Source organism: Gasterosteus aculeatus, chromosome 6, assembly GCF_964276395.1.
Source record: "Gasterosteus aculeatus chromosome 6, fGasAcu3.hap1.1, whole genome shotgun sequence".
NCBI classification, from domain to species: domain Eukaryota; kingdom Metazoa; phylum Chordata; class Actinopteri; order Perciformes; family Gasterosteidae; genus Gasterosteus; species Gasterosteus aculeatus.
The window spans coordinates 14,033,245-14,148,718 of record NC_135693.1 but is presented as its reverse complement, the minus strand read 5'-3'; the positions used below and the strand labels follow the sequence as shown (position 1 = coordinate 14,148,718).

The following is a 115,474-nucleotide window of genomic DNA, read 5'->3' as shown; positions in this document are numbered from 1 at the left end:
GACATTCATACAATACGGATACAGTGTTAACTCAATGAGTCGGACAGCCCTAGCCTGTTCCTCCATCCTGACCTTGCCTCCCTGTCGTAATCAATCATGTTGGCACGGCACGCACGCTCCTTATTTATTATTACTCTGGACCCGCATGTACAGTAAACAATGAGTAGAATACATTGGAAAGACTGAGAGAGTGGGGTGCTATTATAAGAGAGGAGGTAAAGGTCCAGTGGAATAACCGGGGGGTATATGTGTCCGGCTGCCTGGTTTAAAAGAATACTGAACAGGACAGTGAGAGGCCAGCGTGGCCGATAGACGGCTATAATGTGCGGAAATCACCTATAGTAAGTGCTCATTGCAACCCAGAGGTCACGATATTGTCACTAGTTACAATTTACAAGTGCCGCTGTTGATGCGTTGAAACATCATGGTGTCATGTTCACACACTGCCCTCCGCGTGGAGAGTGGTTACATATAACTCCATTTAAAGGAAGATGGTGTTAAAGCTGTTTTCTTCGTGCTTCAAGATCACATTAAGAAACTGTCAGACGGATGACATTTCATTCTTCGCCTTTTGGCTGTTTTCCTTTTGCGAAATATTGTAATTTCACTTCTGTTATTCTCAGGTAGCAGGTGTATATCCTGAGCGACAACCCGTTTTCTTTATAAAAACTAATAGCGTACAAAGTCAGTGTAAATTAACTATGACCCACTGTGAAGCCTTCGTAACACCACCATAACAATCCATGAAAGCCGGCCAAGCCCGACGTCACGCAGTCCCATATGCAGCCTATGCAGGGGGCCTGTCCTGGCAACAAAACCGGGCCCCAATGTACAGCAGAGGGCCCCTGAACTCCTCATGAAGGATGGCTGGCTACGAGGAGGGCCGAGGGGGAGTCAGTTTAAAACACATACCATATGCAGTTAGGAAGAGCCTCATTTATCAGCCCCTGAAATTCCGGTGTGTTTTTTTTTCTTCTTTTTTTTACACCTCAGACCCCCCAGCACTTTCTCCCCTCCCCCCAGGGTCCAGCCACCTCCTAACCGCGCACCCCAGATGACAGGTCGCCCAGACCGGACTGTAACTGCGGACCACGGCTCTGATTTGTCTCTCCATTGAAACAAGGAATTGATTATGTAGGCAATCTAGTGACAGGCTGTTTAGCAGTAAGTATGCGATAAATACGCCATGAAATGAATTGTGCACATGTTACGGGGATTTCTCAAATATATATATATATATATATATATATATATATATATACATATGTATGTCAGGCTACTTTTTGTATTTTTTCATCAGTCCATCAACCTCTCCTGTCTCTTTTGCCCTTCTCCTACCCTTCCTGTCCAGGCTCTTCTTCGCAGTTGGACATCATCTGGCCCGTGAATGGCACATTGTTATGCTCGTTCCTCAGTGGCCGCGCGAGCAGATGCCACGAGCAGCCGCAACACCGGTGCCTGCGCAAGGCTGGTAGCTCGCATTCAACACGACGCCGTAAATTACATCCCGCGAACACACAAACACTCCGCGCTCAACTGAGTTTTTCGGCACTTTAGAGCACCATTGAAGGAGCATGGCATATCCGCATCTCGTTTGAGTGGAGGCCGGTTTCGGGGGTCAGCAGGGGGAGCGGGGGAGTGAGTGGCCCCGCGGCGCACGACTGTGGCCTAGACGGAGAGATCACACACGGACAGCTGGGCTTTGAACTTTTTACCCCCGCGTTCCCGGGCTCAACAGCTCGGTGGCCGCGAGGGTCAAAGTAGTAAGACGGCCCCTTCCACTGAACCGGAGGACTTGTTTTGACTGGGTCCCCGTGGCACCGTTACCCCGAGGCGACTGGAGGTGATGCTCTTAGGAGTGATCGGGTGAAGCAAAGTTTAGGAATTACATTTACATTGCAGAGTGTGTCGGGATAGAAAAGGCTACAGATACCTTCTTGAACTGTAAAAAACGGAAAAAAAGAAATCTGTTCGATTTAAGACCTTAAGGCGTGAAAAAGACTTGCCGACAGTAGGAGCCTTCGTCTGAACAAAACTTCAAACAAAATCATGGAGTTAAGCTTGCCAGAAGTACGGTAAATAACGCTATAGATCTACGACGAGACACAATAAAGTATGATTTGTTATGATCTTGGGAGATACATGGCTCAAAATCCAATCAAACATATCACCAAAGTGTGTTTGAGGAAGAATCATCCTTGTTGCGACTCGCTACAGACGATATTTACACACTCAAATCCCACGTCTAGTCAACGGATGCATTGTGGCTCGCTAAGATATATGGGTTACTTTATTCATAGCACTTCAATTACAAAATCATGTATTGGGGGGAGAATAAATTAATAATAAAAACCCCTATCTGAACTTCTAATATTTTGCTTGGCGAAGGGAAACGAATTACCCTTTTCAGAACTGATGATGTATTACTAGCGTTTGATCCTTGGAGGTTTCACCGTGCTCACATTCATTACTTTCAAGTGCTGAGGTGTATCTGCAATTAGAAGCACCTTGCAGTGGAATTCTGACACTCCCGCAGACTTGAAACACCAGATCACAGAATCGTCACAGCATTATTCTGCAGGAGAGGGGACGGTGTCTCCTTCGGAAGAGGAGGTAAAGATGGGGGTGGGTTGGTGCTGGTGGTGGTGGTGGTGGGGGTGCTTAATTTAACCATGTCCCCGTAAGTGAGGGGAGCCGGTAAGCAAATGAGGACCTTTCATTAAATCAAAGGTGATTTTTGTTCTGCTAATGGCTGCCCCAAAAAATCTAGTACAGCGCCGAAACATGTGATCATTCTCTGCGGAGCCCGCTATGCTGCTACAGACCGGTCAGGGCTATTCTTATTACAGTATGCATAATGTAATCAGCACGCTTGTGTAATTTAATCACGTTGAGTGGACTGTGTTAGTATATCTTTGAAACGACAAAGGCATACAAGCATGTGGTTTGATAAAAAAGGGAATAAATAATACAATCACTCGGCTTGTACAGTTAATGCACCTGCTATTTCACAAATGGCAGCCATTTACATGGTACAGTGAGTTCATAGTAGAATTTTACATTTAAATACCCGACTCTTAAATGGCTTTAGAAATATTGTCCTCAAGAATGGCGATCATCCTGGAGTCTTCCGCTGATTGGTCATGATAAGGCCAAAATGGCCACTGTGTTGAAACACCTCAGAGAAGCGAAGGAAGTTTAGCCAAAAAACACGCTGAGCCATTATGTTAAAGTAAACGACAGCACATCCTAATGTCATTTGGCAGTGCTAGCGCGCAGCAATTAGGGCCTCTCTTAATGCGACGCTGGGAGCATTTCTCCTCAAGGTTAGCGCCTCATTTCCCCACGATGGGTCTGCGGGGCCGCACCAGATGCATTGTGGGAGCTGGGGGGGGAGGAGGGGTGCGAGTTAGGACAGGTGTCCGCCACCTTGGATATCTCCCCTCGCAGCTGGCACCAGCTGGCACCCCCAGTGCCCCATCCGGACGGTCTGCTCTCCCTTCTCTGTGGAGGAGAAGGAGGAGAAGGAGGAGGAGTGGTGAAAGGGAGTGTGGAGGGGAGGTAGGGGGGGGGGGGCATGTCAAGGGCAGACCTGGTACAAGCTCACTCACAGGGCACCCATGCCATGACATGACCTGGCCCCTAGGGGACCTGCCAGCGGTGAGGGGCAGGAGTAATGTGGTGCAGCCGTGCCCGTTTGGAGACCTGCTCCAGCATTCCTAATGGACCGGCGATGATGAGGCCCAGCAGTGCCAGAGGGTCAGAGGCAGCTTCTGTGGAGGACGCCGCTCTTCCCACTGGAGAGCTGGGGATGTCATGTCTGAAGGTGGTCTCTCTGGATGCGACGCAGCCATTTTGCCAAAAGGTAAATGAAGGAAGCATTTTGGAAATGCTAAATGACTGAGGTGTGTGTATCTGCACGTGCACAAAAGCGCCCACGTTAACGACCACATTTTGAATCATGCATGCAATTTAGAAATGTACTTATTTTGTTATGTATGTCAATGGCCAATTTAATAAACACATATATTTACAATTGACAATTCACACACGTTTTACATGGTTAAGTACCACATATGTATATGTGCACAATATGTGATATTCATGTACGGTCTTATATTTTAATATGGACAAATGAATTACTCATAAATACAAAAATACAGTATGAAAATGACATGAACACAATGTAATGCAGCATAATATTCATATGGGCTACATCATCTAGATTTTTAGAAACATATATATTCTAAATTATATTTAATTGACATGGATACCAAAAGTAATTACGTAAACATTTTTTTCTGTTGTGACTCGCTAAATGCTGCAGGGTTAAAGCAAATTATTATGAATGTAAACTGCAGGACTTGTCTCCATTCAGGAGAAATCACTTCACATTATAAGCACATTATGTTCCAGGCAATACGACACAGCGATTCCCCACTCATGATGTTCACTTAATTCACTTAATATGTCTTTAATGGCGAACGGCTTTTCTTTGTCTAAAATGGTTTCCACACTGACCATTATCTGAAATCAAGCCTAATGACGGCTCGGGTTTATGATAATGACCATTATCACACAGACCACCATCATGTCTGCCAAATGATCAAATGATTTCGCATTCTTACTTGTAGTCTGAATTCGTTAGTCATGTAAATTTAAGCCCTTGATGAAGCTAAACCACCCGAACCCAACCCCCCCCCCCTCCTCCGCCTTTCTTCTCACACCCTCCTGTATAATATTGCTGCTGTTGTTCAGACCTTACATTGAACTAAGGCAGCTTTTGAAGTTGATAACAACATATAATATATCATCTTTGCCCTCATCAGCCCTTAATGGGCAAAACTAACGATAACGATAATACTAACGGAGACATGAGGGAATCTCATAGTCGCCTTCGTTACCACCGTCATCAGTTTCAGCGTATAAAGGGAACTGTGAGGCAATAATAACAATTTGTAATAACACACACTGGCTCTTGCTTTCTGATGCCACATGAATCCTTTGAAGTGCAGACTGTTGATTACTGTAAATGAGAGCTGTTTCAGGGTGGATTGTGGGTAATTATATGCAGTGCACCCGTGGGAGCAGTGCTAGCACCCAGGGGACAGCGGTTCCACAGGAGAGTGAAGCACAGACAGAGCAACACATGCTGGGCCACCGATTCCCAGCATGAAACAAGTCAACAGGCCTGTCTTTTATTTCTAATGTCTGTGATTTACATGAAAGAACCACTGTCACCCAACCGCAACAGTGTGTTGTATACCGCAGTTTGATTGACAGCGTTTCATATTTCCACATGTCCCTCCGCCCCTCACTCCCTCCCTGCACAACTTGATGATGATTGCAGAATTCTAGCAGAGAGGATGTTGCCGGCTTAGCTGCTGTGTGAGCCTGACTCCTCTGTGTAAATGCATGTATATATATATATTTATAGCATGTCATATGGATGGGAATTCTTCGTCTGATACAATGTGGGAAATTTAAAATGCAGCATGAATAATTAACGGTGTACATTTAAATAAAAAAGTGTGAAAAGGAACAGACAAGTTTTATTAATATACAATATTTATTAACAAAGATAACTTCCTCTGTGAAGATTTTATTAAGTGTTTGGCTATATTAATGTTAGTTATCTGTTTATACAACAGCATGACCACGATGGAGGTCTATTTGTTGTTTGTGCATGTGTGTGTGTGTAAACATTTAATGACACACCATTAAGTAGTTGTAGAAATGTGTGTATAAATGTTTATATTTGTGTGCCTACATAAGTAGCATCTGTTGTACAAACAGAAAATGAATATCATGGTCACACACATTTTTAATAACAGAAAACGTCTTCATGGATTAAGCCATTATTGTTGATAAATACAGTGTAATGATAAACAAAGTGGTTCCACATATCTGCTATTAACAGCAATATAGGTTATACGCTGTGTATTACCACATTTATGTATCGTGTTATAAACACTAAATAGGGGGCTGTTAGAGTCCCCAATTATTCTAAGTACATATTTTCTAATTGTCCTTATCTATCACATATACATTGAAAATTGAATTCAAATTAGGATGCAATGTGAGGCAAAGTTTCCAATCATGCTGGGAGCCCCGCAATCTCTTTCTCTTCACTTGAGCTCATTTCTCCACTAATGACTTTGCCCTCTGATGCAAGCCAAGGGATCATCAAAGGTCCTTGAAACAAAAAGGGAAATATAGCAATTACTGTGACTTTCATCGGCAAGAAAGAGATTAAAAACCCTGTGGTTGTATAAGCACCCGAGAAGCAAACCGAGATCTGTTTCACTATTAAATGTATATTCAAGCAGTTTGCTGCGGACGTTATTCATCATCAACGTGTTCTTCCTCTCGCCATCTTCATTCATTTTTTTCTCTCCATGCTTGATAATAGAACAAATGTATTATGTATTACTAATCACATGATAAAAGCCTGTGGTGCTGGTAACGCATGTAGATTTCCAAAATGCTGTGCATGTACAAGAAAAGTCATTGCCTTTTTAACAGTGGCCTAAGGGAATGGAATCGTCCCTTAGCCTCCATAACCATTGACACAAAAGGTCCCCAAACAATTTCAAATTACTGCTTTATTTCTCTCTCTTATATAATCCACCCACATTATTAAATCTACCACCTTCTGGGACTTTACTGATACAATAATATTACAGTGCTAAGATGTTTACATTCGAGACCGCTAGCTTTCCTTGTTATAAACATGTATGCCCTAAGGACTTGTACAATATGTATGAATACTACTTGGCCTAAATGAGGCACAGGTCATTTTGTTTTTAAAAGGGGTCAATATTACCTCAAGCAAGGGGCCGAGGCCAACGCTAGAACCTGACTGAGCAGAAAATGACTCCTGATACTCACAGATGAGATCTATTATACATTAAACATGCTTGTAAATATTCACTAGTCAGACCATTCAAATGGAAAATATGGTTTAGGTCAAAAGGTCTGTGAAAATGTTGTCTCCAGAGGAAGTCCCCCTAGAATAGAGGCAATGATGATAACAGGGAGAAACACCCATAGGGGACCGGGGAGGACATTAAGAGTTGTTTTACATGTTTGAATGTGGGACAGCCCTGATACCAGGGAGATAAATGATGGGCACTTATCAGACTGGACTGACCTAGAGTTACGTACCATGCCTAATGGAATGTAACACTCCCATCAATTACACGCAGTCAGGTCGAATTACAATGAATTCCTGTCCAATAAAGTTTTTTAAATAAGTGTGTTCACCCATTTTATTAGGGAAAAAAAAAGATAACAAATAATTTCACGGCACAAACGTGGGATGATAATAACCAGAGCGGGTCGGCTTTGTGTATTGAACAATGCTTATTGAAATCTATGAATAGCAAAGCGCCAGAGAAAGAGAATGATACGTGGACGTCAGTTTTATTAGCGGTTTGTGTCTGTGACAGGATCACATGGCTTGGAAATTATTTCATCATGTTCAAGTCCGACTGTGGGACTAAGGTGTTATCTTCTATTTTTGTCTCTCTCGGCCGTATTTTTTCCCGAGACCAGGAACAATGTAGTCTGACAGACATATTCTTTATGAGGGGCTCGTGGCCTCTCTAATTTGACACAGTTGTCAGAGATAAAGCTCCTTAGAGAGTGTGGCCATGCTCTGGGTAGGAATGGGGATTAAATTAACACCCCCACCTTCACATCCTCTGACCCCAATACTGGAGAATAAAACATACATGGTGACTCACTTCAACACCCCACATCTCCCTTCCAACTTCCTCTCTGAAGGTTTGATGTTATTTTGCTAAATAAAACAGCAATGCACCCGCTCAGCTTCGGGAACCTTTCATTTCAAGACGGTTCTGTAAATTAAGAAAGAACAATTTAATCAAATAAAAAAATGGAAAGCTCATTTTGATCAATTTCAATAGTCTGATTATTATATTTAGAAACAATCATGTTTATCAACAAGCATCTTGACAGGAAATGTGGCCGGCGAGAGCAAAGCGACACCCCCCCTTTAAACAGCTTGCACACTGTAACAATACACTCCCTCTCCCTGCTAGTTTCCTATCAAATGACCCGAGCGCGTGAAATCAAATCAACACTGGAATGGATCATATCAAATTCTAATGAAAACATAATGTGCTCTTAAAATGTGTGTTGGCCCGGCAGCCAGCCATCCAGAGAGTCCCCCCCCCCAGATGACGTGATGAATAGGGAACACTGATGGAATATGCATCAAAGTCGGCCTCATGATTTATGTAATAGCAGTCACTTGGACACTGATTAGCTGCTCTGTCAAGCGTGTAATACGAGAGGCACAACCCCTGGTTTATCAGTCATTTATCTGAAGTGCGTCCTGATATTATCACTGGATCCTAATGTCATCATTATGCCGCACAGCATGTGCGGGCCAGTGTGTCATGGCGCCGGCGACACAGCCTGTCAGGAGTTCAAGCCTCTTCATTTGCAAAGTGCTCAGACATTCATAGCACTATGTCAACAGTAAAATAGAGGAGCCACATCGTATCAGGGACGGAGGGACGGAGGCACACGGGCACACTAAATAAGTGGGCACTCGAGGGTACGGAGACATTTTGTCACGTCTTTGTGATTGCGGCTGGCTCATGCGACGATGGGGCTAATTCTTTTGAGGGGGAATGGAATAACAAAGTGTCAAAGTAAAAAGAACAAAACAACTGGTTGCCTTTTTTTTTTTTTTATTCCCCCTCGCCTGCTTCGGGGTTTGATTTAGAGGAAGAGACACACTGCACTTACTGTACGCCGGGGTGGACCTCCTGGATGTGCAATGTGAGGCCCAGAGAGCCATTTCTCCTGATTAAAATGCACACTCACACACACACACACACACATGCCGCCGTGTGAGAGGATGCCGGTCGTTCAGTCTGTCAGGACTTTCCTGCTCTCCTCGAGAATATCTGATATCATAAATGACTTCAACTCCTCCCACGCCAACATGAGAGCGAGATTGCGAACACAGGAAAGGAGAGCGAGACACACGCAGGCAGTATGTGACTGAGCTGTGACAATCACACATTACCGGATGGACAAAACCGCTAATAAACAATTTGTGTCATTTTGACAAAAAAGGTTACGGTTGTTATTCTCACAAACATCTGGTGCTGTACACTAAGAGGAAACTGTGCAACGTATAAGTCCGTCAACACCTCACACAAACAAAAATAGTGAGGGAAACTGAACAGGAAAAAGAGCTCTTTGAGTCTCAAACAAAAGATATCAGCCCAGGCTGCCAACACAGACAGGGCACCACACCTTGGCAATGATGCCGCGCACAATCAAAGGAACAGTCGTCACCAGCGCAGCCGTGTTTTTAAAGGATATCTTAAAAAGATTAAAAATATGTTTCATTATGGAAAACAATTGAGGCCGGAGCCATTAGGATGCCAGGTTGTTATGTCACTCACACGCACTTCAGGCTGTTTGGTTCAACACACCATGGCTGCGTTTTTCCTGTTTTTTTAAATAAATAATTTGCACGTTTCAGAGTAAATACACATGACTGTACAAACAAAATATAAAATGTGCAAAACAGCTTTCATGTGGCAGCAGCAATTAAAATGAGTATGCACTAAATATAGGATGACAAAAAGCAAAAGTTGGCTTTAAACGTTTTTATATTTGCACTTTTAAAACGTTATTTTTCTTCTATTAAATGATTTAAAGCAAATGCAGAAACGTCCACTGTGACTGCCACATATGATAATTGTCTGGCCACTGAATGCAGCATTAAAATGATTTCAAACAGTATGGCTCAGAAGATCCAGCAGAGGGGGCTGCTTACTGCAATCATATGCTGATTAATTGAGCTTGATTCTCCCCATGCTGCGAACATAAGTTGTCCCACACTGTAGGCTACATGTTGGTATGTGGGTAAAGGTTACAAGGCTATATCGAAGTCACCTTTTACCACAGGTAGCCCTTCACACCAATTTCGATGAACATTAAGAAAACCGTGATTTTCTGATTACGCTTCATCAAGCCTGTATCAAACTAGGTTATGTTCATTTTTATTAATTGTGCATGTTTCTCTCTAATTAGCTAATGAGAGACAAAAAGCCGGTTTAGAGCAGAAAAATGCAAATGACTCTTAGAAAATAGCACCAAAAAGTAAATGGCAAGGCTGAGAATCATCCTTCATTGAAATGTCAGAGATAAATGGCTCAAATGTCACATCAATTAAAACGGGGGACAGTTAGTAGTTCATTAAAGAGAGAGCCATATTGCACCGTCGGGTACCGTTGCCAACCCTTACTATCTGGGGCAGACTGGCAGCGGGTCCAGATGGCACGGAAATCCTCACAGATTTCAAAATGGTCTCTGCAGGGGTGGCGTTTTTTTCCCCCCCCTCGCTCCCACCCTCACCGCTGAGATGGGGTGTGGGCCACAGGCCCACACCGGCCTACACATTCCAAACGGAGGCATGCAGAGAGCTGAAGGCACCACAGAAGAAAAAAAAATCTGTAAAACAAAGCTGCAGAGGACAACAGACACTTTTGAACAATACATGACTGATAGCACACACTTGGTCGTAATGACTGAAATCTATGCTCTAGGCAACATAAGGCAACTTAAAACCGCATTAAAACTGTGATAAAAGAACGCTGCCCCATGTGTTCTTCACAATAACACAGTGAGCTTATTAGTCAGTTTACCAAATGTTATTGGTCGACAGCATCACATAGGTGTTTTTTTAACCCACAGACGTCATGCTTGGGACCCTGAATACCTCAAAGTCACTGGGGATAAATTATTAGATAAATGTCTCAGCTTTAAGTGGAGAGATTATAGTGTTTGACACTAATGTTCAAAAATTATCTGCTTCCTCTGCAGTAAATATATCAAACAAATCAAATATCTAAATCACTAATATTACTAGTCCTCTGTGTACCGAGGCCCCCGAAGGACCCCGAATCCCAACATGAGACCTAAAAGACAAGCCCTCTGTGTCTGTCCTTCAGCAAGGAGGCGGGGCGGAGGCTTTATGACGACCAATTACGGAGCGACGTTTGACTTTCGCCCCCTGTGATTGGCTGACTTGGTCACGCAGTCCGGAGAGAAACAGGAAGACACTTTCCTGTTGCGGATGGAACGGAAGCAGACTCCAGCGCGGCACGGATACAAAAAGGCTTCATTGTGAGCTACTGAGTTAATTTACAGTGTCAACATTAGTTTTACAAAAGCTGACATGTTCCTCAGTTCAAATGTCAACCGTACACCCTCTTGCTATTTGACTAATTCCGCGCCTTAAGTTACGAGCCCCCCGTCCGTCCTTTCACACATTTTTAACGTGCGCAACTTTTAAAACACTTTCGCTCAGAGAATTGCGTCAGGCTTTTGCCGACGTTTCGGAAATTAGCTTCGCTTTAGATTTAAATTGCGCACAATAAGCGCACGTGTTGCGTTTGAGCCCCCACGCAGCGCTTTTCTACTCAATTAAGTCCCGACCGGGGAGCCGGTGTGATGACAAACGAATGAAATGATGGACGAGCGCGAGGAGGCCTTTTTTTCTTCTTCTTTCCAACAACACAAGCTGCTTATTGCCTGTTGTTCCTCGCCGCGAAGAGCCGGGTAAACACCCCTAACATTCCAGTTAAGTCACTTTACACCCAGTGCACCGAACAGCGCCACAAAACGCGATGGCGCTATTTTTGCAATCAGCCCGGACTATTAGCCGAGGCCGTTATTTGCCCGGGTCCATTATTCTATCCGCGAGTCTATTACCAGCCTGCTAAATGGCAGCCAGTGTGTTTATCCAAAGTGCACTGTACCATTGTTTGGCTGCGAGGAAAAGAAAGAAAGAAAAAAATCTCGGCTTTATTGTCAGTTCAGGCAAACCCCCGATGAATACAGTGAGAGCTGCACGAGTAGAAAACAAGAAAGTTGAAGCAGACGCATTTGTGATCGCGCACCATGACAGATGTGGCGGTGGGTTGCGCACGGAGGGAAGGGAGGGGAGGGGGGCAACAAAGTAAATGAAACACTGTAAATGCATGAATACTTTTTATCACATCACCTGTGCTTAATCTAAAAATAATGTACTCCCGTATCTATTCTTGAAATTAAAAGTACAGGCTGCTTTGAGCAGTGCAGTTTTCTTAACAATGCATTGTGTGTTGAGGTCTGCAACTAAGATTGTTTTAAAACCTGCAAGTTGCTGCATCAAATATTGGAGAAAAGTTTGAAATGAGACAATTTGATGGAGCTCAAGGTGGCGCTTGTCTTTGTCTCAACAGCTGCGAACCCTTTGCCATCTCTCAAGACAAAGGAAACAACAAGTTCTCACATTTGTGAGGCATTTTATTAGAATAAATACATATAAAAAGTTGATTGTGGGGAGAATAGTTGCCAGATTCTGATTAATCAGATAATTATTTTGGCTGGCTAGCTTTTTGTTGCTAAGTAATTAGTCTAAAATACCACATGGAGTTAGCACTACCTTTTTGAAACTGTATTCACAGCCGCTACCTTTTTAATGTTTATTAATTTGTAAACTAAATATTATACTACTTTGATCTTGGACAGCTGGACCGACAAAACAACACATTTAAAAATCGGCACCTTGCTCTTTGGAAGCCTGTGATTGAAATGTTTCTCTCTTATACTCTTATAGAATAAACAATGTATTTATTAATTGAGAAAGTAATCACAAGGATGACAGATAATAAAAATAATCATCGGTTGCGGCACAACACATAGCAAACAAAGAAGTGGAAAAATATGAATGTGAATAACATACGGTTCTAAAAATGAAAAAGACAAAAAGAGAGATATTGTTGTACCCTTTAGACACTTTTTAAGATCAAGGTTTCCTCACTTGAAACTTGCAATCAATGTGACCTTTATTTATTATAACCCCCATCTCTCAAAAACTCACATATAACATAGTCAATCATCTCTCCTTCCCTCAAAGTAAAAATAAAAAAGGAACTGCTGTCTGGTTATTGCCAGTATCCATCTCAGTCGTCAGAAAAGCTGCACGTTTTTGCTGTTGTTAAGGGCTGGAAACCAGAATCCCATCGGAGTTGCACCCTGAGGAACAAATTTAATGCTAGAAAAACATCCCGACCATCAACCAAAAATGACGGATTGAAAATAATGTCGAGCTATCTTGGGAATCCCCCACCAGACAAGGGAACAGACTGCATTGTTTTTCTCATTTATGTGATATATAGAACAGAAAGAGGGTAAAAAATGGGCAATTTATTGGTTAGATAGGCGTATTCGTTTCCATGCACAAAAGAAATATCGTATAGTAATGTTGGGATCAAGTCGCATCATGACATTGTTTGGAGGCTAGGTGTTCAAACATGTAAGTCATCACCCGTTGGTGGCCTGCTAGGTTTTCGATAGATCATTCAATGCAAATGTGTGTGGGAAATTGTGAAAGTTGCCACATGAATATGTCAATGAACGGAGTGTAATTTGTGCTTCCTTAGCAGGGCAGCGGGATGAAGAAGCAGAAGGAGAGCGGCTGCACTCAGAAGACCATCTCATTGCGGAGCCCCCTGGGGACCATCCAAGTCAGTGGATGTGAGAATGGTGTGCACACCATCCAGATCCTAATGGATGTCGCACCTGCTGAAAGGTACTGTACAACAGCCGGCCTGCTGACGTGATAAACAAAGGTGTGAAATTTACAGGCGGACAGAATCCACTCGTGTGATGGAGTGCCACCATTCCTCATTGGAAGCAGGGCATTTTTGTAGATCCCACAAGAAATATCCTGGAGAAAGTTGGGCAAATATGAGCAGGCACTAGAAATATGAGGGGCACTAGAATACAGTTGGGCGGGAAATTAGATTTCTGATGGCATGTGGTTGTGATTCTTCCTGCAGTATATTTGAAATTTCCAGAAAAATAACTTCTTTATTACCCACAAGGGAATCGATTACAGCGGATGTCTGTAGGGTCAGCAAAGGCCACTGGGAGCACGGACTGTTGGCTCCTGTTTATTTATGTTCCCTCCAAGTTGTATGCGGTAGTTCGACCGAGTGTCAACCGGCACTCAGAAATGTAATATGTGATTGCATTTCATGCCCCACCCATCCCTCAAAATTGTGAGAATGTTGCCGGTCTTACTGGAGCGATAGAAACTGATTAAACTCTGAGTTAATAAGTACTTATTTCTGAATTTTACAGGTCCACATCCTACATCATGGATTACTTTTGATTAGATTGAAATTAAATATCCATGTATCGCAGATTCGCATTTGATAAACTTGAATGGTTTAGGAAATTAAATGCAATCCAAATGCACCCGGATAGGAAGTTATCCGTTTGAAAATGTATGTTCAAATTCTAATTTATGGAAACCCATTAATGAACTTGTATATTATACCTCAACACGTGTTTCCTTCTCGACTGTCTGCTATTTCCTAAAATTCATCAAGCAGTAAAAACATTCCACTTGTTGTTAATGAGTTGAAGTGAGAAAATTAATAATATGGAATTTTGATTATGGAAGATGTCCTGTAACCATGCGCAAGCACCTTTTTCCGTCTCCTTGTGAACGGGGTTTAATTTGTGTGTTCAGGTTCAGTAGGAATATGCAAATGAATTTAATGATTCGCATCACTAGATCATTCCTCAGTTTAATATCATTTGCTATGTCGGTCATAAGTGACGCTGCGATCGCAGCGCCGTCGCCACGTCCTCAAAGGTGCGAGCGAGGAAACGGACGCGCTAAATGTTTCGATTTTATCTCGACCAGTTGAACGCGGCGTTATTGTCATACGGGGGGGGGGAACTAGAGCCACCTCAGATATACACGGTGGTACAGAATGTAAACAGGCATTAAGGGAGGCGAGATAAAGTGACAAAATATAGGCTTATCTTTGCAAGCGGCTTTACATGTAGATCTCACAAAAGCCTGCGTGTAGCAGTAATAGTTCAAATCAGGCATTTCCATTGATTTATTTATGACATACTAAACAAGGCTCTCTGCAGCTTTGGATGTGGTGTGGTACAGGCTTAGGAAGTCAGGGTGATAAATGATCTCTAAGAGCATATTTTGGATAAGGGAAATGGATAACGTCCATGCATAACAGAAAGTAAAACCTACAGCAGTATATTTGTGAGAGCGAGTCGCAGCTTCGCAGGCTTATGCAACTCAGTTTGCCTATTTAAAAAAAAAAAATAATTCACCATACCGGTTGGTGTCGAACAGCCGGTGCAGCAACAAAACTATGCGTGGCATTGATAGATAGCTATTGATAAATGCCATTATAGCTACATAAACGCCCTTGAAGTATTGCTCACACGCCGTGACCGTCATCTCTCTCTAATAGAAACGTCTCAAGCCCTTTTTGCTTCCTAACTGATCTTAGGAACATTTCCTAAAATCAACCTCCTCTGCCAGTCTAACGACAGCCCTGAAGGCACCATCAGATGAACAAATTCATTACATCTCAACAACCCCTGTTGGGGCCCTACGCACCAGCCTCCCTGTTAACCAGCTTTTCCCCCTTTTTTTTTTTTTTTAGTTCTTAGCATGGCCTCGGCGTTCGCAGAAAAATGATACGCATTTTGTTTACAGGAGATTACTATTATCTGAAATATGACGCGTCCTGCCTCTTTCACACAGAGCACAGACACATAATACAGAGGAAATCGTAGAGTACTTTTTTATTAGGGTGAAAAATGAAAAAAAAAAGGGCTGGACTCCTGCCCCGAGACATTTTGTGAGCATATTATTTTACAATGCTTTGATCAATTTGTCTGTCAAGCTGGCTGAGATGTGGGGGAGCAGGGAAAAAGCAATTTAGCTTGTGAGGTCCTCAATAGAAATGTACTACAGGAGGCTGTGTATGACATGTTGCATTAGAACCCGAGTAGCCTTTATTGCCTGATAATGTCGCAAGGCAATGCTGATATCAATCACCCTTTAACAGCCGGTATGATGTTTTTTATGAAAAGAAGAAGAAAAAAAATAATGCATGAAGCATTTCTTGGAAAATAATTGATTTAATTCTGAGCCGAGGGATTTCTACTTTTAACAACATAAAAAAATAGAAAAACGGGCACAAAATGTGCTAGAAGCTAAGAATTGTTAAGAACAAGCTCTTTGCATATGCTACTATAGAAAATTCTAATTAATTTTACACGGATAAACATTCTTATTCTCAGTCTCATTTGCATATAGATATAAACAATATATTTGTGCATCTGAATTCCCAGCACACATGAGTCACGTGATCTGCCTAAAATCCTAAGTGGCTAAAACCAAAAATTATCATTATATTTCCCAGGCCATAAATCCCCCTCTTTTTTTTTCTCTGACACAAAGCCGTATAAATCTGTGTCTGATTTTTTTCACATTGCACATTGTTTTTAAATAATGATTTTCATCTGTTTGTTGTTTCTGTGATAGTGGGGAAACGCACCATATGCTGCTGCAAAAGACAAATGATTAGCAAATGGAATTCTGGACAGCTGTCTGACTGAAAGCGTTTGGTTGATAGCATTCTGCTACCATAATTAGCTTAAGCTTTGGGTTAATTAACTTTCTACCTGGATATGCATAATAATAGAATCCTGCAGAAAGCCAAGGAGCTTCCAGTATATCAGCAGCAAAGGCTTGCTTTTTATTTTGCATTTCGGCTGCATATTTCAATTTAAAGAGGCGGTTTAGCTCGGCGGCGTCGTCGAATGTTGTAGATTTTACTCCCCAAGCCAGATAATTCTGAAACAATAGGAGTGTATTATGTGGCAGAAATGCCATTTCTGAATGTAATTAAAGCGGATGAAAGCAATCACCAATTTTTAAACGCTTTTGTCTAGCGCGAGGCCTACTTGTAAAAAAATACCCATCAAGAGGAGAAAAGAGGCAAGAGAACCCCCAAGTCCTTATATAAGAGGCCTTTGAGACTGAAGTGAAGTACAACAGTAATTAGTCTTTTGTATGAATTTTGCCGGCCATGCTCATGATTAGTTAAGCATATGAGAGGACTGCAGGACTGCATTGGTCTTAAGGAGGAGGGTGTTAAAGTCTATTTATCACCAGTTATCCTCACAGCTTTCCATTATCACTGACAACACTGGATGGGGCCTGAGAACAGCCTAATTGTTCTGAGGTGGAGTGTTTTTGTGTCGAACCCGTCACCTCAGTCACATTGGCATTCATAAGCAGCCAGACATTCTCCATCTATCGAGCCCTAATACCCAAGCTGTCACAACAGCTTTTACACACTACCAATGCTGGTGTGAAATATCTGAGGTGATGCATTTATCGTTTTTCTCACACTCGTGTAGTGTTGTGAATCAATGTCCTGGTTCACACTGAATAGCTTTATGGTAAATGTGTTCCGTTTGGGGCCTGTTTACATGATGTGCTCACACACCGGGAACCGTATCAACAACTTTTTTTTCTCTATAATTTCTTTTTCCCCCTCTCCACCTCTCTGTCCTCACTCTCTCTCTCTCGCTCTCTTGTATTTAGTCCGACACATCATTTAAATCAATTAAAACGATTATTGTGCTAGATATATAGACATGGCTGTGTGCTATATAAACTGCTTACATTTGTAACTAAAATGCGGCGTCATACAAACAGTGGTCTGCAGAGATATTGAATGAAATCATCAATAAAGCAGAGGGGAGACTTTTAGTCCCTTTAGAAATGGTATGAATAATTCATTGTGTAATGATATTCAGATCATTTCTGTTCTATTTTTTCTCCTCAATTTTTTTTTTTTACGGCAGCCTTAGAATATTGTTTTGCATGTTGTGAAGTGTAGTACTCAGCTGCGTATTCATTAAGGTGCTGCTCCCAGTGGCCCTTGGACCCATCTGTGCTCTACGTTTATGCCCTGATCTCTCGGGACCGTCCCAATCAGGCTGCATGTGCCATTTCCTGTGCAAACCAACACCTGTGTAACACACTACCTGTAAACCGCCGCACGCAGACGAGACACTGCCGCTCACTCGGATGAAAATCTGCAAATGTTGTGGTTTCTAAAGCAGATCCTCCAGGGTGAGGACGGGAGCCGAGCGAGAGTTACCCTCCGCTGTGAAGACGCAGCTAAAAGCAACTCCTGCAGTTTTTATTTTTATTTTTGTTTCTCTTTTTTCCCCTGCTGTCGACCCGGGAAGTTTTTCCGGCGCGAGGGCTGCGCCGGTTTTGTTTTAGAACTTGATTGGATTCTATATCTGCAACACGCAGAAGTGTGCAGTCCACGACATGCCGAGGCAATATGCAGAGAGACGATTCCGCTCTGACATCTTGGAGAGGAGTACGAGTCAATTATGCCCAAGTGTTGTTCTTGCTTATCTTCCTGCGGCACCAAACAAGGATTTAGTCAAGGATTTAGGGGTGAGGGGGTGGTGGTGGGGATCATGGTAAGCGGTTCACAACAAAACACTCAAAACTCCTGGGAGCGGGCACTGATTTAAAAATAAATTACAGAAGACGAAGCGCTAACACTCAAGGGCCCTCAGCAGTGCTGGCGTACACAGGTGAAGATTAGCCTCCTCGCTAATCAGAGGAACAAGGCAGTAATTTGCTCTGAACACAGACAGTAATTAGGACTTGGTGACACTGGATTCCCATAATGCCTTTGTGCTTGACGTGGTCAAATTTTGACAGAGGCTATCCATGCAGGGTCACTGTCCCTCCAGTCTCTCGGCCCTCTTCAGTTGAGGCTCTAAAAGGTCCCTGCAGTTACAGGGGATCCCTAATGTACTTTATGCCTCCCTCACTGGCTCCTTACCATCCGGGTAATTGGAATCTCTTACTGCGGCACTTGAGAATAGAGGCTAAAAACACTATTTGAAACTGCTCGGTAGTCTGTTGTAGATAAACATTGCTGCGTCGGGGTGTGTGGATACACTACATAATGGAGGCAGAGTTAAGGCTCTGGTAATACATGCCTTCACTGACTCCTGTGGCTGGCCAGTTGGGAGAAGACCTAATTGTTGTGTGCCGTGTTGCCTGCGCTGCAGTCTCCCACCACCACCTTTTCATGTGTCGGATTGAGTGCTGCGGCCCCTTTCGGTGGACGCCCGCTAATGGCAGCGGTTGGATATCCAGAGAGCGGTTTATCCGGCCGAGTTGTTTATATTTTGAAACCGCGCGCGGCGCAAGAAAACTCGCGTGCCCCTAAAAGGGAGCGGCGCTTCCAGCTTACCGCCCTCCGAAAGCTCTGGACTTTAGTGCTGCAGTAGCTAGATACGCATCTGAATGATCTTCAAACGGTTGAACGCGCTGCATTGAGCAAGTGGCTTACAATTGTATCACGGCCTTTGGCTCAGAGACCATCAAGATCTTGACATTCATAGAGACATGCTGGGCTCCCCCCCCCCCCTTTTTAGACAGTCATTTTAGGCTTTTTTCATGCTCTCTTGAGTCTTTGACGTCTCCGAGTTAAGTATCTGCAGCTATAAGGCCGAGGAAAATATTGGACCGCTCTCGGCCTTTTCTATTTCATCCTCTGACCCGCCATGTTACCCATGATCGGTGAAGGAGAACTCTGGCAGGCTGTGTCAAAAGTGACAGCCGATCGAGTCGGGATGAGCGCCATCACGCTTCACCGGATGGAGGCATGAGTTCTGAGTTTTTCCCCCTTTTTGTGCAATATACCATTACACCCTTCGCCAGATTCCTTTCAATTAGATCCTGTGGTTAACCTGTTTCATTCTTACGTCTGCAGCTGATAGAAAAAGTCTTAGTGAAGTCTTGTGCAACTACAGATACAGAATATGCCAAAGGAAATTGACAAATTGAACGTTGGCTTTTCTTTTTTTTTTGTTGCTTTGTCTCCTTTGATTGTTTCTTCCAGGATGAATGAAATAACCTCCAGCATTATATAAATGCTCAATTCATTCTTCATATTAGAGTTGGAAAATAGGTGGAACTCCAAAGGACTCCCACTTTACACAGCAATGATTTATGGTAATTGGAAATTGATTGTGACAGGAGCACAATATTAGACATTTTCTCAAATCACAATCTTGTATCAAGGGAAATATTCTTTTTAGTGCAGCAGATCCTGGCCAGTTTGGAATTAGTTTCTTATTTCCTTACCTGTGATGAAATAGTAAATGCCTGAAGGACATTTGAAAAAAAATATGATTGGAAATATTCAAAAGATAATAAATAACAAATTTGCCGTACCCAAATTTGGGTTACAGTTATTCATTTTTTTTATAATTCTTGTTTTTTATGATACTAAGAAACTTACTTTTTGAGAGTTTCTTTGTAACAAGCCCAACATTTATCGCACATGTCTGATCTCTTATTTGAAAGGCCAAGTCTCTACACACAAGGATCACATGATGCTACTTGATCTGTAATTCATTGAAGCAACTGGAAATGTTGCAGGCGCAGAGGCTACATCTCCACTGCCCACCTGCTCTTTAAAAACAATCCCCCATTGCACCCAGAGGTGACAGACTTCAGCTCGACTGATGTTGTTCCGCCTTTATTTATTTATTTTGGGTGTTGTTTACCGGCCATAACATGTACTGCATTGCATTAACTTTTACCACTGTCAATGTTGTATCACTCGGAACACGCCTCTGAAGCCGGCGCATCCATAACGGGGGGCTGAGGGGAGAAGAAAATTAGCCACGGTGACAAGTCTGAAGTGTGCGCTGGAGGTCAAAGGTGCCGAAGCCTTAAGCAAAGGTGCTCCAGCCTTTGTCCGGTAGATTGTAAGGGCCTGCGGGTCCAACAGGAACATTTCCACACACAATATCCCCGAGCTGTCAGTGTGCAGCGGCTGGAACATCCTCTCAGAGAGAAAGAGGGGCTGTGGAGGAGGAGGAGGAGGCATGGTGGTGTAGGGGAAGGGGGTGGTGGGGGGGGGGGGGGTTAGAGAGGGAACAGTGGCCTGAAGATCCTTGCAAAGAGAAAGAGAGGTGGGGGGATGGTGGGTGAAGGTGGTGTGGAGCCAGAAGAGTGGGAGGATGGAGAAATAGAGAGGGGGGAAATGAGGAGGGAGAGCGGGGGAGGAGGAGGAGGAGTTGGGGGGGGGGGGGGGTAGAAAGGAGAAAGACAATGACAAGTAGGGGCTGGCTGGGCACTCACCCATGCCGACAGAGATTGCCATGAGCCATGGCCATTGTTTGAGCGGGTCTCAGCACTGGGCGGCCCGCCGGTAGGTTTTGCGAGTTTTCACCACTCAACTCTAAACTGCCGTGTGGTTTATTTAGAAATGAGAGTATTTACACCTTTTTTTTACTGTATTTACACCCGCTGTTAAAACGGCACCCGGGAGATTTCCATCACACAGCCAAGAACAGGCAGGCGGAGCAGGTTCCCTGGAAAAACTGACCCGCTCGGTCATAACAGTCCAGTAAACCTCGGCTTCGCATGTCCAATATAAAACGCAGCTCAAACTGTGACCTGCAGAAGTGTAAAAACACTTTAGGGCCGTGTTGTTACGGCAGGCGGGAGAGAGACGGTCTGTGTGTTTAACAAAGTAAATGTCCATTATTAATACCATACAGGATAAGCCAATTTTGAAAAAAGGGGCACTTAAATGGTGGTATTATTTATTTATAAGTCCTGTACACCAGTTAATGGAATTGGCGGTCTGCTTTAGATCCACAACACAGCTTGAGGTCCACTTTGCAGTAATGCACATGCTAAGGGAGGACCTTCCCAGTAGGGTCTTTAAGTGTCAAATATGGGTCAGCCTGCTTGCATTGACCTGGGGGGTGGTCAGCGGTGGAGAGAAATTCAGCTGTTAAGTGATGCCAACTCAACCGTCGGCAAATTCCTCCAAGCATCTACTCATGCTAAGATACGAATCCAAGTGCAGTGCTTCGCTGGCCAGCACCGCTCTAGCCAAAACAAAATCCATTTATTCTTGTCATGAACTATAAACTAGACCCAAGCAGAGTTGAAACTGTTGTTAACGCTGTGCTCTTAACTTTTTTTTCCCCGTAAGAGCTACAAGACTTTTCAAAACTTTATATCTTTCTACTTTTTTTCTTCTGCTTCCTTAAAGCCATTTGAAATAAACTGTTAGCGCCATTCCTTATGACCCGGCAATGTTTCCTTTCATACTACTATGTGTGCGTGTGCACTTTGCCAAATGCCTGGATTACTGTCTTTTTATTTTCTAGTTCTGTTCTTTTCACACCTCTGACATCCATCCCAGCGCTGACAGGAGCAACGCCGCCATGTGAACCCTTTAGTTTCTTTTTTTAAAGCATCCCAACTCGTCTTGATTACCAACTTTGCTTTCACTCTGCAAATGATGCCATCTCGCATCTGTGTCACCCGTGGCATGTTATTACCCTCTCGCCGCGCATTTTAGCACCGTTCAACCAAGGATCGGGGTATTATGATCGCTCCTCTGATCCCCCAGCTCAACTCCCCATCCTGCCCCGTGCCCCCCCCCCCCTCCTCTCTCCCCCTCTCCCCTCCGCAGGAGCAGCGAGGCCCCCCTGAGCTGTGTGGTCAACGACAGCCCGGCAGAAGTGAGCCCCGAGTTGCAGCGCTGCGTTGAATGGCTGCAGGCGTACTTCATTGAGCCGCGGACCACTGGGAGCCTCCCGCTCCCCGGCTTTCACCACCCGGCCCTGCAAGGAGGTCTGTCTTGGATAAATATTTGCAGAGCCGTGACTGGGATCAGCCTTTCACTCTTAATTGTCAGTTACATCACTTACACTCACTGGCTCACTGTGTTATAATGAAGTATTTTATGGCTGAGAGAGAGAGAGAGGGGGGGGAGATAGAAAGAGAGAGCGAGTGAGTGGGTGAGCGAGAGGGGAGAGGACAGAACACAGAGCTGTAACTTGGTTCAGTAATCTGTGGCAGCTCTTACCACGCGTGTTAGTCTTGGCAAGCCTTTCTATGATTCTTGGCACATTCTTTGAAACTGATCGAATTCCGCTCTTGACATTTTCAGACAGGAAGCGTTTTTTCCACTGACAACATGTGAATGGTGCTAAAGTTTGAATGAGCTTATTGTTGGCTTGACCAGCCACCGAGGACGAGTGAAATGAAAGCACCCCAAAAAATTTGACAATTAGTGTCCTTTCAACGGCTAGTTGTGACTGCCGAGAGAATGATTGAGGGTGTCGAGGAAAAGGAATGAGGAATTAATTATCCCTTGAGCTTTTGTTTAGAGGAAACAAACAATCCTCGCAGCCTGACAACTCACTTTTGAAACCTTGAACCCGTCGCACTCGCCCCTTTTTCAAACAATCGCAGGATATTTCTTTGTCACACGTAGACGCTCGTTGCATTTTAACCTAAAGATTTTCAGAAGTGCTCATTTAGACCCAGAAGCACACCTACACAGGGAAAATAAATGCTCTCTAATATATGCATTTAACAATTGTGCCTCTCTTCCCTGGCAATCAGGCCTAAGTTGCTCTCTAATTTCATGCAGATCTGCAGTGCTTGAGTGATGGCATTTTCAATGAGCAGGTACTCCATCGAGACCCTGTATACAGCTATGAGTCCCACGCTCCCGCGAAGGCAATGCAGAAATACATCAGGACCAATTACGATATCAACTTTCAGTGTGATTCCCTTCGCCACCAAGTGCTTGTGTACCAGCCCCAGGCTCTTTCAAATCGCATCTCATCCCAAGTCTTTGGGGTTTTAATTAAATTTCAGGATAGATGGAATTCTTCATTAGTACCTGATCTGAATAGGTGATTGTGCTGTGTTGCACCTCACTCCCTCGCCTGTTGTTTTGGGGCTCAGTAAATACAGGGTTTAGGCTTGGATTGCTCTCAGTAGTCAGAACCATAGGCCACGCCAGTATAAAAATGTTAAATGTGAGCATCAAGAGTATTTGTCTTCGGAGGGAGGAAAATAGAATGTTTTCTTTTTTCTTTTTTTTTCCTTTTTGCTTGTTAATTCACAAATGTTGAGCATTCGTTTTGGCCTCACTGCTGCACACATTGCGGCTCGATCAACCGCTGACTGCACGGGGAGAAGAAAAAAAAAAATCAAGTTTAATCAGGTCATTACAATTTGTGACAACCAACTTTTGTTTGCTCGGTTATCTTGTGGGAGAAGCGGAACGCGGCGGCGCTCTCACAGCACTTGTCATGTAATATTGAGTTGTGACCTTCACTTGAAGCGTTGCCATGTTTATTTACACATTTCTGACAAAACAAGCCACTTTTCATATTAGCTGTCACGATATACCTGAGACAACAGAGGTGACATGAAAGAGAGATGCGAGGTGCAGTTTGACTGATTGTCACCCGCGAGTTGGGTCGTTAGAGGCGGAGGAACGGCGGCGTGCTCGCCGGGCCTGGGTTTGTGTGTGTGTGCCCCCCCCCCCGCCGCCTCCTTCCCTCGGAAAAACACAGACACCATCATGGCTTCTTAAAACGATGCATATTCTTATCTCATTAATTATACATCCATATGTAACAGACGAGAGGATCTTAGTCTCGGTAAGCGGCACAGGGAATATGCAGGGAGGGGGCCAGGCAAAGGGGGGGAAGGGCGCTCTTCAAAGCCCAAATGACTGTGTTCCTGCAGGAGGCTGAACCTCCCCCTGTGCACAGCACAGGGCGAGATGAGACGCTCACCAGGACTCGCCCCTGTGATGTGGAGAGGAATTAGGGAAATGAACGTTTTCAGAATATCGAATAATCAGAGAATCATCAGCACCCCGTCAGCCTTCAAAAGTATGGATCCCTCAAGACTCGAGAGACACTTTGACTGGGAGTCAAAGTCTTCCCTCCCATTAGACACAAAGGATAATGAGGTAGCTGCACTTCCACTATTGTCTCCTCATTGTCACCGTCACATGAGGGGCGACTGTCAGCTCAAAGACTCACCCAAATCTATCATTAGCCGGGCTGATGGAATTCGGTTTTACGACGGTTGTTTATTCCTCCTCTCAAATTGCCCCCACATACAAAACTATGAGCCAATCAATCATATATGCCAATACAGTCATAATCACTAGATCTGTTCGATTCTTTCTGCGGTTCAATCTGCCTCTGCAGAGGCCCTATCGGCCGGGGCCCGTGGTAGGTAATGACCTGTGACACAATTATGGGATGTCTGTAAACATGTAAGTGCTTCCTCTCAACTTTTATTTAAACAATTGACATCACTACACCCCCGATCTAAAGAGGGTCCTGACCCCAGACACACCGTATTAGGCTCTTTATGAAGTATGGGGCTCGGGGACTGCTCTCCGAATCATTGCTGGTCACCTCGAGTGACCTGCGTGAAGTCTCTGTCACCAGCGCTGATGAGGCCAAAGTTCTTTAACCTCTCTGGCGGCGGATGAAAAGCGCAGACACTAGTTTTTTTTTTTTGTGTGTGTCCAGAACTGTTGGAGATGGGAGACCTCACCTACGGGGGAAACAAATGCTGCTGATTTCTAAAAGTGTAAACGGCCCCCCCACGAGTTTGGCCGCTTGACAACGGTCGCGGTAGTTTGTCAACAACGCTCGCGTCAACTGGAGTTTTGTGGTAGCCGTAGTGCGGGCGAGTTGTCATCTACCCGCCGGTGACGAAGCGATATCAACATGCACCGCCGTGCACATCATGAGGCCAAATCCGAGCTTTATGAGGGGGGAATAATGCATAAAAGAAATTTCAGGGGTGTATCTTATCTCCTCATAACATTAAGTCTGTCTGCGTAAGAGCCCGTCATCTCGTTGACAGCGTGATTATTACCTGAAAAATTATTAAACAGTACCTACGGGCCTTGTTCAAGACAAAGAACTCACATGGGTGCGCATCAATCAAAAATATCCCCTTTAGGTTTTACACTTATTCCCCCCAGTTTAGGCAAATTGCCTTGTTCGCGTGGCTTTGTGTAGCGGAGAGTGACTATAAGGTAGCGAGGGAGCCTGGGGAGCAAAGGATGTTCACTCTGTAGAAGAGAGACAGGGGTGTGACATGTTTTCACACAATGCCAATTTGGAGGGATTTCTCATAGATCACTTGTCATGTGCTCTCTTAGACCATATAAATGAGAGAGAATGGGAGATCACTAATTGAATTTTCATGACTGAGTACATGTATGTACTAGAGGAGTTTCACCCCCTCTTGATAACGAGACCATTGTTCCCCATCTTGTTCTCTGTGCGAGAAGGAGAAGAAAAAAAAAGTGTTGTTCAACTGGCGACACGAGCCCACTGCGTCAATGTCTAAAGGTTTCCGAGACGCTTCAAACGCTTTCCTCTTTTTCCCTCCAGCAGCCGGAGCCAGACAAGCATTCCTCTCAGCCGCTGGCCGGTAATCCGGAAAAAAGAAATAGATAATGCTACCGCTAAAGTGCTAATGAAATCAAAGCCGTTAATGTGGTCGGTTAAGCTTGCGGATGATTTGAAGAATTCCGCCATTTAAGTGAAGATGATATAATGAATCTACTCTGAATAGAAAGCAATTAAAAGGACAAATTGGTCTGATTAACCTCAAAGTCATCCCACTGCCACAAATGGTGTGCAACATTCAAATTATTATTATTAAAAATCTGGAGCAGATTTGCAGTCTTTTTGGCCTCTCTTAATCCTTTTAAATGAAGGAGCGAACTTTTTTAATTTTAGCTGTGACCTTTCAAAGCATAACCTAGATTTTTCTGCCATGGAAATAATTTTCTCACATCATCTTCTGTGGCATGTTAATGCTAGTTCTAAGGTCAAACGGAGGGACTCGTACGTATTTAGCTGTTAATGAGTATCGCAAAGTCCTACAGAGACCCTCAAACGCGCCGTCCGACACCAAGACAAACTGCAAACTTTTGATTTTAATTCCGAACCGCAGTCTTATTTCAAAGGAGTGAAATCAGCGCCGCGCGCTAAAGTGTTTTCCTTGTTGTCGTCCGCCTCTCGGGCAGCTGTCTGATTAAATGAGGGACTCCCTCTTCCTCTGTTCTCTCCGTCTGTCTCCCCCCCCCCCCCCCCCTTCCCCCTGTCCTCTGCTTTGTGGCGAAGACGCGTTCGCCAGCCGCGTGTTGCAGGTACTTCTGAGGGATGTGAAGTTTGGAGAGACGGTGTCGTACAAGCGCCTCGCTGAGATGGCGGGAAACCCCAGAGCGGCGCGGGCAGTGGGAGGGGCCATGAGGAGGAACCCGGTGAGTGTGGCTCAATCATTGATTGACAGGCTCGTATGTATGAAATGTATGGACCTGCACGTAAGCTGCCTCTGGTCAAAGGGTAATTAATGCTTTTATAAGGACAGTAAATCAGGAATTTAACAAGTATAACTGGAGACAACACGACATCCTAACTATTAGTCATTATGCGGCTGTTTTGATAGTACCTACTTTTCAGTCACTTTTCATTTTCGGCTTATATAAGGCTACTGAAATGCTTTTTACTTTTTGTCAAATATTGTGTTTTAAAGACATAATAATTAATCTAGAAAATGATCAGATCGAGCGATAATGAAACTAATCATCAGTTCCGCTCCAATTAAACATTCGCAAATAGCATTTTTGTTTATGTGTAACATAAATAACACATTATTTGCGATATATTTTAAGGCTTTACATGAATGTCATGTCATACCAAATGCAGGTACGACAAATGAATTAATAGTTATATGTGATCTATTGTGTGTGGTACGTTCGATAGGCTTAAATAATGTGTAATATATTATGGGATGACACCGATTTTCTGTCCCTCCGTTTTGTTTCAGCAAAGTAATTGTGTGCTCCACTTAAGTTTTCAAATGAATTAAGATTTCTTTTTTGTTTCTAAACTTTGTGAAGCAGGGTACGTAATCTAAACTGTAGGCTGTGTTTAAATATTAGCAACAGCCGAGCAGACGCCTCCCGGCGGGGAAGCGCGAGTCTACCTGACAGCATGATTTTGAGTCCACACCTTTTGTTCCCTCAAAGCTTCACTGAAGATGTTCGCTGCAAATCTCCGATTCTTGCGGGAAACCCGGCCCGCATCATTTTGCCAACGAATCCGCTGCGTACGAGACGGAGGGCTAGAGGGCAAGTGGTGCGTCTCCTTTTGATCAAACCCTTTGATCAAAGCCCGTTTAGCTCGGCCCGTGTAGTGCTGTGGGCACCACCGGTGAGCTCCAGCGGGGCAGAGAACACTTCTCTGTGTGCAGAAATGCAGCCAGCGAGGCGCTCTCCCTCACATGGCCGGCGATATAGCTTGTGTACATCCTCGCCTCGGTACTGCGCGCTTCCTCTGACTCTGTTTTTGTTATTAAAGTACAGGAAGAAATGTAATTCGTGGTCATTAAAATTAATTTGGAAGACCGAATAAATGCAAATATACCTCTGAGAAACGGGGGAAAGGGTCTTCAATATTAAGCACTAGTTTCTTTATAGGCTTCACGTGATATTACCCATTGGCCTTTTGGATGCCTGTCTGAAATCTCCGTCTCGTGTTGTATGGACATTTCCGTCCTTTTGTAAGGGAGCCTGAGACCTCAGCTCCTGATACAGATCCAGAGTCAGATTGTCAGTGTCAATTACATGTCAGCAGCGCTGCTCCACTCTGGCTTCAACTGCGAAAAGCTCAGCGTGCTCAATCGATGCTCGCCTCTCTGTGGCACTTCTTCTTCACCAGGATTTGAGTATCGATAAGCCTGGCGTAGTGCCCCTCCCCCCCTCCCCCAAGTGAAGAGGCAGATCCGCAGGCCTTGAGGGTACCCTGCTCTCCCTCCAAACCCGGGGAACAGTATTGATCCGAATACTCGAGCAGTATTTCTCTGTCTGCAAGGTTAATCTGGGGCTCGGAAAGTTTTATTGCTGTTGATATGGGAGCGGGTTTAATGACGGATCCGAACGGAAACACACCGCGCGTCCAACTTTCACATAAACGGCTGCAGTCGCAGCCATCCGGTCGGAATAACTTCAGACGTTAGAGTTACGGTCGCGGCGCGCGAGCCGCTTGGGATGTTTTTGTTTTTAGTGAACACAACGGAGTGGAGAGTATTTTAAAAGGGATAAATGCTGTGACTCATTCCAACCATTGCCACTCGTCCTGTTCTGAATGCACAATGATCGAAGTGTTTTAGGCCTGCTTGTTTAATCTTTCTCCAGCCATTTAGTTTACAAAGAACTCGGGACCCCCCCTGGCAGTCTTCTGCAACAAGAGTAAACGCTCCACCGACTTCCTCTTTTTAATGATCACAGGGTTATCAGATCTTAATGTTGACACCCTCTCGATTGAATATTCATCCTGCTGGTGTTTTTGCCCATTAATTTTTGATTGCTTCTTTGCTTTACACTATTAAAGAGTAAAAAACATTTATACCCAAAGACTGAGCCATCACCCTGAATGTGAATTTGTGCAGGATCAAACCCGACACTTCTAGCGTGACACTTTATTTTCATGCAGCGCATGAACATAAAAAGCAAAAGAATAGTGCAGATTCATATTTTCTGCACGTTGGTTACTTTTAAGTCCCACCGTTTATGTGGTAAATCAGAGTGTTTCATACATAATACATAACTACTATCAACATCTCCAACCCTTGTGTTGCGGTGACAATAAATGTCAGCCTGAGAATTTCGAGCAGTAAAGCTGCAATACTGTTTTATTTTCAAACATTATTTTTTTTAGTTTAAAACGTGTGCACCGATAATTTGCTTTCTGCAACCTCCTCTCTTAATTCATAAAAGACAAATCATATCATTTGTAAATTGTTCCTATTTACATGTAATATTGTCCATGAGTAATATCTGCAGAACTCCGATGTGTTTGTTTTCCTCAGAGTTGAATTTTCTGTCCCGTCTTTGTGTGCCAGGTTCCTCTCCTCATCCCCTGCCACCGAGTCATCTCTAGCAGTGGACAGAGTGGGCCGTACATGAGCGGCAGGGGCAACCATCTCAAACAATGGCTGCTCACCCATGAGAGGCAGAGAGGCGAAGGCTAAAGCATGACAGAGGCCAACTGTCCTTCACCCCCCCCCCCCCCCCCCACACACACACACAAGGCCCGGAATTTTGTTTTTAACAACGCAAAACGGGGCCATGAAGTTTGCCGCGCTCGGCGCACCCGGTGGAACAACTGGAGCTTCTTGTAGATATTCAGTTTATTCTTCTTTTGTTTAAATCTAAGAATAGAGATGTTGCATAGTTAATGTGATACGAAGTTGTTGCAGAATTAGAATGTACAAAAATAACTTAAACAGAGAACAGTAGGAATTACAAACATATGCTCCCGTGGGTCTCCGTTGCGTTTGCCAGATAGTGCTGGAATGGTTTTTCTAAAGAATTATTATTCCCTTAAAAATATGTCTCTTGCATTGTTGTTGTTGTTGTTGTTGTTTTTTTTCCTAAGCAGAATTAGTCTTTGTACCTCTCGTTGGTTTTTTAATTTCCTGCCAAGTGAATGCTTTGTTCAACATCCAGTTAAAGGCTCTGAATTTTACTGCTACAAAGCTTTGTAGTGAAGCTTTTGTTTTGTCTTCATTTAGATCACATTGTCTGCTGTAGCCTAATAATCCACCTCGAGTTGCATTATATACCGTACCTTTGTCGGACAGGTTTTAATAAATACATCTCAAAATGACAAATTGTGCCTTTTCATCACTTTAATTGCATTTAATTTAAAAATGGATTTCATGTAGTGTTCGCTCAGTTCAGCTCATAATTAATTATGCTCTACGTCTTCTCCTTACTGCAGCTCCGGATGTCAGAGCTCCTTTTTTTTTTGTTTCCGAGTAGTGTTTTCCATTAGAGGGCAGTACAGAACGGGAAACAGAAATCAACATTTCAACCTTGAATTCATCCTGCACATTTAATCCCTAACTTAAATGTTTATATGTTGTTTTATTTTCATCACAACCCAGTTCAATCCCTCCGGGATGAATTACTCTCTCTTGAAACCACCATATGGAGTGGACAGCAATGGTGGTGTATGTTAAAAGATTTATTACGTCCTTTACTTTACTTTTCTTTTCTTCTCCCGATGGTGCGTTGCTACATTGACAGTTTTAAGATTTTTTCCCCTAAGTTTCTTCAACAGTCTGATGCAGCGCCGCAGTGACCCTCACTTGCCCCGTAGTTATTCCCTTTCTGTTCAGCCCAGGTAGCCTAATATATCCACCCCCTGAAATAACCTCTGCTCTCACCTTTTACGCCCCCCCGCCTCCCCCCCATTCAAGCGGCCTGCTCGCTGAATACGTTTGAACTTTGCTGCATTTTTTGCATTTCCCCCGTCCGACCGGGGGGGGGCTCCTCGTGGCCGCCTCGCCACGCTGCTGGACTCGCTCGCTCTGCCGTTGGAGCCCCATCGCGGCATCGGAGACGTTGAGGCAGCGGACGGGCAGATGAGGAATGAGACTCAGTCTGTGGTTTCACAGAGGGCTAATGATGCCTGTGGTGACTACAGGCTACAGTCGGCCCTCTAACGAAGGGAGCTGTGACACAGCCACAAGGGGTCCCATTTAAGCCAGGCGCACTCTGAAGTGCACTGTAAGCACCCTCTTTTTTTTTTTTTTTTTGCTTCTTCTTGTGGATAAGTAAATTCTGTGGAATGCTGGGAATTTCACAGCCGGAGAAACTGTCTGTAGAGGTCTGAGGCTGATGTTAAAAAACAAGCCCAGCATCAGAGCTTCAAACACGCTGCCAGTAATTGGCCTTGTAATTGCTCAGCTACCCGAGGAATCTCCTCGAGATAATTCAAACCTTTTCATTTTTGCAATTTTTACATTTCAAGGCAATTCAATATTTATCAACAATTGTTAGCGGCGTTATTATTGTTAATATTATTACTACGTCTGTATTATTTTGATGGGTTATTTTCTCCATGTGTACCACTTCCGTATCATGCTGGCTCAGAGATGTATAAAAAAAAAAAGGAATTAGATTAAAAGAGGCCGAGACGATCTCATCATCCGCACTGTTAATCTCTGTGAAACCTTTAATTTTGGCCTAATATCTGCCTCCCATTTCAGAGCGAGACAGACTACACCCATGCATGTGCGTGCGTGCGTGCGTGTGCGTGTTTGAGCATGTGGCCATGCGTGTTGGTGTGTGCACATGTGTATGTGCATATGTGTGTGGGTGAAGTGGATGATATTGAGTCTGACTTCATAAATCACCCAGACACTGATAAACTCCCCATGCACCCACACACCGCTAATGGGCAACCCTTAAGGAGTGTGAGTGTCTCGTGCGGCGTTTGATTCAACATTTATTAACCCCCTCACACACACAGACACACATTCACTACTTCACATATGACACACACACACACACACATACTCATTTGAGCCCTAGAAAGCACATGCATATGGTTGGTGGCGTCCTCAGCGTTCGTACGGGGTTGTGACCTGGCCGAGCGGAATTAATCGAGGCCGACGGGGGAAAAAAAGGTGTATTTTAGCTCATGCTCAGTCGAACCTTTGCATTTCCTAATATTAGTTTCCTTCTCATAACTTTAATCCTGTCTCCAACTCCCCTTTTCCCATCTCATGTCCCGGCACCCATCCCTCATTATAGAGCAATTTTCTGCCCCCACATCAAATACAAACAGCGTTGCTCCTCATACATGTCGGCTTATAATTCTGATGTTATCACAACCTGCGCCCCTTGGCACGAGTGGCTTACTGCTTACCGGGGACCCTGCAGAAGTGGATCCTGGAGCTACATGGGTGATTCATAAACCCCGCCCCCCCAAAAAAAAGAAGTTTGTAGTTTGTATGCATAAAAAAAAACAACACAAGGATAACTTTTTGCAAACGTCTTAACTCGGCCTCATGCACTGCGCTGCTGCTGGGGAGCCGGAGGGAGTGTCCGGCATGCAGATAGCCGGTGTCCAGCCAGTCAGTCACACAGATAGACACAGGAATAGATAGCTGGATAGGCAGACATTAGACTGGGGCTTGGCTGCGCTATCGGGTTTCCTCCCCCTCCTCTGTCTGTCTGCCGGGACAGCCTGGCCTCAGAGGCCCTGACACCGAGGCACCACGCAGCCAGCCACGACAGCTGCCACAGCAACATCCAATACCAACACACTCCACGCCACGCCGCCACTACAAAGAGAAATATCATTTCAAAACAGGGCGTACTTTTGATGCTCTTGTAATGATCTTTGTGTTTTGAGGGAGGGAGAGAGAGAAAGCGGGTGGATGGAGGATTGGTACGGTGCCTTTTTCTTTTGTTTAGTTATTATTTATTTATTTTTAGAACAAAGAGACCCCCCCCCCCCCCCCCTCCTCCCTCAATCCCCCTCCACATGAGCGAGTTAAGGGCAGTGATGATGAGACTGAGCAAGATTAAATGAGAAAGTGGAGATATCTGCATGCGAGTGTGTGTGTGTGTGTGTGTGTGTGTGTGTGTGTGTGTGTGTCAGTAGCCCTCGCGCCGGTGTGTGACCTCGTGAACTCGACTGTTGGCCCGGGGGTCTCTAATTGGGACCGGCTGACGAAACGACCATACATCACGTGAGAGCGTATCCCTGCGCGTATCAATCTGTGACTGCGCAGCGCCGTTTGTCAGTGCGGTAAGCAGAGTGTCTCGGGCCTGGAGAAAGTGCAGGTCTAGCCTTGGTCATGTTGACGGAAGGGGCGGCACTTCAAGAGGCTCCAGGACCCCATGGCACCAGTCTCCCCAGTCCCCCCCCCCCCAGACAGACTGGGAGCATCTGGGCTCTGTCAGCGCCTCTGGCCCCTGCAGATCCGATCTATATGACGGGGGAGAGAGGGAGAGAGAGAGAGGGAGAGAGGGAGAGAGGGAGAGAGGGAGAGGAGTGGATCGGGGAGAGGGAAAATATGAGCCAGATTCCTCAGCCTGGCGCGAAAATGCGTTCCTTGCCAGGTTGCATGTTCTGTGCGTGTGCGCGCGCGGCTGCATCGAGGCCCGATAACAGGTCACCGTGATTCATTTTGTATGATGTGAGATGTGGGGTTATTGATTAGTGGAAAAGTCCCCTCTATACATCGTCCAATTAGGCATTAATTAAAAGTGTGCAGCAAAAAGAAAATATGCGAAGCCCGTTCTGAGCAAAAACATCAGGATCAGACGGGGAGATATCATTCCAGGGTGATTTGATGAAGTGGATATAAATCCTAAGCTCCGGCACATGGAAACCGATACAAACACACGAGACTAATTAATCCATACACTAAATTAGGAATAGAAATTGTGGTCCCAATTTAACAAGGTCATCTTTAACTTCTCTCTTTACACTTTATTTAACTGTGTTGGATGGAAGAAGAAAGAAAAAAAAAAAAAAGAAGGAGCCCTATCAATGCGCTTCGCTTATTATGATTGACGATTGATGATTAAGTCCTCCAGCTGACACACACCACCAAAGCCGGTGAGTTGGAATTGGATGTGACACATACACAGTTCTGCGTGTTAGGTAATTCGTTGACGAGGGGCCAAATTCATTTATGGAACAGCGGTATTGGCAGGCATGGACACTCTCTGCAAAAACAACGATAATCACAGAGGTTTGGCGCGGCGTGACAAGGACTCTTCAGGGAAAGGCCCTTACACGCTGCTTTGTTGGCCGTTCCTCCCTAAGATGGAGGGGAACATCCGCCTTAAGATGAGAGACGCTCCGAGCCGGAGGCGAGGGGCTCGTGGTCGGTCGGTGTGGATGACTGGCTGCGGGGCTCGATTAGCACTTGTTGGGTCTGTTTTGATGGAATAGCGTGCGCTTCATTACTACATCTAGAACGTTTGGAATCATCATTTTTTTTCCCTAATTCAATTCTGCTTTACTTTTTGGGTGGAAGCAATAAACGTTTTTGTTTTTTTTGTGGAATTGATGAAATAAAAGCTCCAATAAATGCTCTGTAATGCAACATGAGGGGGACCCTGTCTCAACCATTTAATCTCTTTTTCGCATTCTCCATTTTTTCTGCTAATGAGCCTTATTGACAATCAAACAGAAGCTGTCATCCCCCAGGATGCAACACTCCCAGCCTCTGCGTGTTTGTCATAGTGTCCTGGCAATCAGAGCTGCCTGCAAGACCAGGCTGGCAGTTAGTGGTTCTCACAGCAGCGCTGCCTGAAAATGGCACACTTCCTGTAGAGTTGCAGCTGCCACCTCTGCTACTTCCATTACTTTCTATAGCATGCAGATGTTGTATCAACATTCCCTGCCAAGGGGACTGCAATAACTGTGAGATTCATGCCATGTTTCAGAGGCACGTCAATTTCTCAAGTGGCACAATTAAAGAGGGAAATACAGTACCAGGTTTTTCACAGGCGGTGAATTCGGAAAAGGGCTTTTTCACTTTTTTTTTTTTTTTCCAAAGCGGGGCTGTTTCATAAAGGTTCAGAAATCCACCCGATTTTTACTGCCCTTTTCCTGAGTTGAGCTGCTCTGTGAGCCTTTGTGCGGCAGACCTGTCGTGACCCACAGCGGATATGGAAATGGGGCTAAGGTTTTATGGGCCAAACGGATTGGACACAGTCAAGCTCAGGGGGCATGAATATTGGATGTTATTTCTGCTCCCTTTTTATGTAATCCATTGCCAATACATTATTAATAGATGATATCATATCCAGAACCACCGGACAAAGCACTACAGAGGGGTACTATGAAAGGAGCTCTATGTGTTGGAGACTGCGGCAGAAAGTACAGTTCAAGCGATATTATTTTATCATCGTAGCCCAACATTCCCAGACCAGGCAATCTTAACCGTGATTTTTACACTAAGTGGAAGTTCGTCAAAGGAAATTACAGTGAAAAGTGTTTTTCCGCCAGCGGGAAATCCCGCATTTGTGGGTTTGAAATGCACTGAAACATTGATGACGTATCAAATGACACCCAAATACAAGTTTAATGGATTTTGAAGCACCGGGATACTTTGCTCATCCTCCTTGACTGCAGTGAGTGAAGTGGAAATCTTTGCGAGGATCTATAGTTTTCCTTGCAAAGCTCACTCCCAGTGTACAGAAGCAGGGGATCTGTGACTTTTCCGATGTACCGATTCCCACATAGGAGACTAATGTGGGACTGTTTAAAAATATAAATTTCCCTGTTTTCAAATGTGGAATTGTAGCAAAAAAAAAAAAAGGTCCAACTTCTTTTTTTCCCCCTCAAAGTTATGACCTCGGCAGTATCCCAGTCGTGTATAAACTTCACGAGAGTTGCAGTCGATTTTTTTTTTTTCCCCCCTCCTCACAAAACACATCGCTCAGCAGTTACAGGAATCCTGTCCGTCCGAGAACAAATCCTGCCCATCGAGCAGATAAACTATTCCCCACCTTCTAGTTTCTTGACACTGGACATAAATTGGCTCAAAGTTATTAGCACATCAACGTCCATTAAAAGGGATTCGCACAAGCCCCTAAATAGGAGTTACATAGGCAATGGGTGAGTAAGGTAATGTTCTCTTTTTAAGGTCAGTTTCAATTGTTTTTTCTCATGGGAAACGGCGGATTGACAAAGAGCAAACAAAACCTCTTTTCTGAATGCTTGTCCTCCACGGCCCCAGTGAAGGTTTCATTCCTTTATATCGTCCGGCCCAATTCCCAGCATGCACGGCCATTGTGGCTCTTTCAACTGGAGCCCTCCATTGACTGCCTCATTGTCCGGCCGCTCTTTTGTGCGCGCTATCACCGGAGCACAATCTCTCACCTGAGCAGCACAGGAGCGCGGCCTGTAGGACGTGGTCACGTAAAGGAGGAGTCGCCCACGCAGATGCCAGGCTGCGCGATTAACCCGCCGGCTAATTAAGAAGCGCTCAGCTCGCCGTCTTATCAACTTTTTAAAATCTCCGGCGATGCCTGTTAATAACGCGGTTATTAGTCGCGCTCAGGCGGCCCGCGTCACACAGAGACGCTCAATATTACCGCTCAGGCTTATATTATTGAGAGGAGTGTTTTTGAAATATAACAATGCACGAGCAGATGTTTGAAGCGGCGCCCTCGGCAACAGAAGGCTAGTTAAGATCGATATTGCTTTCAATATTTCTTTCCTTTGACAGATAACCAGTACTGAGGAAAGTCTTGATAAGAGTGGCAACATATGGATGTGGCGAGCCTCGCTCTCTTTTGATTGCATGACCCCTCGACCTTTGCCTGCGTTTGAGAGGGGAGGCAGCCACATGGTACTGTGGGGGTCTGTCGGGCTCTGGTTATGGGGCATTATTGACCCAGGATTTATAAATATTTAATGCACACATTAAGATCATGGTGCAGGGTGGCCATTAGAGTTCTCCAATAAAGAGGCTCTCACAGTGATTGAGTGGTGTGGCAGAGCGAGCGGCTGGTCGTTGGGTACAGAGAAACCTGCTGAGACAATATACTGTACCTCCAGCCTGCCTGCCGGGCCTCGGAGCTCTTAAAACCGGCAACAACTGAGCGAGCTTGTCGTTTTTTGATTGCACTTTTACCCCCGGAATTTTTCTTTTTTTGCCTTTTTTTTTTCTTTCTTTCCCTTCCGTTGGTTATTGTTTCTGCGATGAGAGACAGTTTCCTTGGTTTCATGTTTTTAGGGCGCAAAGACCGAATAAATGTAGAGTTTGTGCGGCATTGAACGACAGCAGCGAGCGAGGCGACAGATCAAAAACCCACGTTAACGCGCATGGGAAACCGATAACGCGGCGGCAGGAAGCAGATGTGTGGCAATTGTTATCAGACACGTGGGATTATCAAGGGAACGATTCCGAGCACGGGGGGGGGGATCGCTGGCTGAAAAATCAAATCGCTCTTTTGAGTGCATCTGTCCTTTGCGCTATCAGCAGCTCCTGGACTATCTCCCCCACCGTCGCCGGGCGATCTGTGCATGCCGCCCGACATAATAAGCCGCGATGCCGCTGATTGCCACTCAGGTGTGCCGTTGTTTAATTGTGCATTTAAAAAAGGCAGAGGCGGCCTCGGACAATGTTGCCTTGATGAGAAATTGACATTTTGTGACCTGCTCTCGGCGACCACTCAGGACGCCAGATAAGATGCTCACTTGTTTTTTAAGGAGAAGCGCCATTCTTCCCTCATACACTCCTATCCTTCTGTTTGACCCACTTGATGAGTATAGATTTCACAGCAGCCCCCCTTTCAGCGCTCAAACTATAAGAGGTTCAAAACGATACCGGCCCTTATAGACAAAGGATAACCTTGCTCTTTCAATGTATTGATTCTTTATTAACTAGGTGGCTTAATGCAATGAAATGAGGGATTTGAATGAGCCCCATTTGGGCTGCTTTGAATAAAAAGCTTGCACTGTTTACGAATGACTACAATGAACCTTTGAAGCACCACAGATGCAGGATATGCTGATACAAAGACCAGTAGGAATATGTCACAATGTCAGAGTGCTTTGCTGAAAAAATATGAGTAAAGAGCAGTTTTCATCTTTTATGGATGTTACACTTTTCCACAGGTTTCAAACAGTTATCTCTATGGCAAAGTCTAAACACTACAACTTACAGACGAATCACAGGTTTGTCCTCAGAAGTTTCTACTGTCTCTTTTCTTTGTTCTGATTGTCAGTTTGTCTGCCAGCCAAACTGTACTTAAAACTGAAGAAGTCCACAGTTGAGGAGCTATTGTGTTTTTACTGAAAATTTTAATAAAACATCACTTATTCATTTCTGTTTCCATTCCAAATGTTGACATTTTTAAATTTTCTTCCCTGTAAACACATGTAAGCTATGTGGCAGAGTCATAAGTGGTGAGTAAAAATGACTTCTATACATTCTACAAAACAGAAAAAAATACAACCACAAATGGAGTGTTTTTTTTATCTCCAAGGTTGTCCCTCATGCACATTAGTCTCTATTGGATCTTAACAACTATCATATGGGTCACAAACAATTTATTTGACAATACAACCAACAAAGTTTTCTCCAAAATGGTCTGTATAGATAATTTAAAATCAATATAAAAATAAACAATGAAGTTTGACTTCCCCTTTAAAAAATGGACAGAGAGTCTTGACGGAGTAACACAAATTTTTGAGGATACACATGAAATATATGCACATTGCATTTCATCAAATACAAAAAGAAAACAAATGAAGGCAACAGTTCTTGGCTGAATTATCTGTGCTGCATCACTATATTAAGGGCATGACGATTAATACATACATAATGAAAAGCAATATACAAAATTTCAGAGATAAATACATTATTTATAGTTGATATGTTACAAAATTTCCCTCAGTGAGCGCAAGTGTGTATTTGAACAGAAATATGACGATGAACTACTGTACTCCTACATTCTCAATGGATTTTAATTTTGTTTTGTTGTTTTTTTAAATGTTTTTTGTTGATTTAAAAGAACATGGAAAAGACAGATGTATAAATATTTAGCACAAGTTTGGCAATATCACAATAGTCTACAATTTTAACCACATATAAAACACATAGGGGAGTCGGAGCTAGAAGGGGGAGACTGCTCCTCATCAACAAGAAACAGACTTCACAGTAGCCTAGGAATGCATTAATATACAGTGCTAGCAAAAAAGTTGAAAAAAATGGCAAAACACACTTGCTTAAAAGGAAGCTCTAGACATGGAAGTACATCATATTCATCAACAGAGCAGTGTTTTGTACACGTCAGTGTGCTTGTTGAATCAAAGAGGAATTTTTTTTCTTTTTTTTTTTTTTTTACTTTTGAAGATGATTTCTAGCTACAATAAATTACAAAATTTAAGTTAAAATGCAGGAATGAAACATGATACAACCTTATCCACTCAACCCCACCCTTTTAATTTGTATTTGTTGTACTTTTAAGATCAATTCTACATTATATATCTCATATATTTTCCAGTTGAAATTCAAACTGTCTTGGCCCCTGTGTATTTTTCTCACACATAAAAATACAAAAAGTCACATTATAAAGACACACAACTGTTGTGAATCTATTAAAAGAGAGTTGGAACAGAAAAACAATTTCTGAAGTTCATTGGCAAATGTACTGTACATCAGTGTTTTTACTTTACAACCAGATGGTGAGTCCACAGAGTCCCTTCCAGTATTGAATGTGTGGTTGATTGGACGAAGCACAACCCGACAGGTATACAAAATAAACCCTTCATCGCCTCGTGTCCTCTTCAGGGGTGACAAAATGGGGAGGAAAAATGAAACAAAAACAAAAAAAATCCCACAGAATAAAAAGTATTGTTCCTCATGAATTCCTCTTTCCCGTAGGTTGTGAAAGTCATTTAAAAGAAGAAAAAAAAAATCTTTTTTTTTTTTGTCTTCTTCATCTTTAAAAACAGAACAGGCGTTTGACTATACATTACACCAGCGTTTTTGCCGTGTGCTCCTGTGAAGTGGTAACGTGTAGACTGGTGCTTGAGATGATGAAAGTGCATTTACATGGGGGGGACAACCAGGCCGGACATGGCTGAAAAAAAAAATAAAGGAAAGATTAGTCTATTTGCCTGAAACAGTTATGTATACAAATATGAAACATTTACTAACATTTTGTAATTCAGTGTGTGTATGTGTGTGTGTGTGTGTGTGTGTGTGTGTGTGCGCGAGTGCGTGCTTTAATGTTCCTGTTTGCGTATGTGCCGGTGAGTATTTGCCGTGTCCGCCCAGCCCGGTGCTGCACGTCCTCCTAACGGGGGAGACTTTGAAAGCCTCCCTCCTGCTCTGACATTTCAGCCCCCCCAGCATGCCAGTCTCGCTATGTGTGATATTTCTCCTGGCGTTGGGGTAATGGCAAACAGTGGCCCAGACTCCCAGGAGACGCGGCCGCGGCGACGGCAGAGCAACAACACGGTCACTTCCCACAATGCCACAGTGCTCCGGTACTAGACACTCCTCTGACTCCCCTCAGATTCCTCCTATCGCTTCCTTTGCCTCCCCCTCACCATCTCGCCTCCTCATCCTCCTCATCCTCCGCGGCGCATCAGTCCTTACGTTTCCACGTTCCCCAAGTCGTGCCCCCCCCCCTCGCGTCATTATCTGAGAGAGATTAGCGAAGGTAGCTTCCGTTAGTTTACGGAGAACATCTGCTAGGAGTATCATTAGGAACTGTAGCTCACCGGGCGAGTTTATACACGCAGTACTTTCACACGTTTTAACAATTAGGCGACTAGTGGAGTGCCGGGATGATATATTATTATATTGCTCCGAGTATATTTGTAGAGTCATGGTTGAAACGCTTTTAAGTTTGCCAGCGCAGATGATGGCAAGGCATTGCTCATTAATTTCTGCACAACATGTATTAATAAGTATGAACGTGTAGCAAGATGAACTTTAATTTCCCACTTCATTAAGCCCAATGTTATTAATCTTGGGGCACACACTACGGCTAAGCTTGTTTTCAAAGCAATCATGTCGGTTGTGACACACGCACAAAACCTAATAAACATAATTACTAAAACAATTCGGGGAAGGTCTTTTCCTGCGACATCAGAGGGGATCATTTGTATGAAAGGGCAACGAGGGTGTATGTTTGCGTTGCGCGGACGCGAGACGACATTTGCACTCCTATAACTGCAGGTTTGTGTGTGTGAGTAGATATGTAGGTGTGTGTGTGTGTGTGTGTGTGCATGTTGTGTGTGTGTGTGTGTGTGTGTAAGTGTGAACTGAAAGGTGTAAATTGGCCTGTCAAAATGCATATATTTGTAATGATTAATCCCTCACCAAACCGGACAGAGGCCTGAGCAGCGGTATCTGACCAGTAGTCCGTGGGGAAGGGATGAGGGGGTGAGGGGGGCTCACCTTGCAGTCCGTTGCCGTTGGCGCTGGTGCAGGAGGGGGGTGGGGAGGCCTGGGGTCGGACCACAGGGGCGAAGGCGCTCTTTTGTTTAACTGCAGAGACGATAGGGGGGGAGAAGGAGGGAGGGAGGGTGGGGGGGGGGGGGTGAGAGTGAGAACGTGCTGTGAGTGGTGCCGGAGAGGGAGAGGGCAGTTAAGGTAAGGCAAGATTAATATTACTGCCAGGGGAGAGGGGTGGGAGGGTGTTTGGGGGGGCGGGATACGCGATCGGTACTCACAGGCCCCTACCATCAACATCTTGTCTGCTTGAACAAATACAGGTCGCATGTGGGGAAAATACTCCCTAAAAAACGAATACCCCCGGCTACTCTGAGCTCCACGTGTGTTCTCCGGAGTGCTAAAACTTGAATGAATGGTAATATATATCCACCGCCAATAACGTTCCAACCCTGTCGGAGGTGATTCGTAGAAGTGGAACCCAATGTGCGAGCTGGAATTAAATCAGCGGCGGCTTAGCGCTACTCCGGCGTGCGATGGTGGCAAGCTACTCACTTCCATATGGGGAGTTGGCAGAGGATCCGTTGAGGAACCCGGGGGAGCTCGGCACTCCCAGGTTCATGCCGGCGTTGCCGTAGCCGTTCATGCTGTTGCTGACGGAGTTGTAGCTCGACTGCTGCGGGGTGCTGCTGGAGATGTAGCCCCGAGGGGACACGCTGCTGGTGTTCCGGCTGTAGCCCACTGGAAAAAAACATGGGTGGGGGGGTAGCAAAAATAAATTTAGGTTCATTCATTTCTTTCCTTCGGCGTGCAGTTTAACAGGGAAACATTCACTGATTACGGCGGACGACGACGGGGATTTACTGCTGCAGCGCAGAGCGTTTTTACATCGGCACATTCTGCAGATGTTGCTTTAATAAGGAAAGAATCTGGCATATTATTGGACCCTTTAACGGCCCACGTTACAGGTGAGCACGGGGTAGTGAACCTGGTGTTTAAAAAACACGATTTCTAACCCTGTTCTTATTTTAATGAGTGAAAAAAAGAGGGAAATGTAACTGTTTCTCATTTGGCTGCGAACCCGGCCGCTGGAATCCTCTCAAGGACCCCCAGCGTGTCCCTGGACCCCACTTTTGAGAACCGCTGAGTTATGGAGCCGTACCCTAAACGCATACCTTGGTCGTTCCCTTGTGACTCGGACACATTGACTGCGAGCTGGCTGCTGAAGGAGTTGACTCCCATCATGCCGTGGGAGGCTGTGTTAGCGAGCGAGGGGATCTGGTTGTGGTTGCGGGGAACGCTGTACAGGGCTTCGGCGATGTCAGCTGCCCTCTTCAGAATGATCTCCTGAAAAGCGAAGAGAAGGCAGAGGTTCTGTTATCTACGTGTGTATTCATCGTACTTGTTTTTCTGGCCGTGCTTTGGCTTTGATGCATGGGTTCATGGGCCATATGGTGAAGCCGCACCGCACGTAGCCTGCGTTGTTGCAGATACAGTGATGAGAATACCCTTGCGTCATACATATCGGTGAGGATGTGTGCGTGGATACGGACCTGGTTGTTGTGGGGCATTCCATACAGGGCTTCAACAAGATCAGCCGCCCTCTTCAGTAGCACCTCCTGATGAGGAAAACGGGAAGAACGAACGTTAAGATCCAAACGGATTATGCTCCGAGAGCCCGGCGATCCGCACAGTAACAAACGATGTCGACTCCACGCAGCGTGGATGTGTGGAATGTTTACTCATTTACCTAAATAAAAGCCACCCAGATTTAACCGGTGCTACATTTACGCGGCGCTACCACTTTGCTGCTTCCAACCATGCAGAGCAGTGAATAATGTTCCCTATCTTAATTAAACTGGCGCAGTCCTTTAAAAACAACACCTCGGCCCTGATTCCGGGCTCCACGTTTGCTCCGGAGTTCAGCGCCGAGTCCCCTCTCTTCAGAACAATAAAGTGAATTAGCTCTGGGTTAATCTAGTTCTGTTGTAATGACATTAAGGAATTTTTCAATTAACCTCTTTGACTGGCTGTTGCAAAGGACTTCACAAATGACTTCCCATCCAGCAAGAGCTGGGTGCTTGTGCCTTGGGGACACGGATGCTCGGGATGTGGTCTTATCCATGTCTGCATGCTTGCCCCCGCTTGACAATGCGGATTAGCTGTGTTGCTTTGGCTCTTAACACTGAAAATGAGTTGGCCCCGGATCCTGTTCCCCCCACTGTTTTTCGGGCTTCCAGCTAGGTGGGGTTTGGCCTGCTCGCGTGTCTTTATCTGCTCTCTGAATTCAGCACTTACAATTAAATCCCTCTCAAGCAACCAGACTGCTCCCTTTGTTTTCTGCAATACAGAGGGCAATATGCTCCGTGAAAACCCTCTTCTCCTTTTTTGGAGTGCATTTAATCTGACAAAGGCAAGTTGCAGACACGACTGTTGCGCTGTGTTTTTTAAGAGCGCTCGCTTGTTGTCACCTGCTGTAGAGCAGAGATTTGTCGACTGTGCTGTTAGAACCCCGGTTAAAAGCAATGCAAATCTGTCACCACGAACATCTCAGATGGCGCTTGTTTTCTTCCCACATTCGCCCGTGTTTTCTTTTGCCGGCCTCGGTAATTTGTCTGAAGTGTTCCATCACTTGGCAATGGCAGTGTGGGATTAAGACGGCAGCTGCCGTAAATGAATGTAAACACAGCCTTCGCGCCTTCAAACAGCGGCCTCCAAGACTTGGCCTGCCTTTCCGAGGCGCGGCGTATGTAGTGTTTACGGAGTGTGTGTACGGGCCCTTTCATCCCGAGGAGCATATCTACCACAGCCCTTGATTTATCAAGATGAATCACTGTAGAAGCCACTTCCAGGGTATGCCATGCTCTCTTATAGAAACATATCGCTTAATCCACCCCAAGTTACCGGATGGGTGGCTCTTAGAATGGGCATTTACCTCTGAAATTGGTGTGTATGCTCAACGTTGCATGCATCTAGTTTGCATACAAATAAAGAATTATGGTTGTCGTGAGGCAGGTAGACTAAATGAGAGGACCAGCTGTCTTGATGTGTTCTCATCAGGCAGAACAGATTTCTCTCTCTCTCTTGCTGAGTGAGATAAAGTGGTTTTCTTTCTTTTTGTCTGCAGTTAATAATTACCAATAATCTATTCTATCATATTTCAAGATCTCCTACATGGCTCTCAATTTTAAACAACAATTAAAGCAATTAAGACTGTCGCGTTCGCAAGTCATGTTTCATTCTCTGTAAAGCGTCCTCTCCCTCCTTGTCCATATGGTACTTTGCAGCAGTGACATAAGGACAGCTTGGAAAAAGGAGGAGAGGAAACGATATTGCCTCTCATCCTTAATCTGTCGTTTACCGCGTGGTGTCTTAACTAACCAAGCTGACTCGCAAGGCTATGCTTAAGTGCAACCGAGTCATATCCGAGGATGATGAGAAGTGCTGCACCCAATCAGGGAAGAAGTTTGTTTTCTTCTGACGAGACGCTTTCATGCAGATCAGCTCACGCTGTGAATACGATTAACACGGAATAGTGTTCTGAGGGCATTTCCATGTAAATCTCAATACTACTCTAGCATAAGTTTAATTGGCTTTCTTGTCATGGAGACATATCAGAACACCCCATGTTAAATTGAAACAATTAAAGGCCTCAAATGATTTCTGTTGTTCTGTGACAAATGCGTGACAGATTTCTGCCTTTGTTTGCCTCGCTGTGCATAAAGGTCCCGTGTTCAACAACTGTTTAAATGGGGCCGCTCACATGACAAATCACCGTCGCTTTAGAGGCTGTTTTTTTGTTGTGTTTTAATGTCGAGAAAAAGTGAGATGAAGCCATTAGAAATGATGTGTTAAAAGGGAATATCTAACAATAAGGAGAAGTGGTCTGAAATGGCCCGAATGTGATTCTTCAAGCAGTAGATTAACATGGATGTTGTATTTATATTATCACAGTTAATAAAAGAGGGCCTAGGTTATGTAGCTTGGAGTGCTAATGCCATTATAAAACTGTAAGGCAATTACTCTGTTAGCTCTAGCCTGAGGTAATGAATGCATTTAGAAGCATAGGGCCATTAGATGAAGGTACTTCAAAGAGCACAGGAAGAGGGATTCATTTAAATACATGGGTAATTGCTTGACATGAACACATTTGTAATATTTTCTCCTTGTGGATTACGCGAAGAATTGGAAAAGAATGGGCTCATGCTCATTTTGGGAGGAAAGAAAGGAATCAAAAGCAATCAGCCTAATAATAAAACAATATTGAGTTTCCACTTTTAATTTCATAATGAATCTAATTTGTTACAGAAGAAAGAAATTGAGTGTGATATAATGTGATATCCAGTCTATTTGTCCATTACTGCCAGAGGGCACAAAATGGTATTATAAATTGTCTTTTTTATATTATGAATAGAAAATTGTTTTATAACAAGATCTTAAAAAGGAGGGTGAATTCAAAAGTCTCTCTTCACTTAACGCGATGCCCGCAAACCAATCTCCTTTCTCATCACTTGACTGCTCACACTTATTACTTTCATATTCACCCTGGACTTTGCATTGAATTTTTATACCTCCACTCCTCCCACAGGGTCAGACTGTCATCTACGATGTTGTCTTAGAATTACGAGGTAAACTTCAATCAGAGGCAGCTTCCCCCCCCCCCCCCCCCCCCCCCCTCTCTTTTTTTTCCCTCTGTGTAGCAACAATATTAGCGTGCATCCCTTGCTATCCATGAGCACTCCCATATTGGCTTTCTGTCTCCTTACAATTACCACGTGTCTTACTGGTCCCAGGGAGAAGGCTGGTGGAAATCAATATAGTGCAGTAATATTATCAACTGGAGGGTGAAGTCATGGGAGGGGAGGGGGGCGGAGGGGGGGGGGGGGGGGGGGTTAGAGGCGGTGAGTGGACCTGGTGTCGATTTGCCTTTCTGCTAATGCACACCGCGCGTCCTCCAGCTTTATCTTCTTTTTATAGAGTCTCCCTACCTCACCTGCAGCCCGTAATGGCTGTTCTCTATATGCTGTTTCTGTTCTCATTTCAAATGTACATGCAAGCGTCGGCTCGCCGCGGGCTGTTTTATTGCGAATGTGCTTTTGACCCCGTGAGCTGACCCTCAGATGGCAAGCTTAACAATGACGAATCACTTGGTGGGATCATTTACATGCCCCCTGAACCCCATATTTGGGTCCATTAGAGAGCAAATCAAATATTTATGTTGTTTATTGGAGGTGCAGGGTTTCATCTCACTCTGTGATTGTTTCATGCAAAGGCCGGGAGAGCGTGCTATATTAAGCATATGCACACCCGGAAAACTAATCTCGGGTTCAACGTCAAAATCTCTCTCCCAGCGCTTTGTATTCATCGAAAGAAGTCAGGTTTCTGGGTAATAAAAGAGGGGCTGTGTTCAACATTGTTGCTCTCGGTGTTTCAAAGAGGTGGATTTCACAAAGACACCGTGACTTTTAAAAAAAAAAAAGAGCAGTGAGGCTCGATTGACCAGCGGTGCTGGCGGAGATAGCGAAAGCCATATGGATGTTTACTTTACTTTTTGGTCTACGATTACAGTTGGTATTAGAGTAATATTTCATGTCTAGGTGTTGTTTCCTGTCTCCGCGGGGATCGACTCTAATTGAAACACTTCATATACTGAACCAGGGACCGGCTGTGATGTTCCATCTCTCCACATCGCCTCGGTCAAACGTCTATGGCTACCGCGCAGTCTGTTCTTTATTAAATTGTCCGCTGGACGTTAATGATATTGCTGTCTTGCATGCTGGGATTTAATAGATAAGGTCTTAAAAGGTTTTTACAGTATTATTAAAACTCTGAGGTGGCCCCCACTTTACCACATGCCACGCGGTTCTGAATGTAGTAATCAGTTACATTATTACACTTGACACATCTGGAACGTCAGTCACCGAAATGGTTACTGGCAGGGTGGCAATTAGTGAAAACACGCCGTTAGATTTTATCAATAGGAAATGGAGAGAGTGAGAGCATCAAAGGGATGAAAAAAGTAAAAGAATCAAAGATGCGTGCCCCCCCCCCCTTAGTTTTCCTGCGCAGGTCTTTTTTGGCAGCCTATTCATGTGCCGTGCTGGTGTGTCTGAAACTGATGTGGCTTTCAACTCCTTCACCCAGGTTCAAAAGAAAACAATAAGAAAGCCAAAGCGTAATAACATGCAGTCTTTGTCTATTAGCAGCGGTAAGACTGGGGGGTTTACGGCACAGGGTTCTGTAAACAAAAGATTAAACCAAATCGAGCTGCAGAAAATGAAAGGAAAACATGAGTGGGGTAATAAGGGTGCAGACGTCGTTCCTGACCAGATTACCATCTCCACAGACTACTGGAGAGGAAAACGCCTGATTGAGCTATTTTACCACACAGAGAGTTTACGCCTCTCTCCCCACACACAAAACCAATACCATTACCACGCTGGTTAGTGGGTAAGCCGCATATGTGGAGCAAAGCTGTTACGGTTTGGGGGTCACAGTGCTCTGCCTTGATGGTAATGTTGTTTTGTTTATTTGTCACATTCACGGTACTAAAGCATTATCACCCGGACTGCTGTGCTGCGTTGCTGTGGTTGTCTTTGGTGCACAGAGGCTGTACTGACCTTTGGTAACCTCTCAGGATCGCCGGGGTGTCGGGGGATGACCTTCTGCAGCCGCTGGAAACCATAGTCAATGGTTGGTTCATTTAGGGCTGGAAGAAAGAAAAGGGAGGGGAGGAGGCGGAGGGGGAGAGAAATTAGAATCATTTCAGCGCTAATTTTGCTGGAGAGAGGGAAGAAATTAATTGAGAAATCTGTTCGGTTGGAGTTTACGGAACAAAAGTCATTTCAGAATGCCCAATTTTAAAGAGACCTCTGGGGCGAGAGGATGTTTTATGAAACATCCGGGAGCACGGAGGCTGACACGGGTTCCTTTGACACTTGTGTCACCAAGTGTCATTCCATTAACAGCCGCGGTGACCTACATCACTCCGAGAATCCTTCAGAGGGACCCTCCCTCCCTCTATCTGCTTAAGAATATTGACTACAGCAAACTACATAGCGGGGGTCTTTTAATCTAACCAAGCTTTAATAATTTGTGAAAGGCTGTCCGCACATTGATCTAGTACACGTTGCTGTCATTTCAGCCTTCTGCACCAACTGTACTGCAACACTGGGCCCGTGAAATACGGCAGCAGATCCCATGGAGCCATTAATCTCCTCCACCCCTCAAATAGTAATCTGGGGCATGAGGCATATTGGGCGATGAATCAGAGGCACAAAGTAAATGAATCATAACCCAGACTTTGGTGAGAGCAGGGCGTTTTATGTCTGACAGTCCTAATGGGTAATTGAAGGCTTCCTTACAGCTCCGCCTGATTCTAAACAATCATGTGCGCACTCACAGGCAGGACGAGGCGAGGCGAGGGAGGGAGGGAGGGCAGAGGAGAGAAGGAGGGGAGGAAAAGGAGGAAGGCAGCGTAAAAGGGGGAAGGAACGACTTAATAGAGAACATCACTTCTCAATGTAGATATCATTTTCAGGAGAGTAACTCCGGCGAGCAAGGCGCTTCATAAATCAATGGCTTTCTATGGAGACTAATAAGAGCTGCCTGCCTCTATTCATTGTTCAGCCTGTAATTTGGCCCATCACTCATTACTCAGCATGTAATTTCAGCATTAACACCGCACAGCTCGCTGAACCTGCTGAACACCAGAGAATGTGAAAGCAAGCGAATGCCCCCCCCCCCGCCGCCCCGCCACACACACACACACACACACACACACACACACACAGGCAAGCAGGCAGGGCCACTGAAGCACGAGGCGGGGAGTCACGGCGGGGAAACGAACGTTCATGTGTCTCACTCTTTCTTTTTTTCCCTAACATCTAAATACACGTGCAAGCATGCACGCGCACACGCACACGCACACTGTACCTGCTCTCACGCGCACACACACACACACCGCGCGGCAGTCATGTACCGACACGCGGCCGTGCGATCGAAAACACACGCACCACTTCTGCCAAAACCTGGATACAGAAATTGCCAGCTCGACCGTGATCAGATGGAGCAATTACGTGTTGGAGCGCGGACGATGCGAGGTGCTAATCGATAGCAAGGATCTAGCTTGCAAATACAGTGGTGTTCGGCCTTACCGGCACACCAGAAATCCCCCCTCCCCAGCAACATTCACTGCTGGAAATCGGATTTGACATGTCGTCATGCGCGCCAAAACGACAAAGGTCCGCGATGTGGGGGAACGCCATCTTCTCCATAATAAAGGATTGATCCGCCGTATTGATCGTACATGACAAGGCTGTAGCAAGGAATTTGCCCCCTTTTCTTTTGTTATTTCCATCCCCTTTTCTTATCTATGCACAGTGGCAGTCCCGTACATGTATACACACACACACACACACACACACACATAAGCATCTAGCGGTGTGTGTGTGTCATGCACGTGCCCGGCTGAGAGAGTGTACGTGCACGGCAGCCCTGCCAGACCCCGCTGCTCAGTGTGATGTAAATTGTGTATGTGTAAAAAGCACTCCATAATCAGGCCATCCATCATCAGAGGCTGTCAGTGGGCTCTCTCAGGGTGATACATCACGCTCTCCTGTCCTCTGCCTCAGCTGGGGCCTACACAACCCGCCAGGCATGCTGGGAACACAGCCGGAAAGTCGTACAGTACAGGACGAGACCTGGGCTGGGAGAGTTGTACTGTTTGATGTGCCTTTCCAATGATAATGATGCCCCACTTTAAACACGGATCTATCATGACGAATGTTATTTGGAGGGTAGGGTATCTTCTGGACCCCCCAGTTTAAACTACATTTCTTCATGCGGTTTATACGCGTTTATTAAATGATGACATGAGGGAGTTAAAGATCACATTTTCGACTCATCCCCGTTCAGGTTTATACGCGGCTCGGTGTTGTGCAGCCACAGTCCAAGCGTCAGGCATGATCTCCACATGCCGAGGTGTCGCCATCTCATCTATCATGGAGATGATCTTTGTAACAACCCCGGCGTAATGAAATTGGTGACACAGACCGCCATCTGCTATTGATTTCATGCAAATGTTTTTGACAGCTGATGGAGACTTGCATTAGCGCTAAACGGTGCTGTCACTTGATGAGTTGACAGTTTTGTAGTCATAGCGTGTACGCTGGTGCAGACAGACACAGACAATGTCAATAATCCTGTAAGAGCTGCTGATGATATATACTGATATTCAATCCGGACAATGAATGGGTTTTGTGGGTATTCGGTGGATCAAGGCAAAGATTTTCTTTCATCTGCTGAGTTTTTTTTTTTTTACTTCTCCTCTCGCTTTTTCTTACACCACACACATTGACAGCAGCCGTTTCCCCCTTTTTGTTCCCACCTCTTCACTCTACCACGCTACGCCTCTTTTATTCCTCGGTTCATCATCGTGTTCCTACTTCACACTCTGTCGTAAACTTTACTAAAGCAGGCAAATCTAGCAGCGCTGCCCTTGCACGACTCCACGCATCGCCAAAATGAGTTTGGCCCTCCTCGTCCTTCCAACACGATATGATAAAAGGGGATGGGGGTGAGGGTGTGGAAGGAGCGTGTCCCCCCCCCCCACCCCTCCCTTATCCCTCCTGCGAGGGGTCTCAGTCGCTGCAAGGAAACATGAAACCCTCCACACACATCCCATAAATCCTGCACAGGGTGGGGAGTCTAGCCAAGGGGAGGAGGGAACGAGGAGGATGGGGAGGGGAACTGTGGGGAGGTATGATAAGGGTTGGTGGGGAGGCAATGGGGAGTCGAGGGGGAGGGGGCGGGCGGGGGAGGGGGGGGGTCGCACGTTCCAGTCACGCCCGCTTCCCGGCTCGCGGCCAATCAATACCACTTTCCTGTTTTAGAGGCGGGTAATTATGAGGTGGAGAGATTGTGTGACCTCTCACCCCTGCTGCATTACTCGCCTGATATTAAGATAAATTGCCTGATTTTGGGTAAACATATGCTGCAATTCAAACTGTCAGCACTGGTTTGCTCAGGGATAATTTGTATTGATCTCCTGGCTTCTTCCCCATTTTGCTTACTGACCTCATGGATAATTAGAGAAAAAGAGACACAGGGAGGTAAGGCAGGGCTTGCATTTGAATACTTTGCAGGAGAGATGAAGAGCGCATGCGAAGGGGGGGCCGAGGGAACATTATGGACTAATAGAATTTTCATTTTCTATCATTTTCTGTTCGGGTTTAGACAGGTTGCACACTTTGTTCAATTACACCACTTACATATTCCACCCCGCTTGCGGGACCATAGAGAGAGACATAATTGTTTGTACATTTGTTTCCGTTGTATTACTCCAGAGATGATTAGCGTTTAACAAAAGTAATGAGAGAACAAAGTGACAAAGCGATTATGTTTAAAATGTAAAGGGTTTTGCAACTTTTATTGGTAAGAACACGCCAACCAAAGAGACTTGCTCCCGCCACATATCACACCAGATATTTTTTTCATGAATATTTTGGTAATTTTATCACTCTAGAGGGTAAATGATCGTGTTTCCGAATATGAAGAAATGGAATGCATGACTCGGTATGCAGCTGTGTCCATATAATTTCCAACTTTCAGTATCACACATGCGCACAGGCGTCCATGGCAGCGCTTCAGTAGAATTCCACTGCCTGGAATGTGCACTTCCCCAATCTTATTTTCATCTGACGCCATAATCTTTTTGGTCCTTTCGCGCTCCTAAAACACATTTTGTCTGAGAGCCCCTTTAGCCGCCCCAGCTAGCCACTTCACTTAAAATGTAGAGTGGATGCCGCGTACATGGCATCTGAGTGTGGTCTGCTGCTCCCTCTCCATGTTCTCTAGAAATGGGACACGAGTAACCGCTCTACAGGAACCGTGTAACACGGCCGACGTTGGCAGCCAGAAGTGCTTACGTGGCAGTGCGCTACTGTGTGCCCCCCCCCCCCCCCCCCCCCCGGTCTATATGGGAGTGGACTGAACACATGTATTGACTTACAGTATTTGGGTACAAACGCGGGGAAATGTTGGAGCAAAGCCGTAAATTTAAGGGAAATTGTTCCTTGTTAAGTCTATCAGCCTGAATGGAAGCTTGCGCCGAGCACTAGCATTCCTGCCAGCCATTACAGCTTATTACGATAACTCTATCTTTCCAGGAGATAAAAACCTAGCCTTGTTGCCATTTGCCAGCTATTACTTTCGCTAATTATACTTAACTGCTTCGAGCTTATCTCCACTCCTCCTACACCATTGAGCAGTTCTTTTTTTTTTTTTTTTCTCTTTCCCCTTAACACAAATTAGAGGTGGAGTGGGAGTTGGAAAGGGGGAGACAGATAAACAGCACAGGCAGAAGTTCATCAAGTGTTATTGCATTTGTGACTTGTCAAACAGTCCAACTGAAGCCTTCAAGGCTCCTGCGGTCCGTCAGATGATTGCAGTTCAGAACCACATCAGCGCGCGTAATGACCTTGTTCTCTGCACTCTAAGCTACTGGAGCTATATGAAGAGGGAATATCTCCTCTGTGTTACCGTAAGGAGTTAAAATTGGACAGTAGGTAATAGGTCAGACATCCAGAGGTCACGCTGCTGCGCCGCAGTCGATACGTTTCGGCGTTGAGAGAATAGAAAAATGCATGCAGGTGTGAACACCATCTTAACAAAAAGATTTAAAAAAAACAATTGGAATTTTCACTGCAAATCCACGCAAAGCAAACCCCATCTGTTTTACCACTGACCATGTCATCGCCATCCACTGCAGCCAGTTACCACTGAGTGATTCCATCTCCAGCAGTCACAAGATGAACAGGAAATTCAAATTTCAAAGATCTGCAGTTAGGATAAATCAATAGAGACGGATCAATGTTCATTGAAATTTCATGAACTTTGAGCCAATACAGATGAAAAAAGCCTAGACAGTAACAGTCTGCAGCACATATTGCTCCTGCAACAGATAAAATGTAATTAACACGGTTAAAAGGGAGCAATGTTACAGATTGCACATCCATAATTTCAGACTCCCTTCATATCGGCTGTGTTATTAGAAATGGCCAAAGACACCTGTTCAATCCTCTTAGATGACATCTAAAGTATGTGTGCCGCTCCTCTGAGGACGTCGGGCGGACTTTCACACATTACCGGCCGACAGGAATCAAATGGGTTCCCTTCACAGCTGATTGCAAGCGCAAATTAATATTGTAAAATGAAGATCAATACATGGACGGGGCATAGATCGATGGCAGCTAAATTACGGCCGCGTTTTCCCCCTCATTCAAGATGAGTTGTGTTTTCCTCTCAAAGTCAATACCGTGCTGCCTCTCTCATTCATTTCTCAATAAACTTGCCGATGAATTTCAATCAAAAGGCGGCGGCGGGGGAGGAGGGGTGCGTGGAGTACTTTTAAAGCCCGTCGGGTGTGGATCATACTGAAAATGGGGCAAGAAGAGGAGGAGAAAGGAGGAGGAGGGGAAAGATCCTCGTCTATCAAGGCCCCCCCCGTCTCCTCTGTCTATCTTTCCTGGATTGATGCTGTGACTTACTGAGGACAATCCATTTTAAGAGCCATTACAAAACAGACCTCTAACGATACCGTGGGACAAAAAGGGGGTCCAATTAAAATGAAATCAATGAATACCATCCTTACTGAGCGAGAAAAATAACCAAACACCCAGCCATACTTTCATTATTCTCTTGAAACATACCCACAATACATTTCACAGTGAGGCGTAATGGAGGAAAATACATGCTCAACTGCAAGTGCTCATTTCAATCAATTTCCTGAAGCTGGATTTCACAGGTCACTTGCTGATAACACGCTGTGGAATAATGCCACAGTGTGCTTCTCAAAGCCTACCTGACAAGCTGCCTGACAGCGGGGGAGAGCGAGCACGTGTCACGTCAGCCCTCTAATTGGACACAAGGACCTTCCTCCGTGGAACCTTGTCGCGCTCCACACAAGCTCACGGGGCCTTCAAAAACCAGGGCCCATCTAACTTGGCAACGAGTGTCTGCTCCGCTCCCGTGGAGCCGGTGCTAAATACCAGCGTTGTAATAAGACAGCGCAGGTATGGGGATGCGGCGGGTGGATAACATGCTTTGACACGGGATAAAACTGTTGTGCCAACTGGTTACAACCCGCTTGACTGTGGCGATGACATTTAAAAAAATACCTATGTTATCCCTACTTCCAGCACTTCATACTGCAGGTGTGGCTGTACAGAAAGAAAAGAAAAACCTTAAAATGTTGTGTGTTCAAATGCTTTAAATACACAATGCTTGCTTAAGGCGCTTCGTGTGTGTTTTGCGAGTCCTCCTATAAAACGGATCTGTTTACATACCTCTGTGAATGACTTTGATTACAGCCTATCTTTGCTGTAGGCCACACCCCATTGCTGACCAGCAACCAACCGAGAACCAAACCCAACCCTGCAGGACAGGAAATGAAAAGGAAGCTCTCCATCTGATCAGCGTCTGAGTCTGAGACTTCAAAGTGACAGCAGGGCGTAGAGGAGACATAAGGATAGGCCCCGATTCACAGGCCGATCTGATTTGTTTGTTTACTTTCTTTTTGGAGTGAGAGGAGCTGAAGGCTACATAATTGTTTGGTTTCTCCTTCTGAGAGTTTCATTTTTTCAAAAAAACTGGACGTCACTATTTCAACATCCGATTTTCCACAACTTTATTTTGGCGCAAGTGCATTGAAAGACATTCAAATTCAGATAATTCTGAGGTAAGAAATTGTTGTTGAAGCTTAACTAAAAAGGGAACTTGCTGCGGCACAATGAGCATCTTCCTTTTCCATCCCTTACGGTGGCTGACATTTCTTGATCTCCACCAGTATTGAGTGAAGCACACATGACCCCTTTGTCCTTATGTTGATGAATGACCGCCTCATACCCATTTTGTCAGATTTCGGTGCAGTGGAGTCGATAGCGTCACCTTGACGAGGAAAGTTTGTGATCCATCAGCCCTCAAGGCTGTCTGGCCTCAACTAAAGTCTGGCAAGAGCAGCTCACTGTATGGGGCATCTCCTCCATCCAAAATCCTTCAGCCAGTAGGCTGCTAGCCGTGTGAGCTCGAATGAGTGGATCCTATTACTGCTGCTTTACAGTGAGGAAAGGAGGAAAAAAAACACTTGACTTTTACTAATAGCTGGGAAGCCATGCTGGTCACCAAAGGTCTGAAGACGAAGCACCCTGTCAGTGCCCAGCTTGGGAAATTAGCAAATAATGTTCCCTTCCCCCTGACAAATGTGTGACAGCTCGCCTTCGCCAATCATTCTCTCCTAACGTTATGATGCATGTCCTGGATCCCCACTGGAGGATACAGGCGAAGTTTACTGACCCTCAATTTACCCATGACAAATGGGGTCCCGGTAAATGTGCGTTTTCTGGGGCGCGGAAGGGGTTCATTTTAAGCAATCCCGGTTATGTGGATGTCACTGATTAGGATAAATAGTGGCTGAGTGTGTTAGGACTGCTCGCAGAACCATATTACCAAGGGCCTGCGTCAGTTGCCCCAGGAGGGGGGCTCTTGTGGAAACTTGGCCAAGATAGAAAAGCAAAAGGTTTGATCCAATTAGGCGCTTTAATTGGATGAATTGTGCGGTCAAATTCTTTATTTATGATTTACTCACATACCACCGTAACAATGCAGTAAAAAGGTTAAGATGCTGCAAATGAGGCTGAAAATTGATACTTTAGAAAATAAATCGTCTGATCAAACCAGCATGCATGTTGTAGTGCAGTGCTCAATAAAGTATAACGTATAATAAAATATTGACCCGAGGCACAGGCAGGGTTTTCTACAACCTTGCGGCCAGTTGGGCCAATGGATAACCAATACATAGATTAAACAGAGGACAAGCCAGCAAGCTCCAAGGGACAATGTTCTGCTGGAAGGTAAAAAGGTACGGACTGAGATATAGCAAATACGGCTGACATGTCTTTCCTTTAAGGCCGTGCCGATAGGAAGCAGCCAGTGGACCACAGCCTACTTAAGTTTTATATGGTATGTCTGTCTGTCTCATTAGTGTTTTAAACATGCAATAGTCAATGCCAACAGGATTGTTTGACATACATTACAGGGTGCTCTCTTTCTGAGAATGGATTGTGAGTTTTGGAGCCGTTCCAGGTCACTGAGGACGTGTCCCCCTGCAGTTCGAATTGGCTGCAGTCTCCTCCGTGTTGACTCTTGGTAATTTGTGATAATTTCTTAAGTTAAGCGGGTTAAATCTCCCCAATTAGGGTGGAGGTGCAAGAAGAGTCAACAAGGAGAGAAAAAAAAAAAAGGTGCTCCTCCCAAGTTGTGCTGAAAAGTCCCGATTGAATCCGTATTCTTTGATAACTACACCTTTGACACGCACGTGTTGCTCTCCTGATGACACCACAACGTTGTGTCACTACAGGCCCATTTCACTTCCAAGTCATTTGCTATTGTGACACTATTTTTCTTCTTTTTTTTTTTTTTTCCTCAAGTGCACTTACACAGAAGGAAGGGCTACGCTTTGGAAATGAGCTGTTCCGCTCTTAAATACACGATACACTCACTTGAGCTCGATGCGTCGGCCAAGGAGAAGTAGCTAACATCCTTTTCACCTAGCAATTACTGTACATATGGAATCAGTGGAGTCTAATTGTGGCGTTCTGCGTACTGCTCTCGTTAACGCTTTCATTCTCTCACGCGTCAACCCTCTGTACAATCAAGGTGAGACACGCGGGGAATAGCGGGCGGTGGAGCCGGACCTGTCTATTCCTGATTTTCTCTTTTAATTCAGGCCGCTAATCAATTGTACCGCCGTTGCCTCCAGGGGTAATTGTATCTTTATACTAACTGGAAGTGAGTAGGAACCCAGCGAAGACAGCGAGAGAAGAATGGAGGCGGGTTGGAAGGGGGGGGGGTGAAAAATCAACAAAGATAGAGAGAAGGGGACACGTTTCCCCAGTAAAACCTGATGGTAATCATCCCAATCCGCTTAGCCTCTGTGACTAATGGGGTCTGTTCTTAAGGGACCTGGTACTTTCACCAGGGTGCTATAGAAGCCATTAATGTCTTAACTTATACACATTCTCTCTGCTGGGCGGTAGCACATGTACACACGGACGCACACACACACACACACACACACACACACACACACTCGCGCACTTCTCCCCCCCCCACCCCACCCTTGCTCGCTCTCTCACAGAAACAGACACACATACACTCACGCAGCCACACTACACTCCTGTTTCATTATCCCGGTGCCTTGTTGGCCTCTGCTCCGCTCCTGCTAGGGAGGTTAAATGCAGGAGAGCCGGGCCAGACGGCACGGTTGGAGTAGAAGGGGACGGATGGCTGGGGGTGGTAGTGGTGTTTGCAGCGGTAGTGGTGGTTTGGGGAGCGAAAGAGAGATGGGGGGGGGGGTGGAGGGTGTGGGGGGGGGGGGCTTGATGAGAAACAGCTGCCCCGGGATGGAGGGGTCTGGATGGGGGTTTCCTGAGAGGTGGGGGGAGGTTAGAGGGGGGGCGGGGAAGGGGGGAGGGGGGGGGGGGGGATCCAGGCCCACACTTTGCAATTCTGCCGCGTTCAAGGCCAGAGCTGTGCTCAGGGGTGCTGGAGGGGTGTGGACGGGGGGGAGAGTGCTTTGAGCGCCCCCGTTTCATTCTGCCCGTCAGAGTTAGAACAGACAGAGGCTTCCAGGTCAGACGGGCTCTGACCCCCGCGACCTCTGTCTCCTCACCAATGATGACAGATAAGACCACCACTTCCCTCTGTTAGCCAAGATAATCAGATCCCTTACTTATAGTGTGACACACACACCCCTTTTGCTCACGTCTCCCTCGTCTCTCTACACACGTCCTCTCCCGTCACTTCGTATTGAACACGCATGACGATAACTTCTCACTCATGCAGTTAACCTAGATACCGCTTTCCTAATCGGATTCATACAAAAGTTTTAAAAATGAAACGACATTTTGATTTACAAAATCAGCAGATTGGCGGACAGCATTGTCTGTCTTGCAACGGGGAAGACACAGAAGATTGTCCCGATGAGATATCCTGACAGCTTGAGCTCAACAGAGCTTAGCAGCGCCCTTGTATGACGGCAGGTCAGAGGGGGATCGAGTTGCACTTGAAGGAGCCCCTCCCCAAAACACCTTTTCCCTAGCAGTGCAGATGTCACACTTTAACATTCAGAAAGCAGGGCCATGGTTAGTTCATTATTAGTGCCTGGACTTGGGGCTGAGGAGGTCCATCTAGAATGGGGGGGGGGGGGGGGGGGGAGGTGCAGGAGGGCTTTGACTCACCAGTGTAGACAAATCTCCCAGGGGCACCTTTGCAGAACTGCTTGGACTTGTAGGACAGCGTGACTTCCACAACTCCGGGGATGTGCCGAGGTGGAGTCTGGACACGGATGGCGTGTGGAGTTATCAGCTGGATGACGGAGGGAGAGAAAAATACATATTGAGACCTTTGTAATAACAAACTAGGGAGTCTGTACGCTATCGGCTGGAAAGTTAAAGAATAAAAGTAGCCAATATTAGCCAAATCTACAACTCCCCAGAACTCCAAATCATACCTCACTCCATACGAGCATGGTGCCGAACACGACTTGTAGGCCGTCGAAGAAGTTGTCCCCTATGATGATGACGGTGGCTCCTCCTGTGGTCCATCCCTCACTCGGGCTGATAGCCTTGATGCACGGGGTGGCTGCTTATCCAACACAAAGAGAAGAGCAAATTCAGCACCTGAGCTTCAACACTCAGCCCCATGTCTCTCCCCACATGGACACATTATCGCATCGCCTCCATGTCCGTCTCACAAAGACGTATCATGGAAATTGCCCCTGGAAAAAAAAATAAAAAATGATGGATTTGTCCTTTAAAGCATGAGAATCAAAATCATTTATCAGCGCGCTGGAGTGGTGTAGTTAAGCAGACCCTTCAAATGGTCCACTTCACAAAGGCTAAACGCCGGGCTCGCAAGGAAAATGATTTGATGGAGCAAATTATGTGTCAGGGCAAACGCAGCTATCAGAATTGATTAAGCATGCCCCCCCGTACAGTCAAATTTCAAAGTTGAACACGTCTTAAATGAGTCAAGAATGCGTGCTGTTAAAGTGGACATGACAAGCCAAAGCTTTGCCGGTTTATTATTATTATTTCATTACTTTTGTTCTGCATGTGCAGCACAGTGCAGGGACACTGCGTATATTCAGGTTTCATAAGGTGAAATGCACTCGCGAATTATTCAGGTTGAGTTTTTGTTTTTTTTTCCCCTCTTTGTGATCGATTCAATCCATTTCATATTGTTTATTACAATGCTTTTCATCTGGCGCTACTTCTGCTACCTAGCCCTGCCATTCATCAACAGTCTGGGCTGCTATTATAATCTAATTTGAGTGATCTGCTGCCTAGCATCCACTGTCATTTGATGCATTACCTTAATATGGTGTTGAGCACAACACCGTGTTTACAACAGAAATAGCATGACAGCTAGCCATAAAATAGCAATATCAAATTTAATCTATTTCCATCAATATCCTTTAATACAATATGAATTACGAAATGTTTTTTCCTAGTCTTCAAAATGTGAGCAACTATTCCAGCAAGTTCCTTATTTCTTTACAAGCTGGGTTCTGAACCTCTATTATCCCTTCCATCCAGTAAGTAAATCACAGTCGGCCATTGTTGTATGGATCACCTCCGACAAGACATCTCCCTTTGTTTGCCTTGCTGTTGGGTCTGTCCGGGTCATGTTTGCTCTCTCTCCCTGCCCATAAAGTGCACACACACACGTCGGTACTACAGGGAATCTGACTTTAACAGGCGCTGTTGACTTCATGCTAATCACCCCGTACAGATTTTCATTTGTGAGGCCTGGAGGAGTGACATTTGCTTTCCTTAATTGCGAAGCGGAGCGTCTGAAAGAGGACCAACCCTCTATGGGCATGCTGGCCCCCCTCTGAGGGCCTGACCTTCATCAGTGCGGACGATTACAGCAAATAATTCACCCTTCAAAATTACTGTAAACAAATTGACTTTGGGGAAGAGGGGGGGGGGGTCGAGGGGGGAGGGAGGAGGAGGAGGCTAGAAAACGGCCTGATGGTGACGGTGCCTGTTGGGGGGCAGCTGCAGCCTGAAACCTACGACAGGCATACACAAGCGCGCGCACACACACACGCACACACACACACACTGAGACTCGCAACCTCCGAAATCCCAGCGCCCCCTCCCACACACAGAAGGACCCATGGAGAGGCAGCGACTGAGGCCCTAAGCCGTCCACCCTTCTGCCTGGAAATTTGCATATGTCTCAATGCGCAGACAGAGAGGGGAGCATGTGCTGAATGGGGACCGTGGCGAAGTGGATTACACAGTCAGCGCAGGCGATCTGATGACAGACACGCACAATGGCCCCCTCGGCAGATGATAGGCATCACCAGGAGTGGACGGACGAGGATGCAAAGAGCCAGCTTGCCGCTCTAAGTGTTGCATCACTAAGTATTTGCAAACTTTGCGCTGCGGTGGAGGAAAATTCCCTCCGTTTCAGTTTGTGTGTCGTAGCATGTTTCTGAACGCTGAATTGTTTGCATTTTATATGTGTGTGTGTGTGAATTTATTACAAGATCCGCTGCGCTGCGAAATGACCCCGGCGGGCTGATCTATGATCCGTCTTAATCTCTTTCCTCCGTGGTTGGGGTTAGCCGTAGAGGACGTCAAAACTGATCCCAGATCTGAGCGGAGGAGCTCTCACTTCTAGTATTGTCACACTCAAACAGGTCTGATGTGGCCCCACGAAGCCGTCCTTTGTTCTGCCTGCTGAAATGTGTTGTAATTGTGCTGTGGGATGTCCAGATGGTCGGTTGATAGTGCAGCTGATGGGATTATACCTTTTACCTCTCCCTGGGCCATCTGTTCCCTTTGACTCTCTCTCTCTCTCTCTCTCTCTCTCTCATACTCTCTCCTTCACTTTCTCCTATCCTACCCCCTCCACCACCTCCCTCTCTTTCTTCCTCTTAGGCCCAGCAGTCTGGATTCACTTGTCTTTATTGCATAAACCCTAACAGCATTACAGCCACTTGGCATGCAAATGAGGCAGGCGCTGCAGGCTCTGTGCTGAGTCTCCTATATTGTCTGGGGCTCTATAATAGTGAAGCTGAGCTAAGGAACGTGTGTGTGTGAGAGAGAGAGAGAGAGTCGGTGCCGTGATGTTCAGGGTGTGTTTTCATATGCGGGGGGGGGCTGACGCTGTGTGAACGCCTCGGCTATTTGTGGCCATGTTTATGCACCTTTTGAGCCTGAATCCGTACACGTTTGAGTGACAGGCGGCCACAAAGCACGTCCGTGTCTGAATGCGTAATATGCTTGTTGTGCGACAGTACACACGAGTGAAAATAAAATGTCACGCGGGGATGTTCAGTCCGTCAAGAGCACAGGCGATCCCGCGCCTGCGCCAATAGGGGGCAGCACCTCTTGATCCGAGTCGGAGCAAGTGCAGCGTGGGCTGAGAGGAAGGACGCCGCTCCCTTTCAGACACACAGGCACTCAGTCAGCCAGTCAGTCAGTTAGTCAGTCAGTCAGTCAGTCAGGCGCATATCTGGAGCTACTCGCCCAGTGGACTCCGGAGGAGGAATGTGTTGCTAATTTAAAGCACGCTGTCTGTCTGCCCGCTAGTTGTCAAAGCACTGTGGAGGACACGGCCTGAATTACATTTTATGTTCGCTTCTTCTCCTCTCACGTGTCTGTTTGTGAAAGGTGACTTAAACAAAGCCAATTTGTCGTTGATGCATGTTAAATGAGTTTGCTGTGGAGCTGCGCCTGCGAGGGAGGAAGGAAGGAGGGGAAGAAAATAAAATAAAAGGTCTCAAGTCGCGAGAGCGCACGCGGCTATTCAGAGGGAAGGTGTATTAAAGTTATTAGACAAAGACGTGTTCAACTGGGCGGTTGACACTAGCTTCTTTACGGGGCGTCACTCTGCTGCTTTGAAGAGTGTGGTGGAGAGGAGAAGAAAGGGACGGGTTGGGGTAACCTGTAAAGAACACAGGCACACACACACACACACGCACAACCATATACACACAAAACACACAGGATCCCATGGGAGAGGGGGAACATGGAGGCGAGGGCTCAACCTCTTTAATTGCTCCCCTCATTAAGAAACCGGTTGCTAGGCGATCCACACCTATCGTGTCATAAACGTGAAAGACACAAACAGAACGTCAGCGAACATAATGACTTTGGTGCTCCGGGCAGGACTTTAATTATTTGATTTTGTTCTCCAGTAGAGGAGTCATTAATAAAGACAAAAACAAATAGATTAGCTTTTCCCCCCACTAGGACTGGAGAGCAAGGAAATATATTAATTGTCTAGTCTTTTTTTTATTAGCCGTTGTTGTATTAAACATTACATTTGCTTTTGGTGATAGAACCATTAATGCCCATTAATGTGTTGAGAAGCTTGTTTTAGTCAGTGGTGTATATAAACTGTTTGCCCAGCCATAATTGGGTCTTGAATTCTGATGATAAGCAATTTGCACAATTGGCCCAAGTCAGTTCTCTCCTTTTTTTTTTTTTTTTTCTCACAATCTTTCAGCTGCATGTGCTCCCATCTGCGAGTGGAGGCCACAGGGGTCGTAAGGTTATGTTTAGTGCATTTTACTTTTTGGATTTCCCATGGTTTGGTGGTCCTTCTTTTCTCTCTTTTGGTTGAGCAGGCAATCAGTCTATCATATGGAATCAGTTGGAAGAAAAACAGTAAGTTCTGTTTTTCTCATAGGCCGCCCCCCACCTCCACACACACACACACACACACACACACCGTCAACCCACCATTTCCTCCCCCCCTCCCTTCTCTCTTTCTCTTTTCTCCCCCTGTTTCAGCTCACTCACAGCTAAATCTGCAGAACCCAATGACAGGAAATTGACCTCACAGCCAAATTCTTAAGCAATTTGATCATGTTTCACAAAGAGCTTTTAGGACAAATGAAGGTTGCATTAGGAGACTGGAAGTAGCGTAACATTTTCAAATCGTAAATTAGCCTTAGAGTATTATCCTCATCATTAGGGATATCGCCGTGATAAAAACACAGAGTAATGCCCGCTATTTCCAGTCAAGCCACGGCAAATAGTTGTGATGGAGGCAGAAGGCAACTAAGAAAGTGAAAATGAAAGTGATGGAGGAATACAAAATTCTAAAGGACTAGATGCAACTAGGTGTGAGATTTGTGAAATGGGTGGATGTCTAAAAGAAACTAAGAGGAAAGGGGAGCGTGGCAAATTATAGGATGTAAAATGTGCCTACCATTCTCCAGATATGGAGGCGTACCTTCTGAAGGGTCGAGTCTGCGAGCCCTTCTCCCATGCTTGGAATTGTTGTGTACGAACATGTTGTCGGATACAGCCAACACGTGGCCGTCGACATTGACGGTCGTCGATACGACAACCTGCAACAAGAGTGAAGGTGAAACATGCAATTTAATACATTGTGAGAGAAAAATGTAGACAGAGAAATATGTTTTTTACGGACGTTCTCGTTAATGCTGCGGGGGGGGGGGGGGGGGGGTACAGGGGACAAATAAATGCTTTAGAAACTCAGCTGTGTCCAGGTGCTCGCCCGTGTGCAATCAATTTACATTGTCAAACCTCTCGAAGCGGTTGTTGTCTTTGCGCATATCGCATTTCAGTTCCCCTGCTTCTCAGCCATTTGCTTTTTGCTTTTTAGCGTCTTGCAGCTAATTGACTTTTCAATCACTAAAATACCATTTCCGTTTAACTGTCATCATAGCCCCAGCTCAGAATTATTGATCAGCGGGTCCATCTATTTGAGGGTGGAAGGCCTCCCTTTTAAAATTTACTGGAGTCATTAGCAACTGCACCGTGCGCCGTCTCATCACTCAGCAAACATTTTACCAGGATCGGATTCCAAGCCACACTCCATATTTCATAACGCTTATTTTTTTGTTGTTGTTTTTTGCCCACCACATCTCCAAACAGTGAGCTGCATGTGAATGGCCAAAGTGTTTCTGAGCCGGAAACGGAGAGCCCCTCTCAGGTTTGCTTCGCCGGTAAGTGACCCCGGTGTAGCAGTGGAATTTAGGGGGAAGAGGGGGTGGGGGGGGGGGGGGGGGTTTGGGAGGGTTGGGGGCTGTAAGGGGGAGGAAGGGGAGAGAAGGGGAAGTGAAAGAGCTCCATTCTTGTGAGCAGGTTCAGAGCTGGGCCAAGCTGAGGATGATGGATTGGGCCCTCTATGGCCTCCAGCTGGTTTTTGGGGGTAATAAGTGGAGTGGAAGGCATGCAGAATACACAACTTTGGCCAGAGCAACACCTACGGAGGAGCATCTGGGAAATCTATTTAGGGGAAAACGGCACACTAACCGCTGGACAGCAGACGAATGATGATCATGAGCGGGAAAAAAACAATCTTGTTATTTTAAACTTAATGTTCATGTTGTTTTAGTTTCATGAAAACAAAAACAAAAAAACGTATTTTGCATTCCTCCTGACACACGGCAGGGGAAGGTGGGAGCCCTTGGTGGCTGTCACGCATCAGTCCACATTCACCCTGAGGGGAGATTTGAGGAGGCAGGGGGAAGTCTGATGGTGGTGACATCAGGAGGGGACACCCTGTCTTGTCTGTTTCATGTCTTAAGTTTCCTCCTGGAGGATGCTGACTTGTGTGTCTATCACAGAGCGGTGCTGTCGGTGACGGACGCCCTCCTGTAGTTTGCCACTATCCCGATAAGACAAATCGCACTAAACTCTCCCACTCTCACCTTGACCTAGTGGCATGTGGGGAAAAATGGAGTGGCCGGTAGGATACCTGCATCAGCCGGGGGGGGGGGTAATCATTTCAAGGCTCGACCACTTGACACATTAGAAGCGAGAGGGTTAAAGAGCAGTAAAAGTTCTCAACGGTCGTGTCCTTTTTTTGTCTAAATCGCAGCGTTTTGTCAGCCCTCAATAATGATGCTTTTCAGATGGCTTAAGATGGTTTTTCATTGGCTATAAACAGAACTGCGTATGCGTAGGTTTGAGTACGTGCATGTGTGGGTAGGAATGAGAAAGATATGTAGAGAAAGCAAATATATGCAGTTCTAGCTTACGCGGGCATCCTTCCATATGTGTGTGTGTGTGTGTGTGTGTGTCAGCGGGCTTCCACATGTGTGTGTGTATAAGAAGGTATGCGTTTCCGCTGCCAGACAGATCCTGAGTTAACACTGTTGTTACATGTGGTTGGATCGTCCTCCCCTCTGTGCTGAGGCTCAGAAAACTGTCGGGAGCACAATTGATGGCACTCTAAAATCCTATATCCTTATTTGTGTCAGATTCTATTCCCCTAATAAATATTCTGTCCAGAGCGCACAGCACACAAAATCTCTCTTCTGCTCTCTCTCTCTCTCTCTGGGTTTTTGCCTCCTTTAAATAATTTAATTGTTTTCATACGTGTGTCGATTTGACTTAGTGTTGTGCATCTGCCCGTGTGTACACCTGGTGCGTCTGCAAAGAGAGAGCCGCACGGAGGCGAGTGTGGGGAATCTGTGTGAGACTTCAGTCACCTGGAATCGACGCATGTCTCGTGGATTCCCTGCATTCTTCAGACAGTTCTGATTGCACTTGAGAAAGAACTTCAGGAAGAATCTGAAGGAAAGCACAAAACAACAGCACAGACGGTTAAATGCAATCCTTTTAAAATGAAAAAGTTCTGCAAGAATTATCACACCTCCATCCCTCCATCAGAAATAAACATTGACATTGCACCACCTCAGGCCCGGGGAGTCACATTATTTATCATTCTCTCAAAGTCAAGAGCATCAGTGTCTTTGTCGTCTCATCCCCTCACCTGAGTTCACGGGTCTTTCCCAACACCCATCTGCCACTAACATACAGGAAGTCACTTGATATTCCACCCACCTCTTTAATCCCAGGACACCCCCTGTGCAATTAAAGTACTCCTGTTCAATAGGGAAGCAAATGAGGCCCACCTGTGACCAGGTCTTGTTTGAAGAGCATCAGGGATAAAGGACCTAACAAGGTGGGAGCGCGCCACAAAACTTATAGTCCTGTCAGGCAATTAGGCGGACACTCCTGGGACCACCGTATGCCACGCACACACACACAGACACACAACGCACACACACACACACTCACACCCGTGCATTTGTGGGTGGGTGAGGCAATTATGCCACAAATTACAACCTGGCTAATCGTCTCTGAACAAATGTCACGTCTGAGTGAGATCTGGGCTTGGTTTGTACCGCCGCCTTCCTCTCCTTCTCTCAGGTGTCACGAAATGTATTGATAAAGCCTCGCGTCGAGAGCCGCATGTCAGATGTGGCATCACAGCCGTGGAATAGATAAAGAGAAAGATTAACAACAGGGCCACTAAGAGAAGAATGTTTCATTGTGTGAATACACAAACACACACAGAATAAACAATGAAATTGACTTGTTTTGTAAATTCTCCCCAAAGAATCATGACTGATTGTGCCTTTGCTTTCCCCGATTCATTATAAATACCACGCCGAGATATTTATTTTTCATCAAACTGCACTGTAGCATTGCTACAGTATATGCAATATTGCGGTTTCCATTGTAACAGTACCACGGCTCCCAGAAACACAGCGGCTCATTGGATTACCATAGATTGCACCATAGATTGCATGGCCATTTCATTCCGCTAAATACAGTGGCTTGTGTGGCCTGTGAGGACGCTTTCACAACACTTAAGACTTCCCGTTCACCCAGTGGGATCGTGGCCAGGCCATAAATCAGAGTCTGAAATGACCCTTCTAACCCTGGCCACATTAACACATGCACCGGTCATTTGGAAGCGGTCTTCGATAGACTCCTATACCTCGTGCTCCGCCGAGGACCCAGGAGGGAGAAGGTGAGGTGAGAAAATATTTTCACTCCACATCCAAGGAGCTTTGGCTTGGACATCAATAAAGGACGTTTTAACCTGTGCCAGAGCGCTGATTGCCTGTCGGTGTGTGGCGAGGCCATAAAAAACCTGACTTGTCATTAGTGCATTTCGCTTGATTGTGTTCACTGTGTTTTCGGGTTGCATCTGTTGGCTGATCATCAAAATGACCATTATGTACTCTAATTCCCTGACCCTGTTTTTATTTCCCCAAAGAGTCATAATGTAGAGCAGCAGACATCTGCGGAAAAGCCGACCTGAAATACGACTTTTATTTGTCTGTCGCCTCTCATACAGATTGGGTAAGACCACTGCGACTGTTGTGTGTGTGTGTTTGTGTGTCCGTGCAAATCAACACGGGTATGTGTGCGTGTGGGCATGTGCATGAACATGCATCATCCATTGGTAGACAATTCATGTCATAGCAAGAGATAGAATACATTGGCGCGGAAATGCATTGACTTCATAAAGAAACAAATTCATTTCAGACTTAGTCTCTTAGTCCTGGATACTTTAACGCTTTTGCATTTTGTTTCCACTACAGAGAAACCAAAAGTTCAGAAACAATAAACAGGAGAAATTGAGTGCCCACGCTACCATAAAGTGGCTCCTTTATGTTTACTATTATGAAGGCAATTAAGCACAATTTCTCTACTAAAAAGATAAGCCTAATTTTCATAGTCCACAGCAGTGGCAGTGCTACAGCATCCATTACATTTGAGTTGGTTAAGATTCTCCATGAGCACAGTGCAAATTGGTCCTTGGTGAGAAGGAGAGCAATTAAGACAAGGCCCCGCTCTCTCTCTTTTACTTCTTAAATATCTACGGTAAGTTTGTGCTGGTGTTTTGGCACGCGCAGAGACAAAAGGAGGTTGTTTAATTGTTTTTTAATGGGATATCAAGTCGTCGCTGCCATTAGATGTTGGCAACGGAGGGCAAAGGGGGATAGAGAGAAAGAATGAACTGCAATTAGGTTTGATTAAAGCTATCCTTCTCAATAATCAGCTGTTCTGACAGGACAGGGGGACCCTGGTGGCCGCCGAGATGGAGGAAGGTGTTGAGTGATATTAAGGCCAATGAAGGGGATATTAACATGGCTAATTAAAGCTCTTCCAAAGCCGGGAGAGGAGGCTCTCAGTGGACCGCACTGGATGAAATAATCGGCCAAGGCAGCTATCAGGTTGGAGGAGGGAGAGAAAAGGAGTGCGGGAAGGGGTGGGGTGTAGTCCATCTGAGGGGGGGGGGGGGGCGGAGGGGGAGTAGAGGGAGGGATAGTGGGAGGCGTAAAGGAAAACTATGAAGTGTGAAGAAAGACAAAGAGGAAGACATCGACAGGCATATAGAGAAAGACTTCTAGGGCAGCCGCGGAAGCTCAATTTGACATCAGCCCGCTCCGTCTGCGCCGCCCGAAGTCTGCCAGCATAACTAAGACCTGACATCAGCTTTTATCTCCGACAGCCAGTCATTCAGCTCCACAAATCAACGTTAAAACAATCCCGCTCATGCCTTGGTCTGAGGCAATTAATGCGAGTCTCCTGTAGTACCTCCATGCGCGCCCGCATGCCGGAGCTACTAATCATGCCATAATGATTTCTCTCCCTCTGGTCAAAGGGGAAATAGATTGTCTCTTTAGTAATGCAGCAGGCTCGGTGCCTTCCACTCCCCGGCTTCACAGACCTGGTAATTGAGGAGAAAAAGGCCGACTTTGGCACTTTGACTGATTTGAGGGCTGCTAGACCCTCTTATCTTTACTCTGATCATTTTAGGCTGACACTCAAAGGAAGACCCATCGCCCTAATTCTAGCTCACCCTCTCCCATCATCAAACAGAGGGGAAATAGAGGAAAAGAAGAAGAGAGAAGGGAAAAAAAACAAACAGGCAGGGTGAGAAAGGCCTTCTCTCATTTAAATGGCCAACTTAATTGCAGGGTTGATATCACTCCTGCATAAATGTCCATCCCTTTGATTTGAGTGAAGAGGGCAAATAAGGATAATGTTATATTATTAAGGGGGTTATTGCTCTCCTGTCAATTTTCTTCGTCCTTTTTAACTATTCATTTTCACATTTGCATTATTTTTAATGACTTGTAAGAAACTCAAAGTTCAGTCTGAGCTTTGTGAAATCATTTTCAATCGCCGCTTTCTTAAATTACACACATGAGGGATGTATTCTTTCTCCTTTCAATGCCACGGCGTATTGTACAAAAGCGCTTCCCCTTATTTGTTTAGGCCGTTACACAATACACCGACAGACGGCCACAGTATCCGTAAGAGTCAGACAATCTGCTGACACAAGATCTCTGCGCTGCGATAGTAGTACACGGGTCAATAGCGTATCGGATTTCCAAAACGCCGGGGTCTTAATGTCAAGCCTCCTGCCTCTCCTACCTACTGCTCCAGTTATTAGGCACTCCACTGAACTGCATTCAGATTCCTGTTGTGACAAGGCGGAGCAGGTAAAACGAGAAATAGAGACACTTACAGATCTTAATCTTTCCCAGCACTTATTTATGCAACTGAGTGGTCTTGGATATATATATATATATATATATATATATATATTCCCGTCGTATTCTGGTTCGCCGCTGTCTTCTCTCGTCAAGCAGAGCTGTTTTTCTCGCCTTAGCTGGAGTAAACCACAGCACATTAACAATATTTGCTCTACCCCTGTACAAGCGCCGAGGGACCGGACCCACAGATCCTATCACTTCTTTATCAGGGAACAAGTGCCTCACTATCCAGCCTTATTGGGTTTGGGAGTTTAACCCCTTCCACTCTGCGAGCTCTGCCCGTCCCCTCCGAGAGCGGCAGGGCAGATGTCACTGTGATCATTATATGTTCCACATGTCCCAAATACACGTCTCGGAGAATTTATTGGGTATTTCCAAGGCCTTTTTGCAGATTGTATCTCTTTATTTTTTTCAGCTGCTATTGTCAGCTCATTTTGTTTCATATTTCATATTTTTGTAGGTGGTGTGTGTGTGTGTGTGGCGTCGGTGTCACAAATAATAGATGTACTTCCTTTGCACCCAAAGATGTAGCTGTGTCCCTCCATTCATCCCTCTTTACCGTCTCCTCCACCATCCTCCTTTTCTCTCTAATGGCCAGAGTGGCATTGACATTATTTCACTTGAGGATCCCTCACTCTGTCAATCCCTCTTCATTTACTCCATGGCTGCAGGACTCATTATGGTATCTCTTCCTCCTCCTCTCTCGTACTCGTTTTCCTCACCTCTGGTCTCTCTCTCTCTCTCTCTTTCGCCGGACACTGTTAGTTTCTTACTTAAGAGAATCGCTCGTCTTCACAATTGGTTCCACGTCAAGCCCACTCCCAGCGAGCCCCCCCACAGGCTTTGGCGCAGGTTTACTGTAACAGATTAGACGAAACTCTCGCTCGCTCCTGCTAAGTATCCATCACTTGCTAACAGTGGACCAAGGCTGTGTGCTTTATGCAAGCTTTTAGCACCAGCTCTGCCACATACTGCATGTTTAGCCCCGAGCTTTCTCTCTGCCTCTCCCGTTCCCTCACATCAAGATACCGCTGAGGCTGTGTACTGTTGCACGCTGTTCTTTGTTTTACTCTCAATGCGCCTTTTCTCTACCCGGACTTTGAACACAATATAATAAGACACGAAGACATAAATAATTCCGCATTGTTTTGTCTTTGCACGGCTCGGCGTGTAACGACAAATCAGACACTGGTTGCCGCTATTGAGCCGCCACCATCCACATCCAAACTGGAACTCATAAATATTATTGAATCATCAACACCACGGAACCCGTGTGAGGATGATTGCCGGTAATGACTGTGACCGTCTCAGCCTTGTTGCTCGTGTGGTTGCTGACGCTGCGAATCATTAACGCGCACGTCGACAATGCAGTTTTTTCGGGCGTTTAACATTTACCCAGCTCAACAGCCGCAGAGCGGTGTCTCCACGGTGGGGTTTTTTGCGCCGACAGGAGGAGATATACGGTGCTTTGATTAGCGGTCAGCGTTCGGAGGCTCGGAGCCTTGAGGAAATACCAGTCAGCACCTCGGCGCGCTAGTGAGATGGAAGATAAGCACATGTTGGAGTTGCTGGCCGGGGTGAATAGTGGCATTTAGGGTGTTGGATGTTGGGGTTCTGGAAGGCCCCGGAGCCTGCCAACAATGGGAGCCATACAGCGCCGTCTCTCTCTCTCTGTCTCCTGTGGCACCTTGGAGTGATCAGACCCGGGCAACACGCAGAGGAACGCAGCTGTACAGGCGAGGCCAGCAGGGGGGCTTTGACCGTTTACCGACAGCCATGTCAGTGGGGGCTTATTTGCATATGTGTGAGTGTGTGTGTTACATACAGGTCGGTGAGTCGGTGCTTTTGCTCAAATGTATGCGAGTGTATCCCTGCACCAGATTATTACTAATGTATAATACATACATCTAAAGTGGCTGTCAGGACTGGTCAGTCGTCATAAAACATGAGGCGACATCGCGGCGCACATTAACGCCTTCTCAGAAGGAGAGGAAAAAAGAAAACACCCACTGTGGACTGTCATGTAGGCAGCGGGGGGGGTAGAGACAGAAAGACAGAGAGCGGGTCGGTGCTTAAAGCTAACAGGTAACCTTTCTGTGCACCTAGGACAAAGGCAGGGGGGAAAAAGAAAATGTCAAATTAAGAGAGGCCAGGCAGAGAGACGTGGCTGCCATATTTGTGTGAAAGCCCGGTGCTGTTGGCAGCAGAGATGGCTGCTTTCTGATTCATCTGGGGCCGTATGGCAAAGCTTTGTCAGTCTGTGCGAGGTATAAATAATTCAGGGTGAGAGATGGCAATTACAGGGCCCTGCACAACCAAAATGAATATTTTATAAGGACTAAAACTGCCCTGGAATGAATCACACACATGGAGTCACACACACATACATACACACACACACACACACACACACACACACACGCACACAAGCATAAGTGAATGTGTGCACACGCACGCGTAAGCACACGTGCACCCGAACACGCACGCGCACAAAGGTAGCACGTATGAACCCTTAGCTGTGTTGTATTGTTGACAGTGTGACTATTTCGTTCAAACAAACCCCTGAATTTGTGGGTTAATGATTTTTAATATTAATTTCAGTTTCAGAGCAAAACATTTACCACCACAAGAAAACACCTGTTTAAGATTTTAGTGAACCCGATTGAAAAACAGTGTTCAATATATAGAAAAGATCCATACAAAAAGCTGTCTCCAGAGCCTTTACTTTTGACCCTGTAAATATGGTCTTTGTGTGTGAGCAAGGGGAGGGAAGGGTTGTGGGGGGGGGGGGGGGGGGGGGGGGGGGGGCAAAATGCTAATGGGAAAAGATTAAACCCAAAAGCCGCCTGGAGCATTTACCTCTAAAGGGTTTTGTCTGTCAGGTTTCCTGCAAAACTCTGTCTTTATAATTCTGAGACAAAAAATAACATTGTTCCCCGGTCCTGAGGAGCGCAGTGGCTCGGTTGAATGGCCATTGTGTGGGCCGAGCTAATGATACCTAAGCTTTTGTGAGAGGGAGGCCAGGTAGGTCTGTGACATCAGCGCCACACAAGTGCTCCTCTGTCCGGATGTTTAGGGAAGGATTTCGTCCACGGTGGGAAACGGCTAAAGAGAATAAACAGGTCCTGTTTTGGACCCGGGTATCCTTACGAACAAACGTCTCATTCAAAATAACTTTTTTAGTTCAAATCAAAACCAGTATTTTTTTGTCTAATAACGGGAATATCACATACATCCGGACGAGCTTGAAGGAACCGCTTCAACAGATAATGATGTAATTCCATGGGTGTATTTTTTTCTCTCTCTCTCTCTCTCTTTTTATTTCAGCGGGAGTGTGGGCGTTCTGTTTGTCAGTCCAAAGGGAAGATGGCAACCCTCTAAGGGAGGAGAGACCCCAAGCATGAAGACACAGATCACATGTGTTGGGAAAAAAAAGTGACAGCGAGGCAAATGCTACGAGAAAGCTGCTTCCTCACCGAAACCGCACACTGCTAGCGATACGTAGCTGGTTGCTGTGAAGGCAGCTGACAAACCCATAGCGAGGCAACGTCTCGCCCCGTTTGTGAGTTTTCAAAGAGTGTGATTTGCAAATAACATGAGTCTCTGGGCATAGACCGGGCATGTAAGTACGGTGAATAAAAAGCCCCCCCCCCCTGCTCTTACTTGTCGGCTCAGTTCTTTGTCAGGAACCTGACAGATAAATAGACAGCGTTTCGCCGCCGACTCCTCCCGCCGTATGTACACAGAGGCAAGTGTCTGCTTCCACGTACACAGGTTGACTTGCTTTAGGGGAGGAACTTTGTTGAAAGATGCCCCGCCGCTCCTCGGGGCGATGACTGAAAATATTGCGGGCCACTTCAGACAGCCTCAGACAACAAACAATGGGGGTTGATGTGTAAGCAGATAAAACACAGATCGAATAGCTGGGCCTGAGCACCACTACAGGGCTTATTTTTCATGCAAATTACTGCTAATGAGCTTCCTGAAATCTGACTAATTATATCAAAGTGATTTCTTTAATTAGTTTGTAATAATTCCTCACATAAACATCATAGTAAACAGATTAAGCAATATAAAAATATCAATTTGTCACACTTTATATGAGATGCCGCGCGGTTGACGCTAATCTTGCTTCTCCAAAATGCCAGAGCAAACGTTTATTACAGAATTAAATATGTACTTAGAGAGACTCTGGTAACATTAAGAGAGCATATCTAATGCATATTTCTCACGGTTTCCCCTAAATGGTCTCTGTAACAGGAGCCTCTGAGAGTAAGAAAGGTGAGTGTAAACACATATTGAATACAATATACAATTCTATAAGGTAAAACATAGCAAATACTATCGTGATGTGACATCCGAGATTACTCCACTGAGTGGCTGGAAATACTTCATGTCAAACTCAAATACCTATTTGAAAAACAACAGACGACTTCAGAAAAAGATAAGAAATTGCATTTATCCACCACTTTGCACCTCTCGTTAATCCAACAACATTCCTCAAACCCCTGAAGAGTAAAAATATCTCGCATGCTACCATTCACAAGAGAACACATACGACTACCGATCTTCCTGATACCCTCAATCTGCACTGAGATGGATTAAACATTCAATTTGTTACTCGCCAGACCACCGCCCAGGTTCACCACTTACCATACAAATGGAAAACACGCTAGTAATCTATTAGCCTGCCTGCTCTGACACTGTATTATGTTGTATTTGTATTATATTTACTTCAGGGAAATTACGATTCAAGTCATATTTATCTTCATGTGGAAATGTGTGTCTAAATGGAAATCACCTATAGTGTGAGGGTAGATGCAGAGCAATACTAATGTGATCCATGAACCGTGCGATTTAGTCACCCTCTATGGATGCACTATGGGCCGATTCTACATATCAAACATGCTCTCCCCCTGTTAAAGCCCGTACCCAGAGCCCCCGATGCTGTTTGATAATTATTACGCTTACATTACAACACAAGACCTTGCCTGTGGAGCTGGAAGAGCCGCCTCCTTCCCCGTAAACACACACGCACACATGCACGCACGCACGCACACACATGCACGCACTGCCTTTGTCATATACTGTAGTAAACAGCTTCCCAGTAAGCTGTTTGCACTTCACTGCCCGCTCTAGGAAATAAAAACAAAGAGCAAATTGGGGGTTTTGCGTCTCAGTGAATAAATAAGGTTGTTTTACTCACCGAATCCATTACCTTTTAAAACATGTGCCTAATGCGTTCAGCCCTTTCATTTTACAAACAAAGCCTAAATTAGGAATTAAATACATTCCTATTTAGATAACGGCATTAGCGCTGCGACATCAATGTGGAAAAGTTGGACGCCATCCATATCATTCCCATGCCTCCATTGTTACGTTAAATTGCAATATTAATCCTGGCTCAAACCAAGGTACTGTAGCTTTTATGCGGTGCACTTGAATTATGCTATTGAAGTAATTGATAGTGATTCAGCCATTGAAGGTACTAATCCCATGATTCAGTTCATCTCTCTCAGTGCCATTTACCTCCAGATGTTTAGAGTTTGGGGTAATCAATAAAGAGGGAATAAAGATTGGCATTCACAATACTCCCCTTGACAAGCTCCAGCCGAATGTTTGTCAAGCAAATTAAACACACTTAGACTTTTCACCTGCTCCTACAACGACACCACATATGGCCGTGAAGTTAAAAATAAGAAACTCTGCATACATTACCATGCATAATGCACAACTCCCTCCATTTAATATGCAAATTTTGTAAAATATTACTGAATACCTTCTGTTCGGAATGAATAAATTTGAATTGCAATTAGAATAATCTTGTATAATTAATGAAAACTGTCAATTTTGGTTCCGAAGTAATTTGATTAGCATGTTGATAGGACACTTATCAAGTTCAGTAAACTGTTAGATTAAGAAGATGAAAAAAAAAGATTCTAAGGATATTTTTCTCAACGGCTCTGACATTTTCCCTTGGCATTGTAAACAAAGACAGTTGCTGGCAAACTTCCCGAATGGAGGGGCGAGGGAGGGAGGGAGGGAGGGCTGAGAAACAGAAAAAGAGAAATAGAGACGAGGACAGAGATAGAGAGCCTCTTGAGATAATCTGTGAATCTCGGTCCGCAGATGAAAAGGAGTCTATCGTCAAGGCTCCTGAGTGAGCTACTCATCTCTGCCCTCTGCTCTCCAGCTAAGCCCAAGTTTATGGGATTTATCTCGTGCACCATTTGTAGTTTTCACATCACATGATGAGTTAAAAACAGCACACGGCTCCTCTAAATGTTTCCAGGCTATAAATGTAGAGTTCTCGGCTAAAACCCACAGACAACCGCATCCCAAGTCTGCAATTCATCGGAGAGCAGCTCATCTATTAGCGATCAACAAATTGATGTACGCCATTGTTGTATTGTATAAAACACAACCATCTGTACTGTCTACAGATGAACAGAGCTGGTGACCTCATTTTCCCCTCTCTTTCTCTGCTCATTAGCTACCCTGAACCTCTTTCTCTCCTGCTTTCAGTTTTCAAACCCCCAAATGAGACCTAAATCGCTTGCAATACAGGTTAGCTCGAGGAAGGGAGGAGGGGTTGGGTGGTGGGGGGGGGTTTGCGGGAGGGGGGAGGGGGGGCAAACATCTGTCGCGCTAGGTACCCACACGCAGCTCGGGGTATCTCCTGCGAGGAACTTTGGGGATGTTTAATTCATAAACGCTGTCATCCATGTAAACCTCCTGATTTCATAATGACTAACTCTTGGTGGTTTAATTAATTTAATAATGCCTTTCAGAAGCCATAAATGAAAGGGTCTCTGAAGTGGCGCATTAATTACCCAGTGCCGACGCTAGCCCTGTCAGACTGGTGGTTGTCAAAAGCAGGGCAGAGCGGAGGATGGGCACAGCTGACGTGCCGAGGTCAGAGGTCGTGCCAATCACGCTCCTCACCGCGCTTAATGAGCCATAATTTGTGTCTAGTATACACATGTATTAGGGTCAACCAGTGGTCATGTCTATAATTCTCTCCCCTTGCTAGACTACATGAAAATAACTGCCGGGGCGACAAGATAGTTGTAATAAGGTGTGGCATGACCACATTATGTTGCTGCTTGTATTTACAGGGCAACCACCCCTGAAAGTACAACCCGTCAGATCTCTGCCTTTACCTTTTTATAAGGTTGATGTCGTTACCATCTGCATTTCTCACTTTAATCAGAATGTAATGGCTTATGCTCACAAGGTTATAACATAGAATAAATCAAACTTCATTAAAAGTCTCGGCAACTCCACGCATGAGCACGCAGAATCATCACAGAGCCCACCAGATTATATTCCAAGCTAACTCCACGCATCTCATAAAGAGGTTGTTTTCCTTTTTCATATTTCATAAATATGAACCAGGGAGGTTTGTGTCTGTGCCTGTCCATTTATTACCATAAAAATCAGCTGACTGAAGTATCTCACTATCTATGGAGGCAATTAACTGTTTTGAGAGAATGCGTAATACGGGACTTTGTAATGGTATCATTTGGAGTCAAGGCACAGATGCGCCGTGCGGAGCCATACTGTAATTAGAGAGAAACGCTGTACAGGTTTTCCACTAATTAGCAAATTATGCTGAAAATAGCATCAAGCTAATTAACAGTTATTATGGCATTTTTGAAAGTATGACTTTAATTAGCAAAGTCCTGACGCACGCAATTTCAAACTCGTCTCAAAGAAGACGAGGAAGAAAAGAAGAAGAAGAAGGAAAAAAAAACATGGGGCATGATCAAGAAGATACCCAGATTATTATGATGCCTTCAAAAACTAAAGGAAGGAGAGAGAGAAAAAGAGAGACTGAGCGAGTGAGGGAGGGAGGGAAGAGAGGAGGAGGAGGAGGAGCACCGGGGGCGGCGGGGAGAAAGGGGGTGGGGGGGGGGGGGATAAAGCTTTTGTGTGTTGTGTCTGAATCTCCATCCAAATGAGGGGACATGTGTGCTGTGCCACGTTGCCAAGAGGAGCCCTGAGCCGTGTGCCCGGTGTCAGGTGGCAGCGGCTCACCCCTCAGCTACCAGGCGAAGACGAGAGTGAGCTCAGCTGGTGCCCACAGCCACTCACTTATTCTACTCCGCTGCACATTAAAGGAGCCCTCGAGTGGAGCCAAGCAACGCCAGCCAGCCAACCCGACAACAACACTCCTCCTCGTTTCCAACAGTTCCCGGGGAAACCCACCTTAGCTTACCTGATGACGCCCGGCGACGGCAGATAAACCTGAAGAATTCGGCAAGTCAGCTTGGAATAAAACATTTTTTTTTAAACTTTCCCAAATTCCAAGTGGAATCGTTTTGTTTTAGATAAATGCCGCTCATTAACGTCCCGATTGTTGATGAAAATGGACTAAAGTGAACACCTGGGAGGTGCATACTGGAAAATGCCTATTTTCTTCTTTTTTTTTTAAAGGCACCTGTGCCGACCCTTTTGAAGGGGGGGGGGGGGGGGGGTCACCAAGTGGAAGTGGGGGAAAGAGCGAAAGAGGAGTGGAGGAGATGGAGGCAGAAGAGCGGGGTGGACTGAAGGGTCTTTGAAGGCCCAGTGTGTGAGAGAGAACAGAAGTGTGCCTAGCCCCAGGCAGCCTACGGCTCAGGCCCATTAGCTAGACTGACCTTGCCCGCGCCTTTGTCTTTGTGCTCTCCTCCCGCTGCTTCCCCTTCTCAAGCATTCCCTTTTTGTTGTTTCCGAGCGAGATTGGGAAAGGGGCCATATCTTTCAGCTTTCTAAACCCCACCCCCCCCCCCCGCCCCCACCGCCCATCTACAACTCCACCCCCCCACCCCCCATTCCCACCCACACACCCACTCTGCCTGGAGCTTGTGCCCCAGAGGGCTCGGTGCAGCGACACCCCTAGCCGGTGGCCACCTCTGCCCCGAACGGAACTTGGCTGGAGTGGTCAATGCCCCCAAGACCCCGAGAGAAAAAGCTACATTTTACCGGAGGGGCGGGAGGGTGTGTGTGTGTGTGGGTGTGGGGGGGGGGCGGGGAATCATGGCACTGCAGGCCTTGCATACATGCACCCACTCTGGGCAGCCTGCCTCTTTATTGCCTGCCTCTCATTTGAGAGGATGGAGCCGTGCTGCCAAGTTTTGACACCGCCACATATGGCCTCCTCCATCAATCGGACTAATCAAGCATCAAGGGGAGGCAGGACCAGCTTAATTGCCAGCCAGATATAGCTGCTCTCGCTTGACGTGAAACCTGAAATAGAAACAGGTCTGAGGAGACATGACAGAAGACAAATGAATACGGCCATTGTTCTAATAATTATATCAAAATACGGCGGTTCTTAAATCTACATTAGTGAATAAATAACAGCTAACGCAACAGATCCTGTTATTTCAACAAGGCAAATCAACACCATTGCAAATATTGCCTTAATATAGCATCATCTGCTCATTAAAAAGTGGATTATGTTCACATTTGTAATGTTTGGTACCTAAGGTTAGAGAAGCCATGCAGGCTGCAGTGCTGTGCTCCTCCAGAGTCCTTGAGGCGTTCTGCCTGCCTCTCTCAACTTCCTGTTTCCCTCCGCCCCCCCACTGGGGTAGCAGCCACGGAATAACTTAGCACACGGAATGAGAAGGAGAGATCAACAGCGGCGATCCATTCATCTTGAGTTTCTCCTGTCACTCTCCCTCTTTCCGTCTGTAAACACTGAGGGTCCGTGGTCAGAATGGCCTTTTGTCCACTGTGTTTTTTCTGCGTCCCTCTCTCATTCACTTCAAAAGGTAACAAGTGACAGATGTCTGTCTTCGCCGCGGTCTTAAACACTGAGGCGCCGCGATAGCATCTGGGCTGAATGTCAAACTGTGAATCTTCCCCCAGAATGTACTGTGGTTATGCCAAGCTCATTGTTATTAATGTCAGGGACACTGCCTACAGAAGTATTTAAGATGCTCCCTGTTGTTCGCAGCGGGGTGCACATTTCAAGGGGGGGTGGGGCACGTATGTAAAAATGATGGACAACAATTATTGGAAACAAAATATTACAATGGAGAAATTCTATCAAAGGACAAAGCGAACAGCTCAATTAGATGTGTATCAAGACGCCCCGCTGGGTGTTCAACTTCCCAAAGAATCGGACTCTGTGTAAGTTAATTTAGCCACAGGAGACAATCAGAAAAAATAAATAAACGTCAAAGCAGAAGTTATTGTTGGATTGAAGATTTCTTTGTAGTTGTGGGAACTATAAAAAATGGCAAAGGTGGCGGCGTTTTGAGCGTGTAATCACAGCACGGTGCTGTGTTTATTTAACTTCCTCATCTCCGACGCTGCCTGCTTTCGGTATTTACATGTTTAATTGAGAAGTGTGCTCCCGGTTTCTTGTGCCCATCTGCCGAGTCCCTTCCTCTTATCAGGCTCATTCCTCAAACTGACAGCTCTCCCTTTCTGCATATCTCTCTTTCCCTCCCGTGCCACTACATTACTAACTCCCGTCTCTCCCTTTCCCTTCCCCTCTCCAATCTGTCACAGCCAGATATGAGTAATGACAATGCATCCCCCCCCAAATCAAACCAATAAGTAGAAACACGCACAAGCAGCTTCATAAGAAAAATAATCTGTAACGAGAGTATCGCAAACCCTCTGTTGTGTGGTCCAGGGTTTTTTTTTTCACCCCACGTCTAAATCACCGCCTGTCAGGCGCAACACGTGTGTCATTGTATCCCCCATCAGCGTGTTTCATTGTACACACTACCACCTCTGAAGAGCTGCCTCTTATCAGTCGAGTGTCAGAAAAGCCCACAGCCGCGGCAGCAGCAGCAGCAGCAGCAGCACCGCCACCTCCTCCCTGCTGCCTTTCTAAATGCTTTTCTATTAAGAGCGTGCGTTGTGTCCCTCTGATAGCGGCAGCTTCTCCACTTCATCATTCATAATCCCAATGGGCATCAACGGACTCTATAGGCTCGCCATCCACACCAAAGGCTTTGTCAGTCAGCGCAAAAAAAAAAAAAAAAACTAAATGAGGGTGAGAATCTGAGGAAATCACCGTGAGCGAAAAGGGAAATGGCCCCAACAGGCCGAGACACTCCAGTCATGAATGGTCCACTCCACAACAAGACATTGTTGATACCTCACATGTTTGGAGTGGGCCCTCGGCCTGCTTTCATTCCATCTCCATGCCACGAGGCATACGGGCGGCCTTTTGCCGGCGTAAAATGATACTACTCATGCGCTTTGTCTTTTTAAATGTCGTTCTATTTGCATGATATGACAGAGGGAAAAACAAGCAATCAATTCCCAGCGGTGGACAAGTGTTTCTACAAATCAAAAACAAGGAGGAAAAACGATTCACCACTCCGCACAGTGGCGACGGCGCAGGCTAACTTTCACCCGCCTTTAAAAGTCTAGAAATGATGTTCCCGCCCTCCCCAGCATGCAGAAGTCCCGCTGGGGGCCTCAATGTGATCAGCAGCATCCCCACCACGTCTCCTCATTATTGAGTAAATAGGTTTGGGCATGTCCTCAGTAAACAAAGCCAAGACTGACAGTTAAGGGAGTGAGGGGAGTGGGAGGCAGCCTCGTTCCCAATTAGAGTCGCCTCGGGCAAAACTTTAAAGAGGAGATCAATCCTACAGATCGCTAAACTGATCCTGTCACAGGCTGGGGATATTTAAACCGCGGTGCAGAGCGGAGCGGCGCGGGGCAGTTCTCGGCTATAGTTTGACTGCGTGTGCTAATGACTTGGGGGTAGGCTCTCTCACCAGGACACGCACCCCACAGCGAAGCCGCCGTGATTGACGGGTGAAATCGGACCTCAGCTGCGCTCCTCGGCACAGCGGGGACCAGATGGGGAAATAGTGATTTGCGTTTTTTAGTATGCACCTCCCGCGCTTACGGATATTCCCTAATTGTCTCCCTCACTCACCTGTGAGGCTGTTTCCCATCACAGATGCAGAGTACATTTCAAATTAACCCAGGATGTTTTGATTCCCCCCCCCCACACACACCGCCCCCCCCCCCCCTCACCCTACACCTTTGAAGCAGACTTATTAAAATGTGCCAGTGGGTCTCATCGCTGTCTGTCTACTTGATGTGAAAAGTTGGTTTTTCTCACTAATGTTGGAACCAAATAAAGGGACTAACAAGAGGCGGACGTAGCCGGAGTGCCGGAGAGATGACGCCACAGTTTAATTGCGCTGTCAAACCGTGACATCCTGCTACAGCAGCAGATACTGTACCTTGGAGTACGAGTGAGTGGCTGGAACACGCCAAGTGCCAGGCGCACACGGGTAACGTGTAATGAGCCACCGAGCTCTCTGCAACTGCGGTCGGGACTCGACATTCAAACGAGCGAACGATACATTGTGTGTATATATATCGCCGAGGTTCCTGCGCGGGAATTAATCACGATCATAAAGCCAAAGACAAAACAACATGCTCAGGCCGCTGCTAAATTGTTGTGATCCAATGCGAACCAAATTCATTTTTCATGCCGTTAAAGATAAAGCAAATCTTAAAAGGTTTGGTTTTGCTTGTCTGCGTCTCTTATTGAGAGTCATTCACTTTCAACTTTATTTGCGGATTATCGCAAATCCCCGGTACAAATCATATCATGAAATCATGTAGCTGGGACATTGGATGTGTTCTGCTAATGCTCAAGGAAGATCCCCTGAGGGAGCCGTTGAGTGGGGGGGGGGAGAAGGGGGAGAAAGGGAGAGGCAGAAGAGAACGCATGAGAGAGGTGGAGAGCGAGTCACAGGACGAGGGGAAGGGAGGGAAGGGCGGGAAAGGAAGACAGAGAGGAGGGGAGGGCCGCCGCAGTCAAGCTGCACTTTATCCTGACAGATCTCCTTTACACACTAATTTCCTTGTTAAAGAAGAGAAAATGGCACTCAATCCGGAGAAATCCTTTTCTCCCGGAGCAAGCCTGTCAGCCGAGGGATGAGTGGATACGAGCGGAGCTTTTCCTCCTCGGGGCTAGCTTCCCCCCTGGCACGCGGCGGCTAGGCTACCCGCTCACAGCCGGGCTCTCTCGTCTGTAGCCGTAATTAATACGCCATCGGAATATAATGAAGCGTGCCGCGGTACGCGCTTTTCGCCGGAGCGCTGTCGACAGCAGCCGTTTTTGAGCCCGCTTCGCCGGAAAATCAAATGTGAAGTGAATTGATTTTTCGATCATGTCATCTCCATCACGAATGGCGAAGCAAATCGTGTACAAACATGTCATGCCCAGTTGCTGTTTTCTAAACATTCCCCGTGACAAAATGCCGAGCCCCTCCGCTCGCTCGCTCGCTCACAGTCACCAGCGAAGACAGCCGAACCCAACGGGGGAACATATTTATCACCGAATTTGTAATTCAGCAAAGTGTATTAGCTTGGATTTAAAAAGGGGGGGAAAAAACCGAAAAGCCTGTTTTTATTTTAAGTCGGGGGTGTTAACTGTTCAGTCTGGATGCGCTCATCTCCCAAGATTACTATTTGCGGGGTGTGTGTCAAGACTACTTTTCAGAAATCTCGGTAACAATTTCAGATGCGATCGATAAGGAGTGACAGTTTATTCTACGGCTTAGCACGGGCCGAGAAAAGAACGACCGAAGCATCAAGTTTAGGAGGAGTGAATTTGTTTTGTATTTGATTTTTCCATTAAATTTATCACCACTTTAACTCTGCCTTTTTTCCCTCTCCCCCCTTGTTCCCTCTCAGTTTCTCCTTTGCTCTGTCACTCACATCAACAACAAGGCTGTAAACGGCTGTCAATTTCTCATCTGTGATTTCCACGTCTCCACTTTCATCCATTTTTGATTGCTTCACACCCTTAAACCTCTGATGCTTTCGGTGCTCGTCGTCGACCTTGCGAGACGATGGGGAGAATTATTTGAAAAAAAAAAAAAAAAGGTGGCAGAGTTCCGCTGCTCTTTGTAACACTTCATCATATCTGCTGTGGATGGAGAAATAGTTGAGAAACATTTCCTTACAAAACTGGTTCGCCACAAAATCATATGGTAAATCTATTACCACTTTGTCAAGAGAAAGCACGCGAGGTTCCCACAGTGTAGCAGCAGGAGAAGTGAGAAATTGTGACCCTGAAACTACACTCCGGTTTCTCTGATTAAAGTATTTTCAAAATCTTTTACCCTTTTTTGGGGATTTAAGGGTCATTGAGGATGCCAATCGGAAGCACAGGCCAGTCAGAAAGCCAGCGGCGTGAACAGGACAGGAACCAGCTGATGAAATTCATCCATACTTCTCACTTATGATGACATGATTGATTTTCCCTCAGAGTGCTCAAATGTAGGATTGTCTTGCTACCCCCATCTCCTCCTCCATCGCCGCCTCAATCTGCCCACCCACCCGCCAAGCCAACAGCTAATGGATAAAGCCTCTGTCTGTCTCAGGCGCGGCCGAGAGTTGACGAGTGGAAGAACAACTGCGGCGAATGAAGGGTGAAATCTGAGAGTGCAATTTTCCATCTGTCAATCTCCCGTCAAGAGAACAAGTTGACCACCAATCAGCGGAGTCGATTCGTGGCCGGCGGTCGATGGGCGGCATTCTGAGTGACACCGTCATGTCACTACATTAACACAGCAATGGAAGGCATGAAAGGGATTCCTTTTGAAGGACCTGGCCAGTTATTTGATTTTCTGAACGTGATTCGGGACTATACTTTTCTGCCTTAACAAATGAACAAGCTGACAGGTCAATGCATAACATATCGCTGTATAATTTATGGCTCTGATTTTGGTGAGACTCCTATCATCCACTAGGCGCTTCAAAATACAACCAATTAAACTTTACTTAATTATTAAAGGTAGAAAGTGAGGGAGAAACATGCCTAAAAAACTCTTGCTTGCAGTCAATTACGATAAAACTTTAATGAGCCTGGATAGAGAGCCATAAAAACTGATAGCCCCTCCGTCATGAATTATATATCCATATCGATTTTGTTTCTTTGCTAGAAGAATTGCAGGTAATCGTATGTTACCACATGTAAAGTGCACTTCCCTAGTGAGGATAAATATTAACTATCAAATATATATGAGGCGTGTGCATTTATGACCAAGCTCACCAAGAAAATGAAGAGCAGAGATGTCGAGGCGAGGGCCGCTGGGAATGGATGAAGGGTGCCATATCTGACAGTAAGAGAGACCCTTAGCGGTGCTGGCTTGATATGTTACCTAGTTAGCGTCACAGAGAGAGGAATAAATAGTTCTTTATTATTTGTGGTCGCCATCATGTCTCTCCTAATAGACAGGCTATAGTGAGTTTAAACCACATTATCCTCTGCGAGACCATCGCAATTACTCTTGAGAGCGAGGTCTGATGTGTGGATAAGGCAGGTCGCCCATGTCTTAATGAACACAAACAATGTGAAATGGAGGAAGTAGCAGTGGGGGGAAAGATAATGGCAGGGGAGGGCTTGTTTTAATAGAGACAGCACTAAGTTGTTTGCTATGATCTATGCCAAGTCTGAGAACGCCGAAAACCCCCAATGTTAGTTTGTGGAGATCTTTTTTTTTTTTTTTTTTTTTTCCATGATCCTATTACCCAATCAATCCGCTCCCTTTTCTCTCGCATTTCGCCGGCGAACAGCAGGCACAAATCTTGTTTAGCGGATCCTCCAGTTGTGGACTTGCGTGTCAGGCTGTCATTGTCACGCGGGCCTTCCTTGTCGGACACACTCGCGCGGGTTAAAGGGCACCAAACTGGATCACCGTGACGGCCGGCGCGAGTGTGTTATCCCCGGCACAAACGGCTCAGCGCTGGGTTAATTGATAAACTGCCGCTCCACTTCATTAGTCAGACAGACCGGGCTTAACGAACGAACACAGAGAGAGTGTCACTCTGAATATGTTAATCATGACTGGCCATAATGGGGCTCTTCCCTCCACCTTCTTGTCTCAATCCCCCGGTAAACTACAAAAAACGAGGCACGCGGACTCTCTTCAAACCCCCCCCCCTCCCCCCTTGTTGTGTTCAGCGCGGCTATTTATCAGTGACAATAGAAAAGAAAGCGGAAGACGGACAGACGCAAGAGTGGTCCTTGGTGTTATTGAATATAAATATGTAATAACCATTTAAAAAATGCATCATTTGGCCTTTTCACAAAGGCGGTTGTAATATAGCGCTAGGTGAGCACTGTACTTGACGTACACACTGGAGGTGAGGGTGTCAGGGGAGAGCTCGCTAGAGCGAGAGGAGGTTTTATTGTTGCCCAGCCCTTCCGCTTAAGTGCACATGGCTGGGAGGAAGCCGGGACCTCCAGCTCTGACCTCTGCGCATGTATATTTAATAGGCCATCAGTTGGCCGGGGCAGCGCTCTGATCAGGATTCAGAGAGGGGCTTTGAACACCCCTGTGTATTCCTGAGCGTGCAGCCTCAAGCTGCTCTCCCCAGCTGTGTCAATCCGACAGCACTGTTACAGGCACCCAGACAAGGCGCTGGGCACTCCACTGCTACCGCCTAATGACTACAGGAAAAAAAAAAGCAAAGCAAAACAAACACAAAAACAATAACATTTGGCGTATGGAGCGCTGCTACCATCTAATACCATCTAATCTAAAAACCGAAATATTACGCCAGCTGATATGAGCTGTAGGGTGCGTGGGGCGTGTTTTGGCTTGTATCCGATACGCCGCGCTGTGTTCCCCTTAATAATAACAAAATGGCAATCTCACGGCGACTGCACTACGCACGCTGGTAACGATTGAGGAAACAAGGCGGCAAACAGAGGAGTGCCACTGGTGTGTCTTTTCTTCTAACAAGGTATCACTACTCTTTGAATCAAATCGGCTCGCTGATGTGTGTGTGTGTGTGTGTGTGTGTGTGTGCGCGGGGCGTATGGATGTCACAGTGCACGCACGGGTGTGTGAGTGTGTGAGGGCAGCTTAACGAGGGTGGTTCATTTGACAGGCAATTAGTTTGCGGAGCTGCTATTGACAGCCCCTGTGCTTGTGTTTGTTCAACAGCTCTGGGTGAGTTCCACGCTCCCTGGGCTACGTGACAAAGCACCTCCGACAGGGAGCTCCTGATCTCCACCGAGGCTCGGAGGCTCGCACTGTGAGAGGGGGGGAGGGGGGGGGGGGGGTGTATGTGACAGCCTAGCAGAGAGAAGAGAGGAGGGAGAGAGAGGGAGGGGGGGGAAGCGATACAAAACCCACAAGGGTCTATTAGGGGGTTGTTGCAAGTTAATGTAGCTACAACACACTTTTTGGTGTCGTATTTTGAAAGGCCTGAGCAATGATGTTGTCATTTGTTGTTTGATTGCGGGGATAGCGGAGGGTAATCTTCGGAGACGCGCGGGCTCTCACGCTGCATGTGCGCACATAAAAATGGAGAAAAAGAGGCGGCGAGGAGGTGGAGGGGGGGAAGCTAGAGGGAGATGGAGGAGGGTAAAAAATATAACAAGATCCAAATACTCTTTTATCCTCGAAAATCCCATATTCTAATGCAAGGGCCCATCCCTCTTTTAGTTGCAACCGTTTCGTTTGTAGAGCCAAGCTCCGATCAATATCATTATTTTCACAGAGGATCGAAACGCCTTCACCGAGTTAATGGGGGATTGAGGTGGTAAACGTTTACCCTCTCACTGTCAGCCGAGCAGTGGTCCATAGTGGGCCCAGATGACAGCGCTGGCCCGACTGTGGACACACTATGTGGAGATGTCCTGTGGGTAGACAGGCTGCATGGACTGTCAACCGCCTGCCATGCCCTGGATGGCCTAACATATCAGCCACTTGAGTCAGAGCAGCGGCGAGGGCTTCGACTTCTGCTGGAGCTAACAGAAAACAAACCAGCCGGTGCTGGCAGCGGCATCACTGCACTCCTTGACATTGTTATTGTTGGAAATAAACTTTGGGTTTTTTTTTTTTCCGGTGTTCTCTTTGCTGAGAATTTCAACGTGACGCAGAGGTAATTAAGTAAAATGTCGAAATAACACGCTGCATTGACATAAAACACTATTTGGTCGATGCTAGCCGTCTATGACTGCGCATCAGCTGTTCTGTCGGGTTTAGGAGGAACGAAGACTAATCTGCAGCTGGCAACTGCAAAGCAAATTCTCTGGGATAGCAGCATATGCTAAATAGCTCTTCAAGCGCGCAGATGCATTGCTGTAAAATACTTCTCCTGTCCGCGTATCTGCATCTCCCAGATGGGTCCCAAGCTGTGCCAAACCGCATCTCATCAACTGCTATGAACTATGGCATCACATGACCGCGTGCGATACGTGGGAGAACCATTCTGTCCTGCCTTGGCACAACATGGTCAAGCGATGCATCATCAGGAAGCCCTCGCTTTGACAAAATGGAGGCAACTAAGACGGGCAGGAGGCCGGGCGGACAGATCCTTCCAAGTGTTGGAAGTTCTGTTGAAAAGAGGCCAATCAGCAGAGTTCGAGTGGATTTGGGTTTGCATGAGGGCGTGACAGCGCAGTGAGAGATTTCATGCGACATTGCCCCATGATTCATTGAGTTATTGGTTTCCGCCCTGTTTTAATCGCCAGCGGGCCCGAGCCAAAAAAATCTCGGGAGGAATCCCGGAGTGCTTCTTTCTCCACCATTCAGCAGAATGGAATTTGGTCTGCAAGTGCCTCACGTCATTCGAGGCGTCCTTCACAGTTTCGGGGGCCCTAATTCAAACCACATGGAGGCCAGCGTCCGGTTACGGACCTCTGCAAAAAAAAAAAAAAAAAAAAAAAAAAGGACACATTCCCATTGGCTGCCCCGAGATGGGAAATGGCGTGTCTTGATGGAAAAGGATAACAAACACATCTAAGTAGGAGTCACAACAGAGCCAAAACACACACACACGCATTCACATGCATAAATATACACACACATGTACATACATGGGGACATATACAAATATACACGCATGGACACAAATACACACAGTCTGAAACATGCACTCATGGGCCTGCAAAAGCTGTTTGCTTGACATGATGGAAGAATGAGCAGCAGTCTCTGTAATATTGCTCCTATTCTTCATTGACAAGCATATATATTTTTTGCTGTTCCCAACTGACTTTGCAGCGCTGAACTCCATTTATGAATTATCTGACATATTTCCTGCTATTTTTTTGACAGGAGCACTCAGAGGAAATTTCAAGGCACCTTTCTCCTGACAAGTAGAAATATCAATATTTGAATAAATTGCAGATTTGGATCTCCTCACATGGATGTTCCCCAGCAAGAGTGTGTGTATGATTGTGTGTTTGTCTGTGTATGTTTCTGCGTGTACTTGTGTGTGTGTGTGTGTGTGAGTGTGTGAGTGAAGGGAATGGGAAGGGGTTTGTTTCATTCTGTTACCACGGTCTTATCCCCCCGAGCCCGCAGGCAGAAATCTGTATGCTGCATTTCATTAGGAGGGAGCTCGACTGAGTGACATGTGAAGCACACCTCACCGTCGACCTGATGAAGTTTACTTCTCTCAAACGGCAAAAAGCCACTTTGTAGACTAGCCCTTTTTTCCACAGAGGAAGAGAGGGGGGCGATGGCTGAGCACCAATAAAAGAATCATGAATGTTGTTTCGCAGAATGACAGGCCTATCTGTACACAAATATTTCTCTTCCAGAGAAATGTAAGCTTCAGAGTCCCCCCCCCCCCCCCCCCACTTCTTCTCTTTTTAAAGTAGATTTGAATTGAAAGAACTGACAGTCTTCAAAATATGATCACCTAAATTCCAAGTCTTGTAGGAAACATCTAACAAGACTCACAAGACGCGGAAAAGAAACAGATTGTTCGTATCTTACGAAAGTGGCACGTGTCGTGTGAGGAAAGTGGCATCTCACCCGAAGAGCTAAATAATTTACACACAAAGACACTATTGTCCTACAACCTTGATAAATACTCCACGTCTGTATGAGAGGTCAATGTCAAGCATCCATAACACTCAGCGCTGTCGTCCTGAAGCTCCTGGTGTTACGTATGAGAGACTTGTGCCTATCTGTCTCACTCTGTTTAGCTGCAGTAGCTGCCATTCTGTCTGCGTGTCTGCCGCTGCCGCTGATAGATCACTCTCCTGCCCAACCCCTTCACCCTACACCCCCCCCCGTGCCCCCACCGTCATTTGAGGGGAGCCTGAGAAATGGCTTCGCCATGTGAGGTTACTCAGGTACCGACAAGGCTGTGACCCCCGTGACCCCGGGCAAGTCGACCTTGCTGACCCCAACGTCGTACTTTCTCCCTTCGCCAACGGAAAACAAAAACAAACCTTATCACGCGCCTCAAAGCGGGAAAGGAGAAGGCCCTTATATCAATGCGGTGCTTTGACAATCATCTATCCACATGACCTGTGATTTCTCCGACAGGGTCTGTTTGACACTTATAACAGAGAGGTGACGGCGTGCAGGTTGTCCATCTCTCGCCTCGCCTGCCCTTATCTCTTCTCCTCTCCATCTCTCTCCTCACTCGTCCTTGTGTGCACAACTTAATAACCAAGCAAGGGGTAGATTCCCATTATGGAAACCCTGGAAAACAGCCCGGACATTTCCCCCCATATCTGGGATCTCCATTTGGAGGAGGCACTCTCGCTCTCACTGCCCCCCTCTTCTCCAATCTATGTGTGTGTTCTGTTGAGGTTATGCTGCAGAGATGGCTTTCACTCTCCACTGGCTACAATGAGATTGGCCCACCAGGTTGACTCTATTCGAATCGACAACCCATTTCAATAACGTAACAAAAAAGAACAGAGTGGTGATGTTGAATAAAACATTTTTAGAGGAGTGCCCGAGGGGCTCGACGGGGGCTTTAAATTATCTAAATCTGTAAGACTTTGGAACACTTTAGCGGAAAACCGCAGATTCATCTACACATAACATAATCTGTCACATACTGATTTAATAATAGCGTGTCATTTGGTTAGTTGGCCCTTCTCGTTGTCCTGAACTGTACGGTTGTGTCACTACTCTCGCGTCACTCATGGGCAGCTCCATAAGCAGAGTATATAGTTAACACACTAATAAAAATTACACTGAGGTCAGCGAGTCACTAATCCCCGGCGTTATTAGTAAAAACAAAGCCTACAGCTCCACGCCATACACTTCATCACATCCGAGTGCCTATGCACGTGCATAAGGTCCGAACATAATATGGTGTGACTTAAACCACACAATGGGAAGAGAAAATAAATATGCTAAGAGCAGCAGGGGTGGACCGGGCCAGGCCTCCGCGGACCTATGTCATCACTCCCCCCCCGGTGTCGGCTGAGCTCCCCACCCGAGCGAAAAGGCTCAATGATTACGGAGGCTCAGCTTCCCTCTAAGAAAGCAAACCGGAGCTGAAGTCCAAACAAGGCCCGAGCCAGCGGCGAGGGAGCACCGCTACGCCAGGCGGCTCGGGTTTACCGTTGCCTCCGACCTGGCTGGCCCCCGGGCTTGCATTAGTCCCCCAGCCCGGCCTCTCTAGGACAAACAAACAACCACCACTTACACAGTCGGGGACGAGCAGTGAGGCAGGGAGAGCTAGTGCCACCAGCACTGTGTGGAGGGGGAACTTGACCCAATTGGATTTGCTTTATCACCCCGCATAATGATTGCCAGACTGGCCTGTTCCAGTGCTAGAAAATAAAATTACCAAAAAAAAAAAAAAAAGGATCTGCCTGCCATTCTGAGTTTGGCCCAAAACGGGCAGCTCCCCCAAAACAGATGGGGAGGCATCTCAAAAATGTTCTCCGCCTCTGGGGACATGTGGTTTTCCCCATCATTATATAACTGTAAACTCCTGGATGTCAGAGATTGGGGATAATAACTTTCAGATGTCGGCAGTCCGGGACCTGCTGGATGGGAACGGTTATTTGGCAGAGGGGAGGAAGTCCGAGAGATTAGGACTAAGATGTGACGGGGAGAAAAGTGGATCTGGACTGGAGCTGAGTGGGTCGCCTTAGTCTGTTCCAGTTTGTAACTGGCCCTAATGACGGCCGTGTGGGAGGCAGAGAACCGCCATGTGGGTGCGCGTCAGCAGGCGGCGGGATAGAGAATGAAAAAAATTAATATCAAAACCACAGGAAATCATGTCACCCCGTTAACGCGCCAAAATCAAGCTAAAGTGCTCTCGCTTGATCCGCCACTTTTAGCGTTCCGTTGCAATTTTAAGATAGATTTGATTTGACAGCTTTAGCACTCCCCGTTGCAGGGCAGATGTGCCACTAATTCAGAAACAGACACACCTCCTTCAATAAATGAGTCCTTATGGAAGTGTCATGCCGTTAAACCATTTTTATTGGTTAGTCTCGCACGGCGGAGAGGATCGTTGTTCACTGCGGACGCGGTTGCGGGTTGTCAGTGTGGTCAAGGTTTGTTCACTTAAACTCAAAGTGCTCGAATGAAAATAAAACATCTCCTCACATTTTTCTTATTTATTCCAGCTGTTCACTGCATGGTAAAAAAAAAAAAAGCACAATCCCATTTCTCTTCTTTTTAAATATGTTTTTTCCCCCTTTGCCTTAAAGTATCGAACGCAGTGCTGAACAAGCAGAGGAGTGTTTTTTATTGTAAATCAATACTGATCGATCGGCTGCCTTGGTGTTGAATATGGATCAATATCACACCAGGCTGTGGAGGAGATCTGATTTCAATTGGCAAGAGAAACCCGCAGCAGGTTTTCATCAAGCGGTAATTCAAGACACGGGAACATAAGTCAGATGGATTGATATAGACTAGCCGGGACCTTTCTTGCCACTGAACCAGCTCAAGGAAATTTCTGTCATATATCATTAACGCAGTTGGGGCGGGCCATAAAAAAAAGAGGGGAGGGGGGGAGCAGAGTACCTCAGTGACCCCAAAAGAAGAGCAATGGTCAAACGTTGAATAAATACTCCATTATTAGCATGAATGGTGCGTTCGTTTTTTAAAAATAAAAGTTCCGGCCATTAAAATAGATCTTACTCCCTCTGCACAAACACACACACACGCACACTACGGCGTGGTCATGTTCTGTGGAACTTCTGGTACTGATTATGCGGAGCTTTAGATTCATACCGTAAGCTGTTGTTAATTTACTGAACAAATGTCCTGGAGAAAACTGGTGAATTGTGAAACATTTATCATACGGTCAATCTTTATCAAAGTGTTTAATTCAAGCACCACTACGCGACAAAATACGTTGTGTGATTGAACAGCACGCACGTGCAAAGTGCAACGATGTGTGTATGTTTAAAAAAAAAAAAAAAAAAGCAGGTCGCCTTGTTCATTCATCACTTGTTTGTGATTCCTGAAGAGAGGGGCAGCGTTCCAAATGACAGCGTTGTAAAACAATAAAAAACAGAGCTATAGTTAGAAATAACTTGTCACTTTTAATAAATGACGCCGGTTCAGGGCTCTTTCTCTGGGGCCTCTCCTCCGATACATCCGAGGCACCCCCGGGGCCAACGGAGCGGCCAGCGGACCAGCTCGTTTCCCCGAGGTAACTGATGACCCCATCCCATCTTTGTCCTGTGACCTCACACCAGCGGGAGCGGGACCATGTCCGATGAAATCTTCAGGCTGCTTCCCATCCCTAATCTTCCCCGTGTCACACTACAAATTGCTACATTCAGAAAATGGAAATAGATAGAGGTGGAGATGGAGGAAGGGACTGACGGAGGTAGGGGAGAAGGGGGTGGTGGGGTTGAGAGAGGGGTGGGGGGGGGGCTGAGGAGTGTGCATCGACGACCGGTCGCCCGAAGAGAAGAATACTTGAGGAAAGAACGACTCGGGAGATCCCCGACAAGGAATCACATCTCAGCGAACATATTGATCTGATTTACAAAACCTCCACTCTAATGCGAAACAAATGGCGTGGGCGTGAACTGGTACTTAACCATAAAACCCCAGCATTACTGCGTCTCCGATGAAATACCACATATATCCCTCACCAGGGCCTAATGTGCTGTTTTACAGCCAGATACGACTGAGGTTGACCCAACAGTTTGTTTGACAATTAGGGGAAACCTAATAAGGATTGAATGAGTGAGAACATGCCAAGAGAAAGAAAAGAGACCCCTTTTCTCCACAGAAAGAAATGGCCGAAAGAAAACACTGGTCTGAGTGACCTAAATGTGATTCAGAGAATCAGGAGCTGTTTGACAAAGCTCCGGCGTCATTAATGCTTCACGAAACCAAGCAGCGTCTTCAAAACAGCTACAGAGCTTAATTATAAAGAGGCGCTGTTAAATATTTGAGAAAGAGTGCCATGTTTTATTCACTTCAGATTTAATTTCAATAATGTAAAATTTTCACCATGGCGGCTTTTTTTTTTTTACAGCAGTGTGTCAGGGAGAAGTAAATAAATCTTAATAGGTGTGTTTTCTTTCTTAATATAAAAATATATCACTTCCATGGCTCCACAGCCGGATTTGAATCACAAAAACGCAGCGCTAGACTAAGTTGCCGAATGCAGCCGACGATAATAAACTTTAACAACATATACACCAAAAGAATCTTTGATAACATTTCTTATATCCCCTCAGTGTGTGTGTGTGTGTGTGTGTGTGTGTGCAACATCCCGTGTTGCTCTTGGCCCTGCATTCATCCCATCACCCCGGCTCTGGCCTTGTTTCTGTCAGCAGTGAACCAGGGGAGTAAAGAGTCGGGGTGGGGGGGGAGGAGAGCGAGAGAAGGAGAAGAGGAAAAGGAAAGAGGGAAAGAGAAGGGGTGGGGGGTGGGGTTGAAAAGGGGGGAGGGGGGTTGTCTCCATGGACAGATGGACTGCTCTTTCTCAACACATGTGGAACCATGTTTCGTCTTTCACTGCCGTCAAGCTGGAGCCGAATCCGTCGCTCGGTTGGCCCGCGCCGCTCTTTCGTGCTGCACACCTCTCTCTTTAGCACGACACACACGCACACAAACACACACAGACACACACACACAAGTGCACGCACAGGGACGCGCACACGCCACACAAACATCTCAGTCTTTCTCGGCACACATGTTAAAGTCATCACCCCTGCTCAGCGCTAGTAAAACACAACACCCCCGGCTTCTCTGCTGTTGTCAAGTCTTGCCATTAGCCGATGCCACTGGGGAATCCTACCCCAGTGAGGTGGGTCTCCCTCGGGAACACCAGGCACCACGTTACGTTCAGCCGCCACTCATGTGAACCCAAACATGTGAGCATAATTTGGAAAATATCATTTATACTGTGCGTCTTTTGTACGTGTCTTGACATTTACAAACTGCGATAAAACCGACATGAGGGAGGAGGGAATAGAAAACAGGGCGAGAATAATTTGAGGTAATGTTTTGCTTAGTGAACAGTATTACCCAACCCTGGATGTCGGAGCACTGGGAAGAAGGGTTCTGGCTCCGGGGCTGCAGAGAGGGTCTGGGTTTCATTTTTCGGCAAGTGAAAGCCAAAGGCGAGCTGCCAAGTACAGCTTTTCGCTCTCAACACTTCCTGCTCTTCCCACTCTGGCTCGGGAGCAGACGGGCCTCACTCAAACATCACGTCGATTTAGACAAGGGTGGCCAGTTTATTCTCCAATTTCTCAATAGGCATCAAAAACTTGTGGCATCTGTCACGTGAATTACACAAACGACACGAAAAAACAGCCGCAAATATGAAGCTGAGATTGACGTGTTGTTTAGCGGCGAATAAAAAGGTGCGTGCAGGTGTTTGCACGCGTGTGTAAACATATCGGAAGAAAGCGTTTCCTACGGACGTTAACAGCTTTAAATGACTCAAGCGGGGAGTCTAAAAAAAAAAGATGCGGCGCTTGTCCCACTGCTCAATGGTGAAACGTAAAAAAAAAAGAGAAAATTTCCAGAAGGAACACCTGCGGCAATCAACTCTCTATCACAACAACAGTGACCCTGTCCACTGCATCATTTTCATTATGGATGGTGGGAGCACAATTCTAGATTAAAACTACCCACCGCGTGCCTTCTTAATTGCTCATCTACAGATGCGGTGAAAACGCGCCATTTAGGTACTTCATAAACAGACTTCCCCTTTGCAGGTTATCAAGACAGCCGCTCAGTGGAAACACACCCTCTTTTCCAAATGCTGATGTGCAATTAAAATGGTTTTAGAAATCCTCTTTGACAGTCCCGGGCTTAGCCAAAAATGTAAATGACATTAAAGGAGACAATGAATTTAATTTTGTTTAATGTCCCCTTTCGCTGATTCTCATTTACATCACATTTCCACATAAAGGGCTGACCTTATAAATACTGGCATTTGTTCAGCTTTTGGAGGTAATCACGGTTTTGCAAAAACCAGATGGGAGCGCACAAATATTGCGATTTATTTCTTAGGAGGACGGGGGCGGGGGGGGGGGGGAACCGCGCGTGAGACGTTCTAAGGCTGCAGTCTTTTGTTTCTGGTAAACAACTTGACAACAAGTCAAGTGCACTCTGGGAAATGACCTCGTAGGTGTTCCACAAATGAACGATAACGCAAAGTCATTTAGAAAATACAGCCTCACTAATGAGGGACACAACCGAAAGCTAAGCAAAATTTACATTAGGCCAACATTTAATCGCATTAACACACAAACAGGTGCGGTGAGGCCTTTATAAATGAGCTAAATGAATAAAAGCCTCCCACAGCACTACCATGTGTGCTGACCAAAAAAAACACAGACAAGGGGAAAAATAAGGGAAAAAAACAAGTCAATGTCATGAATAATTCAGTGGCTGGGCTGCACTCCAAAGGTCAGTGCTCCTTGACCTTTGTGACAGGAAGTGAAAGGGAGTGCCGTGGCCGCTGGAATAAATGGAGCTGACATGTTTAGATCTGGTCCAGAATCCGTTTGTGAATGGCAGCGTAAATCGACACAAGATGTTAAACTGTATGAACACACATTAAATTCAAAATTCACATATGTGAAGAATACAGATTGAGGAAACATTCTCTCTCTCTCTCTCTCTCTGTCTCGATTTTACTTGCATAAATTGTTCCGGCTTCCCAGAGTAAAAATGTGACCTTTGAACCCTGACACGCCGAATGAGTCATTTTCTCTCCTCTTTCAACAACATGTGCCGTCTTATTACAAAATCCATGTGTAAGCCTGAACAATGTATCTAATCTTTCACACAAGAGAAGGCAACGTCAATATGCAAGAGAGTGAAGACAGATACCAGACCAGGAGAGTCATCGCAAATTGAGTTATGTTTGGCTAAACACATGCACTGTAAATGGGAAAACCATCTAATCAGATATTGGGTACCTCATCACTATAATTCTAAAGACTCAAATTACCGAATGAATAAACCTACACCCCCATCTACTTTAAGGCACCATTAACTTATAAATGTGACATCTGTAGCACTGCTGGATTTATAAAGGGGAGAGATGCTTATTGCGAACTGCATTGCAAAAGTGCCTTTTATTTTATCTAAGCGCCAATTGAATTTGAAGATTTTTATTTTCTTGAAAACATACGCGCACGCTATTGAAAAACAAAACGCTTCTTTTTTTGGAGAGCAAATTATGCACAGATTATTTTAAAGTCAAAAGCTCCCCCAAAAGGTAACAAAAAAAAAGGTCTTTCTTCATCCAATAAAAGGAGTATAAATAATGCAACGGCATCAAATGTAAGTGCTGGAAGACCAAGCATTGCTGAAACTTTGTGACAGCTGTTGGGCCGATATCTAACCAACTTTTTTTTTTTTTTTTAAGAGAATCCTTCCTCTTGAAATATGTGAGTGAAAATCTGCATCAAAACTCTGAGAGAAAATAGGGTAAACAGATGTCTGGCTTGACCGCAGGAAAATAGGACACATTTGGAATGATAAGTTTCCCAAACTCCGTCGGATATGCCAGATCCATGGGAACGCCAGTTAATGTCTCGCTAGATGCCAGCTAGCTGTGTGCGCTTTCCCCTCTTACCATCTGGGAAAATGTTACAGCGCATGAACGCCATCAATGATTCACTCCAAATCTGTTTCTTAAGGTTCCGCCATGCTACTGTTTCTCTCCGAAATGTGGCAGTGCTGGATGGTATTCGAAGTGTAATCGCAGACAGATGAGACATGCCCGATTCAACAATCAAACCTCTCCTCTAGCTTTGTGTCACTCAACTACGTTCTACTCAATTGGAAATAATCAGTTTCTGACAGCAGCGGCCGCGGCGCAGGTGCCCGCAATGACGTGCATGAGAAAATGACAGATGTAAAAAGAAATGGCTGTAAAACATGGAAGCTTTGACTAAAAGCTTACCCATATGAAACAGCAGGAATGGTCAAGTAATTGCGGTAAGTAGTCTTGCTTAGCGAGTGCGCTCGGGGCCGCGTCCGTGACTCTCGCTAAACCCTGCAACCTTTCACGAGCACCCCTCTCTGCAAGCCCCCTTCAGTCACTGGGAACCTGTGTGGGTCCGTTAGGGCGAGCTGACGGGCTCATAGTTACGACATGGAGACAATGGGAGGGTCTAATGAGGAACATATGCTTTTGTGTTTCAACAGAGCCGCTCATTGTGCAAGGAAAGGGATACTCTGCTCCTATTCAGACTCGTCACAATGAAAATCCGAGCCCTTCCCGAGCCAGTTGAGCTTACAATATCCATCCGCTTCTTTTTCCCCCCCTGTTCTTTTTTTTTTTTTTTTTCCCACCCCTCTTTCTTGACTTTAATTCTTTATGCATTCATTTTGCTTATTGTACTTATGTTACATGTTTTGTCCTGCAGATTGAGGAATAATGGGGCGCGAAACTTTAAAGAGTAAAAGGGCCGCGGAGAGACTCGCAGCCAACATGGAAGCAGCGGAAATTAAGCAAAGCAAACCTCTCAAGTTATATGTTAATGTTGTCGTCCATTTGCTAGCAGCTCGACTGATGAATTAAGCAGTCGGCTTTGTGCGAGATACTGCGAATGAAATTCAAAAAAAAAAAAACACCCCTGTCTTGACATCGTCCTAAACACCTCTGCACTTTTCTCGCACGACACCCACCGTCGAGCATGGAAGCGTGAGCGGCATAAGCGCAGCGTGCGTGAGGACGTGTGGGTGGTGCTTTTTTTTGTGTCGCCGGCCTGCGCGGCGCGTTTCTATCTGCTTGTGTCTGCGTGAGTTTGAGTTCAGACAGCAGTAGCTCTGGTAATCCATCCAGGCTCCCGGGGCAGCCAGCTCCTACTTCCTGATGCATGAGAAGCCGCTGGAGTGGAGTGGCAGCAACAACTGCTCAGCCCTATTTGATTACTAATAAGAGAGTTGTCCCCCTCTGTCAGATACCAGGCATTCTCCACTAAGCAAACAGTGATTCCGGCTAGTCAAACATTAGCATTGCTGTCTCTCCCTGCTACGTGGCGAGAGTTACATTGAGATCGACGCACCAGCTACACCCCCTACCTCACCCCTATATCCATCACACACACACACACACACACACTTAACTACTTAAACATATTCACGCTGACCAGGACATGCAATATAGTTTCACAGTGTGAGAAAGACGTCAATGCCTGAAAGCAGACCGTTAATTCTACCTCTTTAGAAGGTGGTATAAATGTGGCAGATGCAACTTCCCTGAAGGTGCAGAACAAAACAGCAGACATAAACTTTAATGGCTATCTAGCTCGCAGCTAGCTGGAGAGAAGGAAAATCAGTCAATGAAAAACAACTATTGACGGTGAAAGCGTCACTGTCGTAAACAAAGACGGGAAGCCGGCCAAATGAATGCGAAGTCGCCGCCGCTAATTAGGCGTATTCCCAGCGTCGTCCTCTGGTGATTGAACCACCTGTGATTGAACAAACCCCATCCAGGTGGTGACCGCCCCTCTGTGCACAGGTACCTGGGAAAGACGCCCCTCAGACGCTCACACAGAACGGCCCTCAGTTCCCACACTGTGCGCTGGAAGATGCAAGGCAGCCCCCGACCGGGCCGTCTGGCACACCGGCAGGGGAGTCGTTTGCTCACCAGCTCGTCCATGCGCCTTTTGCTCATTCACTCAGTCACTCATCCATTTAGTCACTCAGACACTCACTCATTCACTCACTTACAACCAACCCCCCCCACCCCGCCGCCCCCCAAACCACCCCGTTCACAAACACAGAAGGAGCTGCACATGGCCTACCTGTCAATTATCACAGGGTCTGATGGAGTCTCGTTCCTGTTTCCACAGCTTTTCTTGTCGCAGCATCGGCTACAGGGACACAAGACAGTGCACTTCAGAACGAGCAATACTTTTGCTGAATAAATAAAAGTGAGTAAATAACGCACACAAAACAACATACATTTACTGAGTGCTTTGGAATGATTTTGATATCGGGGATCAGAAAAAATATATATTTGACAGGAGATTTCCTTGACTCAATCTATCCATTCCATTGATGCTGATGGCTGATAAAAAATGGTGAAAACAACATGTTGTGTTGTTTGGCTTAGCGTTGGAGGGGAGGGGAGTGGGGATTGGGCCAGGAGGCAGGGGAGTCACTTTTCACAGCTTCAGCTTTTGTTTACCTCTAATTGCCAAGCTGCTATTTCTGAGGGAGATGCAAGGTGCCACCCTCAACCAATATTTCTGCAGGGCATTTATCAATTATGGCCTCAAAAGCACTAATCTATCTTCCACCACATGTTTCAGCCACCCCCCCCCCCCCCCCTCTAAGCCTATAGCTAGCCGCCTTTCACTTCTTTGATTGGGACTTGAATCAAAACTGCAAAAATAAACAAATACATCATCCTAGCTTCCACTTGAAATGAAAACATATAAACATATGTGAATAAGATTGATTTATGCCAGGTGCAGAAAGAAAAACAAAGATTCTGTGCAACGCTACTGTCAGTCAACCTCACATTATTTAAATATGTCTGATTTACATGACTTTCTAGCAGCAGTAATAAAGATGTGTTTTATGGCTACGGTGCTGGAGTGTATTAGAGCATAAGTATAATTCAAAAACGGCACATATGACATCCCTAACAATTAAGATATAACAAGGTAAGATATCAAAAGATAATTCTTATTTTGTTCTTATTATGTAGATATTCTTATCTGATCATAGGCAGCAGTGAAAGTAGATCTTTATTCGCCAGCAAAATGCACTTCCTCTTGACAAAAAAAATATTACCTCTAGAGTACGAGCATATTCAACGTGTCAGAAATAAGTGATGGATGCATGTATAAATTGAGCATGAGTGATGAGTTTATGCATGGAAAAAGACAAATCATTCTCAGCTCTCATGCTGCACTTGCTCTCAACCGGCAACTTGAACAATGCACCGGTGCAACAAAGGAGAGGTTAACCGACAGTATCCGAATTCAATGTTCACAAAGCTCATGCTGAGCTCAACAATAACAACAAAAGGCGTTTTTTCCTTTTAGTATCAATGACACTGCTGAATAGCGGCGCAATATGAGAGGTTGAGATTTATGTGGTTAAATGACGCTAAAAGGCTCGCTGATCATTGTTGACAGGTGGGATCAACCGAGAACTGACTGCGTTCTAAAAGGAAGCAGAGGGAGGAAAAAAGGGATACATGGCATGCAATGCCTATGCATAACCTAACAGAAAACACATTGTGTTTGGCAGGCTGAAATGATGACATACCGATCATAGAATTTAAAAATGTATAAACTAAAGACTAAAAAAAACAGAACTTGCGTCTTGTGTGTACGTTCAATTTCCCTCCACTGAACGAGACAGTCGCTTCATTTCACTGGCATATTCACATCATAGTTGAATAACATCGTATCAAAGTTAGAAATGACAGCAGCTCTCTCTCTCTCTCTCTCTCTCTCTCTCTCTCTCTTTCTCTTTCTCTATCTGTGGTTGCTGAAGGACCACAAGACAGTCTGGATTGCTGCATCACATCATGAGTGTCAAAACTTATTGAAGGGGAGGGAATTACTTTCCGCCTGGATCTGCAAAATGGACAGAGCAAAAAATACTGCTTACCTGCACATAATTTCATGGGTGAGGAGAACTCTGCACATTTCTGGATTCTTGTCTTGACCCTCATAAATGATGGCCTTTGAAAGGAAATGAGATTGAAACAAAGTGAAAACATAGTCATCTCTTGAACACTTATTGAGTCACATAAATGTATAACCATTTGGACTGACATATATGCAGTTAATAAAATAAATCAGGCCATGAATACACATGATCTTAGGGCAGCGAAATGTATCAGTAGAGGGGGCAGGGGCTAAGTTAGAAACATGTGTAGACAATCACAGCAATATGCCACTGTTTAAATTACAATAATTCATATAAAATAAACCACCTTAATAAAAAATTACAAATAATACTAATACTCATAACAACAATAGCAACCATAATATTTCCAGTGGCAATAATAATAAAAAAATCTAATTATAAAATAAAAATGAATGAGTATGATGATAATAATAAGAAATTGTATTTATTTTTTATTAATCTAGATAACATCCTGTGGCTCAGAGAGACAGCCCGAGATACAGAGAGAAACCGAGAGATTTTCATAAGGAGAGATCCAATAGAAGTGTCATCAATATGCTTATAATCTGGGGATATTTGGGGGAAAGTGTTAATGGGCAATCTGTTGTTTATTTTGAGCCGCTAACAATGATCTTTCTGTGGATAAAAAGCGGTGTCTGGCGGTACGGTTGAGTAATTTTTGAGCATTGGCTGAAACAGATGGCGTGGAGCTATCAGTTCTGCCGCTCTTCTCTCCCTCCCTCGATCCCTCCCTCCTTCTTCTATTTCTAAGGATAGACATTTCTCTCCCTCGTATGCTGAACCGGCACCATGTGCGAGCGCAGGCAAAGCACCACGTTATTGATAAAGAATATAAGAACAGAAAATATATTTAATAAAGCGTGGATATTTTTTTAATCATTTGATGCCATTCATGATTTTTGTGGTGTGTGTGTGTGTGTTTTTTTTTAATTGACACGCGTGAGGCAAATATTAGAGAGTGACTTTAAAAAAGTGACATATCGGAACCAGGTCACGTCGTTTTCTCGCTTTTAAAAGCTGTCCCACTTGACCTGGGGATTTTTTTTTTTCCTTTTTTTTTATTTGTTCTAGGAACGGGGCGATTATCTATATTGGTTTGATTTATGTCGCTGTTTTGCAGCTGTAGAAGCAGAAATCCATAAATTGCTTGTTCTGCGTCATTGACTCGGATCATTCGCACAGGAATGCTGTCTGTGACCAGTAGCTCAGGCTTCACGGCTCTATTCGGAAAGCTCTGCACTAAACGCTGTATTTAATAACAACACACGAGGCGCACAGCAGAAATAACCCCGTCGGATTTTATTCCCCAAATTATGAATAACTTTGCAAATCTTTGCATCGGGCTGAGATTTGCATTAAGACTTAATAGGGACATTTGGCGCGTTGAGCTCTGATTTTAAAGTCACCACAATGTTTGTGAAGGTGATAAGTGCGGTGAACATAAACATGACATGTATATTTAGAAATATAACGCTTAATGCATATTTAAAAATATTTATATATGACGGTTAAAGCGTCATGACTCTTTACAGGAAACGTCCAATTAGTTCACGTGTAGCAGACGTTGTGTTTAAATTTGAATAGGTGCCCACAAAGAAGCCTGACTCTTGCAGAGTTAAATTGACTTTAGGACACGTTGAAACGTAAGCAATAGAAAAAGAAATAGAAGCTGTGTCCCCTTTGTTTTACGGCAGTAATTTGATTTCATTTTGTGGCACAACTTTTTTTTTTTGTTTGTTTGGCAAGCAGATTTAAGAAAAACAAAACACACACAACAAAAAAAAAACGTGTGTGCATCTCAGGGGTGACGATTAGCGCGGCGTGTCGAGGTTTTGCACGAGCGCACCGTGGGCGCGAGCAGCGTTTGCGCAGTGTGCGGAGAAGCAAGTGTAACAGCAGCTTACCTGCTTCGTCATGGAATCGATTAACCGTATGTAAAGATCCTGTTCTGTTCTGACGCCTGGGGAAAAGCAAAAGAAGACCACTTGTGAGTTTTGAGGCATTGTTGGCTATACATTTTTTTTTAAAGCCCCCCATATAGTCACATATAATAAAAGATACAAAGACCGCAGACATTGTTTATACATGTAAAATTACCAGACTGTTTATATTATCATTATTATTATTTTAACTACCATTATTATCACACGTGGTTTCAAGCAGGCAGACAGACAAACACATGTGATGTATATTCTGCACGTGTTTGCTAGATATAAAACACAGGTTTACTCACCATTGCTGTACAATAACTGTAGTTTGTAATGTATCCCATTGTTAGTTTTTTCACTGGTTGGTTCCTGCAGAAGACACAGTTTGTGAAAATCAACACGAACAGAACAACTGCCCACATCATCACCACGTGTCTGTTGGTTTACATTTACATTCTAACAGCGTTTAGAGGTTAAAACGACTCCCTGTCATCAACGAATTTAGCTCTTTTTTTTTGGAGAAAAAAAAATCAATATTACACGTGACTTCCCCTTAGTAACCCATTGTCATTTCAGAGAACATCATCTCGACAAATGTGCCGATTAAGTGCAGGGGTGCACGTATATTTTCTAAAATACACCGCTTACTTTGTCTTTCTCCACAAAGTCCACAAAAGCTGTCCTTTCGATCTCCACGGGCTGACCCTGTCTGTCATACAGCGCCAGGACGAAATGGAAAAAATTGGATTTTCTGAGGTTGGAAGGGGGCTGCTTTTCATAATGTGCCCGTGCCAAGCCGACACCGCTGCGGGGAGAAAACAAGAGACCATCTCGGTTAAGCACCGGACACCGGGGATACTCGATGATGGAGAAGCTGATGGGGGAAACACATTGGAGATGCAAGAAGCACGCTTGAGTACGTGGTGGTGGGGGGGCGATTTCTTGATTTGTCACAATAATGGGTAATCTGATGTAATGAAAGAAGGGAAAGCCGAAGGGGGGGCATTTATTGGGAGACCGTAATTGATACAGAGTATTCAGGGGATTGAAGGGTCGATATGATGAGCGGGGAATGCGTGAGAAAAATCAGATGCTTTTTTTTTTTTGTTGGCATGCGTACCTTTGGGCGGCCGTGTTCGCGTCCACCACGCCGGCTGTGTGCATCCAGGAGCGGACCGAGTTGAGTCCACCGAGCGGTTCCTCCTTCATCGTCGTCCCGCCCCGCGGTATAGTTTCCTGAATTCCAAACATTTAGGACAATTTGCGTGAAAAAAAGAGCCTCCTGCGAAATTAGGGGAATAAACGTCCAAGCGCGTTATCCTTTTGGGTTGTTTTTTTGTTTTTTTTTTGTTCAAGGGATAAGTAGCGAGAGCCGATTCAGACTTGCGAGGGAAAACCCGGTCCACAGGTCTTGCCTCCCTCTTCAGTCCGTCCGATGTGAACAATTCTCAAAGTGCTGTACTTAGTTAGAGCGGTATCCACAGACCGGAAAAGTGAATTGTTCAATAGACAAGATTTTTTTTTGTGTTGCTATTGTTCCTCTTTGTTTTTTTTCTTTTTTCTCGCTCTCTCTCTTTTTTGTGCTATTCACAGAAAAATCGATGGTAGTTGTTTGTGTTTGTGGGTGATGCTGCTCTCAAAGTGCCCACATCCCTGAAGCACCGCATCCAAAACCTTCAGGACTTCTTGTTGAATAAAAAACCCACTCCTGAAAAAGGTGCTGCTGCTTCTCCACAAGACAAACACAGGCAAAGGCTGATCACCAGTGGAGGTGTTCCTAGTACACAGGAGAGGTGGATAAGGGGCCCTTTCGCGTCGTGCAGGATGGATGGGAACATGCAAAACTAAGCCCTCTTTCCCCGAGGACTGAAATCTTTCCCGGGAGCCAAAACTCTAAACCCACGGGAGAGGCGCTGTCAGAATATGACGCTGAAGGGGCGGAGCTTTGCCCAAATATGGAGGTCTGACGGTTCCTGTCAAGCAGTGGCGCTCCGCTGTACGCGTACAGCCCTATAGTGCAGAAGCCTGAGAACACTCACTCGCTCCACTTTTCCTCTTGCTTAGGCCCTATATGTGGTGAGTTTGATTTTTTTAATGATATGGGAAAATTGGACCGTGTGTAACCATCACACATAAGGAGGAAGAGAAAAATTAAAATAACAATATATAATAATAACTCGAAATTCAGGATGGCATTGCTTATCTTTTTTTTGCCGGCCTAATGATTGCCATTTCCGTGATTAGTTTTATTATAGTTGATTATAATCAATAGTTTTTGACATATTTATTCGATTAGGTGTGTTATTATTACAAATTGCCTTGATGAGATTGCTTGTTCACTGTAATATATCGAAAGCATCGCAATAGCTGTGTGAATACAGGGCATAAATCATATTTCAATAATGACAGATCACGTTTCTTCACATAACATATATATTTGTGCAGTTTTTACTTCATGCTGCGGGTTATTTTATTGTAATTAAAAATGTAATGAATCCCAAAATGATTCCAAAGAATCAGACTGACGATTATAAATCTATTAATTAAAATTACATTTTCATGGGGAATTTTTAAACAAGAGACAATTGGCTTTCAATTGTTTTGCTGCGCATCGCGGAGCAGAGGGTGTCTTTATTCATGGCGCTATGTATATATAATGAACAAAGTTTGAACATCCGTTCCCACCGTATCCACGCTTATGAATGTGAAAACAGATCAATCACCTGCACGTGCCATTTATAAAAGAGAAAGTAAGATCTTCTGACCTCTTCTTTTTTTGTGAGCTAAAAATCGGAGGCAGGGTGTCTCGTGCCATTAAACAAACTTCAGGAAAGCCAAAGGTTCCGAGTCCTCTTTTATTTCCTGCACGTCCCGTTCAAATCAGTAATAATCAGAAACATCTTAATCATTTTTAAAGAGCCTACATGTCCGACTCTGTCCGAGAGGGGCAAGCGAGCAGTTCGGTTCATTAGTGGTGAAAAGGAGGAGAGGATGGAGGGAGCGAGGGGAGGGTGCGAGGAAGAGAGATGTGTGCTATATCCTGAGCAATCTATCTAGCTGGTGCTGAGGGTTAATAGCTGCTGCCAAAGATAAGTGAATTATAAGCTGTTGCTTTCACCTCTACACAATCTATTGCCAAATTGCCCAGTCACAAAATAAGGGTGTGGATATTTTTAACTTGTTTTTATTAGTGAAGAGAAATCTTTAGTTTCAATTTGTGGCAAAAAAAAGAAAAAAGAAAAGAAAACCTCAAAGGGGGCCCCTTTTTAAAAATGTCTCCTTTTCTCTTAGATGAAATAAACCGAGACGCATGTTGAAAATGTTTTGCCTGCTATACCGAGATTGCAAATATCTTTTTATTTATTTTTGCACAAAACTCACCCTGCTTTTTTTCGCACACTTTCAAGTCGCTTATTAGAACTTAACCCCTGATTACACGCACCACGGCGATTTAAATCTGATTATCAAATTAGGGGACTTTGAGACAAATCCTCTTAGATCTGATACTGTTGACTGGAGAAGGAAAAAGGATCTCCACACCCGTCACGTAGGTAACGATGCTGTCCTGAAAGGGAGTTTTAAACCGTATTTGACAACAAATGCAGCTGCCCCCGCTATTTCAGAAGATATTAGAGGGAAATGAATGCAAATCTGTGTGCAGGAGCCATCTGGACGCGGCGAGAGGGAGTCAGCTGCTCCACACACTGAGGCGCGGAGCCTGAATCCGTCTCAGCTCATTCTGTGGGATCATCTGCGTGGTGGGCTTACACCGTGGAAAATGCGCTCTCCATCATTAGGTGAAATGTTAGCGTCACAATAAAGGAAATGTTGATTCCCGTTGGTTTCAATGTTTGCGCGCGTGAAAACTTTGACGAGCGTGGAATTAGGGGGGGTCTTAGTCACATTTACTCATTTCTCAATTAAAGAAAAAAAAAAAAAAGCTTATTTCCTTAACCGCTCGATGGAGGTAAGTGGTGCGTTACAAGAAGGGGAAACAAGTGCAAACGTGTTTGCCTCCCCGCATCTTGGCCGAATTGCGCCATGTATGCTCAGGGCTCGTTTAAATGCCCGCTTGATGACACGGGGGCCCTGTTATCTCATTCTTCTGTTCAGCGGCCACAATGAAAGAACCCCTAAAGATTAGGGCCTGGCCGTCTGGATGAAGCTAAAGTCCCCGGGACGCGTGGCTCCCAATAAAAAAAAATAAAAAACGTACACGGTGACTTCGAAGACCTCCCGTCTCGACGGGACGACCCTCCTCCCGTATTGAGGGTGACGTCTTCTTTTTTTTTCTTTTTTTTCTGTGTGAATTTACGGGGCGAGGCCCTCATGATCTCCTTAAATTTGCATGTAAATGGCGACATCAGCCGTAACGCGTGCCAGGGGCCAGCGGGCCTCCCAGATGTCAAGGCAAAGTCAATCAGCCGGCCGCTGCCCAGCTGTCCATCGATGCACTTTATTGGGACAACACTTTCATTATGCTCACCTGCATTGTTTCCTACTGAATGTATTGATGGAAGGAAAGTAAAATAATAAAAGGGGGTTAAAAAATAAATCGTATTAGCACCCACAAGGCAAATTCGCTCACGGCTTTATCACAAAGGTTGTTTTAAAGTGATGCTGTTGTTGATTAAATATTAATCAAATACGCCTACATCCACGCATCACTCCTAACTCCATATGGAGCAAGCATGCGTTCAGCCCACTTATTGTTTACAGCAACTCAACCATCCTTTATGTCATTCAGTTGCTCAGACATATAGAATCATATTTTATATGTTTAATATTGTTTTTACTTAATAGGTATGTATTTATGTACTTGTTTTATTTATTTATTCAGGCCTATAGATAATCTGACGTTCCAACGCACAAAAAATGACTGTGAGGTCCACAGCCTTTGTTATCACTTGTAGCTTTGCTTTTCATTTTTTTTATTTTATATATGTTTCTCGTGAATGGGGGAAATTAGACAACATTTCCAATTATTTACTTTTCAGTTAAATCATGAAATGCTTAAAACGGGATTATAATAACAGCTTCCCTGCAAACTCTGTGTAAAGCCGCAATTAGCATTGTAAACCTCATAAATGCACGTGCAGCATTTCACATGGCGTATTCAAACAGCATATTAAAATGCTTTTTGAAACGTTACTTTTAATTATAGGGGCCAAACACAAACGGCCAAGAGTGATGAGATCAATCATGTCGGGTATTCGTGGCGAGTAGTTATAGCTGTTATAGACGGACAGCGCCCCTCGTTGGTTACACTTGAGATCATTGTGTCGATATGAGGCAGCTGCGTTCCTCAGTGACAAGATAGCTAAATCTCAACATAGGTTTATCTACACCCCTCCCCCAATCCGCAGGACCCCCCCCCCCCCTCCCCCCCTCGAGCGGCCAGAAAGTGGCTGTTTATTATGTTCAGGACAAATCATCTCAAATGAAAAAGACAGCATTATTAAAATGTGTATATATATATTGACTAAAATAAATAGATTAAATACAAAAATTGAATTCATAGAGCTAAAAGGCTGGGGAGGGAGTGTGTTATTTATTTTCTATGCAGTAAAATTGCTTGAAATGAAAATGTCACAACGGCCACATTATTATCATTATTAACATTATTGTGATTATTATTATTATCACCATCATTATTATATTGCTAGCTACTATTGTTACTAATATTACAAGTAATAATTGTACTCCTTCCACATATGTATCTTTTTGATGCTTTTTGTGTAGGATTGTGTCAAATACACACTAACGCATTATCTGACACATAGCTGGTGTGACCTCACATTTCGTCACTAACTTCTGTCACAGTGCTCATGTTAATTGTGTGCAGTGGTGAGTTCTGTCAAGGGCATTGCCCGTGCGCGCAATTTGCATTTCCATTCTGCTGTGGAAATGATGAGAGAGTTTCTGCGCGGTTTAGAGCCTCGCGGCGCAGTCTGTGGGCGAATTACATTTAAAGAAGGCGAGAGAAATTAAATAAGAAACCGAGACCACTTCAGGGCTATTAACATCTAAAATATCCCCCTGGAAATTTAGACCAAAATACACATGACCAAATATCCAGCATACCTTTGACTTATTCAGCCACGGCTTGATTGTGTCCATCAATGCTTTGCATATAGGCCTGTCTAAAAATTCTCTTTTAATAAAAAGTTATCACCCCGACTCATATTTCTCAGTGACATTGATGGAAGTGAGGTAAATGTGATTATTCAGCTCTAAATGGGAACATATTAACGTGAGATATAGGCACCTTCTGTGCCACTCAGGAAAAGTGGTGCAAAAATCGGACTCATTTTAAAAACCTCATCAGTAAGTACACATGGACACATGTTGCATCGGGCAAAGTGGCCTCCAAAGCGTGAGGTATCAGCTTTAACCTTGTTTTTCCTTTTTCTTTTTTTCAAGAGTGCACGTGCATGCGCGTGACCGCACAGGCAGTGGCGTTTTCCATCAATGCTCAAGAGAACTTTAATTTGCCTGTTGACCCGTATGATTGAGCTACAGCCAACTCATAATGATGCTGCCCCACCTGCAGGAGTCCCACATCTCTCAAGTCACTCACATCAAAATGTGTGTCTTCTACATGTTGCATCGCGGCCTCTAATTTCCTCCTACAGGGATTGAGTGATGCACATTTGATGATGATTGGCATGTATCTCATGTGAGAAATACAGTACAATTCATTATCACTCTACAACTGCATTTTGCTTTTAGGCAGAGATCCTTATTAATATTGAACTGAGTTACTATTAACAGAAATGTTAATTATGACGTCAAGACGCAGAGAGTCAAGGTGAAAGCAGCACAGCAATAGCTAAAAATAATCCATGCCAGCTAGAGTACAGTATGATCCTGCAGAGGAGGGCTACTGGCTAGGGACCTTTTTGCTGCAACAAAGAGGTGGAAAAGAGGAAGTAAATGAATTAGAGTACAAGCCAGTTTTTTGTCTTTGCTTTATCCACACTTGTACTGTCCCTATCTTCCAACCTCTCCCTTTTCCTTGCTATTGGAAGAGCTGCAAATTGTATAATGCTGGTCTTTGTTCTACAGAGTCAAGCCACATGAATAGCTGTCCTGAGCACACACAAAAACACACCGACAAACTGATCATCTTAAAAAAGCAACGCCCTGGTGCTCACTTGGCCTACTTTCCACGGCAGCACTGGGACGTGGGAAGAGGAATGTAATTCAGGGGAGGATGTTCTTGTGCTCTGGGAAACATTCAGTATAGCAAGTGTGATGCACATAAACATAGCCTTTGCATTGTCAACCTTAGACCGCATTTGCCCCAGATAACTAGTCCCCGTGTGCTAGACTATTCTCTTTGACTTTGCAATTGAAATCCTGCGGAGATTATGCCGAAGCTAAAAGAGGCAAACTCCAGGGTGGGATTTCAATTGTCAATTCCTGTTGGATTTTATAGCATTATGACATATAGTACACCATCTGCTACGCTTCCTGCGACGAGGTCCACGTCTGCACAGGATCCTCTCGCTGGGAGAATCATTACACCTAATGCCTCTCATCTTGAATGGACGGCAATATTCAATCATCAATATTTTCTTTTTACACACTCTCTGACACGGATGACTGAGCACAAGGGGGTGGGAGGGGGGGTCTCCAGGTGGCAAAACACAAGGGTATATTAGGAAGGTGCAGGAAAGTAACCACTCCCAACTTTAGCTAAACAGACTTCCTGAAGTGCCAGATAATCTGGGGCTTCTATGTACACCGCCTAACCAAATGTCGACATCTGCGAGGGTGTGCATAAAGAAAAGCTCCTCAGAGAAACGGGGGATAATAATCTTAGTTCCCCTCACCTTCAGTTTGCCCATAGGGGTTTAAAAGGGAGATGAAGAAATCCTGTGTAAACATGCCAAGTCAAATTTTCACTTGAAACGTGACATGGAGGCAAAGGCCAACCGTGGTGCATCGCCAACGTGGTTCCACACACGATGTTTTTAGTGCCCCTGGATGTAAACAATTGATGTGTTCAGTCTGTGGTTTGAGCACTGACTCACTATGAACACTTAGTTTGTTTGAACATCTTTTCATCCACGACCGTGCGTTTAGTGCATAGGTGAAGAGCCCAAAGAAGTCCACGCGAGGCTCGTACATGATCCCAATCTCCGTACCGATAGCTCCCACCAAAGTGAGTTTTTCTCTCCTGAGAAACAGACAAAGTTTGAGCATCTGTTCCATCATGTAGTCTTTGTTGAGAAATTAAATATTGAACTGATGTAGTGTACCATGAATGTTTCACTCACATAGTGATTAGACAGACTGGAGAGGCAAGACATTGTAGCACTTTACGCTACTTTAATACACAGTATTTGCGGTTCCTGCATGAACTGTTTTATACACCAGATTATATAGTTGTCTTAAAAAATGGTTATGAATGTAGCTTCAATTAGGCTGAACATGCATGTGGAATTCTAGTGCACACTATCGCCCACTGCAAATTTAAATGCACATTATGAAAATGCGTATGCAAAAAGACAATCATCCGCTGAACACAATGAGCATTATGAGCGTAGTCCGGCTGACACCGCAGATAAATTTAATTGAAAACAAAACAAAAAAATCAAATTAGAGGTTTGGTTTTATGATTCAATTATCAACGCGGTGGCATCTGTTCTTACACCTTTATGTTATTGTGCACCATATAGAAGAAGTACTGATTTAAATTGGTTTTCTTGTTTGCGGTTAAAATCTGAAGATAAAGGATTTTCTTACTTCCTTTGCTCCAAATCAACAATTTTCTCAAGGGAGAACCCCTAATAATCTTTTTTCTTTTCCTTTTTTTAAATTTTTACATTAACATTTGGGATTAAATGAGTAGGCCGAGGTAACACACAAGCAGGAGAAGGAAACGGTATCGTCACAGAGATCATAAAATGGTGTCGTGAGTAGTCTTTTGTCCGGGACCATAGGAGAGTTCTGTTGCTAAAGGGAAGGACAAAAGCAGAAGGCGCCACGGGTATAAGGTTCCCCTGAGCAACAATGCTGAAAGTTTCAACTTGCAGCACATGGGTGTAACTTTAACTGGAATACTGTGGATCAAAGACTCACAAACAAAGTGGGTGGAAATGCTGGAGGAGTGTCTGTGCTCGAGTGAAGGACAGGTTCACTAGAGAGAAAGCGGGAGAAAGCATTTACGAAACACAGACCAGGCAATCAGGGCTAATTACTCAGACTGTGTTTTGTGAACTCAAAGGGCAGCATGATTCAATTAAGAAAATTGATGTATATTATGCCTTTTGCTCATTTTGAAAAAATAAAATTACCCTACTTACAAAAGATGTGGTAAAACAAGCTTATCAGATATGAATCTAAATCAAATTCAAATGATGTCGCTGCTTCGTGCACACCTAATTGAGTAGAGGATACACAGTGGACTTTGAATTGCATCTCAAGCATTCATTCCACACTCCCGTCCTCGCTTGTCATCCTGTAGAGAGGGAGATAACTATTAAGTTCTGCTGCTTTAAATAAGAAACACAGCCTTAGAAATTTGCGGGGCTTAAGGCAACTCATCAGGTTAGATCAGTGCAATGTGGACGTGTAACCTTTACACTGCAGTTGAACCTGCACATACACATGTTATGAAAGGTCCCAGTGGCACTCTGCTCTTCTGACATGGATTTGAAGACTTGCCACTTTATTAGCTGCTAAGCCCCCAATACTTGTTCTATATAGTGGAGGCCTACGTTATGAGCTGGGATCTCATTGTCTTGCGTTATTAGAGGAAGAGTCTGCAGCACTCTCTTGTCCCCCCTGAGAGAAAAGCCCTGACTGTTTGAAGGGAAGCTACAAGTGCAATTTAACCCATCGTATTTACAATATGATCTGTTACAAGGACATCATCGCTGCAAGGATTCACATCTAATATATCGCCTCGATGTGATTCTTTGCCGTTTTCATTGATTCAGGAGAGGGTTTTGTTTGATGTTCACGTGGGTCTTTAAAAATAAAAAAAACACAACCTGTCAAGTTAGAGGAGTCTTGGAGATTATATGGAAATGGAAGTGATCTGCACTACTCCCAATTGGTATTTTTTTATATGTACTTCACGTGAAACTGCGACATTCAAAATCGAAACAATTCCTTTTTGTTCTTGAAGGTCAAAACTGTTAATTGACAAATGCGAGTGGCTGCAGAGTTTTTTGTGATATTATCAACATCAGCTCAGGGAAAACAAGCGGTTTGTGATCATCACTTGGGGTCGGCAGCTCACACTTCTCCTCCAAAATGGAAATGATCCCTCGGCGTGGAATAATAAGTGCCATAGTGCCATCTAGTGCTCAAATCTGAACACTGAAGAGTGACGAACACCGTATTTAAAATAAAAACGGGAATCTTACATCTGTAGGTGCCTGAACAGAAAGATACAACTGAAAACAACACAAACCAAAGGCCGGTGTTCTATCTGCAATTATCCTCCGTGCGCTTCGCTGTGAGGTTCAACCACAGTGAAGGACCATGCTGAAGATGTCCAATCATGGGAGAGGGGGGGGGGGGGGGGGGGCAAACAAGGAGACAAAGGCTTGTCTTTCAAGCCAGGTCTTTGACCACGCTCGGTTGTGGAAAGCCGCAAGGGTAGTTTCTTCACACAATAAAGGCAATGTCGAAGGCTGGCCATGCAAATTATGCTCTGCCATCTAAATTACAAAGACGTGCGCGGACCTCAAGTCATCAGGCCTCGTATCTCGCTCGTCGGGCCTCCTGGCTGTAAGGTTGCCAGAGGATGCTATAGAAACAACAGAACAGAAATAATAAGAAAAGAAGAAAAAAAAACACATGAGCCAAAACAAGACTCTTGAATAATTGATTGTGTTTGTCTTTGCTGTTTGTGTGTGTGAGTGCGTTAAGACAGAGGCTCTGGACAGAGCGTATGCCCCTGAGCAGAACAGACACATCCACTGGCCAATGGTTTGTGTTAAGAACTGTCTGACGGCCCAAACGTGGGGGGAAGGGTTTGTCTGTGTGTGTGTGGGGAGGTAAAAACACATGAGTACGGGTATTTAAGTGCACGCCTCAGAGTGTGAATGCAAAGTGGAATAGATGAGGATAGCGTCAGTGTTGTCTTATCTGTCTTGTGGTCCATTGTCTTACTGTCTGATGCCATGCACCAACCGCCAAGTCAAATTCCGCGTATGTCTAACATGTTTTGGTAATAAATGTACCCGATTTGTAAAAAGAGACTTTATGAGTGGACCTATTTCTTTGCATTCAGTTGCACAAGAACAAAAGGCAGTTGGGATTTCCAGGAACAGGTCCGCTGTAAGATGTTAAAAAGTCAATATACCTTCATTTTGTCTGTGCTGGTAATGAGCCATATTTTCTGGGGAAAATGGCTGCTTCTCCGGAGGCACCATGTCTACTGAATGTGGCCCTGATCCTGGATAAAACAGAAGGCTCACCAATCAATCTCTCCAGGTTGCCCACAGCCAGAGAAAGCAGCTGCACCACATGTTTGCCTTGCGCGATAGCGACAAGTTAACATACGGGCAGCACAGTAACCATCCACAAGCAGCCTCTAGCTGTCTTATAATGAATTCCCACAGGGACGGGGAACTATCAGAGTCAGTGGTGTTACTGGAGGCTCGGAATAAAGTCAACACCTCTCCTTATACCTGATGAAGCTACCGCACAGCAGCACACATACACTCACACACACACACACACACACAAACACGTCCACAACACTAAACTTTAGTAAAAATTTAGAGAAAATCAAATGTACACAACC

At 45.2% G+C, this 115,474-nt stretch overlaps 2 protein-coding genes and 1 long non-coding RNA gene across 17 annotated transcripts; 2 read left to right on the top strand and 1 right to left on the bottom strand.

Moving 5' to 3' along the window:
- The first annotated feature begins 11,012 nt into the window (after window positions 1-11,012).
- On the top strand, window positions 11,013-30,469 carry LOC120821014 (methylated-DNA--protein-cysteine methyltransferase). Of its 6 annotated transcripts, none has more exons than XM_040179343.2 (5): window positions 11,013-11,634; window positions 13,482-13,630; window positions 22,422-22,582; window positions 26,917-27,056; window positions 29,699-30,469. In XM_040179343.2, the coding sequence occupies exons 2-5, from the start codon at window positions 13,494-13,496 to the stop codon at window positions 29,825-29,827; spliced, it is 567 nt and encodes a 188-aa protein (XP_040035277.1). In that variant the 5' UTR covers window positions 11,013-11,634; window positions 13,482-13,493; the 3' UTR covers window positions 29,828-30,469. The 6 variants fall into 6 exon arrangements, with proteins under 6 accessions (XP_040035277.1, XP_040035276.1, XP_040035278.1 ...); XM_040179342.2 differs by having other exon boundaries at window positions 11,022-11,178; XM_040179344.2 differs by having other exon boundaries at window positions 11,034-11,634; window positions 13,485-13,630.
- A 7,935-nt stretch (window positions 30,470-38,404) lies between these two features.
- Window positions 38,405-105,666, bottom strand: ebf3b (EBF transcription factor 3b). Of its 10 annotated transcripts, none has more exons than XM_040178815.2 (16): window positions 104,825-105,603; window positions 104,353-104,509; window positions 104,010-104,073; window positions 103,681-103,736; window positions 101,735-101,808; window positions 99,910-99,978; window positions 66,078-66,159; window positions 63,824-63,965; window positions 59,100-59,233; window positions 58,828-58,954; window positions 48,151-48,239; window positions 43,084-43,149; window positions 42,706-42,877; window positions 42,086-42,271; window positions 41,537-41,626; window positions 38,405-40,208 (listed from the first exon to the last, which is right to left on the bottom strand). In XM_040178815.2, the coding sequence occupies exons 1-16, from the start codon at window positions 104,953-104,955 to the stop codon at window positions 40,177-40,179; spliced, it is 1,671 nt and encodes a 556-aa protein (XP_040034749.1). In that variant the 5' UTR covers window positions 104,956-105,603; the 3' UTR covers window positions 38,405-40,176. The 10 variants fall into 10 exon arrangements, with proteins under 10 accessions (XP_040034749.1, XP_040034750.1, XP_040034751.1 ...); XM_040178816.2 differs by having other exon boundaries at window positions 59,100-59,230; XM_040178817.2 differs by having other exon boundaries at window positions 63,848-63,965.
- LOC144409492 (uncharacterized) lies at window positions 105,641-107,541 on the top strand. The gene is made up of 2 exons (XR_013467953.1): window positions 105,641-105,780; window positions 107,366-107,541. It is a non-coding gene; the product is annotated as an uncharacterized LOC144409492 (long non-coding RNA).
- Window positions 107,542-115,474: the final 7,933 nt, after the last annotated feature.

Excerpts from the sequence above, each read along its gene's own strand:
- ebf3b (XM_040178811.2), bottom strand. The coding sequence starts at position 104,955 with ATGTTTGGAATTCAGGAAACTATACCGCGGGGCGGGACGACGATGAAG. Across the intron at positions 101,809-103,680 it reads TCGATTCCATGACGAAGCAG|GCCATCATTTATGAGGGTCA; the intron begins GTAAGCTGCTGT and ends TTCCTTTCAAAG. Across the intron at positions 59,234-63,823 it reads GCCTCCATATCTGGAGAATG|CAGCCACCCCGTGCATCAAG; the intron begins GTAGGCACATTT and ends GTGTTGGATAAG.
- LOC120821014 (XM_078104665.1), top strand. Across the intron at positions 13,631-22,421 it reads GATGTCGCACCTGCTGAAAG|GAGCAGCGAGGCCCCCCTGA; the intron begins GTACTGTACAAC and ends TCCCCTCCGCAG. Across the intron at positions 27,057-29,698 it reads GGGCCATGAGGAGGAACCCG|GTTCCTCTCCTCATCCCCTG; the intron begins GTGAGTGTGGCT and ends TTTGTGTGCCAG.